The sequence below is a fragment of the Sus scrofa genome, chromosome 9 (genome assembly GCF_054392235.1).
Source record: "Sus scrofa isolate SSC_HxYL_T2T_F1_AM1 chromosome 9, Sscrofa_HxYL_maternal_Yorkshire_Landrace_v2.0, whole genome shotgun sequence".
NCBI classification, from domain to species: domain Eukaryota; kingdom Metazoa; phylum Chordata; class Mammalia; order Artiodactyla; family Suidae; genus Sus; species Sus scrofa.
Genome location: NC_139391.1, coordinates 22,883,665 through 23,005,560, shown reverse-complemented (window position 1 = coordinate 23,005,560; position 121,896 = coordinate 22,883,665). Strand labels below are relative to the sequence as shown.

At 40.2% G+C, this 121,896-nt stretch overlaps 2 protein-coding genes, 1 long non-coding RNA gene and 1 pseudogene across 3 annotated transcripts; 2 read left to right on the top strand and 2 right to left on the bottom strand.

Annotated features, from left to right (window-relative positions):
• Positions 1–517: 517 nt before the first annotated feature.
• Positions 518–8,577, top strand: LOC100623167 (tripartite motif-containing protein 43B-like). The gene is made up of 7 exons (XM_084975648.1): positions 518–666; positions 2,617–3,031; positions 3,817–3,912; positions 5,181–5,411; positions 6,106–6,128; positions 6,640–6,737; positions 7,871–8,577. The coding sequence occupies exons 2-7, from the start codon at positions 2,621–2,623 to the stop codon at positions 8,368–8,370; spliced, it is 1,359 nt and encodes a 452-aa protein (XP_084831774.1). The 5' UTR covers positions 518–666; positions 2,617–2,620; the 3' UTR covers positions 8,371–8,577.
• A 4,558-nt stretch (positions 8,578–13,135) lies between these two features.
• On the bottom strand, positions 13,136–68,679 carry FOLH1B (folate hydrolase 1B; the record flags this gene model as incomplete). Its single annotated transcript, NM_214384.1, is given in 19 exon segments — positions 13,136–13,444; positions 15,219–15,311; positions 18,441–18,522; positions 18,785–19,049; positions 21,707–21,797; positions 23,576–23,667; positions 26,188–26,255; positions 30,245–30,308; positions 33,510–33,592; positions 36,873–36,992; positions 39,138–39,223; positions 39,588–39,686; positions 41,607–41,700; positions 45,355–45,541; positions 46,531–46,656; positions 52,190–52,291; positions 60,737–60,923; positions 66,067–66,175; positions 68,430–68,679. Coding segments are annotated over 19 exon segments (2,256 nt in total). The 3' UTR covers positions 13,136–13,254.
• LOC146399787 (uncharacterized) lies at positions 67,952–69,245 on the top strand. Its single transcript, XR_014814939.1, has 2 exons — positions 67,952–68,069; positions 68,153–69,245. It is a non-coding gene; the product is annotated as an uncharacterized LOC146399787 (long non-coding RNA).
• A 10,594-nt stretch (positions 69,246–79,839) lies between these two features.
• On the bottom strand, positions 79,840–81,986 carry LOC100622486 (E3 ubiquitin-protein ligase MYLIP-like; annotated as a pseudogene).
• Positions 81,987–121,896: the final 39,910 nt, after the last annotated feature.

Genomic DNA, 121,896 nt, shown 5'->3' with positions numbered 1-121,896 from the left:
TTAATAGGACATTGTTGTCAACTCTCAGAGCTTTAAAAAAGGCAGATGCCTCACAGACAGTGCAGCCCTGGTCCTGGGGAACTGGCCGGAGACCTGGGGTCCTCTCGGTCAATCAACAAAATAAAGCGCTTCTTCTATGACAGAACCTGTTTAAACAAGCCTCAGGGAACACATTTCCAAGTTTTCCAAGAGATTTGCTAAACTCTCGAAGCAATGAAATCGTCTTCCTAACTTCTTGGGTAAGCTGAGAAAAAAAGTCCTTGGTATCCAGAAGCTCAGATATCAAGGCGCATTTGAGGGTGAGTTTGTGATACAATCAAAGACTCTTGATGAAATGACGTTTGCAGAGATGTGTTTATCAAGATTATCCAAGGTGTTAAGTTAATCTTGTCCTAGGTTTAAGCAATCTAATCATCTGAGTGAATGCCCATTGGAGGACAGGTGAAATGCAATCACTTGAGCAAATGGGCGTGGTCTTCAGAAACCCAATATAAGGAGCCTCAAGGAGCCAAACTGCATTCTTCTCCAGACCTGAGAGCCAGCATCTGGGGCTCGCCTGGCTCTGCAGACTTCGAAAGCTCCCACTGCCACACTTGGAAGCCTTGATCCCTGAGCCGATTTTGCCTTCCTACTTCTCCAGCTTAGATCGTTTCTACAGCTCCTTGGGTGAGTACAAAATCCACCACAGAGCAGCTCCGGAGACTCCCCTGAGGAGAAAAAAAGCAAATTTCCAACTTTCATGTATCAGCAAATTGAGGTCTTTTCCAATGAAATAGCCTTGTTTACCAACTTGGTGAAGTGATTGCATTCCTGTTTTGTCATCTTTTCATGGCGTGCCTGTTAGAATTAACATGCGATTAATTTTAGCTCTCTGATTTTATCCATCTCTTAGTTATTCCCATGCATTTCAAGGACTCAGAAAACGGTTACTTGATATCTTGTAATTTTGTGTTTAATGCAGAGCATAAAAATAATTTTTAAAACTCTTTTTAATTCCATATATGTTGCCTACTACCATCAACCTTAAAAGTGCAGTAGGCTGGAGTTTCCACCGTGGCTCAGCATTAACGAACCCGACTAGTATGAGGATGCAGGTTTGATCCCTGGCCTCGCTCAGGGAATTAAGGATCCGACATTGCTGTGAGCTGTGGTGTAGGTAGAAGGCTGGATCTGGCATTGCAGTGGCTGTGGTATTGGCCGGCAGCTACAGCTCTGACTGGACCCCTAGCCTGGGAACTTCCATATGCCTCGGGTGCGGCCCTTAAAAAAAATGAAAGAAAGAAAAAAAGATGGAGTTCCCGTCATGGCACAGCGGTTAACGAATCCAACTAGGAACGATGAGGTTGCAGGTTTGATCTCTGGCGTTACTCAGTGGGCTAAGGATCCCACGTTGCCGTGAGCTGTGGTGTAGGTTGCAGATGTGGCTCGGATCCTGTGTTGCTGTGGCTCTGGTGTAGGCCGGTGGCTACAGCTCCGATTAGACCCCAGCCTGGGAACCTCCATATGCCTTGGGAGCAGCTCTAGAAAAGGCAAAAAACAAAAAACAAAAAACAAAAAAAAAAAAAAAGAAAAAGAAAAAGGAAAAAAAAGTGCAGTAGGATGATGTACACAGCAGAAATAATATTCTACGTTCTAGAACTAGGTAATGCACACCATAATTTGGAGAAAATATTGTTTTAAAGTGATGTATACATTGTCTCCTCAGAATGTGAGGTCTTTGAAATTTTAAAGAAACTAGGAAATGACTGGTCAGGCAGAAAGGGGAAACTAGTAGAGAAATATGAGAAAGTTGAGGAAATTCTTTATTTGACTGGTACAGTTAAACTAGGACCCAATTTTTTTTTAGCAAATTAAAAAGCGTGATTTGTTTTGGTGCTGATTACTATAATTCCACACAAATTTCATCTTATCACAATGTGAAGAGGTGCTTGGTAATAGTTTTAAAGACCTGGAAGGTAAAGCCATTCTCTTTCATTTTTTTTGTTTGTTTTGGTTTGATTGATGAATGAGGTAAAGATAAGAGAGGAAGGCAAATTAAACCGATTAGTACATTTACATAAATAGATTCTGGTTAGAATAGGGCCCAATTTGATGATGTTTGTTTTCCACGTCCTTAATTCTGAACATATTCAGAAAGCGTTTGGGAAGTTAAAGTGTTTGGGGATGGTATTCAGATTGAGATATTTTTTAAAAGTCCAAGGAAAAATGCCTGGCAATTACAGGAATTAATAAAAATACAAGCTTCGTGACCATCCTGTGCTAAATCAGAATGACTGGCCTTGAGCATCATGATTGATTTTTTTAGAGCAATTGGGACACACCACCTGGAATTTAAAGTAGGTCAAACTCCTTAACTTTAAGGTATCTGGAGGAAGAGAAGACCTCCACAAAACTGAGGTTCCCCCTTAGATAAGGGGAAGGGGACAGGAAATAGATAGGGTTGGTTAAGCGGCTGAGAACATTTTCTGTAGCTCTTGAGAACTCTCTTTGTGTCTTAAGCAAAACCCAGCTTCTTCTGTTCCAGAGGCAGTGTATTATTGAGTCACAGCCTGAGCCCAACTTCACCTTTTTCTGTCTTTGGGGCAGAGCAATAAACTCCTGATTTTCTTCCCTCAGAAAAATGGCCTCAGACATCCCAGCAGCCTTCCAGAAAGAGCTCACCTGCCTCGTGTGCCTGAATTACCTTCTAGACCCAGTCACCCTAGGCTGCGGGCACAGCTTCTGCTGGTGCTGTCTCTGTGTTTTCTGGGACCAAGCTGAAGAGCCTGCCAGGTGCCCTGTGTGCAGGCAGCAATCAGAACAGACCAACCTCAAGACCAATTTGCTTCTGAAGAATTTGGTGTCCATTGCCAGAAACGCCAATCTGTTTCAGTTCCTGAAGTCAGAGGAACAATGGTGTGGAACCCACAAGGAGATAAAGGAGATTTTCTGTGACGCCGACAAGAGCTTGCTCTGTTTGCTCTGCTCTCAAACTGACGAGCACGGGGATCACAGACACCTCCCCACTGAAGAGGCTGCTGAGGAGTACTGGGTAAGTGATGCCTCAAGGGCACTCGGAAAGGTGGACAGTACAGCCAAGGGGTTAAAAGATATGATCATCGTGATGGTGATTAAGTGCCAGGTACAGATGTAGTGATAAAGCTGTGAAGAAAACACAGCCGATACCTGTTTTATGGAACTTGCATCCAATGGCTGGGTGGTGAAAGCAATGATCATTATTATTTGGATGGCTCAGTATTATGCTGAAGGCGCTGAAAACCCTTCATTTTGAGAAGGAGTCTTTGGCTCTAAAAAGTGCAAATGCAAGGTTTTTTTTTTCCATTGGGTACAGGTTTCCTAAACCTGGACAGAGAAGGAAGACAGAGTACATTGGAATGAGCAGGGGACAAGCATCACCGAATCCAAATTCCGATGCAAGATGCCACACTATCTGACAATTAGCCACACTCAATGAAGTGCTGGGTTCCCTTGAGGATCTGGCATCGTCACCTACAGCAGCTTGGGTCGCTGCTATGGGATGAGTTCAATCCACTGCCCATGAATTTCCACATGCTTGGGGCGTGGCAAAAAAAACTCAATTAAGTCCTGTCCTTTTCCCTGGGCATATGATTCCCGGATGCTGTTGTTCTGCAGTGTGAAATTTCCTAAAATTTATGGTTAGTGAGAAAGCACAGGGACACATGATGATCTCTTCTGGTCCTTCTGTTTTCCCTCAATGACCCAAGTCTTAAATCTCTTGGTACACTCCATCCTTTGGGCTCTGAAACCTCAGCCTATTTGCTTTTTCTGGGCCTAAAATTCATTGTTATTTTACAGGAGAGGCTGGCAAACCAAATGAGATCTTTATGGGAAAAGATCCAAGAAATTGATAGAAGTCTCCAGAAAAACAGCCAAGGAACTGACTCTTTGATGGTAAGTACAAGGATATATTTCTCTTTGAAACAGGTTGAGGCAGACATGCAAGGAACTTAGCCCTTAATAATTTGAGCTGAAATCCTTCTGTGTCACGGAATTCTGGGGAATGGGTTGGACACCATTAAAAATATATTCCACCCATTATTTCAACCTAAACATTCCCTGTCTCTTGGGCTTTTTAGCACCTAGTGGATTGGTAGCTACAACAAAAGGTCCATTAGAAGAATGTGCAATAAGTCCTAAGGCAAATGCACAAAGAGTGATATGAGAGATTCCGTACCAATCATTCAGGATCTCAGGGAAAATTCCTCAGGTTTAAGGTCAATCCCAGTTCTGAAGCTTAAGGAGGTGTTTAAAAATCCATGAGTTATTTCAGGTAGAGAATTTTGGATGTCATAATGTTCCAGAAAGTAAATGGCATGTCACTGAGAACCATAAGTGTCTGTCTGATTAGTACCGGAGCCCAGGTGATGCAAAGGAAATGTGAACCGCAATTTAAAGAGTGTACTCATCATGGGGAAACATTCTAGGACACTAGCTAGAGCATGACATTGGTTCAAGGACAAAATGTAACACGTTAAAGAAAAAATTCAGGAGAAAAGAGAGCAAAGAGAAAGACTGAGATGGAGAGTGAGAGTGATCCATATATACCGAGAGGGAATAGGCCCTTCAGTAAGGACGATTGACCATCCCTATAAAATGCGAAGGAGCCTGAGGCCTTGGAAAGAGGCCAGAAATCTGTTCATAGAGAAAAGGGGCGGGGGGCATAAAGAAGGGGCTATGAGAATGGACTTCTGTTTGAGGTCAGGTAGTGAGAATTTTGATTTTTCCTGAGGACATTAACCCTGAGAGTAATATGGAACATGGCAGCTAAGAGAGAATGTCAGGCTTTGGACTGTGAGATGAGACACAAATTTCATTACTAACATTGATGCAGAATATTGGATATATGTGTCACCCATAAATTTCAATTGCATGCATGAGTGCATGAGGTGTTTCAGACTTGACATGATGCATATGAAAGAAATGGTCCCTAAAAAGCTTTTCTAGAGATGTTTCAGGAACTCATGAAATGTATGGAAGTGGATTGAAGAAAGGGTGGGTTTGGTTCTTCATCTCATTTTTGAAAAATGGAAAGTAAGTGAAGGAGAGGGGAATGAATTTGCTGTCTAAGAAGAGGGGCTACAAATTGGGATGGATGTTCTCTCTCGGGAGAGAACCTGAATCGAGCACACTAAATATTGTTGACATCTATCTCCCAACAGTTTTACGCGTATCAGCGTGGAGACATGATGAGGAAAGTTTATCAGATGGTACCACCATTGTTCCAGGAGGAAGAGATTTACTACTTTGACGGTATTATAAAAGAAGGCCAAAAGTTTTATAAGCTGATCCAAAAAAGGCAAGAGGAAATGATTGGAAAGAAAACAGTCCTCAGAAAAATCTACAAAGAGCTCATGAACATGTGCAACAAGCCAGATGTGGAGTTGCTCCAGGTAAGTACTGAGGACTTGTTTAAAAATACAATAGCTGAAAGTCACACCTTCGACTTCCATTAGATGTTACCAGGAATATATTTCTTCATCTCCTGGATCTAATGGGGAGGGAGGAGATCTCTCCTAGTTGGAAATATTATAGATAAAGTGTAACTCATCCAGATTGTAACTGAGCAAGTGTTACAAAACTGTGACTATGGAGCCCCCCTGGGGAATATATCCTTCTCACGATTTCCTCTCGTGGCTTGTTTCTATAAAAACCAGAAAGGAACAAGTTACTTACTGTCATTCAATTTTTTGGTCTCCAGTTGGACAATAAAATAAATCTGGGAAATGTTCATATATACATTTCCACCTTCTGTTGGGATAGCCTAGGTTTGAGTTGCTTTGTTTAGTTTGGAGCATGTTACCCTTTGGGGACAAGCCCTAGGGAAGACTAATTTACAGAGAGCTGAGAGGTACAGCAATGCATAATCCCTACCCTCTTCCTCTCTCTCTGACACTCAGGTTTGTTAACGCATCAAGATTTGATAATGTCAATATGTTGGGCCAGGGTTTTCTTTAGGAAGGGAAAGGAAAATTTCCCAGGCTGTCCTCTGATAGTGGCGATTAAAATTTTTGTGCAGTTTTCCCAACCCACATACGGGTTGGTTATTTATGAAGAAGTCTAATCTTTTTTTTTTTTTTTTGACAGGAATTGGGAGACAAACTGATGCGGTAAGTCTGGTCTTCTGATGCTGATTGGGGAACTGTGAGGGCTGTGGAAGAAACCAAGCTGCATTTAACAAAGGGAACACATAACTCACTAGATAACACTACCTTGCTTGTGTGCATGTGTCTGGGCCTGTTTTGTTGAATAAGATTTCCTGTTCCCTCTGAATCAGAAGTTAGCATTGTTTTTGCTCCTGTGGCTGACAGAGGTACATGTTGTCAAGCTCAGTGCCAAAGTTTCTAAAACACGAGTTATTTTTGATTTTAGATTTCAAAATCATAAAGACACTGAAGTGCAAGGACTAGTTTCCCCCAGGCATTAGGTGAGAGAGGCAAGTACCTCTGAGAAATGGGGGTGGAATCAGGCCAAGAAGAATAGTGAGAAAAAAGTTTCCCAAATGGCAAGATCCTAATGGATTTTGATGAAGAATATTGAGCTGAAGCCTGGCTTTTCTTAAAGGCTGCGTTTAAGAGTCTTGGGCAGAAGAAGTGTTAATGGCTATCTTTCTCGCTGCAGGAGCGAGGCAGCACAGCTGCACATCCCTCGGCCTCTGCTGCCAGAACTCCATGCACGACCCATGTCTGGGCTGATGGATTGGCTCAACCACTTCAAAGGTAAGTGTCAGCCCATTGTTGGGGCCACCTTGCTAGCTTCTTCAATAACCGTTTGTGTAGACAATCTTTCCCTCTTCATTTTCACATTGTACAGAGGAACAACCTACAAGTAGGCAGATAGAGACATATTGAGTCATAGGGTCACTGTAATGCGGACAAAATTCATGCAGACTGGTGCAAAGGTAGATGTGATTCAGACCTTGTCAATTAGCGAGAAATCTGACAACTAATTTGTATAATGAAAAAAAGGACATGCTCTAGAAATGGCTCCTTGAGCGAGAAATAGCATCCCAGACAATGTCAGTTGTTCACTGAATCCTAGGAAACAGATTACTACTAATCAAAGATATTCCAATTTTCAAAAGTTGAAATGCAGTTGTTTAGAGTTTAAATACATTTTTGCTTGAAAGGTTTTTTTTAGCAATTGCATGTATGATGTGTTTTTCCATTGTCATAATCAGAAAAAATACATAAGTCATAAAAATTAAGTGCAGATAGTAGGAATTTGTGAACAACCACAGGAAAGCAAATTGGTGGTTGATGAGCCATAGGGAGCTCCGTGATAAAACTAACCCTGGAGGGCAACTGGAGCAGGAAGTGGAAGTCTAGGCCTGGGGCTGGAACCACCTTATCAAAGGCAGAAAATTCTTACAAGGACACAGTCTTAAGAACCAGCCTTAGGTTGATTTCTTCATTGTCTGTTTGTTGACCTACCTGGAGAATCACAATCATCCTGGTAGAGTGGCCATCAAGTCTTCAGTCTAAGATGTATTGTTTTCCCTGAGCAAGGGTGGTGGAGGTGGAGGTGGGTTGTATTTCCACGGTCATGGAGGTGATGGGTGCCCAGGTGTCATCTTTCAGAGGTCGTGAAAAGTACCAAGCCAGAGGCAGCCGTGACCTCCGTCTCCTTTACAATCTCCGAACCTTTAGGAAGTTTTTCCATAGAAAGTAGTTCTCTCTTTCTTCAGTGGATATGCTGACAAGCCTTGAATCCAATATTTTCCAGTCAGAGCTGCCCTTCTAATTGTAATTTTTGTTTCCCTCAGAAATACTCTAGGTAGACTCTCTTCTCTGGTAGAGAATTTTATTTTTAACGTCAATTTTGACTGGAATGTTCTCTCATCTCTCCACAGTGAAAATTTCCTTCAGTAACGAAGTGAGCAATCAGCACATCAGGGTGTTTGATGATGTGAGAAGTTTGAAGTACAGGGATGACGGCCTCTACGTGTCTTTGGACGCCAGCCCGTCGAAATATTTTGCGGCATGGGGAACCCGGGCCTTCACCTCTGGCAAACAGTACTGGGAGGTGGATGTGGACAGCTCCTGGGACTGGGCTGTGGGCGTCTGCAGGGACTCCTGGCTAAGGAAGTTTGACAGCCTACTGAGTGACTCCAACAGGGACAGCTTTCTCCTTGTGTGTGTGAAGGAAGACAACCACTACCGTCTCTGGGCCACCGCCCCGACCACGCCTCTGTACATACAGAAGCCTGTGGGCAGGGTTGGCATGTTCCTTGACTTTCACACTGGGAGTTTGAGTTTTGTGGATGTGGCCAGGCGCTCCCTCATTTGGAGGTACGAGGATGGGGTGTTCACTTTCCCTGTCAAGCCTTTCACTTGCACAGGCCACCTGTAAGGAGAGCTGTCAGGACCCAGACTGGAGGCTCAGGCCTCCTTCTCTGAGGAGCCCTTCTCCTGCAGCAAATAAGGACACCTCATGGTCTTTAGGCTCTTTCTACTCTATTGTAACTTCCTTTTATTGCTCTTTGTAATGAAGTGAGTGTTAAATGCATACTTTTGTTGGTTTCCCTCCATTTTCTTGTCAATAAAATCTTGTCTTGGAGCCATTTGTCTGGACTATATGATATGGTTGGTTACCTGTTTTGTGAACTTGCTGGACTCACCGAAATATGAGGGTTTGCTTCCCATTTCTTGGCACCTAATCCAGGAAGCCAGGGCTTGCACCACATGGGCACACCTGGTCACCTCCCAGACACAGGTCAGCCTGAAACCTCTCCTGCCTCTTGGGTCTAGTCCACCTTACCCACGCTCACCCTTAGGGCAAAAAATGATGTGACAGAGAAATCTCCACTGATCTCCAGAGAATGGGATAAACATTTCTTTTAGAGAGGACCCCAACTTTTCAGGTCCTCTCCTTTTGCAGTATTATGAGGGACAAGAGATAAAGTGCCTCTTGTATCCACTGCTGTGTTCTGAGCATGTTACACATTGGCTGGGACAGGAAGGACGGTGATCAAATCCTTATAGGAAAAAGTTAATGGGTGGGACAGTTTTCTTATTGGGAAGAAGCTTTCCAGTAAGAGTCAGGGACTAGAAAACAAAGTTTAAATTTTCAAGGAGTTATGGCTCAGTGGTAATGAACCCAACTATTATCTATGAGGATGCGGGTTCGATCCCTGGCCTCACTCAGTGGGTTAAGGATCCAGCGTTGCCATGAGCTGTGGTGTAGTTCAAAGATGCAGCTCTGACTGGCATTGCTGTGGCTGTGGGATAGGCCAGTGACTAGGGCTCTGATTTGACCCCTAGCCTGGGAACTTCCATATGCCACAGGTGTGGCCCTAAAAAGCAAAAAATAAACTTTAAAAAAATAAAAGGAGGGTAAACTTGGTTAGAAGAAACAATCAAGGCAGATTCACACACCATTAAAAAAAAAAACCCAAAGTTTAAATTTTCAGAATTTGAAGGTGGAGGTCAAAACCTGATTAGATTATGCGCATTGAGTTTGAGCCCAATCAAGTTTTAATTTTCTTCAGAAAAGTGCATCTGCAGGTGGGGGCTGTATTCGTGTAGATACCAGGCCTGTGTGTGACTGTGTCTATTACAATCATGGTGGTCTCACGTCATTTTTTAAGTTTTTTCTATTTAATTTACGATCATTGCCTAGGTCATGCAAAGGATGGTAGGGCAGGGGACATTATCTGTTTCCATTTTACCATCATGCAACAGAGCATTGTATTTGGGGTTTTTTTGTTGTTGTGGTTATTTTTTTAGGGCCACAGTTGGGGCATATGGAAGTCCCTAGGCTACGGGGCAAATCAGAGCTACAGCTGCCGGCATACACCACAGCCACAGCTGCCGGCATACACCACAGCCACAGCAACCGGGATCTGAGGTTCATGTTGAACCTACACGATAGCTCACAGCAACGCCAGATGCTTAACCCACTGAGCAGGGCCATGGATTGAACCTGCACCTTCATGGATGCTAGTCGGGTTTGTTTCTGCTGAGCCACAACAGGAGCTACACATTGGTTTTTTTATTTTACTGCTCTTGTCCCATACTGAACTGTACACTCACCATATATCTCCATCAAAATATACTTCCAGAATTTATTATTCTTAATACTGGGTGGTTAAATTTACTATCTAGCTTAGGTTATAGACCTTACTGCATCCTAGTAGCAAGAGTCTCTTATCTATCATTTGAACTAAAAAGAATCATGCCTTTAATGTGAATTTTACCCATTCGGTGTTGAGCAGAGAAGTGGTATAATCTGCGGCATGGTTTTCCAAATACATTCAACATTTCAGCCACTCACATTTTATTTAAATACAGACATGTCATCATAGTCTTAGGAGAACAAAAGCATATTTTTATACATGCAACAACACCAAAAGTGTCTATAAAAATCTAGAGGTTGGAAAATTTACGTTAGACATTTTAAATATCATCCATATTTTTGCATCACTTGCTTTCTTGTTCAATAGAAACTCAAAAATATGATTTAATCAATATTTATTTTTAAAAGTTATTTAAAAGTCTACTATGTATGATAAAACTTTGAAAAACTGATGTCTAAAATGTTTTTGTTTTTTTTTTTTTGTCTTTTGTTGTTGTTGTTGTTGTTGCTATTTCTTGGGCTGCACCCGCGGCATATGGAGGTTCCCAGGCCAGGGGTCGAATCGGAGCTGTAGCCACCGGCCTACGCCAGAGCCACAGCAACGCAGGATCTGAGCCGCGTCTGCAACCTACACCACTGCTCACGGCAACGCCGGATCGTTAACCCACTGAGCAAGGGCAGGGACCGAACCCGCAACCTCATGGTTCCTAGTCGGATTCATTAACCACTTCGCCACAACGGGAACTCCCTGATGTCTAAAATGTTAAAGCAATTTATTTTTTCTTGTCAAAACACTTATGAATCATCTATTGTAGAATTCTATTTGGTCCTTTACTATCCTGTCTTCTCTGCTTATTCCCGGTTTAATGACAGGCAAAGTGTGAAGAAACGTTAATTATCTAAGGTTACTCATCACGACCTCCCTGTCTACTCCATTGTCTAGTTTGATGCTGATGCTGATCTCTGGGTAGTTTCCGTCTCTTATTTCTTCTATCCTCCACTCTCATTTCACCAGTATAACCAATTCCTTGCATTACCCTCCTGTTTTAAATGCCCAGAATGCTTTCAATTTATTTGGGGGGTTTAAATTCTTCATGATCCATTTCCCCTCATCATATTTCTATTTGGTTAGTTTTTTTTGTGTCTGTTTTGACCTCATGCACAGTGAGTGAAAATTCCCCGATCAGGTATCGAACTCCAGCCACAGCAGTGATGCTGTGTGCTTTAGCCACTCGCCGACCTGGTAAGTCCTCCCCTTCATATTTTAAAGCCTTAAAACCAGGAGTTACAAGGAGAATCAGTTCCAAGGAATGAATTATCCCTTAGAAAATGAAATAAATACAGTAATCTCTTCCAAAATAGACTGTTACTTTTTTTGTCTTTCCAAGAGGAAAGGATAATTTTTTTCTTCTTTTTTGTTCAGAGTTTTTGGTTAACACATAACTTTGAACTGTCAATCAACCAGTTTGAATATTTATTGAAACTTGTTGAAAAATTTTTAAAGGTATATCTATAAAGGTGTTGCAAATATATAAAGTATTTTATAAACAAAGTAAATATATAAAATAAATTCTGGAAGTGTATTTTGATGGAGATATATGGTGAGTGTACAATTCAGTATGGGACAAAAGCAATAAAATAAAAAACCAACGTGGAGTTCCTATTGTGGCTTAGCAGAAACGAGTCTGACTAGCATCCAGGAAGATGCAGGTTCAATCCGTGGCCCTGCTCAGTACCTCAGCATTTAAGTACCTGTGTTCTCAATTGATTCAACACAATCATCCAATCTATTTGAAATATTTAACTTTTATCTTTCAGGTGTGATGGATGAACCAAAAAAAGATAGCTGAGCCTTCTCCCCCAGGACGATTATTATACAATTAGAAAAACAAGACAAAGTAATTTTTCCAAAACAATTTTTGGAAAAAAAGCTTAAATCAATTATAAGCTTTAATGAAACACAACTGAAGTGCTTACTGTAAAAAATATTTAAACAATAAATTACTAATAAAAATTTTATAGAAATATAATCTGAGCCACATATGAAGTTTTAAATTTTTAGCATTCACATCATAAAAAGTAATTTAAAACATCTGAAATGAATTTCAACATATTTAAGCTAATAGTATCTTCAAAATTATCATTAAAAACATAATGCTGAATGTATTAATGAGAATCTTTACTTTTTCTGTACTAAATTTTTGACATCCAGTACTGGTAACATAGCTCAATTCAGACTAGTCATATTTCAAGTGCTTGATAACCACAGGTGGCTACCCTATTAGATGCTATGGCATTAGACAAACCACCTATTACATGGGAGGCACCATGTTTTCAAATCCTCAGTGGACAGACCAATTTCAAGTAGTCTTAGGAAGGGGAAGATGGATTAGAACCCACCAACTACAAGATTCATAGTAACAGAAGAGCATTAGAAATGGTGTCACGGGAGTTCCCGTCGTGGCGTAGTGGTTAATGAATCCGGCTAGGAACCATGAGGTTGCGGGTTCGATCCCTGGCCTTGCTCAGTGGGTTAAGGATCTGGCGTTGCTGTGAGCTGTGGTGTAGGTTGCAGACGTGGCTTGGATCCCACATTGCTGTGGCTGTGGTGTAGGCCGGCAGCTGCAGCTCCGATTCGACCCCTAGCCTGGGAACCTCCACATGCCTCGAGAGCGGCCCAAGAAAATGGCAAAAAGACAAAAAAAAAAAAAAAAAAAAGAAAGGAAAAAAAAGAAATGGTGTCACGAAGATAGTTTTAGAGGGAAAGTTGTCAAGGTTAGCCAGGTTGTGTGCTTTATAAGCGAGAACTCACCAGTGGCTGTATTTGGCATCGTAATGTCCACCAGGGAGGGTCTTTGTTTTCTGGATGATGTGGAGGACTGAATTTGATTTTTAGAAAAAAAAAAGTAAAATAAAAATTTAGGCTCTTCTTAATTTTAACACCTAGTTCAACTTCAGAATACCTCACTATAATTTGAGAACATAAATTATCCTTCTTTCTTATTTGATCTATCCGGAGAAGAAAAAAAGAATATCTATATATCTCTACATATGTATACATATGTACACAACTTTATTTTTCAGATTATCAATACATTCATCATGATTCTTTCTGACAGCCATCAAAGCAATTCAGTATGTGTTCTCTGAAGAAACTTCTTAGGCTACTTCTCTCAGAGTCCCTGCTGCGGCCTGCACTGTGAAGGCTGCAATAGAAATCTGTCTCTTCACTTCGCCCCAGGCCTTGGAAGGATCCACTTTGTTTTCAATATCAAACAGAGCGTCATAGATCCCTGGGAATGACTCCCCCATGTACTTGTTGTGGCTGCTTGGAGCATAGATGACATGCCTGGTGATAGAAATAGTTTGCTGTCTGTTAATTGCTCAAATTATATACTCAAGGGAAAAAAGAGGGACACCCTACAGTTCCTGGATTGTTTAATCGTAATTTTATGATTTGAAAAAGCTGCTTGTCAACCAAGTTCAATCTCCAAAGACCAGTCTATGATATATGTGGCAATTAATTACATTTTAACTTTAAAAAGATGACTTGAAGTGGTTCAGAGAAATGAAAATAATGACAATGAGAGATACGACAGCTCGTCACCTGCTATGGATCATGCTTGGCATTAAAGTATTTACTGATAGTCTTTCAAATCCTTAAAAATAAACTCTACAAGGTTGATATTAGCATTTTCATTTTTTTATTTTTATTTATTTACTTATTTCAGTCTTTTTACGGCCGCCCTGTGGCATTGGCAAGTTCCCAGGCTAGGGGTCGAATCAGAGCAGTAGCAGCTGGCCCACTGCCACAGCCACAGTAATGTCAGATCCGAGCCGCGCCTGGGACTTACACCACAGCTCACAGCAACCCTGGATCCTAACCCACTGGGTGAGGCCAGGGATCAAACCCGTGTCCTCATGGATCCTAGTCAGATTTGTTTCCCAGGAGCTCCAGTATTAGCATTTCAAAGAGGAGGAATTTGAGGTCTGGGAGATGACGTGATCAGTCTCAAGGCACATTTCAAACAAGTGCCAACCCTCCAATACCACCATCCTCTGAAACATGGCACAGTTGCGAATACAAGACCCTGTTTGTGACGAGCAAAATTGTTAGTGTGTTTCTCCGATTTAAGAAAATCATGTTACAATACCAAGCAGGAAGCATGAAAAGTCATTAAGATCAGTTTGATAATGTTCAACATGACCTAGAAAAAAGGTGATGTTTTACTGAAGGAGCTAAGCCAGTGCATGGATCTTGCCCTAGGACAGAAGGGCAAGTTGCCCAGTAAAGACCTGAAGGATGGGGCAGGATCATGCTGCCAGGGCAAAGCCGGCAACCCTGCCTGGATAATGGCCTTATACCCCACTCCAATTCTTTCATGGACAATCCCGAAACAGAAAGATGGATCATCTCTGGCCGGTCAAGGATCTAATTAGTTCCGCATTACCCGGGCATAGGTGGTGGTTATCAGAAATAATTATGACTGTCAAAGATTAGAAAAAAACATGGAGTTCCTGCTGTGGCGCAGTGGGTTAAAAATCTGACTGCGGCAGGTCCTGTTACTGTACAGGTTCAGTCCGCAGCCCTGCACAGAAGTCAAAGGATCCAGCACTGCTGAAGCTGCAGCGTAGGTCACAGCTGCAGCTTGGATTCAATCCCTGGCCTGGGAACTCCCATATGCCACAGGTGCGGCCTTACAAAAAAATTAAGAAAGAAACTAAATTTCAACATTAGGAGAGAGAGTAAATACAAATATATTTACTACATCTTCTGTGGATACAGAAAAAAAAATATATCTAAAATAAGAGAAGGCAAAAATGATATATGCCAAAGTACAAACATAATTTTACATCTGACCAAATAGAACTGAGGAGATTTTTATTTTCTACTTTTGACTTGATGGACCTTCTAAATTTCCTAAACTGAACATACATTCTTTTATAAACAGAAACAACACTAAAATAAAGATCTACAGTAATCACACTACATGTATATAAATAAATATATTTCTCATGTATTTTGGAATTTTCTATTTGCTTGTAAGAAATCAATTACATTTTTTCCACAGTGTAAAAATTAAGAAAGTTCTATATTAAAATAGTCATATTTTTATCCTTACCTGTAGAAAGGCCTGTCTGGCAATCCTAAAGGATCAATAAATGCTCGTTCCAAAAACATCAGTTGATCATTCATAATTCTTAACAATATTGGACTGGAAAAGGAAAGGAAAACTGTTGTAGCTTCTTGAAAATATGTGCATCACCCAGCAAACTAAACATTCAAAACAAAAGTAAACACAGAGAATATATTTTAAATTTCTATATAACATGCAAATAAAGAACTGTAACATGCATAGTTACATTTTTTTTAATTCTGTAAAATACTATTCCACTGAGGCTTATAAAACCACCAAAATGGTTCAACGTGCCAATGAAAGAAATTACAGTAATTTTTATTTATGTTGAAATAATTATTTGACATACCTATATTCAAATATAAGCAAGCTTAGACTTTTTTCACCTTAGGTATCCTAATAACCTTGTTTTTTCTTTTTAGAGCTGCATCTGCAGCACATTGACGTTCCCAGGCTAAGGTCGAATTGCAGCTACAGCTGCCAGCCTACACCACAGCCACAGCAACGCCAGATCTGAGTTGTGTCTGTGACCTACACCACAGCTTGCGGCAATGCTGGATCCTTTAACCCACTGAGTGAGACCAGGGATCGAACCCACATCCAAATTGGGACTAGTCATGTTCTCTAACCTGCTGAGCCACAATGGGAACTCACCTAACCTTTTCATAGATGTCATTTCAATATTGAAATGGAAGAGTCTATTAATGCTTAGTACCAACATTATTATAATGTGGAAAATTATACACATATTTGTCAAATGACAGCTAGTGGTATTTTTATTATTATTATTAAAGACATACATATTATGAACACAAAGGATGGTAATTTAACCATCTCATACCATATTTGAATGCCTGCCACGTATCAGACACTTTCTGCTTTCACAGAGCTCGCATTCCAAAGGGCACGGGAAAGTTTTACTGTAATAAGAATGACTCCACATAAAGGAAAATTTACCAGCAAGCCTGGAGTAAGGCAACGACATTATTAAATTCAATGTATTAATTCTACCATAATTTTCTTTGAATTTTATGGCCTCACCCATGGCCTATGGAAGTTCCCAGACTGGGGATCAAACCTACAACGCTGCAGATACTGGCACTGCTGCAGTTAGGTTCTTAACCCATGGCACCCATGGTGGGAACCCCATAAATCAGTTAACTAATGAAAAATAATCACTACAATAAGAAGTTATAGGATTTCCCGTTGTGGTGCAGTGGCACTGAATCCAACTAGGAACCATGAGGTTTCAGGTTTGATCCCTGGCCTCGCTCAGTGGGTTAAGGATCCAGCATTGCTGTGGCTGTGGTATATATAGGCTGGCTGCTGTAGCTCCGATTAGACCCCTAGCCTTGGAACCTCCATATACTGAAGGTACAGCCCTTAAAAAAAAAAAAAAAAAAAATTACAAAAAATAATGAGTTATAAATTACTTTGTAGAAAAATTTAATTTTTCCTTAGTTTTGTTATGTTTTAGTTTTAAATAATAACAGCTACTATTTACCAATTAATTCCTATGTGCCAATTACTATTCTAAATGTTTATAAAGTATGTTAACCTTCAAAGCAACCCTCCAAGTAAAGCAGGAAAACAGGCCCATTCCATAGATGAGATACTCAGGTTCAGTAGGTAAGTTAAATAACTTGTTCAGGCTACATCTAGAAAGCTTTAGCGTGAAATAGGAGTTCTGTACTATTCCTTCAACTGCACTATGTTGACAAAGGGAAAACAGAGTAACTGAAAGCTCCACAATTAGATCTGAGCGATTTTCAACATTTATTTATTTAGCATGAAGAACTCAGGTCCTGTGATAGTGCAAAGGTAAACTGAGCGTAGACTTTACCTGTGAGCAGTTCACATAAACTAACCGAGGAGGTGACTGAATGAACCATGATTTCAATAAGATACTTTAGGTTTCTGAAATGAATTCATAAACCATCGCTACAAACATAAACACACACACTGTTTGGCTCTTCCTCGTACAGAGCAGAGTTCAATCTGAAATATCCCTGGAAGGTAAATGCTCAGAGCACCCAACTTAAGTAAACGAGATTTTTTTTTCTTTCCCCACCAGAAGCATGCTGGCCTCCCTAGAGACTGGAGGAGGCTAGGTTTGGAGGCTGAATACCATGAGAGCATGAAAGTACGAGGGAGTCAACACTGTATCCTTTTATGGGTTAAAGGGATTGATTTAAGAACAGCAGGAATCAAGAAGTGTCTCTTCCTCAGATTTCAGTTTTGGTTGAGAAATTCAACACCCATTTTAACTTTCTTTAGCCAGCATGTACTCTCAATATGGGCCATAGCTTGCTCCAGGTGTTTTAGGATTTGTAAACAGAATGGAAACACAAACAGTACCTTAACTATCAACTGGAGCCTGTACGATAAATACATAAATACTCAATGAAGCGAAAGCCCAGTGTCCTAGCTACCACACCAAGCCATCAGGCAGTCTGTCACAGGGAAGAAACATCATTTACTTAATGATAGAAAACCAGCTTCATAGACTTTATGGTGTTTGGCATCACCTTAAAATTTCTTTATTATTGTTGTTTTTTTTTAATCTCACATAAAATATTTGGAAAGAACTGTAAAGCATAAGAAAAAAAAAATCTTCATACTCACCCAAATGTAACACAAAATTATTATACTCATCAGTTTTCAGGAAGATTTTCTCTATGTTCAATAAAACATTGTATATGTAAATTTTATGACTGGTTTGTTTCACATTACAAATTATGAGCAGAAGTGGAGATGAGGAACTCTTCCTGGGGTTAATGACATTAAGAAGGGGGAGCGAGAAGGTATGTTTTGGGAATAGGAGAGTTTGGTGAAGTATGATGAAAGAATAAGAGGTAAAACTGGAAAAAGAAAGGGACATACAGTGGAGGACCTTCAAAGGTAAGATGGAAATGTTGTAGCTACTACTAGTGGTAAAGGAGCCACCAGCATTTCTCAGACCCGCATATGCTACTCAGAATGTCCTAAGCATCTCTCAGAGATACGGCAGCTCTGTACAGGAAGTGTTGGAATGGGGAGACAGAAAGCAGAAAAAACTTTCCAAAGATAATTGAGCAACAAAGACGTCAGCTAGTGTTTCTTTTTCACTCATTATATCTATTACATGCATAACATATATTATGCATAAGATATATATATACATACATGTGTGTCTGTTTATATACATAGAGAGGGTACAGAACATACTTGTTTTTATCCAAGTCTTGGACTCTCTCACTGAAGTTAGAAGCGATTTCTGTAAAATTCTTCACTGCAGAGAAGAGTGAATCTGAAATAAAGAAGGACCCAATCGCATTGTTCTATAGTCTAAGCAAAGGGAGCAATATAAGAAGCTGTTCTCTTTTGTATTTTTGTATATTGAAAAACAGGCATCAGTGAAATGGAAGATAGATATATTTCTAGACATAAACAAAATATTGAATCATACGGAATAGCAATTAATAATAAATGAACCTAAGGTAGGTCATTACATTTTAGAGATTAACAGAAACATACAGGCTGTGAATTCTGAAAGCAGAAGGGTAGCATACCAAACGACACACTGTATGCTTTCATTTCTTGTGGATGGTTCATTGAAATATTGTAGAGTTTATCAGCATAATTTCTTAAAACTACAGCATAATCTCGACAGTCAAAAGGGAGCACTACAGAATTGGCAAGTTCGAAAACAATTCCTCCTCGAACCTGGGCCACAGCAAGATGATACTTAAAAGTTGGGTCATAAAACTTTTCCACTAATTCATACGTTTCATAGACACTGTGATACAGTGGATAGCTGCTGAATTTGTTGGTTACCTACAAAAAAAAAAAAAGAAAAAAAACACAAAAAAGAAAATATACCTCTTGTGAGATAACTAAATAACTTATAATAAAACACATAGTATATTTGCTGTGAATATTAGTGGGATTGCTTTTGTCAGTAAGAAATAAAGTACTTAAGTACCTCAATAAGCCACTTATTAAAGGGTTAAATATTAAAACGCACCCCAGGTTTTCACCAGTAAAAAAAGATTATGTGTATATAACATAAATGATACTACAAAAATCATCTTGGAAAAACTTAACATTCTTGCCTTTAACAAAACAGATGTAGAAATATTTCTGAAATAAAGACAGCATGGCATTTGAGTGAAAATAATTTAAGACAGAATTGTTAAAAGCAAGTAAACAAACATGATGCATTATTACATTGGGCAATGCTATAACTTGTTTAATGACTGAAATTCGGCAAATAAATATTTCTCTGACAAGCAGCACGCTGACAAGTGAAGTCTGAGCAGGAAGGGCTTCAGTAGTGGGTCTAAAATCTCACTAAGCAGAGAAAGTGATGCTCAGATAGGTACAGGAAAATAAGAACATACACAGAAGGCCAGAGGGAAGGACTTTCCAACCTATGAACTGCTGGTTCATGCCTTTTCTCCATTTTAAGATGTTTGTTTATTTATTTACTTTACTGATGCAATAGAACAGTTTATATAGTGGTGCAGTTTATAGAGTGGAACTCTGGAATTGGCCGACCAGAGTCTGAAGTTAGACTTCAGGACTTACTACCTACCAGTAAGGACTTACTACTTTTGGGACGATTATTAACCCAAAAGTTATTAACCTCCCTTTGCTGTAATTTTCTCATAAGTCAAGTGTACATAATATTAACATCTATCCTCTTCACCAACCCCATCTAACCCTGCCCAACTTCCTACCCCCATGGTAGGAGATTAGCGATTTCCTTTCTTCTTTACTAGATTGAAGATTATAAAAGAAAAACTAACCAGGGAGAAAAGACCTACAGATTCTCAGTGTTGGCTGCCTCCCAGTGAAGCCACTAAAAGACATTCTCAGTCCCTCTCTTGAGAAGCTCCCCCTTCAAGAAAAACCACCCCTGCATACAGGGGTTCAATCAGCTTTTTACAGTCTCACTCCTAAATAAGACAGATTGCCAAAGAAGGTCAGGCATTTGCAGAAAGACTTTAACTTGAAAGGTACAGACCAATCACACAAACTAAAATAAAATCAATTCAGAATAAGGAGGTACCACAGGGAATGGAGGGAAAAAATAAAAAAGAATGGCAGCATTGAGAAAAATATTCCAGAAAGTATAAAAAGACAGAGATAGAGACAGAAGAGAACACAAACATACACTGGAAAAAAATCCCCAGATGCTAAACAAATTAACAATAGTTTGAGAAAGGGAATCCAAAGAAAAAAACATCGCCTCCAACTATAATGCATAGGTTTCTGGAGCAACGGGTCCACTTTGTGCCAGCCCAGAATACTTAAAAAATGGCATAACTAATACACACATGGACATCAAGGACAACATAGTCATTAAAAAAAGTTACTAAAGGAGTTCCCATCATGGCCCAGTGGTTAACGAATCTGACCAGCATCCTTAAGGATGCAGGTTCGATCCCTGGTCTTGCTCAGTGGGTTAAGGATCCGGCGTTGCCTTGAGCCGTGGTGTTAAGTTGAAGACGAGGCTCAGATCTGGTGTTGCTGTGGTTCTGGCATAGGCCGGCAGCTATAGCTCCAATTCAACCCCTAGCCTGGGAACCTCCATATGCCCAGGTGCGGCCCTAAAAAAAAAAAAAAAAAAAAAAAAGTTACTAAAATCTTCCTTAAGAGACCAAGGAACAAATGGAACCACATCTCCCAACAGGCTGGACGACAGTGAACAATGAGTAGACAATTCTGAGGGTATGGGATTTTCAACCAAAATTTTGAGTCAGCCAAACTGTCAAATAATTGTATGTAGTATAAATGTCATTTTTAGATAAGCAAGGTCTTGGGCTTTCCTTCATCCTTTTCAAGAAGTGCCTGAAGGATACGCTCCAAAAGAATTGGAGAGTAAATAAGAAAAAGGAAGACACAAAATCCAGGAAATAAAAAATACAAAATACAAGAGAAATGAAGATATTCTCAGACATCCTAGTGAGTGAAGGAAAATTTCACAGGCAAGAACTGTGTCACAAGCAGAGAGAATAACTGAGGACCCAGAGGAACAGAAAAACCCCAACAGGGAAAATGAAAACTCTGCCTGATCACCTGATGTGCTGGACTATACTAAGAGTTTGGTGTGAGTTAACTGATGGATTCATGGAGGTAAAAAGAGAGTCTTCTAATCAACAAGTGGAGCACAACCATATATTGAGAAGATGTCATTAAGGAAAGTATTTCAGGGTTGGGAGAAGTGATGTAAGAATGAAGTGCTTATCTTCCCAAGTAAGAGGTAAATCGATAATACTTAAAACTGAAAAATATAGAGTAGCACAAACAGATTATTATGCAGAGAGATATCAGAAGAAGCCAATTCGAAAATTGAAAGAATTTTAATTGGTCAAATAGAACCAAGGGTGGAACAAGCATGGCGTTTAAGTCATTTTCGGATCCAGAATTGTTTGTTTAGCTGAAAATATCTTCATAAATAATCCTGAAGAACTTACTGACAGACTTACCCAATCTTTAGTATACCGTGCTCTGCCTGAAGCAATTCCAAGTCTTTGGAAGAACACTTCAAAATCATTACCAGATCCTAATTTGCTAATCCTTTTAGGGATAAAATAAAGGATGATTTGAGTAACTTCTTCATTGAGTACAAATCAAAGCTTAATTGAATGCCATTCTTAATATTATAATTTTTTAAAAATTTTCAGGAGTTCCCATCGTGGCTCAGTGGTTAACGAATCTGACTAGGAACCATGAGGTTGCCAGGTTCGATCCCTGGCCTTGCTCAGTGGGTTAAGGATCTGGCATTACCATGAGCTGTGGTGTAAGTTGCAGACATGGTTCCGATCCCGCGTTGCTGTGGCTCTGGCAAAGGCCCACAGCTACCACTCCTATTAGACCCCTAGCCTGGGAACCTCCATATGCCGCGGGTGTGGCCCTAGAAAATACAAAAAAAAAAAAAAAAAAAAATTTTCATGGCCATGCCTGTGGCATATATAAATTCCCAGAGCAGGGACTGAATCCAAGCCACAGGTGTGACCTTTCAACCTACTATACCTGGCTGGAGTTGGAACCTACATCTCCACAGCAACCTGTAGTTGTATTCTTTTTTTTTTTTTTTTTTTTTTGTTGTTGTTGCTATTTCTTGGGCTGCTCCCGTGGCATATGGAGGTTCCCAGGCTAGGGGTTGAATCTGAGCTGTAGCCACCGGCCTACGCCAGAGCCACAGCAACGTGGGATCCGAGCCGCGTCTGCAACCTACACCACAGCTCACGGCAGCGCCGGATCGTTAACCCACTGAGCAAGGGCAGGGACCGAACCCGCAACCTCATGGTTCCTAGTCGGATTCGTTAACCACTGCGCCACGACGGGAACTCCTGTAGTTGTATTCTTAACCCACTGCGCCACAGCGGGAATTCCTAAAAATATAATTTTTAAGTATATTGTCTTAAACAAGCAGAAGTAAAAAGAAAAGAAAGAGGAATGTCAATTCTAATCACAAAATATCTACCCTCATGAGATCACTGTACTTCTGGATTCCTGAACCCCTATGGGGGAAGTTTCCCCACACTACCAACAAAGCAATTCTCCAGAACAGCTGGCTATTCTACAATTCAACCCAATTCTGACAGTGTCTACCCAGATACAGCAATAGATTCCACAAGTTAAAGGCTCAGTCCCATGAGATTGTTCCCCACCCCACCACCACCCCACCCACCCACTTCAGAAACCTGTGCGTCTAACCCATAGCCAGGAGCTATTGTGCAGAACTCAAACCCCCTTGAGTGCTCAACCACCAGAGGAACCTAAGGAATGATGATGTTACCTTTTCTGAACTCAGTCAGCTAAATCTTAGACTTTGGCAAACTTTGTCCCAATTTTATTATGAATCCTGTTCCAGCCCTTTTATGAATATGCCTGTGCCCTTAGCTTAAAACTTCCCCAATTTTGCCATTTGTGGAGAGACGCTGCTTTAGGAAAGATCCCTGGTGTTCTCTTTATTTACTCTAAGTAAAAAATTCTTCCTTCTCCCACTCTTTGACGTGGTTGTACCTTTTGACTCAACACCCACCAAGAGGGGAACCCAGTTTTCCAGCAACAATTTTTTTGGCCACGTCCAAGCATGGGAAGGTCCCAGGCCAGGGATCAAACCTGTGCTACAGCAGCAGCCCGAGCTGCCCCAGTGAAAATGCCAGATCCTTAACCCACCATGACACCAGGAAACTCCCCCAATAACAATCTTATTTGTGAACCAAAGCATCACTTTTTTTTTCCAATATGCTAGAGAATTTTAAAATAAGTTGTTACTACTTATTGAAAAAAAAAATACCCTTTTATTTGCAACACAATCCCATAATTCAGTAGAAAGTTTTGTTTACCTGGGCAAGCCACTGAATTCAGGTGAAGGACTTTTTTCATTCCAGCTCTCAAAAAGAGATTTGCCTTCAAACCCTTCATCAGGACTTTGGAGCTAAATAGTTTAAAAAGAAAAAATGAGAATACTTATCAAACAGGTGTTTTAAAAACTAAATATCTATTACCTGGGGAATGAGTAGCTAAATTATATTCAACAAAATAAGGAATGCAATTCAAACATGAGCACTTATTAAGAATTACAACGAGTTTCTGACAATATGGAAAATGCTCATGTTATTATGTACAATGCAATTATTATTTTAAAAAATACATGGCATGTATGGAAAAGAAGCCTAACCGAATTATTACCAAGTCCTGTATTCAGATGAATGATCACAACATAAGATTTTTTTTTTTTGGTTTATTTTTCTGACTTAAGAGAGGCTACTCTCAAAAATAACATACTCCTCCACCTCTTATTTATTTGTCTTTTCTAGGTCCACATCCACAGCATATGGAGGTTCCCAGGCTAGGGGTCTAATCGGAGCTGTAGCCGCCGGCCTCCACCAGAGCCACAGCAACGCAGGATCCGAGTCAAGTCTGTAACCTACACCACAGCTCATGGCAACGCCAGATCCTTAACCCACTGAGCAAGGCCAGGGATTGAACCCGAAACCTTGTGGTTCCTAGTCAGATTCGTCAAACACTGAGCCATGACAGGAATTCCTCCGTCTCTTATTTTAGAAATGAAAAGCAGCAAGCTGGTTTAGGTAAGGTGTTTTTTCAAATACTGCTTTGTGCCCACAAGGCTGTCAAAGTCATTATATAGTACATAATAAAACAAATGCACTAATATTTTATTTAATTAGTTGAGTATTCCTAGTAATTTTATTAAACATGGGACTTTCAATACCTTTTCAGGTTTCACAGATGAGAAAACCAAGGAAGTAAAACAGGACCTACTCTTGAATTCCAGACTCAGAGTATTAGATGTTATGCCAAAACACTAAGCACACTGACGTGTAATTAGTATTCCATCAATATTCCATAGACAGGGACAATATATGGTATAAAAAGTTTTTATTTTATACTTAATAAAAGTCCTATGCTCTATCTTTTAAGAAATTCAATTCAAAAAGGTTTACGGACTACCTACACTGTAGAAAACTTTTTGAAGGTGCCAGCAATACAAAGTTTAATAACACATCTTACCTACCAGTGGGAACTGTAAATAATAATAATAATAATGCAGAATTCAGTATGTTAGATGCTATAATAGAAGGATGAGCAAAGGTTGATGGGAACACGAATTTACAGAAGTGTCAGGAGAGAGTCAGAAGTTATATCAACATCTCAACCTGTAAAATATTAATACGTAAAGCAACAAAATAATTTCCCTCAAGCTTATAAATTTACACAAAACTTTGATATAGGACACGGTACCACTTTATTTATTTCCAGAAATATGAATTTGGAATAAGGTAGAAACACATTGCTAAATTCTCAGATTATCACTAAATTTTGAAATGGTGCAAAATTGTCACTAAAATTTGAAATGTTACAAATCACGCCCCTGAAACAAATAAAACAGGATAAAATAAAACCCCAAATTGTCACGCATCACATAATTTCAAACCCGACCTGGAAAGCAGTGTTTTTTTCAATTGTCCAGGGACCACCCATCCACCTGGGAAACACACTTAACTGCCAAGCTTTCCTGGGGGAATTCTCTGAAACACAATGTTTCAGATATTTAATTATGTATGCATTTCATGGGAATTGATAAAAGTATAAGTACGTGGGGTGGAGCTAAGTAACAATATGAATAGATTTTTCCAAATTACACTTTTCTATTCCTGTTGGGGAAGTTAATACATTCAATGCCATGTTTATGAAACGAAACCTTAACAGTATGTTTAGGTTTTATTTAAAATCCTTGTCTGAGGGAAATGTGAGTTTTTCTTGGTCATTACATTTTAACTGGTAGTTCTGTTAACAAGGTAAATCCAGGGAGGAAAGCCCAGTTCAAATCAGGTAATCAGCAATCACTACAAAAGTGAGCTCCCTTCTTGGCGCAGCAGAAACGAGCCACAGCAATCCGAGATCCAAGCCGCGTCTGTGACCTACACCACAGCTCACGCAGCGCTGAATCCTTAACCCACTGAGCAAGGCCGGGGATCGAACCAACATTTTCTTGGATACTAGTTTGGCTCGTTACTGCTGAGCCACAACAGGAACGTCCCTTTAAGAATGGCAGCTCTCCCTGAGTCCTGAATTACTTGGTATCAGTATATGAAAGAGTAAACACTGGTTTTCAAATTAAGGAGTTAAACCGCAGGACCAGGTCCTGGTTCAGCGATCAAATAAGGTGTGTGTCTTTGGTGGCTAATGATTTTTGAGCTCAGTTTTCTTGTTTACAAATGGGGATGAGAGATGCAACGCTATTCGTGGGCTGCCTCAGCTTGGTGTGGGGAAAAATGGTGTGGCATGTGTCAACAGTTTATGAGATGTTTCTATGGCTTCTTTTCCACATGAAAAAGGACACGTTATGAAACAACACAGATGTTTAACAGAATAATGTCCCCTCAAGAAAACATCATCTGTAGAACTTAAAATTCCATGGAATAATTTTTACCTCCTTTGTTAGGTTGTACACCAGGCTGTACATCAGGGGGGTACAATCAACTCTCAGAGTGTAGTTTCCTAAGAGACAAGGAGAAGGTGGTTTGTTGTCTATCTCATGTCTTTATTTTATTCATCCATTCGAAGACTCTTGCAAACTCCTTAGCCACAATGATTCCTTTAAAACCTTAAGTGTGATCAAAACTCTCCAATTTGGAGTTCCTTAGTGGCTCAGGGGGTTAAGGACCCAGTATGGTCACTGCTGTGGCTCAGGTTCAATCCCTGGCCCCGGAACTTCCATGTGCCATGGGTACAGTAAAAAAAGGAAAAGAAAAGAAAAATTCAAACTCATCACTCAATAAAACTAATCATCCTCACCATGACCCTCTGGGCCACACATGAAACAACCTCAGGTCACCTCTCCAAATCGTCACCTCCCACCCCACCCAGGCACTGTTCTATGCAACACGGACACTAAAAGTAATTACCTCACAAGAGTACTGTGTTAAAGCAATGTTTTACACTTAAAGCACTTAAGACCGTACCTGCTGCTGTGGGCCCCTGGTGTGAGCTAAATCCTTTATGTGAATGTCTGTGTGATGGAAACGTAACTGAGGGCAGGAGTGCCTTTGAAAGAGGGTTATTTGAGAATGGTTTTGGTAGAAAATTTTTATTTGTAAATTTTTCATTTTAACATTCAAAAGCAAATACATGACTTACTGTATTGTTTGAGAAAAGAACATTTAATAAAATTTTAGGAGTTCCCGTCACGGCGCAGCAGAAACAAATCTGACTAGTATCCATGAGGACGCAGGTTCAATCCCTGGCCTCACTCCGTTAAGGATCCAGCGTTGCTGTGAGCTATGGTGTAGGCTGCTGACATGGCTTGGATCCAGCGTTGCCGTGCTTTGGTGTAAGCCGGCAGCTGTAGCTCCAATTCATCCCCTAGCCTGGGAACCTCTACATGCCGTGGGTATGGATCTAAAAGGCAAAAAAAAAAAAAATTTTTTTTTAGATAGGAGTTCCTGTTGTGGCTCAGCAGGTTAAGAACCCAATGCTGTTTCCATGAGGATGTGGGTTTGATCCCAGACCTTGATCAATGGATTAAGGATCTGGGGTTGCTGAAAGCTATAGTGTAGGTCTTGGATGCAACTTAGATCTGATGTTGACCTGGCTGTGGCATAAACCTCAGCTGCAGCTCCAATTCGAACCCTGGCCCAGGAATGTCCATATGCCTCAGGTGCAGCCATAAAAAGGAAAAAAAATGTTTAATATAAGACAAAGTGAGATTAGCTGTGTTCCAGTCACAGAGGAACGTGTGTCATTTGCTCTTAATCCTGAAAATGATGGAGAGACAATGCAGCTTTTTAAGACAGGAAATGACATAATCAGAACAATCCAATGTTTAAAAAAATGAATTAAAAAATAAAATATTTAAAAAAGAACTGACACCAGAAAGAACATTATTCCACTTTCACAGATACATGTTTGGGATAGCTATTCTGTGTGGCAAAGTTGTTTCATCTTCACATCTGTTTATGTAAGAACAAAAATGATCCAAGCTAACTTGCTTTTTTGTTTGTTTGTTTGTTTTTTTGCTCTTTTTAGGGCCGCACTTGTGACATACTGAAGTTTGCAGGCTAGACGTCGAATCCGATCTGCAGCTGCCAGCCCACACCACAGCCACATCACGCCAGATGTGAGCCGTGTCTGCGACCTACGCATCACAGCTCATACCAACACTGGATCCTTAACCCACTGAGCAAAGCCAGGGATCAAAATGGCATCCTCACAGGCACTAGTCGGGTTCCTTACCACTGAGCCACAACGGGAACTCCCCAAGCTAACATGTTGGAACATGCAAGGCACAAGGCTGGGAGTTTTGCAAATATTAACTTCTCTTGCCCTCACAAGAGCCTTTGAGATACGTGCTCTTAGGGACTCTACTGAGAGGTGAGAAAACTAAGCCACAGAAAGTAATAACCTGAGGTCACACAACTCAGAAGTGGCAGGGCCAGGAATAAGGCCAAGCCCTGAGACATTAACTGAGGAAAATTAGGAGGAGGAAAAGATAACTGAACTGCACTAACTTAGGGGACAGTGCAGCTCAGATATGTGGACAAAGAACATAGATGCCAAGGTACCTCCATACCTATGCAAAGCAGCCACTATTACTGACATGGCAGACTTACTGGTAAACTAAAGAAAATATGCTATCCACCCTTCATTCTTTTATTCATTCATTTGTTGCATTCACACAAACAATATTTATTAAATGAGACATTAAGAATTCAGGAGTGAGGAGTTCCCGTCGTGGCGCAGTGGTTAACGAATCCGACTAGGAACCATGAGGTTGCAGGTTCGGTCCCTGCCCTTGCTCAGTGGGTTAACGATCCGGCGTTGCCATGAGCTGTGGTGTAGGTTGCAGACGCGGCTCGGATCCGGCGTTGCTGTGGCTCTGGCGTAGGCCGGTGGCTACAGCTCCGATTAGACCCCTAGCCTGGGAACCTCCATATGCCGCTGGGGTGGCCCAAGAAATGGCAAAAAAAAAAAAAAAAAAAAAAAAAGAATTCAGGAGTGAAGGAGTTCCTGCTGTGGTTCAGAGGGTTAAGACTCGACAGTCTCCCTGAGGATTTATGTTTGATCCTGGCCTCACTCAGTGGGTTAAAGACCCATTATATTTGGAAGCTGTGGTGTAGGTCACAGATGCACTCGGATTTGGCATTGCCATAACCGTGGTGTAGACTGACAGCTGCAGCTACAATGAACCCGTAGCCGAGGAACTTCCATATGTCAAAGGTATGGAACTATAAAGAAAAAAAAAAAAAGAATTCAGGAGTGAAGAAGTAAAATCCTGTCTGTTCCTTGCTGAAGAATATAATCTAGAAAGGGATGCAGTTTTTAAAACAACTAATTACTAATAACAGCAGTGATAGGTGCTACAATGATATAGCTTTCAAGAAAGAAAAATAAAACAAAAGATTCGTGGGGCTACAGAGGAGGGAGTGGCAATGGATTGTTTGAGTTTCTTCAAAATCAACTTGAGATGGTCCCTTCATTTGAATCACTGTTTATCAAAGCAAAGCCTGAGTTCTACAGGACCTGACTCCAATGCCCACCTCATTTCTCAAGCCTTAACTGAAGTTGCTCTCATTCTCTCCTCTAAACTCCAAGATGAAATCTGATTATGTCTTTCTTAGAGTAAGTACCTCCATATATTAGAATCCTAGACTGATTTATTTTATCATCTATAAGTAAACTGTTCAGTCCTTGGCTGTTCTTTAGTAACCTCTAATCCCTCTGAAATCCTACAAAGTTCACTACATAAAGAGATGCTTGGTAAATATTTGTCGAACTGGAAACAAAATTTAAGAAGAAAAATTCTTGGTGAAAGAGGAAATCTTGGAAATTGTTGGGTTTTTTTTTGTTTTTTGTTTTTTCAAAATTTGTAAGCAGGATATTATGATGAAACAGGGATTATTATTATTTTTTTTTTTTTGTCTTTTTGACATTTCTAGGGCCACCCCAGCGGCATATGGAGGTTCCCAGGCTAGGGGTCTAATCGGAGCTGTTGCCACCAGACTACGCCAGAGCCACAGCAACGCAGGATCCGAGCCGCGTCTGCAACCTACACCGCAGTTCACGGCAACGCCGGATCCTTAACCCACTGAGCAAGGCCAGGGATCGAACCTGCAACCTCATGGTTCCTAGTTGGATTCGTTAACCACTGCGCCACAACGGGAACTCCAGGGATTAAATTTAAATCATATGTTTTTGCTACCCCATTCTAAAATCCTAGAAATATTTAGTTCCAAAATCGACTTAATCACTTAGCAGATATTCACCGAATCCCTACCAGAGACAAGGTAACCTGCAGACTAAACAAAGCAAAGAGTGTTGTTTTCCAAATGAGCACCCTTGGGCTCACAGCTGCTGTGAACAGGACAAACCAGCAACAGATCCCCACCGCCTATTAATGGATTTACAATCTTTGTTAGTGCATAATTTATGAACTAAACTAATGCTACTACCAAGAGTCTATCTTCTCCTGTGAGACCAACGGTATTCACCTTCTATAGAAGAATCAGCATTAATATAAGCCACACCACGCTCTTGAAGGATTCTGGAATTCTCCTATAATAAAAAAATAAGCGAATAAATAAACATTTAGCCATAATCCCCTGCTTAAAAAAAACTGCACATCTGCACTATGGAGACTTCTGAATTAAATTGGCTCAGGTTCACCCCAGATTTGACTTATAAGATTTTCAAGGACATGTCTGAAAGAATTTCAATAAAGGTCACTGGTAAGAAATAACAAGCAAAACATTTTTTAAGAATAAAACTGGGAGTTCCCATCATGGCGCAGTGGTTAAGGAATCTGACTAGGAACCATGAGGTTGTGGGTTCGATCCCTGGCCTTGCTCAGTGGGTTAAGGATCCGGCATTGCCGTGAGCTGTGGTGTAGGTCGCAGACACGACTCGGATCTGGCGTTGCTCTGGCATAGGCCGGTGGCTACAGCTTCGATTAGACCCCTAGCCTGGAAACCTCCATATGCTGCAGGAGCGTCCCTAGAAAAAGGCAAAAAAAAAAAAAAAAAACAAAACAAAACAAAAAAAGAGTAAAACTTAAGGAGTTCCCGTCGTGGTTAATGAATCCAACTAGGAACCATGAGGTTGTGGGTTCAATCCCTGGCCTTGCTCAGTGGGTTAAGGATCCGGTGTTGCCGTGGGCAGTGGTATAGGTCACAGACGCAGCTCAGATCCCAAGTTGCTGTGCCTGTGGCATAGGCTGGCGGCTATAGCCCCAATTAGACCTCTAGCCTGGGAACCTCCATGAGCCTTGGGTGCCGCCCTAAAAGAACAAAAAAACAAAAAACAAAAAAAAAAAAAACAAAAAAATAAAACTTAAGATGAAATTGTCCATATTCTTAACATGGTGAATGGAAAGAAGTTGATTTCTTAACCACACGGTAGGTAAAGGCTTCAAGTTATGTTCTCTTGTATTATGGCACCACCTACTGGTCAAAATTGATCATTGCACTGTTTTAAAGCACTGAAAAGTGCAGCAGGTTTTTTATACAAGCAGGTTCTGAATCTTCAAAACATGCAATTTTCTAAGCATCTTGACTGTAAGAAATGAAGTGAACAAACATGAAGCTATAGGTTATGAAAATAATATGCAATAGACAAATCACACCATTGAAATATTTAGGTCCTTCTTGATGCCAGCATAATTCTTTGTCTATAGGAGCATTATTTTTTTTCTTCCCCAAAGAAAACTGAACTTTACAGGGCACCTCATAATTCCTAGGGTGTAATAGGAAGCAAGTAAATATTTAAAGCATGACTTGAAGTTAATAGAATAAATGTCAATTTCACATGTATTTACTTTACAGGTAATGCTTCTGTTACACAAAGTCAATAATGAACGCAGGTAAAATTACTTTTTAAGGGACCTAGGAAATATTCTGTGGTGTAGATTTCCACCTCACCTTTAACATGATTTTAGTTAGAATAGGTCATCATGATATGAGAAAGACAGTACAAGCTCAAGAGGCATTTATATGTGAATAGCTTTAAGAACTAATATTAAAAAACAGAACGTGATATCTTATGATGTTCAGTTTCTAGTGAATTTACTTAGCTACTGTCACACTCTCAGAAAATAAATATTGAATTATTTGCACAACTGACATTAAATGGCTTTAAAAACTCAAACAAAATTTAGTTCCTAAGCAATGAAGAGATTTTTACTGTTGATTTCTGATGACTATATTACTTCAAAATATACGCAATATTTTGTGATAACATAGGGGAAAAGAAACTGAAAAAGAACATCCATACTTACATAATATATACATATATATGTATAAATGAATCACATATATGTATATATACACATGTACACACACACACACACACACATATATATATAACTGAATCAATACTGAACACCTGAAACTAACACAATATTGTAAATCAACTATACCTCAATTAAAAAAAAACTATTTTAGGAGTTCCCGTCGTGGCACAGTGGTTAATGAATCCGACTAGGAACCATGAGGTTGCGGGTTTGGTCTCTGCCCTTGCTCAGTGGGTTAAGGATCCGGCGTTGCTGTGAGCTGTGGTGTAGGTTGCAGATGCGGCTCGGATCCCGCATTGCTGTGGCTCTGGCGTGGGCCAGTGGCTACAGCTCTCATTAGACCCCTAGAGCCTGGGAACCTCCATATGCCGTGGGAGTGGCCCTAGAAAAGGCAAAAAGACAAAAAAACAAAAAACCCCACTATTTTATGCAAATCAAAACTACAATGAGGTACCACCTCACAAGATCAGAATGGCCATCATTAAAAAGTCTACCAATAACAAATGCTGCAGAGGGTGTGGAGAAAAGGAAGGTAAGTTGGTGCAACCACTATGGAAAACAGTGTGGAGGTTCTTCAGAAAACAAAAATAGAATTACCATATGATCCATCAGTCCCACTCTACTGAACATTAGAGCTCTCTTCACAATAACCAAGACATGGAAACTGCCAAAATGTCCACTGACAGATGAATGGATTAAGAAAATGTGATATATAGATATAGCTATATAGATACAGATATATAGTGGAATACTACTCAGTCATAAAAAAGAATGATGACACAGCAGGTTAAGGATTGGACATTATCACTGCAGTGACTTGGGTCACTGATGTAGTAAGGGTTCAGTCCCTAGCTGGGGAACTTCCACATGTTGAGTGTGTGGCCAAAAAAAGTGAACACATAATGCCATTTGCACCAACAAGGATGAAACTAAAGTCAGAAAGAAAAAGACAAATACCATCTGGTATCACTTACATGTGGAATCTAAAACATGGCACAAATGAACCTTTCCACAAAATAGAAACAGACTCAGACATAAAGAACAGACTTGGGGTTGCCAAGGGGGAGAGGTAAGGAAATGGGATGGACAGGGAGTTTGGGGTTGGTCGATGCAAACTGTTACAGTTAGAATGAATAAACAGTAAGGTCCTGCTGTATAGCACAGGCAACTATATCCAACCTCCTGAGACAGAGCAGATGGAAAAGAATATACAAAAGAATGTATACACATGTATGACTGAGTCACTTTGCTGCACAGCAGAAATTGGCACAACACTGTAAATAACTATACTTTTTAAAAAGTTTTTAGCTATTTTAAGGAAAAAAATAATATGTTGCTTCAGACTTTCTGGAAAAAAAAGTTTGATTATTTTCTCACTGGATGGACTTGTTATTCCTACATCCTTGCAACTTAAATCCTAACTGCTTTACTACTAGGAAAATGTATCTCGTAGCAAATTATCAACTAACCTCTGCCCACTCAGTGGAACCAAAGAGACCATATTCTTCTGCATCCCAGCTTGCAAATAAAACTGTTCTTCTCGGCCTCCATCCTGAAATACATATGCATCCATATAAAAGCTGGGATAATGCATAATAAGATAGAAGAGATTTTAATCACCGTGCCCCACAAAAAACAACAGCCACAAATTCATTGGTTGCTTAGGATGCGGGAATTATGGTGAAAATCTTTACTTAAATTTTAATTTCTCTGGAACGATTTTCAAGTTCATCTGTCCATACAAAACAGCTCATTTGCATTGAAAGGGGGAAAACTCCAGTGAGATCATAAAATACGCTAATAGGTTTAGAAGGATTGGCTATGCACAAGAAGCCATCTGTGATCTGCAGCTGACTAGAGAGAAAGAAGGAAAGTTCTAGAAGTGGTCTGTATAACCCACAGAACCACAACCAGGAGAAAATCCTTTACATGCTGGGCTAGGCTCACCGGGACAATTGTTCAGTACCACCTGATGCTGTGACGTCACTCCATTCTCTGCCAAAATGAGTCCAGTTTTAGCTCCTGTTGCTAAAAACTACAGAATTCAATTGGGAGGTTATATGTCTTGGTCATAAACACTGATTTGGGGGTTAAAGAAAGATCTTATTTCAAGCTTTGGATCTTTCACTGATTAGCAGCATGACTAAGGGAATGTTATCCCAACTTGCTAAGCTGCCGTTTTTTCAGCTGGACACCAGGAGAGGCAGGAGAAAGATAAAGATACTCCTTGAATGTTGGGACGAGTCAATGAAATAATGTTTATAAATGCAGCACTGAACAAGTGCACCCAAAAAAATGTAAGCTGTCATTATTAGAGTCAAAATTTCACTTGGGCTAATTAAGAATGTACATCCTGGAGTTCCCATCATGGCTCAGCAGTAATGAACCAAACTAGCATTCATCCCTGGCCTCACTCAGCAGGTTAAGGATCCCGCACTGCCATGAGATGTGGTGTAGGTCTCACACGCACTTCAGATCCTGTGCTGCTGTGGCTGTGGTGTAAGCCAACAGCTACAGCTCCAATCTGACACTTAGCCTGGGAACCTCCATATGCCGTGGGTGCAACCCGAAAAATAAAAAAAAAGAATGTACATTCCTATGTCCAAAGTTCAGTGCTTCATTTTTGTTAACTGGATTAATAGTAATATTCAAATCCCTTATTAATTATTATTCCTCAGCCCTGCAGTCTTACTAATAATTATTATTATTCCCTGTATTATTATTATTAATTATTAGTCCTCAACACTGCAGTCTTTTGGCATATTCGGTACTTGTCATAGTTTGCTTTGTATTTACTACAGGGAATCTTCTTGCAAAATCATGAAGCTTTTTGTAGTAACAATAATAGTACTTTTGGTAACAAACAAATTCACAAAATTAAAAATAAATTACTGTGTGGGGAAAAAAAGAATAGATCACCTTTCCATCTGATTTCAAAGAGAGACATCAGGGTTTTGCGAACTGGGAGTCAGACATTTAAATTTAAACCCTGGGAGTTCCCATCGTGGCTCAGTGGTTAACAAACCCGACTAGCATCCATGAGGTTGCGGGTTCGATCCTTGGCCTCACTCAGTGGGCTAAGGATCCAGCATTGCCACGAGCTGTGGTGTAGGTCGCAAACACAGCTCGGATCCCGCGTTGCTGTGGCTGTGACGTAGGCTGGTGGCTATAGCTCCAATTCCACCCCTAGCCTGGGAACCTCTGTATGCCTTTGGTGCAGCCCTAAAAAGACAAAAATTAAAAATAAAAATAAAAAAATAAATCCTGATTTCTCTGACTCTGCCACACACCAGCTATACAAGACTGAGTGAGTAATTACTTGACTCTGTAAACGTTGGTGAACTTATTTGTAAAATGAAAACAGAAATAGCCAGGTAAATATCTCCTTGGTCCTATCAGTTGAAAACAGCTAACACAAGGGATAACTGCTTCTTTGAGAAAGCAAGTACCATTGCAAACGTAACATTTTTTTTTTAACCATTTTCATTGTCCCCCCCCCCAAAAAAATGGATCACATTTGCTGTCCCCGGACACCTTGTTTGCAGGGTCAGTAAACAAAGTGAGCAGAAAGTCCTTTCTGCTCTCAGTGTGTGAGCGTTATCTTAAAAAGCAACCATTTGAACTAAATGTTATTTTGGTTTTCATACGAAGATACTAAAATGATTGAAGGAATGCTGCTAAGGCTATAATCTTAACTTCTGGGAGAGAAACCAATGAGAGAGAATGCAGATATCAAAATTTTGACAGCATCCTATTAGGCAAGAAGACCAGCATTTTTCGGAATAAGCTACCATCTTTTCTCGACTTGAGGCCTGGGGCTGGATGAGCCCAAGGAACTTCTGCTCCCATGTCTCAGACCACAACTCTTTGGGGTTTTGTTTTGTTTGTTTGTTTTGGCCACACACACCACAAGTGGAAGTTTCCAGGCCAGGGATCCCCGCCACAGCAGTAACCACACCCACAGCAGTGACACTGCCAGATCCTTAGCCCAGTGAGCCATCAGGGAATTCCCAGGACACTGCGGTTTATGACCTAATTCTCGTGTGCAGTCTCCAGGAAAGAAACCCATCTCTGGAGGTTCCTCTGGGGTGTGGTGGGTGAAGGACCTGCACTGTCACTGCAGTGGCTCAGGCCTTGTTGTGGCATAGGTTCCCTCTCTGGCCTGGGAACGTCCACATGCCGAGAGCGTGGCCAAAAACCAAAATCGAATAGAAAACCCTCATTCCCATCATTTTAGTTGCTGAGAAAAACCGCTAACAGTATGATTTCTTTATTTCAGATTCTTATGCTAATAGTATATAAATAAATGCAAAAATGAATAAACAATGTAAATAACCAACACAAGCAATAGAGCCCCTAGTTATTAAAAGCTACTTTCCGCCACTAAGTACTACTAAGCACTCTATACCACTAAGATGATCCAGTTTGCATGGAGCCTCTCTGTTGGGCCTTCACACAAAAAAAGGTGACATATGCACACTTACTTAACTGAGGACCAAACTGAGATTCAGAAAATTTCTCTTTTACCAACTACCTTCTGGACTTCCCGTCGTGGCTCAGTGGTTAACGAATCCGACTAGGAACCATGAGGTTGCAGGTTCGATCCCTGCCCTTGCTCAGTGGGTTAAGGATCCGGTGTTGCCATGAGCTCTGGTGTAGGTCACAGATGCGGCTCAGATCCTGTGTTGCCGTGGCTCTGGCGTAGGCTGATGGCTACATCTCTGATTAGACCCCTAGCCTGGGAACCTCCATATGCCGCAGGAGTGGCCCTGGAAAAGGCAAAAAGACCAAAAAAACAAAAACACAAACAAACAAAAAAAAACCCCAATTACCTTCTTTTTTCAGCTTTCCAAAACTCCTGACAATTTCATGAACCACAGCTGCTCCACTCTGAGGGTCAATGCCACCGAAGACCCATGAGTCACGGTGTCCTCCAAGAATGACATATCTGTCTAAAAAGCATCATTGCAAAATTACTTGCCATCCCAGGTCAAGAACAGAGCAAACTGCAAATGACTCAGTAGCAGCTAAAAACAAAGCACATAGCGAGGTTCCTGAAGACACGTGTACATAGGTCATTTTGTTCTGAACTTGATGTATGAAGAAAATATGAACATGATAATGTCAATGGTGACGGTAATTATGTCAGCAATGACAACTGAGCATAAAACTGTCCTTGTGCACCTCTTATCCTGTATTACCCTCTTTCCTACTTACACTTTGTTTCCACTATCTTCAGAGAAAGAAAACACAGTGGCCACAGGAGTTCTCCATTTCTTGTTTCTCCCATTTATTTTTTAAGGTACAGCTCAAAGATTCTAACCCTCCATGATCTGCTCCTATTTTCTACAGGGAGAGGGAAGGAAGCCCCACCCAGCTTTCAGGGCAATCTTTTCACAGGCAGTTAAGCACTTATGACACTTAAAGGCAGGGGGCGCTTCTTGTCCCTGGTCTGTCTTCTTAAAAACAAAAACAAAAAAAAAAACCCCTCCATTCCCAATTCCCAGCACAGAGCTGGCACACAAGAGGTACTCAGTGAGATTCAAAAAAACAGCCTGCTGTATATTGTTTAGTGCTCATTGAAAGCATATCGATATTCTTGGAGTTCCCGTCGTGGTGCAGTGGTTAACGAATCCGACTAGGAACCATGAGGTTGCAGGTTCAATCCCTGCCCTTGCTCAGTGGGTTAAGAATCCGGTGAGCCGTGAGCTGTGGTGTAGGTCGCAGATGTAGCTCGGATCCCGCGTTGCTGTGGCGCTGGTGGAGGCCGGTGGCTACAGCTCTGATTAGACCCCTAGCCTGGGAACCTCCATATGCCGCTGGAGTGGCTCTAGAAAAGGCAAAAGGACCAAAAAAAAAGAAAGGAAAAAAAAAAAAAGCATATCAATATTCTTTATCCCTGAAAAAAAGTACTGGTTGCTTATAAAAAAGATACACAATTTAATTATTTCTGTTTTGGTAAGAGGTATATAACCATATAGTTCCTAAGAAGCCAAAACTTAGTGAGGTAAGATTATTATTTTTTTATTTTTTTTGCTTTTCAGGGTCACATATGGAGGCTTTGTAGGACCACATATATGGAGGTTCCCAGGCTAGGGATCTAATTGCAGCTAGACCTGCTGGCCTACGCCACAGCAACATCAGATCCGAACCACATCTGCAACCTACACCACAGCTTCACGGCAACGCCAGATCACTAGCCCACTGAGCGAGGCCAGGGATTGAACCCACAACCTTGAAGTTCCTAATCAGATTCGTTTCCACTGCGCCATGACAGGAACTCCCGTTAAGATTATTTTTAAAATGTATTAATGAGTAGGTCTTCTGAAATCATATGGATGCCACCTATCTAAATATTTCAAGGATTTCAATGTAAAATAACACTATATAAAGGATTTATTAGTTTAAGGTTACTTTACTTTTCTAAGAGTGTTATTTATCACTATCAAGAAGATATTTTTCTCCATGCAAATATGCAGTAAACAAATCCAGAAAGCTCGGATTAAACACCTGTAAACCATTTCTCCCTGACCTTCCTCTCTGATCCTTTCTTTTTCTCTCTTTTTTCTTTCTCTCTCTTTTTTTTTTTTTTTCCTTTTTACGGCCACAGCTGTGGCCTATGGAAGTTCCCCAGCTAGGGTCGAATCGGAGCTGCAGCTTTGACCTACACCATAGCCATACAGCCGTGGCAACATCATCAGATCCAAGCTGCCCCTGTGACCTGTGGCACAGTTTGTAGCAAGGCTGGATCCTTAACCTACTGAGCGAGGCCAGGGATCAAACCCACATCCTCACAGAGACAACATTGGGTTCTTAACCCTCTGAGCCACAATGGGAACTCCCCTCCCTTGCCTCTGTCATTGAAGCATACATAGTGTTTCACTAACCTTGGCCATCTAACCAATCAACATTAACTTTCTTCACAACATGCATCACAATGCAAAACAACCTCCCATTGATCTATTTTGTGTTGATGTACACTCCATTAGGACAAAAAGTTGCTTTGCTTTGTTCACCCTATGTTCCCAGAGCTCAGAGCAGTACCAGGCACCAAAGAATTGCCAGATCGATATTTGCTGAGCAAACGATTAATTTACCTGGTTCCACCGCCCCTCTGAGAGTTCCAATCACATTGTAAATTCTCTTCACTTTATTGTCGGAATGGATGTGCATTTTGACTTTTCTAATGCAAAAATAAAGGAGACAGAATCACTTTGCTGTACAGCAGAAATCATCACACACCTCGTAAATCAAATACACTTCAATGAAACTTTAAAAAATAAAGGAAATAGTCTAAAAATACTGGTTAACAGCTTGCAACCCACAACTTTCAAATCTTACATTGTTCTGAAGATTTCTAAACTCACAAAGGCAAGAATTACAACGCCCAATTGTCCAATTGGAAGGATTTATGTGTATTCCCTTCTTCAACCTGTTCTTTCTGCTGGTAGTTAGTGGATAGATTTTACTTTTCAGTCCTCCTCTGGTGTTTTGAAAAAAGGTTTCCTCCCCCTAAAGAGAGTTACAATAAAAAATAGTCTCTTAACTGGGTAGAAAAGTTTCCAGTAAAACCAGGACCGACATTGTAAGGCACGTGGAGACTTCCTTTCCAACTGTCATCTGGGGGTGCGGATCCACCCATTTTTCTGTTGAACACAAAAAGAAGTATTAGCTGAAGGAAAACTGTAGTTGTAAGTGGAAATGTCATTGAACTTGCATCCTTGAGTGCCTGCCCATAATAACTTCTCTGAGTTGGGCAGTACAAAGTGCTTTGCATAGGCTATGCCATTTAACCCTGACTACACGCCTTATGAGGATAAGCTAAGGAGCAAGAGGCTTAGAGAGAGATTAAGGAGCATGCCCAAAGCCAGGCAGCTGACTACTGGTATAGCTGAGAGTCAAACAGTTGGTAAGAGTTTGGACTCCATGTTACCAGCTTGCAACAGGAAACCACGTGAAAACTGCTCTGAAGATTCAAACAGCTGGTGTCAAACTCTTTGGAATTTTCCATTATGTTATTTCTCCCACTGATAAATACATTCCCAAGTACCTCTATTGCGATCCTTTACAAAGTATGCACACCCATTATTAAGGAGGAAGGAAGGGAAAAGGCAAGAATTTCAACCAGCAGCCCCTAAAAGCATCACGCTGGTTATTTGCTTGTTAATTCAAAAGGTATGAAGATGGATGTGGATCAGCCTGTACATGCCACCAGCCCTGAGTATCTCTCAGCAGGTGATGGAGAAAGAAAACATGATAATATTTATGAAATGATAGGGTTCTGGCTGTTTCACGTCCACCTCTGTTTCTTTACTGTTTTAAGAGCATGGATTAACTTATTTTTTGGAAACCACATGTATTCTTGCTGAACTGAAGCAGAGAGAAGAAAGTGGCTCCAGACAAACTTAAGAGTGAGTGGAAAACATCAATCTGATCTCTATGGCTTTATCTCTGGTCCACAAGGCTGCACGCATCCCATGCTTCACAGTGAAACATTTTCTATAGTTTCCTCCTTTTGTCTTCACCTGCACATGGGTGCTTATTCCCTGCCTATCCATTTGAGGGAATGTGAATAGCTCAACTTGACCTAGACTCTTACATGTGCAAAACTAAAACAAGCAGTATGATTATCTTCTCATGGAAAACTAAGGATAAATAATATTTTGTTTTAAAATGCTCTATCAGGAGTTCCCATTGTGGCACAGCAGAAACGAATCTAACTAGGAATCATGAGGTTGTGGGTTCGATCCCTGGCCTTGATTAGCAGATCAAGGATCTGGCATTGCTGTGAACTGTGGCGTAGGTCACAGACACGGCTCGGATCGCACACTGCTGTGGCTGTGGTGTAGGCTGGCAGCTGTAGCTCTGATTCGACCCCTAGCCTGGGAACTTCCCTATGCCACAGGTGCAGCCCTAAAAAGCAAAAAAAAAAAAAAAAAAAGTCGAAAGGCGTTAAATCACAAAACTAAATTTCCACCTAAAGAAACTCAACAATGAATAGCAAGCTAAATTCACACTAAGCATACAAAAGGAAATAAGATTGGAACAAAAATAATGAAATAGAGACTAGAAAAAAAAAATAGAGATCAATGAAACCAAAAGCTCATTCTCCAAAAAGATCAACAAAATTAACAAATCATCAGCAACGCTGCCATGGAGTCCTAAACCAGAGTCTCTCATCAGAGGAGCCCCATACCTCCCAGTGATAGGCCTCATCTAGCATCTTTGCTATATTCAGTCATTGCCTGGGAGCATCTATGAGAGAAGCATGGCCTTGACACCAATAGAGTGATGGATTTCAAAGCACAATGGAGCAACGGATCAATTATGTTACCTGCAGTTGATAATCTAAAAGGCTCACATTCCTGGAAGTCACACACTGGATACAAGTACTAAAGCAAATTCCAGATTAGAATCACTGTTCTAGAAAACAATGATAAAACTATATGCTCCATCTACCACAGAGAACTTCAGTTTGAAATAATGGAGATAAGAGCATGAAAGTTGAAGACTGTCAATAAAGAGAATTACACATATAGCCATCTGTTTGTTTCTTACACACTTACTCCAGGAGCTTCTGTGCATCAGAATAGCCAATCGGATGAACAGGAATCCTTGGAAGACCGACAGCCTCTGCGATTTGAAGTCTGTAAGCGTATTCTGAAAAAAGGTTGAATATACTTCCAGTAAAAATTGCATCCCCCTCAAAACCTTCCCTATAGACCACATTAAACACACTCTTAAACTGTATCTACTAGAACTGGTAAAATTAAAAAGAGGGACAGGGAGTTCTCTGGTGAGTTTGATCCCTGGCCTGGGAACTTCTGCATGATGAGGACACAGCCCCCGCCCCCAGAAAAAGGACAACTTTAAATGTTAGCAAGAATGTGGAGCAACTGAAACTCTCATACATTTCTTAGAAGAGTAGATAATTACACAGTTATTCTGATAACTTCTTTGAAAAGTAATGTTATACAGAATTATGCCCTATAGCACAATTATACTCTGAGGTATTCATGCAAGAAAGAGCAAAGCCTATGTCCACACAAAGACATGCACAAAATTGGTCAGAGCAGCCGAATCTGGGGAGCCGATATTGGACACAGTCCAGCTGTCTGTAATCAGGAGAATGAATAAACAATCTGTAGAACAATCCCACAATAGAATTCCACTCAGCAACTAAAAAAAAACCTGTTAATACACACAATGACATGACTAATCTCTACTCATCATACTGAGTGAAAGCAGCCAGGCAAAGGATGAGGGGGGAAAAATCAAACTAAGACAGAAAGAAAAAAAAATAACATGTCTTCTTTGAGGTAGGCCTTTCCCAATGCACAATGTGCACCTGCATTACACGCTAACCAGACCCCATCAAAACAGGAGGATATAATCAGTCTTCGAGGAAAATGACCCTTTGCTTCAGACACCAGCATTACAATGCTAAGGTTACTACTTCCTCTTCACCCCATACAGGGCATATGGTAAAATGTGACGAGAAAGGGGCATCAGGGCATCACGTTGACCAAAGGCTGGCTCTATACATGCACAACTGTGTCCAAAACACCTTTGATCAGCTTTATGTACACCGCTCACTTGCCAATATAATACACAAATTCTTTGTCTCAAAATGTACAGAACAGCATCTCCAACTCCTGACCACTGGAACACTTAGAGCTTTGGAGAATCTGCTTCCCAAGCTGTAGTCCTCATTTGGGCTTAAAAACAATTATTATTATTATTATTTTTTTTTTTTAGGGCTGCACTGGCGGCATATGGTGGTTCCCACGCAAGAGGTCGAATCAGACCTACAGCTGCCAGCCTACATCACAGTAACGTAGGAGCCGAGCTGCATCTGCGACCTACACCACAGCTCACAACAACATCAGATCCTTAACCCACTGAGCGAGGCCAGAGACCCGCAACCTCATGGTTCTCGTCAGATTCATTTTCACTGCGCTGCCACAACGGAACTCCTAAAATTATTTTCTTTCTTCTTGGCTTGACTGTTATTTGATTTGCCGTCAACACACAAAAGAATAGATACTGCCTGATTCCATTTACATAAAGTTCAAAACCGAACTAATCCATGACTATGGAGATCAGAAGGTGGTTGCTTCTAGGAAGGTATGGTAAAATGTGACGAGAAAGGGGCATCAGAGAACTTTCTAGAATCATAGAAATGTCCTATATCTTATTCTGAATGACACTGATGTGTGCACTTTAAAAAATTTATTGAATGAACTCTTGAAATCTGTGCATTTTATTACATGTAAACTCTACTTGTAATTACAGGTAAAACACATTCTGTCATTTCTTCTTCCCATTTTTCTCCAAATATTTAAATTATAGGAACTTCTGGCTATTGCAAAAGCTATTCTTTTTATGGCTAAAATGACAATGATATTTTGTATGGGATTTGTCTTAAAATTCTCTAGGGTAATAATCAAAAAGGCGAGGATGGACAAAATGGTGATAATTATCTCTATTTTTGTCTACAGTAGAACTATTCCATAATAAAAAGTAAAATTACAAGGAAAAGATAAAATAGGGCACAAAAGGGAATTCAGCAAGTGTAAGCCCCATAGAGATAACATGATTTTTCTTTCTACGGTGTCATCTTCTAAATTTGAGGATAGGATTTCCCTTGTGGCTCAGCAGGTTAAGGATCTGGCGTTGTCAAGGAAGTGGCTCAGGTCACTGCTGTCACTCAGGCTTGATCCCTGGCCTGGAAACTTCTGTATGACGCGGGCACAAGCCAAAAATTTTTTGGCTTGTCAAATCTGATTTTATGAACTAATTTTAGCTTTGTACAATCAACAGAGCTCAGGATAAACTGCATTTTCTCAAAACTTGGGGGAAAAAAGTCTACAAAAAGTAAAGTTCAGGTAGAGTTACGTGATTTTATTATAAGATAATACGTCTTGCTTAAAAAAAAGCTGTTTACATATACTGTGTTCCAAGAAGATTGATAAAGCCAAAACACATAAGCTTTACAGGAGTTTACAATTTGATAGGAAAAGCAGATGAAAAGTAAATATGGAAATGCCACCGATACTTTGACAACCTACTATATCCAAGTTACACACCTTTGTTAGTATTAAACCACGCAAATTAAACGATCATAGACTTTTGTAGATGTCATTAAATAGCTGAGGACATTCAAAACAAGTTTAGCTCCCTGTTAATGATCTACTGTTTTATAGCAGAGTTGTAAGATTTACTGTTTTTACAGCAGAGCTACTGCTTTACAGCAGCATGAGATAAACAAGGTCAGATGGAGCCAGACCATCTGAATTTGAATCCCTGTTCCTCAGTGAGCGGTGTGATGGTCTATGGCAGGTTGCTTTCTTCAGCTCTTACTTTCCTCCTCTGTCAAATAGAGATAATAATGCAACGAAGCTTACTGGGTAGTTAATGCATGTAAATAAGAAAGTGATTGCTCCCGTCTTTATATAGCAATGCTGCAACAAGCATTTTCTGAATTCTGTACTCTAAATGTGCCATTTCACATTTATAGAACTTCTTCTGTTCTACCATCCCTTGTCTACAACTTAGAAATTAAAAAAAAAAAAAAAAAAGGAGTTCCCATCGTGGCGCAGTGGTTAACGAATCTGACTAGGAATCATGAAGTTGTGGGTTCGATTCCTGGCCTTGCTCAGTGGGTTAAGGATCTGGCATTGCCGTGAGCTGTGGTGTAGGTTGCAGATGCGGCTCGGATCCAGCGTTGCTGTGGCTGTGGCATAGGCTGGCGGCTACAGCTCTGATTAGACCCCTAGCCTAGGAATCTCCATATGCCAAGGGAGTAGCCCTAGAAAAGGCAAAAAGACAAAAAACAAAAAAAAAAAAGTGAAATCCATTAATTTGGGAGAATTTACTTGGCAACAGAATGTGTGATCTAATGTATTGGCGGCGCAAACCCAAGGCTGCTTATATTACTTACATACTTCAACTTAATATGATTATTCATACATTTTACCACAAAAATATTTACATGCCTGCTTCCGATATTCTGTTCCAGCCTCCTGCATAAATGTGATGCAAGAAATGGTATATGCATCACAATACTTTTAAATATCTGAATATGCCTGCATTTCAAAACTTATCACACCCAGGGGTTCCAAATAAGGGATAAGGGACCTGAATTGGTAATTTCCAGGGTTCAAAACTCTTGCCGAAATGCTTTGACTGACTTCTAAGATGCAAAGAGAATAAGAAAAAGATAAACTCCTGCCATGTGCCAAAGGAAACCCTTTGATAAAATCCCTTAAACATGTGAAGTGTTTTTGTGATGATTAAGGCCTGATCACTTACCATTTGCTGGGTAACCGGGTGTGAGAGGGTCGCCTGCACCATTAAGATTTAAGATATTTCCACGCTGAACACCCCCTCCAGGAAGATTCCAACCATCCGGATAGGACTGCACCCCAGGAGCAAAGTAATCAGCAGGGTCTGAGTACAAAATGATGCCTTTGGCCCCCGCCAGCTGGGCATTTTTAACCTGGAAAACGCAATGCGTTTCTTAGTTGAGTTGGTCATTCAAAATCACACTTAAATACGCACTCAAACCTTTGACTCACTGGACCTCCAACAAAGGACCCCTCACAGAGAATTGGCTTTTTCTTTTTCCTCCTGCAAGCCCTAAAAATGAGTGTGCAGGAATGGATCAGCCCTCAGCGCAGCAGATTTGGAAAATGTACATGTTATCAGTGGTGAGGACGTGCTGTTTCCTTCCTCTAGTCTAGAAACGCAATAAGCAAGTGGACGCATAGACCGGATTCCCATTTCTTCTCTGGTTGGAAAGGGAATAGTTTTGAATTTTAATTTCCCACAAAAGAGGGGAAAAAAATTAGCAAATCAAGTGACAATAACTTGCAAACTGCCATGTATAAGTTGGTTTCTCTTATTACCTATATAACAAAAATTCACACTAAAATTTAATTTAGTAAATATTAACAAAGATACTGAAGAGTAACAACAAACCCAGTGCCTGCTTCTTTGTACACCACAGGCATACTTTGTAGGCATGGAAAACATCTATTCTCCCTGAACTTCCGCGCTGGCCAGATTCCAATGACCCAGTTGGTTTGTTTGTTTTTAAGGCTTTTACATTTTTTTACTTTTATTTATTTTTTAATCATTTTTAAATTATTCAATGAACACTATTATACGTATAATGTACACCCATCATCACAACCTAATTTTAGAACATTTCCCTTCCCAAACCCCCAGGCCACGCCTGCCTCTCCCACACCTGTCCCCTTTGGTAACCATAAGTTTTCCAAAGTCTGTGAGTCCGTTTCTGTTCTGCAAATGACCCAGTTTAAAATCCTCATCTATAAACTAGTAAATATATTCTCCCTATTAGATGAGCAGGATACAGAATATGAGATCAGAGTCCTCAGAAAGTTTTGAGGAGTTGGTTCCACCCATGTAAGATACAATATAACTTTTTATTCCTGAGGAAAGAAAAAAAAGGATGATTTTTACCTTATTTCCTCTGAAAATTTTCCCATATCTGGCGATCAGAATCTTCCCAGAGCAATTGATTTTCATGTCTCGCTCTAATTTAAAGAAGTCTTCGGTTCGTGCATAGTTCACATACACCAGGTCACCCTGTTGGGATCACAGATGACTTAGTACAAATGAAATTTAATACAGAGAGGCTTCTCTGCGTGAGATCTGTTTCACATCTTTGAAAGAGAGAAGAGGCAAGAGTGCGCATGAGCAACATGAGATTCAAGAGAGAAACGAGGGAGTTCCCGTCGTGGTGCAGTGGTTAACGAATCCGACTAGGAACCATGAGGTTGCGGGTTCGGTCCCTGCCCTTGCTCAGTGGGTTAACGATCCGGCGTTGCCGTGAGCTGTGGTGTGGGTTGCAGACGTGGCTCAGATCCCATGTTGCTGTGGCTCTGGCCTAGGCTGGCAGCTCAGCTCCAATTAGACCTCTAGCCTGGGAACCTCCATATGCCACAGGTGTGGCTCTAAAATGCAACAAACAAACAAACAAACAAAAAAAAAAACCTTTACTTGACCACAAAAAAAAAAAAGAATGAAATAATGCCATTTGCAGCAATGTGGATGGATCTAGAAGTTTTCACACTAAGTCAGACAAGAACAAATATATGATATCACCTATATGTGGAATTTAATAAAAATAATACAAAAGAACATAAACAAACTCCAAAATCAAACTTATGATTTTCTAAGGGGAAACCATGGCCAGGGGGGTGTGCATAAATTAGGAAGGTGGGATTAACACATACACACTACTATATATGAAATAGATAACTAACAAGAACCTACTATATAGCACAGAGAATGCTACTCAATATTCTGTAATAACCTATATAGGAAAAAAGAATGGATATATGTATATGTATAACTGACTTTGCTGTACACCTGAAACTAACACTACATTGTAACACAACTATACTCCAGTAAAATGTATTAAAGAAACAAAAAAACTTTACTTCAAATACAACTCCTAGTGCTATAGGATGCCAAAGTATTAGGTCATGGATCTACAGATGAATAAATTATTTCCAGAAGGGTCAGGTCTCAGTATGAGTTCTATTCACATTTCTTGTTTTCAGATATAAGTTCTGAGAAAACTTGGGATGGGAATGACAGATATTTGTTATGAAATTTTCACCAAATTATTTAAACTCTTTCCAAGTTACAACCCCTAAATCTCACACTGACCCATTATCCAAGTTAAATCTGATGATAGTAACTGTAAACTCAATTTGGCTCATCTTTTTTTTTTTTTTTTTTTTTTTTTTTTTGCTATTTCTTGGGCCGCTCCCGCAGCATATGGAGGTTCCCAGGCTAGGGGTTGAATTGGAGCTGCAGCCACCGGCCTACGCCAGAGCCACAGCAATGTGGGATCCAAGTCGCATTTGCGACCTACACCACAGCTCACGGCAACACCAGATCGTTAACCCACTGAGCAAGGGCAGGGACCGAACCCGCAACCTCATGGTTCCTAGTCGGATTCGTTAACCACTGCGCCACGACGGGAACTCCATGGCTCATCTTTAATTTTTTTGAACTGCAAACCATCTGACTTGCCAAATCTGTGTTACCTGGCTATTAGAATCTTTCACTATCACCTCTTAGTTTGGAGCCCCAGAGATTTTTTTTTTTCCACAACTCAGGGATATGCTTCATATTATTTTAGGATGGATGAGTGATGGCTCTCATACATAAGAGAAAAATCATTGTAAACAGGGAGGTAGGGACAGGGTACCAGAAGGACCTCTCCACAGGCAAGTTCTCAATTGCATCAGAGAGTACACTGAGACATTTACGGTGCAAATGATTTCTTTAAAATGATCCTATGTCTGATTTTGGAAAGTCTTCACACATCCTAGTTTGAAGTCCCTGTCCTATATGCTTTCTAATATCCTATCATTTTATTTTGGTTATGTTTTCCTCTTTGATGACATGTCTTATAACATGTGCCTCCCCCCAAATATATAACATATTGAAATAAAGTTGTTTCCAAGCTGATTCTAGGATTCACTTGACAAACTTGAAGACATATGAGCCCACAGTGTTCTAGAAATTAAGGATTCAGCAAATCCCTGTCCGTGAAGAAACTTACATTCAAGTGGAGAGCAGGAAGATATTAAAATTGATAACTAAGTAAACTGTATACTATATTAAAAGGGGATAAGCTCTTTAAAAGTTTAAATATAGTAGGCAAGCAGGGAACTAGTACTCATTTGGGTACAATTTTCAAAAAAAGGAGAAAGTCTATTAAGAAGGTAACATTTGAATCTTTGCTTCAATAAAAAGATTACATTTAGTTTTTATAATTTCTTCCTAAAACCAATGCAATATTAATGTGCTGTCGAAGGCAGTACATTATAATTGTTCGTCTTCTCTAAAGCTCACTCTGTGAACACAGAGTCATTAACCAACTTGGTTTCAGTGAATTTTGTTTTAATGTAAATGTTCTACTTGAAATTTATCCCTGTCTAATATCAACTTTAGGAAGACTAACTACTTCTTTAAATGTATTTAAGTTGTGGTTATCTTTCGATAAATCTGTACATCTCACGAAACAAATTATGATGGAGATTGGATTGGAGAAGACTTCGTTTAAAAATGACAGTAAATTCTGAAAATGAAAACAAGTGTGACACACAGGCCCTCTTGGCACTTCACAAATGCAAGTTGTCATTGCTAGTTAGAAAAAAAAAAAGCCTTTTCAGACAATGAACTTTTTGTAAAATTTACACTGCACCATTGTTCCATAAATGGGAGTAAACACAATCTTGCACTGTCAGGCTACAATTTTCCATTTCTTTCAAGTTTCTATCTTCCTGCCATTGTTAATAGAGACAGAATTGAGACCCAAGACCAATACAAAGCATGGTTCTTTGAGAATCAACACCTAGAATCTTGTTAAAAACAATAGAATCAACACCTAGAACCTTGTTAAAAACAACAGAATCAACAGCTAGAACCTTGTTAGAAATAAATTTTCAAGCTTCACAAAAGACCTACTGAAATTCAGGGGGTAGGAACTGAAATCTGTTTTATAAGCTCTCTGGATTACTATGATACATGCTGAGTTTGATTAAACTATATTTTACAGACATTTTCAAATTGCTAATTTCAAATACCATAAAGCAAGGAATTCCCTGGTGGCCCAGCAGATGAAGGACCCAACATTATCACTGCTGTGGCTTGGGTCGCAGCTGTGGTGTGGGTTCCATCCCTGGCCTGGGAATTTCTGCATGCTGCAGGAGTGCGTCCCCCCAAAAAAAAATTTTAATGGCAACAACTTCATTATTGTTTCTGAACATGAGAGATGAGCCACCGTACCCAAAAAAATCATTCAGGTAAATAGCAAAGAATTTGGTTTGGCAGGGTGTGAATACCATGGCCTTTCTTCTCACTTTACTGTAGTAAACGGAAAGAGATTCTTCTCACCTAGATTAATAGCTCTTTGAACTCCATAAAAGATATGTAAATTTTTGGCTATAAGAAGTTGTTAATTGACAACTGGGCATATTAAAATAGGACACAATAGAGAGAGGTAAGGACTTGACCATCCTTGGAAGCAGCTTCAGTAAAAAATTTGTTTAGAATTAAATTGATATTTAAAGATACATGTCTTCACCAGTTAAGATTTACTGCAAGAACATATGGATGATTTAATATTAGGCAATGCCATATTTTTTAATAAGTAAGGTTAAGAAACATACTGTTTTTATTATTTTCTAATGCATTTGATTTATTAACTTATAATTTAAAAGCCCTCACAAACTTGGAATATTTTCTTTTGGTTGTATGAATTTTTCCTACAAATGAGTACTTAGCATCATAGTCAATGGTATAATACTAAAAAAAAATTCTCCCTATAAATTAGCACATCCATAGAATGCCTATAATGATTGTGATTACTTGGCACACATAGAAATAAGGGATATGGATTTGGCACCCTCTCTAATCTATTTATGTCCTTACCAATGGATATATTTGTATAAAAACATGGCCAAATTGTTTTGTAATTGGTGTATTTTAAATGTACACAAATAATATTATACTTTAGATTTAAGTTGGTCTCTTACTGTTTTCAACCAGATTTTTTTTAAATCTGTTGATTTATGTCAGAGTAGTTTATTTTTCATTGGTGTATATTATTCCATGTTATGTTTATATTTTTAGAAAGATATTAATAAATTATATTTGACTTTCAAAATTTATCTTTTTTATGGAAAAACAAAAGTGCTTTGTAGGAATCTGAAGGTTTCTTATAAAATTTCAGATGATAGTTTTGCATGCTGATTTACTGACTAAACCACTCTTTTTTTTTTTTTTAGGGCCACACTTGTGGCATATATAAGTTCCTGAGCTAGGGTTCTAATTAGAGCTGCATCTGAGGTCTACACCACAGCCACAGCAGTGTCAAATCCAAGCTGTGGACCTATGCTGCAGCCTGCAGCAATGATGGATCTTTAACCCACTGAGTGAAGCCAGGGATTGAACCCACATCCCCATGGATACTAGTCGAGTTCTTAATCCACTGAGCCACAACAGGAACTCTATGGATATTCACACTCTTCACTTAAAAACAGCAACAATTTCAAATTCTCATTCAAGTCCTTTGAAAATTAGTCAAAGCTATGCAATGGTATTAAGATACAATATTTTCAAGCAGTGGAAGTTACATGGCAGTAAGAAGGAACTGATAAATGCAAAAATGTAAATTTCAGAGACTCTATGCTTAGTGAAAGAAGTTAAACAGAAATGATTACGTGCTATACAATTCCATTTATATTAATTTCTAGTATAGGCAAAAATAATCAATAGTGACAAAAATAAAGTCAAAAGAATGACTACCTTTGCAACTCCCCATCATGGCACAGTGGAAATGAATCTGACTAGGAATCATGAGGTTTTGGGTTCGATCCCTTGCCTTTCTCAGTGGGTTAAAGATCCGGCATTGCCATGAGCTATGGTGTAGGTCGCAGACGTGGCTTGATCTGGCATTGCTGTGGCTCTGGTGTAGGCTGGCAGTGGTAACTCTGATTCGACCCCTAGCCTGGGAACCTCCATATGCTGCAGGTAAGGCCCTAAAAAAAAGCAAGAAAAAAAAAGAGAATGACTACCTTGAGGATGCATGGAGTTGATTGAGAAGGGGCATAAAGGATACTAGTCAAGTTCTTAACCCGCTGAGCCACATTACTATTTTTGAAGTGATAGTAATATTCTATATGATGATGGGGTTTGAATTACATAAGTATATGCATTTGTCAAAAGAATAAATGTACATTTTCAATTTCTACATCTTAATGTAGTAAATTTTATCTTAAAAACACTATAAATAGAAAATAAATGTCTATTCCTTTTTATTATTAAGAAATCCTATTTCTATCTTTATTTTTTAAAGTTTTATTGAAGTACAGTTGATTTACAATGTGGTAATTTCTGCTGTACAAAAAAGTGATTCAGTTATACATATACACACACCCATTCTTTTTTAGATTTTTTTTCCCATATAGATTAGCACGAGAAATTCTATTTCTTAAATGCTGAAAAAGATAAATTTGGATTACCACAAAACCTCTTAGTTACTGCCTGCATGTATAAGGGCGTTCTGTTATTTTTATTACATTGCATGCATTTTTACCTCTGGCATTCCTTGTGGAGAGAAGGCACTAAAAGGTGGCACAACATCTGAAACATTTTCATATCCAGGAGGAGGTGGTTCATATAATGATGTGTTGAAAATCTAGAGAAACAAAATAATAAGAAGCAAATCAGCTAAAGTTTGATTACTAGACCCAAGCAAGGAAAGGTTTATTAATCTCTTTTGTCAGTAGAAGTTAATCAAGCTTTTGATATTTTGAAGATACGTATCAAAGAGCTATCACTGTGAGAATTTCATGAGACAAATAAACTGCAGGCCCTTAGAGGATTTACAAACATGAGCTTTTGATTTAGAAGGAAAAGTTTAATTTGCAAATAACATCGTATAGTATTCTTAGTCACTTATATAATTGCTAAGACAATTACTTAGGAGCAAATTAAATGTGACATTCACTTTGAATCAAATATAATCTTTTTCAGTGTATCACTGAATTAGAAAAAAAAATTAAGGAATATACAGCAAAAAAAAAACAAACAAACAAAAAAAAAAACAAAACAAGAAAGCAGCACTCCTGAGAGGTCACAGTAAAGTCCGCTTTTGCCTTAGTTTTATCTATCAAAGCCCTGAGCCCCCTGAAACAAGTATAAGCATTAAAAGACAAAGCCTACAGTCAATACAGATGACAGGAGACCCCTGAATAAAGCAGAGTCTCCAAGGAGCAACATCCTTTATAGTTAAAGATAAGCCGGAAATAAAAACTGCCCTTCAAAAAACAATAGCTTAGAGTAGAAGGAAACAACTGCCCCCAGAGGATTCACATGTCTATAATTTTCCACTCACAACCAATGCAAAACAAATGATTCAGGCTAAAAATTTATTTCACAGTGGTACCAGGTTATTGGTTTGCCCTGGGTTCTAGAAGAAATTACCAGGAGGAATCAGGTCTTAAACAATCCCCACAAAGTTCTGAGGAAGAAGAACTCACATTACTAAATACACACAAAGCACAATGGAAAAGAGTTGACAAAAGAACAGGGAATAAAACCAGACTGAAACATAGAAAATTAATCAGTTCGGAAGATAGAGCTAAAGAAATTAACTCAGAATGCCCCACAGATTAAAAAATTAAAAAAATAAATAAATGTAAAAGAAATTTTAACAGACCTAAAATATAAAGGGAGAAGGTTCAGAAAACCTATTAGGAAATTAACAGAAAGAATGTGAAAGAGCTAATTTTTAATATATAATGACTTAAGAATTTTCCAAAACTGATAGAAATTATGAACTCTGATTCAGGAGGTCCAATGAACCCTGACCAAGGTAAACAAAAAATAATTTACATGCAAACCCATCATCAAAAGAAAACAAAAAGACAACTTACAGAATAGGAGAAAATAGTTTCAAATGATGCAACTGACAAGGGCTTAATCTCTAGCATATATAAGCAACTTATAGAACTCAACAGCAAAAAGAAAGCCAACAACCCAACTGAAAAATGGGCAAAAGACCTGAATAGACATTTTTCCAAGGAAGATGTACAGATGGCCAACAAGCACATGAAAAAATGCTCAACATCACTGATTAGTAGAGAAATGCAAATCAAAGCTACCATAAGATACAACCTCACACCAGTCAGAATGGCCATCATTAAGGGGTCCACAAATAACAAATGCTGGAGGGGGTGTGGAGAAAACGGAATCCTCCTGCCCTGTTGGTGGGAATGTAAACTGGTACAATCACTATGGAAAACAGTATGGAGATACCTTAGAAATCTATACATAGAACTACCATATGACCCAGCAACCCCACTCTTGGGCATATATCCAGACAAAACTTTGCTTAAAAAAGACACATGCACACACATGTTCGTTGTAGCACTATTCACAATAGCCAAGACATGGAAACAACCCAAATGTCCATGGACAGATGACTAGATTAGGAAGATGTGATATATATACACAATGGAATGCTACTCTGCCATAAAAAGAACACAATAATGCCATTTGCAGCAACATGGATGGCACTAGAGACTCTCATACCGAGCGAAGTAAGTCAGGAAGAGAAAGACAAATATCATATGATATCACTTATATCTGGAATCTAATATATGGCACAAATGAACCTTTCCACAGGAAAGAAAATCATGGACTTGCAGAATAGATTTGTGCTCGCCAAGGGGGAGTGGGAGGGAGTTGGGTGGTTGGGGAGCTTGGGGTTAATAGATACAAACTATTGCGTTTGGAATGGATTAGCAATGAGATTAGCAATGAGATCCTGCTGTGTAGCACTGGGAACTATGTCTAGTCACTTACAATGGACCATGATAATGTACGAAAATAGAATATATACATGTTATGTGTAACTGGGTCACCATGCTGTACAGTAGAAAAAAAATATTGCATTGCAAAAATAACTATCAAAAAATAATAACAAAAAACCCTGCAATATTCAATATAGTACTTAATGTTAAAAGTTGCAAAAAGAAATTATGCAAGCTATCCAAACAGAATAAAAATTAGATTGACAGATGACTTCTCAACACTAACAATGGAAGCCACAATTCAGTTGGATATTTTGCTCTATGTTAACGTACAATAACTGTCAAAATACAAATCTATGTCCCATAAAGTCCCACCTAAAATTAACAACTTAGGGTTAAGAGATGTTCACTTAAAACAAAGAAAACTTCTATAGGATATCATTTAACAAATCAAATAAAACCTCTAAAAGAAGCCCTAAGACGATGGAAGAAGGACTTATAAGGTATTGCAAACGTGTGAGGAAAAGTAACAAATACAGATAGTATATAATAATAGCAGATTGCACTTTTTTAATTGTTATTTCCCCAATACAATTTTTTTCTACTGTACAGCATGGTGACCCAGTTAGATTGCATTTTTTTAAGTTTATAAAACAAGATTAAAGTAGAATTATCGGTCTAAATTGGTAATGCATGACTGAAGTTAAAATGTTCTGAGATTATTATATTGCAGAAATATTGATTAAATTATGACACTGTTAAGTAGGAATCAATTTTTTTTTTAGGTTCCAAACTACTAAAAGAATAAAACTAATAAAATTAATTACTATAAATAAGTACAACAAATTAAAATAATATACTAAAAAAATAAATATATAAAATAAAATAAAATAATAAACTGTGATTAAAAAGCATATGTCAGCTGTGTATTTTTTTTTTTTTTTTTTGTCTTTTTTTGTCCTTTTAGGGCCACACCCATGGCATATGGAGGTTCCCAGGCTAGGGGTCTAATAGGAGCTGTAGCCTACAGCCTAGGCCACAGCCACAGCAACACCAGATCCGAGCCACGTCTGCGTCCCACACAACAGCTCACAGCAAGGTCGGATTCCTAATCCAGGAAGCGAGGCCAGGGATCGAACCCACAACTTCATGATTCCCAATCATATTCGTTTCTGCTGTGCCACAACAGGAACTCCAGCTGTGTATCATTTTATCACAGCCAACTTATACACAAGGTCACAGTAAGTTTGGAAAAGTCACAAAGCTGAGAAAGAAAAGCCAAGCTAACACTGTTTACATCTAATAAGAGAACTTCAAACTATAAGAAGTAGAAGCTGATGGAATTCCTAAGGGAAATAAAAATAATTCACCACTATAGTCAGATAATCTAAAGTTCTTTTCTCAGTAATTAAAAAAGATAGCACATAAAATTAGAACACATCAAGGATAAAGTATGGTTTAGCCAAACAAAAAATTTGAACTAATGAACAAATACAAAACTATTAAACCCAACAACTGAAGAATATATATTTTTTCAAATGAGCACAGAACATTTATAAAAACTGACCACCTAATAGCTTTTAAAGGAAGTCTCAGCAATTGCCACCAGGTTAGTGTCATACAAACCACATTATCTGATCATAATGTAGTTAATTTGCAAAACCAGATGAAAATGATAAAGGAAAAAGCTTTACATTTAAAATTTCAAAGACACCAACATCAGATGCTTTCACTGACATGTGGAATCTGAAAAAAGGACAGACTGAACTTCTTTGCAGAACAGATGCGGACTCACAGACATTGAAAAACTTATGGTCTCCAGAGGAGACAGTTTGGGGGGTGGGGGGATGTGCTTGGGCTGTGGGATGGAAATAGTGTGAAATCAGATTGTTATGATCATTATACAACTACAGATGTGATTAAGTTCATTTGAGTAATAAAAAAAGTAAATAAATAAATAAATAAATAAAATTTTAAAAATACCTCTAAATAGCTCCAAGAACAAAGACGAAAACACAGAAATTAGAGGATATTTAGATATTCATGAGAACTAAAATATCTTTCCAAACTTGTGAGATCTATTTAAGTGATTCTTAGAAGGAAATTTCTGGGTTTTAATACTCATATTAGAAAAGATTGACCATCAATAAATTAGGTATCCAACTGAAAATGCTACAAAGAACAGCAAAATAAAACACCAGGAAAGTAAAACAGGAAATTATAAAGTAAGAATAGAATTAATGAGACATAAAACAGATATACAAGAAATGATTGCCAGAGCTGAAAGTTTATTCTTTGAAAATACAATAAAATTGACATATATTTGTCAATATCATTAAGAAAAAATATAAGAAAAGCACAAATAAGTGATATTAGGAGTGGGAAAAAAGTATTTATCTATATATATTCTGTGCAGATTCAAAAAGATAAGAAAAAGTAGGAAGAACTATGCCAATAATTGAAAACTTAGATGAAATGGAAAAATGCATTTAAAAACTTATTAAAACTGACCTAAGAATGCATTTTTAAAAATCGAAATAGTCCTATAACAATAAAGAAATCAAATCAGTAGTTTAAAATCTCCCATAAAAACAAAACATAAACATCACCTAGTTTTCTCGAGTTTGAAAGATTAAAGTAAAAGATAACAAAACCTATTTGAGATTAAAAAGTCAATTCATTTTGGAGTTCCCGTTGTGGCGCAGTGATTAACGAATCCAACTAGGAACCACGAGGTTGCGGGTTCGATCCCTGGCCTCGCTCAGTGGGTTAGGGATCCGGCATTGCCGTGAGCTGTGGTGTAGCCCCGCACATGCGGCTCAGATCCCGTGTTGCTGTGGCTCTGACACAGGCCAACATCAACAGCTCTGATTAGTCCCCTAGCCTGGGAACCTCCATATGCTGTGGGAAGCAGCCCTAGAAAAGACTAAAAAAATTTTTTTAAATAAATAAATAAATAAATAAAAAGTCAATTCATTTTACGAGGCAAACATAATCTAGAAATTATAACCCAATAAGCAAAGTACAAAAATACAGGTCAAATGTATTATGAATATCTGAATTGAAAACTAATACAGACTAACATTACCAATTCAAAAATGAGTCCAATAATAGAATATCATTTATTACAATTATCATTATGAAAAAGAAAAATTATATGCTCATCTCAAAAGATCCAAAAAAGTGTTTATAAAATTCAATATAAATCCATGACAAAAAGTCTTTGTAAACTGAGAAAGGAAGTGAATTAACGTAACCTAATATAAATATCAAAATTAATGGTGCAACATGAAAAACTCTCAAATCAAGGACACTTGCCAGCACCACTCATTTTTCTTTCTCTCTCTCTCTCTCTCTCTTTTTTTTTTTTTTTTTTTTGCTTTTCAGGGCTGCACCCATGGCATAAGGAGGTACCCAGGCTACGGGTCAAATTGGAGCTGCAGCTGCTGGCCTACACCAGATGCAGCAACGCAGGATCTGAAACAAGTCTGCAGCCTATACCACAGCTCACGGCAATGCCAGATCCTTAACCCACTGAGCAAGACCAAGGATGGAACCTGTGTCCTCATGGGTGCTACTCAGATTCATTAACTGCTGAGCCACAGCGGCAACTCCTGTATTTCCTATTCAACTGTAGGTCACGGCCAGTGCAGTAATGCAAAGGATGGTGGGAGATGGGGAGTGAATCTGGGCTGACATTCCATTGTACGAACTAGAGCACCAGTTACTTACTTCTGATGCTGATAGAATCTAAAATGAAACCAAAATCAACGACTACTCTTCAAAAATTCCCATCTTCCATCTCTCCCATAATTTTTCTATGATCCACATAGGGTACAAACTCAACTGAATCCCTGGGAAAGATTGTAAGAAAAACTAAAGTGCAAAAAAAAAAAAAGAAAAGAAAAAGAAAAAAAAAAAAATCCATCCAGAAACAGTCATCATATCAGCACGTCTTTCAGCCAAGGGAGTATTCAAGCTTGTCTCACTTGATTTGCCTTTACGGTAATCTTCAGTTTTACAGCCCCACTGAGCAAATGGATTTTACATCAAGTTCATGAGTTAGAAATTTCTAACTAGGTAAAGTTTCTTAAGGTCAAGGAATTGACTCCTTTGGGTGACTACCAAAGGCAGACAACACACCATTGAGCACTGCTCACTCTCCAAAATTCGCTAATATAGCCTCAAATTATGTGTTCTAAGTATAACTAAAATAATCTCGGTTTACAAATTTCTATTTTCATGAAATAAAAAAGACAATACACACTTCAACGGATATAGCACATTATCCCTACATACACAAAGGCAAAATAATGTATATATAATTTAAAATATTTCTGGTAGAATCTATGAAATACTACTCCTCACATTTGTTGCCTACAGGAAGGGGAATTAGTCAATATTATAGAGAAGAGTAAAGGTTTGTAGTTTACTCCATAGCTTGGCTACAAATTCTAAGTTATCACAATTAAACCACACTGGGAAAGGGGGACACAAAAAGAAAGGATTTGTAGTTCATGCAGAGGGGTGAGAATACAAGAGCAAAAGATAATGCCTGGATCCGAAACACAAGCAAAACAAGCATGTGATTTAAAGAAACAGAGGTAAATATCCAAAAAATCTACCCAAGGTGGAACAGTGATTGCCTCAGGGAAGGGAGAAATAGGGGGAAGCAAGGACCTTTGGAGAACTGTGTGATTCTTTGTGTGCAGGCATAGCTTGGATATAAATAAAAATGAATTAATGATACCCCTTTCAAAAAAGTTAGTAAATTTTTGGCAGCCAATGTCATTCAGGAAACTCTCCAAAATGAAACTTCTACATGATAAAAGTTTCTATTATGTGATAGACTTTAGAAACTTCATAAATGCTTTCGTTTTGAATGCTACTAAAAACAAATGATGAATGGAATAAAAGCAAAGGTATAATAAAAATTGGGAGGTGAAAAGAAAGTGAAAAAGAAGAGAAGTCAAAGTTGTGCTTATTTTTTTTTTCTGCTGCAGGAGCAGCATGTGGAAGTTCCCAGGCCAGGAATCAAACCCTCGAACCCACACCACAGCACTGACCCAAGCCACTGCAGTAACAATGTTGAAAATGTTGAATCCTTAACCTACTGTGCCACAAGAACTCCAAAAGTTTGCTTCTTCCCTCATTGTACACAGTAGCCAAATTTTGATAGAGTATGCATATTTGATTTAAGTATGCATATTTTTTAACATTACCAATATTTTATAATGTCATTAAATAACTTTTCTAAACATATTTTTAAAGACCCATCAGCACTTAATTATGTAGATATACCATCACTTATTTAGTAAAGGTTATGGGACCATATGAAGTATGGTGTTCCCCATACCTACCTTAAAATATTTTTAAAATTTTGAAATAGTTTGATTTTTTTTTAAGTTAAGCTCTGTTAACTACTATATTTAAAATAACTAATATGGAAAATTCCAACACAGTTTAGGAAATTTAGCATGAGATTACATCACTGACTACAAAACAACATATTAATCGTTAATGAGAGGCTGATTCACTAGTCAGTAAAAGGAGGTAATTAAAAATTTACATATACTTAAATCACATGGCATTTTCAGTTGACTGATCAAACTGGACATATTTGAAGCTATAAGCAATTTAGACGTTCCAACTAACTAAAGGACCAAGGGGAGCTACCTAGAGTTAAAAGGGCTATTTTAGATATGGTAACTCTAAAACAAAAATATGCCAAATAGGAATGAACATGAACTTTTCATAGTGAATATGTATCACGATAAAAAAAATCTCAGTTACCTGTATTATCTTCTTTCCTAAGTATGTGCTTTAACTTACAAAGAAGATTGTAAATTCCTTAGAGTATGTACCTTTCTATAGAATTTCTCTCCAAACTCTCTTCGCACCAAATGCCCGTACCCAAGTTCTGGGCCAAAGAGCTGAACATATGATATATGAGATATAAATAGTAAGTAGCAATAAAAACCTGCTAGCTCAAACATTGTCTGAATTTCCTAGCATCTGCAAATCTATGCATGACCTTATACAGTCTGAACCTATCAAAAATGTATCAAATTCAGTTGCTTCATATCATATTTTATATCAGTGTGCAATACTAAAATAATAGAAAATAGCAACTGTCATGAAGCATCAATTTCTCAGTTTCTATTATCACATTAAATTCAGGTGGCCCTGGTAGTAAGATTATTAAGGGTATCATTCGTAATTTTCAACATTGATTTCTATCAATATTTGGAGACAGCATAGAGCATTCTTTCACAGAAGGTATTTGAAAAGAGCAGATGGAGGGGTGCTTTTTTCTTTCTTTTTACCTCATTTCCATCTTCATCAATTATTGAGATGTAGTTGGGGCGAGTCTTATTTGGATAGGACAACAGCACATCATAATGGGCTAACTCAACAGAATCCAGGCCAAATTCTTTCCACTGAGATTGAATTTGCTTTGCAAGCTGAAAGTTCTGTTCTGTTCCAGCTAAATGTGGTATCCGGGTAAAATTACTGTTGAACAAAAATTGAAAGCGGTTAGAAATTGTTTAGTCAGCCTTTATGCCAAATCAACAACCAAATAAAGCAGATTTACATTAAAAAAAAAACACTTTGAAATGTGATATGTTAAAAAAAGTAAAGTGGCACTTTTATTGCATCAAATAGCTTTTCAAATGTTCCTTGAAATTTTCATGCTCTAATTTGCACTCATTCAGTAGAAAAATCAGAAAAACTGATTTTTGTAGAGAATCATTATGCGCAAGCTTGTAGCTATACCCCTATATAGTAGATGAGGAAAGTATCATTCTTAAGACCAATGCTTCTTGGAACTTTCATAGACTTATCCATTTACTTTACAGAGTAAAATATAACTAGAAGATAAGAAATATTTTCATCCAAAAGATCAAGCTGTGACATGCCAAGCACTACTGAAAATTACATTTATTTGGGGGGGGGGAGGTTTTTTTTTTGTTTTTCTTTTTAGGGCCGCACCAGCGGCATTCGGAAGTTCCGAGGCTAGGGGTCCAATCAGAGCTGTAGCTGCCATTCTACCCCACAGTCACAGCAATGCCAGATCTGACCGCATCTGCGACCTACACCACAGGTCACGGCAATACCAGATCCTTAACCCACTGAGCCAGGCCAGGGATCGAAACTGCAACCTCATGGTTCCTAGTCCAATTCATTTCCGCTGTGCCATGATGGGAACTCCCCTACATTTGTTTTTAAATTCTGAAAGTTATAGACAAGTGAGAAACCTTGTCATTAGAATCCATTTATAAAGTGTCTTTATTAAGGAGTAATCTGAACATACTTACATGAGCTTAAACTGAATTTCTTGTACCCCATTCACCATGTATAAACAATATATTTAAAATCAATAATGAGAATTAATCTAACCAGGTATATCAAACAAATTGAAATAATGTGGCCAAAATTTTAGCTACCACTAATATTTTCATGTATAGACTGATTTCTCTTTAATATGTCTGGATATTGATGCTTTGGGTTGCTTTTCTAAAATTTCTCTCCTTTGGAAATTTGTTGTTTCCCTAAAGAACATTGGTATTTTCAGTTCATTGGTGTTTTCAACTTAAATCTCTTCAAGAAAAAAAAAAAAAAGTCCCACATGACAAAGCATCACATATCTTATTTGTTTCTAGCTCATGAACTTCCTGAACTTCACAAATTTTTGTTTTTTTCTAAATTCAAAGTTCCAACTAATAACCAACATGGCTATGATGATCCTTATTTCAAATATTTGACTCTATTGTACATCTTAAAAAAAGAGAGAGGGATGGAATTCATGTGACTAATTTTAAATTATATTAAAATCATTTAATTTACAAAAATACCATTAAAATCCTCATTCAGTAAATGTTTAGGGCTTAACACCTTACATAGGATTTCTAATATGTATTTGCAAAATATAGTAATGAAAATAGCACAATTTAAGGAGTCTATGTATCCATTTGTCAATGAATATTTGCAAAGAAAACAGAAACAGCCAACATGGCTATTTTCTTCCATATTACACAAATCCAAATTGCAGCATAACTAAAGTAGATTCCGATTATGCATATTTCCTGAATTCACAGCTGTAACTTTGTTTCTGTGTGAAAGAATTGTTACAGGGAGTCTTGAACCTGCTCGCACTCGTATACACACACACACACACACACACACACACACACACACACACACACTCAAGATCATTATCAGACTCTTGTTATTATTGAAACTGAGTCCCCCATATCCAAGTTCCCTTGCCAAGTTTATGATTAACCTCTATGTTCAAAGCTTTCTTCCCTTTCTCGTCCTTCCCTCGTTCCCCTCAGGATTAGGAATATCTAGGAGTATGAAGAGGGGGCGGGGGATTGAGGCCAAGCAGGTCCTCGTAGGACCCTCCCAGGTACAAAAAAACTTCTCAGAGTGTCCCTAGTTTCTTGCTTGTAGAAAAATGCTTCAGCCTCCTAGGCCTTCCCTGAATTCCAAAGAACAGATTCCCAAGAGTAGTAACTAATTAGGGAAGCGAGGGAATGCAAAAACAAAGGAAAAGCCGTCAGCAAGAAAAGTAGTGATAGCTTAAATAACAGAACGATCTGACACATACACATCTTTGAGCTGTTTGGCAAAAACTAGGACCACCACCAAGTGGATAAAGGTGGCTATAAAGGGACCACAAGCATGTAGAACTCATACTGATTGAAAGCAGAAGGTTGATGATTCAGATTCCTGAAACATCACCCTGTTACTTCACCACCAACCAATCAGAAGAAGAAAGGCCACGAGCTGCTACCCTCACCCAAACGTTCCCTTTAAAATCCCTTCCCCAAAAGCCATAGGGAATTTTGAATCTTTAGAGTATGGGCTTCCTATTCTCCTTTCTGGAGCTCTGCAATAAACGCTGTACTCCTTCAGCACAACCAGGTGCCCACAGATGGGCTTTGCTGCCCAGTAGGTGAGTAGACCCAAGTTCAGTTCAGAAACATTACAAGTGAAATTGCTGGTAAAAGTTTTGTCATTACCAACTAGGATACAAGAGTGTGCTATGATCAGGGTTAGAACCCACTCTTTTGGAGCAAAGCTAATCCTGAAAATGGTATTTATATATATATACATATATATTTAAACCAACTTGTATAATCCTGGCCATGTCTTAAATTTCTTATCTGTACATGGGGAGAATATTGCTATCTCACTACTTCGCAAAGATTTGAGGCTTAATTAGATAATACCTATCAAACAGCAGTTCAATTGGGAAGCATGTCGCAAGCAAAGTGTTGATTCTATTAAAATGTCAAACTTTAAGACGAATCATTTGCAAATTTATCCAAAAGAGCCAACAACACGTATTTTAAAAATATAGCTCATGCATCTCTGTCCAGCTACAGAAGTTTAAATATGTTCCAAGGATCATTACATTATCTCCATAAAGGGAGCTATTGGTATTCCTATTTCTTTTTTTTGTCTTTTTTTAGGGCCGCACCTGCAGCATCCCGAGGTTCCCAGGCTAGGAGTCGAATCACAGTTACAACTGCCAGCCTACACCACAGCCACAGGAACGCAGGATCTGAGCCATGTCTATGACCTATACCACAACTCATGCCAATACCGGATCCTTAACCCGCTGAGCAAGGCCTGTGTCCTCAAGGGTACTAGTCAGGTTCTTTAACCACTGAGCCATGCAGAGAACTCCGGTATTCCTATTTTAATACACTGCATCTGACTTACAAATGAACAGAGCTTAGAGGCATAAGAGGACTTAGTCAGGGGAAGGTGGAACAGGTATTCAAATGCAGATCAGTGAGATTCTAAAACAGCCATCAAAACTTATCTCGACTTTCAGAACAGCCATCAAAACTTATCTCGACTTTCAGAACAGGGTAGACAAGGCCCTCTAAAGACAAGTGAAACAATGACTAGAGAAGAGAATTTAACCAGAGGTTACAAGACAAAAGGAAAAACAGAGGACAAACCTATACCCTAAGGGAGCCTAAAAAGGCAGACCCTACTTAATCCTCTCAGCCACTGTGGAGAGGCAGGTAAATTAGAAGTAATGGAGACTCTTTAGTAACAAATCAAGGATTATAAAGGAGTTCAAGATAGAAGATCTGATGCTTTAATGATCCCTGACCTAAGAATATAATTAGAGTGAAAGCACTCAGTTGGATAAAAGGCAAATTGGCAATCTGGATAGTCCAGGAGGCTTCCTGAGATTCTGTAGTCTTAGGGGGTAAGAGCAGGGGCTCCGTTAATCTTTTGCGTGTTAATGGTGAAAACCCTGGAGTTCTAAACAGTTAAGAGGAGCTTGGCCAAGGCCAAGGAGAACAGGCAAGAAGCTGACAGTTTCTATCTTGTTCGGGGCACAGAGTGAAATAAAGGAAGGCATTCAATTTTCTTCCGTGCTGATCCCTCCAGGCAACAGGTTAGGAAAGGAAGAAGGAAGACAAGACAGCCCTTCGGTCTAGGATTGTAAATTATATCTTGCCAGACCCCCCCTTTTTTACCTATTGTACATAATTATACTAAAAATAGCAAGTGGCAAGTAGATTTCCACAAAATTTAAGCTTCAGGATCTCTCATTTGAAATGCCCCTTCCAAAGATTTGATAGGAGCCCCAGCAAATTGTATTCATAGTTTTAATTCTATCATAATTAAATAGACATATGTGTTTGTATGACTGTGTGTATGCACATCTATACATATATATTTATTTTATATAAAATTACAACTTGTATTCACTAAGGGATCCCTTAATCATTGTCAGGGACTCCAAATATTTCTCTTTGAAAAAGCTAAGTATTCTAATCAATTATTCATTAAAATCATTTTAGTTGCTTTGCAAGTAATTTTTAAATTTACTCATTTACCTCTTTTGCTCTACACCAGAGATAGCTATTTCAGGAAACAGGGAGCTAATTTTCAACACTAGGTCATATATATGCTCTCTGATTTCATGCATCACAACAATGTCATGATTCCCATTTTTATAGATGTGGAAATGAGAGCTAAAGGTAGGTTAAATATTCACTCAAAGTTACTTTAATATCAACAGACAAGGACGTAATTTAAACTCAGGTATGTCTGTCTTCAAAGTCCAAACACATTCTTTTGACCAAAATATACTATCTTCCTCTAAAACAGGAGCTTCACTGACCAAATCCAGCTCACTTCCTATTTTTGTACAACCCAAAGATAAGATGTGATAAGAATGGTTATCACATTTTAAATAGGTGAAAAAAATCAAAAGGAATAATATTTTGTAACCTACCACTTACATGAAATTTAAATTTCAGTGCCGATAAAGTTTTATCAGAACTGATACACTTACTTGTTTATGCATTTTCTATTACTTCTTTGGTGCTACAACAGCAGAAATGAATAGCTGTGACAAAGATCAGCTGGTCCACAAAAGCTGGCCCTTTACAGAAAAAAATTGCTGACACCTGCTTTAAAACATCTATCACAATAAAGTTCAGGTGAAGGTATACTCTTCTCCAGATGAAATGTGATACAAGATCTTCAACAAATAAAGCTTTTTTTTTAAGAAGTCAGTTTCTCTTTAGAAAATACTGGATTAGAACTTCTAAACAGAACAATAAAATTTTCCAAAAACTTGTCCATATAAACATTCAATACTTTCAATGCTTACTATAAGAATGTCTTGATGTTCTCTGCTTTCAACTCATCCAAAAATGCTTTCTTCACATTATGCTGAGGACTAATGTTAGCAGCTTCATTGGGAGATTTTATAAACCATCCTGTAAAATACAAACAAATAAAAGAATGAATATGAGCTTACAGACAGTCTCGTCGTCCTTATTGCTGTACTTATCATATATAAAATATAAATTATCAATGATCCCTGGCATTAACTGAGATTTTCCAAAGTGTAATTTCTCTTGCCTACTTCCATTGGGGGGAAAAAATTATGCATACATACTTAATGACAAATCAATTGCAACATATGTTTTCATCCAATTTCAATAAGTATTGCTGTTATTCTAAGAAATGCTTTTATGAAATTAGCACTAAAATGAAACATAGTTGAACTAAAGGGGCAAATGAAGGCCAAAAGGAGATCTACCTTCCTTCTCTTTAAAGCTTCTATCACCAGTGCCTATTCCTCTGCTGATCCAGAATAAGCATTCTGTAAATGTTTGTAATGAATTATGAATATATTTCAAGTACATAAACTATCTCAAAGAGATGAAGGCAATTCAGACCTATAATTTGTTCTGGTTCTGAAACTAACAAAATGTGCTGAGATTTTGTCTTTCCAGTTGAAGCAGACTTACAAAGACGTTCAACTTGACATAGCGACAATGAAGCTACAATTCACCCAACATCCAATGCACATAAAAGCCTAGAGGCAATGGGTATGGAGCCATTAGCACTTGTAGTTAGCTTCATTATAAGGTTTATTTAGAAAAATGATATCATTTATGCATAAAATGGTTATCAAAATCACCCAGTCAGCTTTCATGGAGCTTTCTAGCTATTAATCACATATGTGCACACATACAAGCATATATACATGCATACTGAAATAAATGGTAGGTGGTAAATGTTAATACAGTTCCACCATACTTAAAATGAAGGAACTTAGACTGTAGGATCAGGGAAGGACAAAGAGAGGATAAAATGCTTGAATTGAGATCTGAAAAATGAACGGGATTGGGGGGGCACTGTGGAAGGAAAAGAGAACAGAGAATTCCATCCTAGGAAAAAAATTAATAAACATTAATAAAGAACCCACTGTGTCAGTCACTCAGCAATGAATATAAGGATGGGGCCGAGGGCAATACCAAGAATAAAATGTTTTTCAAAGACGCATGAGATTTTTTAATCCTCATGCCAGCCTACCAAGTGTTTTTCCCATGTTGACAGTTGAGAAAATTGAAACTCAAGTTCAAGTGTGTTCTTAGTGAGAGTACTTATCTAAGCCCCACAACAGTCCTAATATCCACATGTTAGTTACTAGCAGAGTGCGGCTCAAAGTGCTTTATTGACCTAAAGGTCACACAGCAATTAAGAAGAGACTGAATCTGAGCCAAACTTCCTTATGCCCTGTCTTCTAAATCTCAGAAGGGCAACCCAGAATTCAGAATAGGGGCCAGCTATCCGGCAATACCTTAGGCTAGTCCTGTGCTTTAATGTCCAATTTAAAGCACCTCTTCATGAGGAAAGAAAAAAGAAAAGTTCCAACACCCCAGTACTGTGCCAAGAGCTTTAGATGCTGTTCCATTTACTATTCCCAGTAAGTTACAGATATTATTCTCATGATGACTGATAAACTGAGGCTAAGAGAGACTTGGTAACCTGTTCAAAACCAAGAAGAAGTTGCAGAATCAAAATGGAAATGTAAAGAGTTTGAGCTTATTACCTGTGCTGCCCACCCCACCCCCCCACCCCGCGTATCTCGGAGAATTGGGTTAAGTCAGCAAATCAGTACCCGGGCGAAACCGCTCAAGAACTGCTGGGAAAGACTTGTTTAGACCACTGACAATAATGCCAGTCAGTTCCTGAATGGTCCTCTAGTACTTACTCCAAGGACAAAACAGGAGAAAAGGGCTCTCAGGCAGAGTTCCACCTACTGTTAGACACGCAGCAGTTCCAGGCACAGGCACAAGACTAGATAAAGAGCTCCAAAAGGTAAGACCCGAGTCGTTTCTTGCACAACTCCTTGGACGACCTGGCAAAAGTCGCTCCTGCTAAAACGAACTTGTTTCTCTCAGGGCTCCAGCAGGTGGAACTTTCTCAAGGGGTGAAAGTTTCGGGGTCTCTCCATTCTACTCCTGACCCTGGGTGACTGTCCTGCAGTAGCCTGCCCGGAACCTAACCGTGCACCGCCCCCAGCACCTCCCGCCTAAGGTGCGGGAGCTGGTCCCCCACCCCATCCGCGCCTCCCAGGAGACCAGCAGCAGGACCCCAGGAGGCAGCCAGCCCGGGAGTCCCGCGAACAGCCTCAGAACTGGGTAGGTCCCAGGCAGTGGGTGGCGAGGGGCCCCGTACCGAAGAGGAAGCCGAGGACGAAGAGGCCGGCGGCCAGCACCAGGGCCCCAGCGCACAGCCAGCGCGGGCGGCGCCAGGCGACAGAGGTCGAGTCGGTTTCGTGAAGGGGGTTCCACATTTCTGCGTGTGACTCGCGGGGCTTCCGGGGACCCGAGCCTCTGCGGTGGCCCCACTGCGGCCTAGCGGACGGCCGGGTAGAGACTTGCCCCCTCTCGTGCCGCGCTTATCACTTACGCAGCCTTGAATCCTCTCCCAGCCCAGGGCTCCAGTTTCTCCGCCCCTGGAACTATTTCTACTTTACTCTGGACCAATCGCAGCGAGCGAGAGGCGGTAACTGCAGCTACAGAAGAAACCCCTCGGCCCCTTTGGAGAAGGGCTTTAAAAAAACCAACACAAAAAAGAACTTCGCTTGAAAATGTCTAGCTCGTATTTAAAAATGAGAGGAAAAGAAGGAAGAAAGGGAGAAAAGAAGGAAAGAACCAGCTCTCCTCCTTTCTCCACTCCCAGACCACAATCCGTTTCATACACAACAAAAAACTCTGTTTTATGAGTAATTCATTAGAATGCTCCTCTTTTGTCTGTCTAGGAAAATACATATTCCAGGCTAGAATTAAATTATTTCTCAAGAACATTTTTCAGATCTGAAATTCTATTAAATACTGTCGTAGCCCTATATGAGTAAAATCAAGTAGAAAACGGTGGTGTCCGGTTCTGGCACTGTTTTGGAAAGCCAGGGCGTGCATTTTGGTGTCAATGTGAGTTAGCACTGTGCTCTTTCTGCCAATGAAGTTCTGCCAATAAACTCTTAGGAAATTATTCCCCTCCTTACATAACATAACCATTTTTAAAGAAATAACACTGGCACGGAGTTCCTGTAGTGGCTCAGTGATTAACAAATCCGACTAGGAACCACGAGGTTGTGGGTTCGATCTCTGGCCTTGCTCAGTGGGTTAAGGATCCGGCCTTGCTGTGAGCTGTGGTGTAGTTTGCAGACAAGGCTCGGATCCTGAGTTGCTGTGGCTCTGGTGTAGGCTGGTGGCTACAGGTCCGATTGGACCCCTAGGCTGGGAACCTCCATATGCTGCGGGAGCGGCCCAAGAAATGGCAAAAAGACAGAAAAAAAAAAAAAGAAAGAAAAAGAAATAACACTGGCACTTGCTGAAGGCAAAGACAGCATCTCTTTCTATAACCCAGCTGCACTTGGCACACTCTCTTACATTGTAGGTATCAACTCAGTCTTTGGTGAATTACCCTGGAGAATCAATCATACATAATTCTACCTGTTATCAATTCTTAAAAATTTGTAGCAATGATACCTAAAGTGGGGTGATAATCACATGCTTTATAAAATCAGTGATGTTCTTATAATCGATAAGGGAGATCTCATGCATGGTCTCTAACTTGGAGTGACTCATGGAAGCATCATATTTAACAGAGCCTTAAAGTACCAGCAGAGTTTGAAACAGGGAGAATGAGAAGAAACTTTGGTTCTGGGAGCCCGAGGGGTGGTCAAACCACAGGGAGAAAGTGAGGAGAGCAGGGCTAGATCGTAGAGAAACTTGAGTACTTTGATAAAGAATTTCTGAGCTAAGCAAGAAGAGGTGGGAATATTAAAATGTCACCAGTGAACCAGGACAGCTACTGGATGGCCCAGAACAGACAAGGAGGGAGTTTCTTAATCCCTTTCTAATAATGTCCTATATTTATTAAATGTCTCCTAATATGCCTGGTGTCAAATCTAACCAGGAATTGTGGAAAAATAATACGTCCTGAACCCTTAATTCTAGAGGAGGAACTTTGGGATAAAGTGAAAACTGTTGAGATCTGTTTGGAATATAAAAGTATGAGCTCAGCCAGAAGCTGATCAGGAATACATTCGGCAAAGGTCACAGTTTTGAAGGTCTGTAATGAGAACTCTGAGAAAAAAAAAAGAAAAAAAAATTATTAAGACCTAAACTAAAGTGAATTGAGTTAGCACATGTCTAAAGAAATATCTTCCTCAGAGTTCCTGCTGTGGTGCACTGGGTTAAGAATCTGACTGCAGTAGCCTGGATTACTGAGAAGTTCTGGGTTTGATCCCCAGCCTGGCACAGTGAGTTAAAGGATCCAGCATTGCTACAGCCATGAGTTAGGTTGCAGCTGCAGCCTGAATTCAATCCCTGACCCGAGAACGTCCATATGCCACAGATGTGTCCATTAAAAAAAAAAGAAAAAGAAAATGAAAAGAAATATCCTCTTCAAAGCTCTTGAGAAAATATGGGGAATGGTAAACCAAAGTTTAAATTAAATGACATGTTAATGGAGAGGGGAGGGGTGTGGTTTGGAGGGAGATTCCATTGTTTACTTCAAACTAGAAAAGTCTGTTTTGGGGTGTTTGTGGTTTTGTTTATTTTTTAAATAATTGGAAATCTTTTACACTCTTGGTAGGAGTGCAAAGTGGTGCAGCCGGTCTGGAAAACAGCATGAAGGATCCTCAAAAATTTAAAAAGAACTACCTTGTGATCCAGCAATCCCAAATCTGGATATTTATCCAGAAAGATTGAGAGCAGGATCTAAAAGAGATATTAGTAGTGCCATACTCATTACAGCCCTATTCGCAGCAGACTACATGTAGAAATAACCTAAATGTCCATCACCCAGTGAAAGGATTTTTTTTAATGTGGTATATACACAAAATGCAGTATTATTCAGCCTCAGAAAAGAAGGGAATCCTGCAATGTGTGACAACATTGAAGAAACTTGGGGACATTATCTAAGTGAAATAGGCAGTCACAGAAGGGAAAATACTGCCCGCTTCCATTTATATGAAGTATCTAAAGTAGTCAAAATCATAGAAGCATAGATTAGAACGGTGGTTGCCAGGGAGTTGCTAATCAAGGCTGTGTTAGATATGCAAGATGAGAAAGTTCTAGAAATCTGTTGCATAATATTGTTTTGTTTGTTTGTCTTGACTTTTTAGGGCCACATCTGTGGCATACGGAGGTTCCCAGGCCAGGGGTCGAATTGGAGCTGTAGCCACTGGCCTACGCCACAGCCACAGCAACTCCAGATCTGAGCTGCATCTGCGACCTACACCACAGCTCACAGCAATGCCAGATCCTTAACCCACTGAGCAAGGCCAGGGATTGAACCTGCATTCTCATGGTCACTAGTCAGATTCGTTTCCAGTGAACCTTGATGGGAACTCCGGGTGTTTTGTTTTGTTTTGTTTTGTTTTGTTTTATGGCTGTACCTGTGGCATGTGGAAGTTTCCAAGCTGGGGGTCAAATAGGAGATGTAGCTGGGACCTATACCACAGCCATAGCAATGCCAGGTCTGAGCGGCATCTGTGACCTATGCCACAGCTTGCAACAACTACAGATCCTTAACCCACTGAACAAAGCCAGGGACTGAACCCACATTGTCATGGATACTAGTTGGGTTTTTTTTTTTTTTTTTTTTTTTTTTTGTCTCTTTGCCATTTCTTAGGCTGCTCCTGCAGCATATGGAGGTTCCCAGGCTAGGGGGCTAATCGGAGCTGTAGCCACCGGCCTACACCAGAGCCACAGCAACGCGGGATCTGAGCCGCGTCTGCGACCTACACCACAGCTCACGGCAACGCCGGATCCTTAACCCACTGAGCAAGGTCAGGGATCAAACCCGAAACCTCATCGTTCCTAGTCGGATTCGTTAACCACTGTGCCACGACCGGAACTCCACTAGTTGGGTTCTTAACCCACTGAACCACAACAGGAACTCCTAGAATATTTACATTTAAACATAGGAATATTTAGGTAATCAAATTAATTATTTATTATGCCATTAATTATTAATATTTCAAAAGTGTGAAGTGTGAAGAGTTCCCATTGTGGCGCAGGTAAAACAAATGGGTTCGATCCCTCACCTCACTCAGCGGGTTAGGGATTTGGCGTTGCCATGAGCTTTGATGTAGGTTGCAGGCGCGGCTCAGATCTGGTGTTGCTGTGGCTATGGCTGTGGCTGTGGCGGGCAGCTATAGCTCCAATTTGACCACTGTCCTGGTCCTCCTTATGCTGCAGGTGCAGCCCTGAGAAGCAAAAAAAAAAAAAAAAAAAATGTGACGTGTGATATTAAAGAGAATTTGGCCTATTCAATTAGCCTTGATTCTAATATAAGCCATATAATTGAGTAATTCACTTAATCTTTTGGGCTTTAAATTGAAATTACTACATGTACATGCAGTTTTACTGAAATACACGTAAAAGAAGTTAAGATTCCCCATAATTATAAGTTAAATTTTTTAGACTTAAGAATTATTTTAAGTACTTAATAAGTTTGTTAGACAATTGAATTGCCTAAAAATTAACAGAATACATTAAATGTATAAATGCTGTCTAAAATGTTTAACCATATTTAATTAAGTATGTAAAATGAGACCAATTACAAAAGACCCCAGTGTTTAAATTTATTAAACAAAAAAATTCATCAGATTTATAAATAGAATAATACATATATGCTGACATTAAGAAGTTAAGAACAAGTTTTTTGTTTTAATGTCTAACTTCAATCAACCAAATATTAATTATAAAAAATAAAATAAAACTCTGAATAGTTTTCTTTTCTATAACCTTTGCCTTTACTCTTCTCCCTCCCTACAAAATATGGTTTACATTTTTTCATCAAGATATGCACATATTCCAAGGTCTTATACAAATCTATTCCTACAGTGGATATTTCCCTTGAAAACCTCATGCCTCTGGGCACAGTTAATTGGATAAAGAAGAGATACCCGACTCAGCTTAAAGGAAAGTCTTTCTTGCTGAGGTGTTGGAGCTGGAAGAGGATGGAAGTGTTACACATGGGGCCAATTAACTTCTGCCTACCAAATGGATACAATAAGGGAGAATCAGGATTGAGCAGAAAGTAGAGCAAAGCAGGTGTCCAGAGAAGAGCACAGTATTAGAAATGGAATACTGCCTTAATTTAAAAAAAAATTATTAAAGTATAGTTGATGTACAGTGTTGTGCAAATTTCTGCTATAGAGCAAAGTGACGCAGCTTTACACATACATACATTCCCTTTCTTATATGATCTTCCATCATGATCTATCCCAAGAAACTAAATATAGTTCCCTGTGCTCTACAGCAGGACCTCCTTGCTTATCCATTCTAAATGTAACAGTTTGCATCTACCAACCCCAAACGCCCAGTCCATCCCACTTTCTCTCCCCTCCCCCTTGGCAAACATAAATCTGTTCTCTATGTCCATAAGTCTATTTCTGTTTTGTAGGTAGGTTCATTTGTGCCATATTTTAAATTCTGCATATAAGTGATATCATATGGTATTTGACCTTCAAGATCTTGATTCTGGGTTTTCTTGACACTCACTGTTATTCCTGCTCTTGGGTTTTGTGAGACAGTCTTACGTCCCTGTAGTAAACTCCAGTCCCCTTGCCACTCTCCCTTTTGTTTAAACTAACTTTAGTTTACTTGCAACATTGACTCCTGAATATTTAAACTCTCTACCCTCATCTCTTGTTCAGCACTGCTGTCCGATTCCCTGCTCCTATCAGCTATCATAAAAACTTCTTACATGGAATTTTCAAATGGTTTCTGAAACACTCTTGGCTGTGTTGTGGCATGAGGCTTTTGTTAAATCTGTCTCGTGCCTCAAATCCCCCTTACCACTTTGGAAATATTCTAGTTGTGTATTAAGGTTCATCTCAAGTATCACCTCTGCAGTTCACGTTTTCTGGACTTTGGCAAGAAAATGTTTTCATCTTCTGTTTTGCCATAGTACTCCATTCACACATCTGTTTCAGCATGCAGAACATGCAATCACTAGTGAGAGATTTTCTTCTACATTAGACGAAACTCAAGTGCAGCAACGATCTTTAACTCTGAAAAACATTTGAGTTATTTCTACATTTCTGAGAGTATACTTGATATATAGAAATGCTTAGTTTGTCCCAACAAAATAGAAGAAAGAAAGAAAGAAAAGAAAGGAAGAAAGAAGGAAGGAAGGAAGGAAGGAAGGAAGGAAGGAAAGAAAGAAAGAAAGAAAGAAAGAAAGAAAGAAAGAAAGAAAGAAAGAAAAGAAAGAAAGAAAATGCTTAGTTTGTGTGTAAGCAAACTAAATAGTGTTCTTTAAAAGTTAACTTTGGCAAAACCACTGGAAGTAGAAAAATACACACTTTTACATACATAGACATAAATAAACATACAGAGAGACACCATCAGAGAACTTAACAGTTCTAAAAATTTACCCAAAAATCAGGTATTGTATACAGATAAGGTAAGGGGTCCACAGAGAATGAGAACCAGATATGGCTTTCCTAACATAAGATAGGAATTCCCGTCGTGGTGCAGCGGAAACGAATCCGACTAGGAACCATGAAGTTGCGGGTTCGATCCCTGGCCTCGCTCAGTGGGTTAAGGATACGGCGTTTCCTGAGCTGTGGAGGAGGTCGCAGACACAGCTCCGATCTGGTGTTGCTGTGGCTGTGGTGTAGGCCAGCAGCTACAGCTCAGCTTGGATTAGACCCCTAGCCTGGAAACCTCCATGTGCTGCAGGTGCAGCCCTAAAAAGGACAAAAAACAAAAACAAACAAAACAAAAAAGACATAAGACAAGCCATTTTTTTGGCCTAAGCCCTTTTTTGATCTAAGCCATGCCATAATGCTTATCCTTGAATAGGTCTCAGATTATCAATTATAATGATTTTAAAAGAACAATCAATTACAGATCCAACAGCAAGAAGATTACTTTTTTTTTTTTTTTTTGGCTATTCTAGGGCCACAGCCATGGCATAAAGAGGTTCCCAGGCTAGGAGTCTAATCCGAGTTACAGCTGCCAGCCTGCACCAGAGCCACAGCAATGCCAGATCTGAGCCTCATCTGCAACCTACACCACAGCTCAGGGCAAAGCCAGATCCTTAACCCACTGAGCGAGGCCAGGGATCAAACCCACATCCTTATGGATCCTAGTCGGGTTCCTTAACTTCTGAGCCAAAAGAGAGCTCCAAGATTACTATTTGACTACCCAGCATGGGAAATATAGAATTTCTCCTTGCCTGGAAACAGTCCAACCAATGAGATACTGTCATAGCTCAGCAATGAAAACTCCCAGTTCCTCTAATGAGATTCTTTATTTATAATAGCTCCTCCCACCTAGCCCTTTCTCTGGAGAACTTTCCTGTTCTCCAGAATTGCCTGTGGTTTACCACTCTAGATCGTATGTCCCAAATTGCAGTTTTTTTTCTGTTCTCAAATAAACTCATTTTACAGATTAAATAACTGTTTTTCTGTTTTAAGCCAACATTACTTAGTGTCAGAGAAGTCGAATCCAGGGAAGACCCCCCAGTAACTCTGAGGCTGGTGAGCAAACAGGTTCTGGTACCCACAGAGCACACTGAGCTCACTGCTTTCTTGCAGTCTCCAGAGTTTGAGGGTAAGTTTTCTCTTGGATTCAAGCTCTGCTCTTTTTGCATTTTGAAGCTTTCCAGGCTTTATTCACGATCTGCTTTCTTTCTTTCTTTCTTTCTTTCTTTTTTTTTTAAGACTTGTCCTTTCTGTTAAGGGCTTTGTCCTTCTTGTGAGGACGCATTTGGCACTTTGGCCTGACTCTTTTGAAATCAGACTGCTCCTTTTGGAAATGTGCAGCTAAGCTTTTGGTCTGATTCTTTTGGAATCAGGCAGTTCCTATTGAAATTGTGCTGTTTAGGATTTTTTTTTTTTTTTTCTCCTTTTCTCTAGAGAAAAACCCCTAAGAAATGAGATCCAAGTTATCTAAATGTTTCAAGGGAGCCCCCTCCCTTCAGAGACCCCAGCTGGCTTTTTGTTTAAAAACCACACTCCCCCTTCATGCACATTTCTACCTAAAAGGACCTACCTAAGCAAAAGGAACTTAAAACACTGATGCCCATTAGGGGGAACTTTGGAACTCCCCAAATTTACTTTCCTTAAAACTGAATTAGACAGCCATGGCTCTGAAATTGTCCAAACTGAACAGAATGCCTATTTTTTTTGTTTGTTTGTTTGTTTTTGTTTTTTTTTTGTTTTTTTTTTTTAATTTTTTTTGTTGTTGTTGTTGCTATTTCTTGGGCTGCTCCTGTGGCATATGGAGGTTCCCAGGCTAGGGGTTGAATCGGAGCTGTAGCCACCGGCCTACGCCAGAGCCACAGCAACGAGGGATCCGAGCCGAGTCTGCAACCTACACCACAGCTCACGGCAACGCCGGATCGTTAACCCACTGAGCAAGGCCAGGGACCGAACCCGCGACCTCATGGTTCCTAGTCGGATTCGTTAACCACTGCGCCACGACGGGAACTCCCAGAATGCCTATTTTGATTGGTATTCCACATGTTATCAGAAATCTAAAATTGCCTCTCACAGCATTTTTTTTTTTTTTTTTTTTTTTGTCTTTTTAGGGCCGCACCCACAGCATATGGAGGTTCCCAGGCTAGGGGTCATTGCATCAGAGTGGTAGCCACTGGCCTACACCTCAGCCACAGCCATGAGGGATCTGAGCCATGTCTGCAACCTATACCACAGGGCAATGCTGGATCCTTAACCCACTGAATGAGGTCAGGGATCAAACCCACATCCTCATGGACGCTAGTCAGATTCATTTCCGCTGAGCCACAATGGGAACTCCAAGCAACGAAAGGAACTCGTACATTATTTAAATTTACTGAGACAAACAAACAATTGAAGACAAAACGGCTTCTGGCCTCTCCCCGACCCTCCTCGCTCTCCCCCCCCACCCCCCTCCCCCCGCCAAGTCTTTGTATCCAGATGTGCAAAGCCATCCTGCGCTTGGTCCCCACTTCCATGGCCATCCTCCTTCTGTTCTACATTGACTCCACCTCCTCTGTACCCTCTGTTTCTCCATTCCAAATCTCGCACCATATTTCCCTTTTTTTCTAAACCTCTCCCCACTCCCTCCTCTGTCCCTTTAAAGTCTTCTTGACCTCAAGTTTTTTATGTTTCCTGGGCTAAAGGCAAATTGTGAGCCTTAGTTAAAGAGTTTCCTGAGGCCCTCCCTCCCCCAATAGGTTTGCTGAAGAATTTAGCATAGTTATTCAAACTTCCCAGCCTGGTCTTTCAGATCTAAATCAATTAGTTCACATGCTTGTTGGTGAGGGTCAAACCAAACATTGGATAAAACTTGCATAATTGGAACTTCCTGGAAGAGGGGGAAAAAAAACCCGACCTCTTACTTTTTGGCAAGAGGCTAGAACACTCCCTGGAGAACTTGTCCCAGCACTCACAGTAGCTTTTCTTAAGCCTCTTGATTAAAACAAAATTCAGACTTGCACACAAAAGTCTGAAGGATCTCTTCATGTCTATTATAATCAATTCACATTTCTCTCAAAGAAAATTCTAGTCGTCCTTCAGATGTTGAATCTACTTGGGTAGCCTTGAACGCCATGTTTGTTAATGTGCTGTGTCTTTCTCTTTTAGTTAAAAGGACTAGAGTGGAATAGAAATTATATCCACTCCAGATTTAGTTAATTTGGCAAATCAGCTTGCTTGCACCCTGGATGAGTCATCGAAAAGAAAGACTGTTAACATTCTTAATTTTCAGCTCCAGCAAATGAAGGTCCCTAAACAAAACCAAAGACCTCGTAATTTCTGCTATTTTTGCAAAGATCCAGGACATTGGAAAAAAAATTGTGACAAACTTAAGTTGTGTCAAGTGTTTTCCAGCCTCTAACTACCTTTTTCTTTCTTTCTTTTTTTTGCTTTAAAGTCTTTATTATCCTGAATATAAAAGACAGAAGTCCTTTAGGATATAACAGAGTTCTGTACGTGGAAACATTATTTTTTTTTAACAAGTGAAAAAATAACTACCTCTTGAAATAAAGGCTTATATGCTAATATGTGCCATTGAAAAGTAGAATTTTAATATTTGACAAAATGTCTGTGCAAAGAAACAACTGCATAAACACATTACTGCTGCATTAAGGCAATATGAAAAGTATACTTAGAAATCTCAGTCAAGTGACAGTGTAGGTTTCTAGCTTTAACTCAGCTAGTATTGCACCCAAGCAGGTCATCTAGGTTTCCCAACATCCTAGAAAATCCACAAGCTGACCAGCATCCAAAATGCCCAAGTGAGAATGGAGAACATGATTAGGAAGAGAGAAACAAGAAGACCCTGAAACCCCTCCAAAATGTATGGAGGGACAACTCAAATTTAATACTTAAGCATACAGTATATTAAAAAAGCATACAATATGTAAGATAGATATAGGATAGGGCTGTAAAAAGCTTGATGGCTCAAGCAAAAGCGACCCCACTGGCTGAGGCTGGAGCAGGGTGCATGGGAGAACTCACTAACCACCCTTGTTTGTATACTACGGAATGCTCTCTCTTCCCAAAAAACACACGCTCCCTTCCCCAAAGGTAAAATATTCCTCCAACTCAAGAAGCTCAAGGAGTGCTGACTACTCCATAGAACTCGTCTAACCAAACTGGTAGCATTTTATAAGTGAAAGGCTTGGGGGAGGGGAGAGGGAGAAGAGATAGGAAACCAGCCACGTGGTGATCTGTTCTCTACTAGCCAGACTGGTTTAAATCCGACAACTTTGTCCACCTTTAAAAAGTTCCCCAATCGATTTTTAAATGTTTGCCTCCCAATTATTCTTGAACAAGTTAGAAAAACAGAAATGACATGAAAATGATGACTATCTTGTTAAGAAAAATGTTCCGGGAGTTCCCTTCGTGGCGCTGTGGTTAATGAATCCGACTAGGAACCATGAGGTTGCGGGTTCGGTCCCTGCCCTTGCTCAGTGGGTTAATGATCCGGCATTGCCGTGAACTGTGGTATAGGTTGCAGACGCGGCTCGGATCCTGCATTGCTGTGGCTCTGGCGTAGGCCGGTGGCTACAGCTCCGATTCGACCCCTAGCCTGGGAACCTCCATATGCCGCGGGAGCGGCCCAAAAAATAGCAAAAAGACAAAAAAAAAAAAAAAAAATGTTCCTATTAAAAATGTCTGGCGCTCCGTAACCCCTACTAAAAAACCCAAGTAAATCCTTAAAACGAACTCTTACAAAATTTCCTTGCACATAGGAAACTTACCTGGGGATGTGTTAGACTTACAACATTATTTTCTAAAAGGTCCCCACTCTTTGGCCGTGATGCCTCTGAACTGACTCAGTTCCTTCACTTGATCCGGATTACTTCGCTCAATCATAAAAAAGAAGCAAAGTTCAAGGAATGTGTCTGGGGCCCAGAGCTCTTGCTCGTAGTCACCCTGGATGGGCTGATTCTACAAGTCGGCAGTGAGGAATAATTGTATTCTTTCTATTCTTCCTTTTGTTTTGTCCCTAAACGTTGCATGGCAGATGGGTGGTGGAGTATTTACTCTCTCCACAGTCTATCATTTTCATAGTTTCTAACATTGCAGTTCATGGAAACAGAGCACGTCTGCTAAGTGCACAGCAGGTCAGATCACGGTCAGGTTCAGGAGATTGGTGTGGGTCCGCAGGTAGACGTGCCGGACATGGTCCACTCCTGACCTGCAAATGGGACACGACTGGAGCTGGGTGGCACAGCCCTCGCAGCACACGGTGTGGCCGCGGGGCAGAAGGCTGAGTTGAGCTCGCGCTCGGGGCACAGCATGCAGAGTATGGCCTCCTTCGGCTTGCGCAGCTTCTCCGGGAGGGCCCAGGTCTGCTGGCAGCTGAGGCCCTCGAAGCTGCTGCAGTTCCTGCTGCTCTCAGAGGACTTCAGGGAAAAGCTCGGGGGGCTGTGGTTGCTTCTCATTAAGCGGCCATCGTGAGTTCCCGTCGTGGCGCAGTGGTTAATGAATCCGACTAGGAACTACGAGGTTGCAGGTTCGATCCTTGCCGTTGCTCAGTGGGTTAAGGACTCAGTGTTGCCGTGAGCTGTGGTGTGGGTCCCAGACGCGGCTCGGATCCCGCGTTGCTGTGGCTGTGGTGTAGGCCGACGGCTACAGCTCTGATTGGACCCCTAGCCTGGGAACCTCCATATGCCGCAGGAGCGGCTCAAGAAAAGGCAAAAAAAGACAAAAAATGGCATCATGACATCACTGGTCCCCGGGTCGCACCTGTAAAAAGCCTGTGCCTCGGTGATAGCTCGGTACAGCCCACTGGATGCCCTGGTGCTGATCATCTCAAACAAGAGCACGATGCTCTTCCCAGACTCCTTGGTGACGGTCAGGTACACACGCTTTCCTGACTGAGTCGCCCTCTGCACCACAGGGTAAACAACCCTATTAATTGGGCTAAAGTCATCTTCACAAATTGAAATTCCTTCAGGTCCAACCCCAAAGAGGAGTTTCTGCCCTTCGCTGTCCCTCGTGGAATGCCACTCTATTCCACAGTTCTCCATCGCCAATAGAATCCGCAAAACTTGGTATTCAGCTGACGCCTGGATGGTCCCATCCAATTCTTTCTCTTTTTTTAAATTAATTAATTTATTTATTTATTTTGCTTTTTAGGGCAGCACCTGCAGCATATGGAGGTTCCCAGGCTAGGGGTCTAATCATCACTACAGCTGCCAGCCTGCACCACAGCCACAGCAACGCCAGATCCTTAACCCACTGAGCGAGGCCAGGGATCGAACCCGCAACCTCATGGTGCCTACTCAGATTCATTTCGGCTGCTCCCAGATGGGAACTCACCCTCCAACTCTTTATGCTTTGCCACAATGTTGTTCAAGGTGGCACTGGAGAGCTCCTTGGCACATAGCTCCTCATAGCTGTACTTGGCCGTGTTCTGGTTTTAGTCCCCAAACTTGGTCTGGGCCAAGAGGGCGCTAAGTTCCACTGCCTACTCTAGGGAACATTGGAGGTGGCCCGCCAGGAGGGTCTTCTTGAGATGCAAGAAAAAGATATCCCTAGTCTGCTCCTGTAAGATGAGAGGAGGCTCCACTAAGAACTTGACTCTCAGTTTAGGCCAGTAAGGGGCTAGCCCATCCATCTGCTGGGAGATCCAATTTCTCAGATTTAGCCATAAACTTTCACCTTTGCTACCCGTAAATTGCAGTCCAAGATAATCAACTTCTGTAATTCCCAATCGCCTGCACACCTGGTTGAGGCAGTCCTCGCCATTGGCTTTCGCTCCACCTCTACCTCCACCAGCACCGGTCCAGCCTCATCACTTAGCATAGCATGGCTGGGGCTGCCGCCGCCGTCACAACCACCTTGTCTTTGGTGTGCTCGGGGCACAGACCCAGCTCCTGGCTTGGCAAAGCTGGCCCTCAGAAGGCTGCAGCCTTGCAGACCCCTGCCCTGCACCCCAAAGCCCCTGTACCCTCCCTGCCCTCGCCAGCCCCACTCCAGCAGCCGGACTCTATAACCACCTTTTTCAATGTCCTCCTAACTCCCAATGACCCAAAGGGAAGCAAAAGATACTATTGTCTCAACATCCAGAGCCACTTCCAAAGGAAAGAATGACTTAGACAATTATCCTGAGAGCTGACAACAGTGATAAGACCCTAACTGCAAATGGGGTACAGTCCACATTTCTGTTCATCCATACCTAGCCTCAAATAGGGTGTAACCCACATTTCTGTCTGGCCTTAATTGAGGGCCCCCAACCTGACAGTTTTGCCAGTTTTCCTCGCCATCCTATCTGCAGGCTCTGAAACAAGTAGGATGTCCCAGCAGGTCCCATCTTGGTCACCAGAAAGAGCAAAGGAGGAAAAATAATTTTTCCTCTACCCTTTACCATAAGTGCTTGGCTGACACACCTTTTCCCTGGGACACATAAATGCATAAGCTTATCTAAGTTAAAATATCTCCACTGTGGCCACTATAATTCAGCATTTTCATTGTTAAGGTTAACTGCTTGTTCAGCCTTAAGACGAAATTTTATTCACTGGAGGCCTCACACTGGATTCAGTCCAGCTTACACTGGACTCTATCCAATCTCAGGCCAAGTCCGGAGTCAAAGTCGAACCTAGTCTGACTCTGGTCAGTTTCTAGAGCCAGTCTAGAAAAGGAAATGCACAGATAAAGTCTGAAAGCTAATAATATAAAAGCTGCAGAGCTAGGAGGTAAGAGGCATGTACCTACTATACCCAGAGGCACTGCGAAATCAGAGGGCATTTACCTGGTTGCTCCTTGCTCCTGGGGGCCACAAGAGGGGGGGTGGCAGGAGTCTCCTTTGGTTCCCTCTTCAGACAGCAGAACTATTAAAAGATAAATTGAGGTATATTAAAATTTATTTGAGCAAAAATCACTGAGTCTGGCAGCCCCAAACCAGAAATGGTTAGAAACATTCCACTGACAGGGGCACGGGGAGAGGTTTTTCTAGAGAAAAGAAGAAAGTTATTGATTGGGTATAGTTTAAAGCCAAGTTCGCTGTTTGTGATTAGTTATTGTTAGCATGTTGATCTCCTAACATCTGTAAGCTTAGATTTTGGTTTGCTTACACCATGGCATCAGGGCCACACCTGTCTATGGTTTCCTGGTTTTGTTAATTTAACTCTGTTCATCTGTCAGTTCAGGATTTTGGATTTGCTCACAAATCCAGTGGGTATTGGGCAAGGGTCTCTTGCCAATGATATCTCTAATGCAAGTTGTTTATTTAGGTTGATAAGGACTTTTTTGTGGTTGTTGGAGTAGGAGTTTATCAAACAATGGTTTGAGGGCTTAGAAAAGGTTGTTTGTGAGATATTTCACACTTTTCTGATGGATTTGGGGTACCCAACATCCTCCTACTGTAAAATATTTCGTAGTGTTCTTCAGAAATGTCTGTACTATGATTATATCCATTTCCAGTATGTACTGTATCTTGGTTAAGAAACTCCTCATGAATTTCTACCTTTTCTTCTGCTTAGAGCTGAACAAAACAAGATATTTTTTGAGCCACGGGCCAATAACATATAGAGAAACTTTCTGTGTGGTAGGAGTTTACTAGCTAGAATGGTTTGGGAGGAGAAAGACCTCTTAACCCTTCAGAAGTAGCAGGAAAATCAAGCTGTTCCTCAGAATTGGCTTCTCTGCCTGTGACTTTGGCATGATCACATGAAGGAATATCAATGCAGGCTTTAGAATTCAGTTCGTTGTTTCTTACTCTTTCTCGTGAGGAACTTGATCTGTTCTTCTGTTCCAGCTCTTCCCCCTCACAGCAGGTAAGTCAAAGGAGAGGAGGAAACAGTGGGGGAGAGTGACAAAGACCTAAGAGTGAAGGTTTTCAAGGTGACATTCTCCAGAAAGACTGAGGAGTTATACCAGCCAGCTGGAATTCATGTTGAACTTGAATTTGGATTAGAATTTCTTTTTCCATATGTCTTTTTGCTCCAGGTTTTAAAAGGTTTCCTTTTAAAAACGTATATTTAGTACAAATTAAATTTTAACATGCCCCCTTTGTCCTAGCGGAACAGACAGAATAAGGAATGCTTCTAGATCTCAGACCTTCATGGGGAACAGCTTATCCCTAAAAGGCAAGCCAGTGGGGAGGAACCTTTTTGGAAAGCCCAGTAACAAGTAAGTTGATATGAAGTAGAAACCAGAAGTTTCTTGGCAAAATAATGCTTTACCCTTCTGCCCATTAAAAAAAAAAAAAGTTATTATTTACAATGTTCAGAGGATTTTCCAGCTAATCATGAGGGAACATATTTAGTCTCTGGACAAGGACAAGTGAGAATGGCAACATAGTTTCAGATTGGGTGGGGTTCCTGCCATCGGTTGCCAAAATACCCTTCTAGAGCTTAGCTTCTGCTTAGACCATCCTTCCTGTCTCTTAGATACCCTTCCTGATTCTTGGGGAAGCTGCCCAGCTCCATCTATATTTCTATCTGGATACTGGGCACTTATGATTTTCCTGTTATAATGTATTATCCATATGTAATTCAACTGGATTTTGCTATTTAATGGCAATAACACTAGACCATGAATTAAGACCTGTGGACTTGCTCACTTAAAATAATAGAGTAATGCCAGTTCCTTTATTTGGTAACTGTTTAACTTTTAAAATTATTTAGAACAGCTATAAAACTATTCTTAGTACGTTCCTTCTTAATTACTTTAACAAGCTGTAAAAATCCTGGAATCATCTTTGAGTAAATAAGACAGCACATAATCATGATAAAGATTCATTTAAAAAGAAGTAATAATGTAATAATAACTAACAGTTATTACTTATTTGCTATGTTCCTAAGACTGTGATAAATGGTTTCCACGGACAGTTGAAAAAAAGTGAAATGTTAAGTGAGCAACATACTAGATATATGTAATGATATTTCATTTGGTTACAAAGTATAAGATATAATTATCGATGGGATACATGTAATCATTACTGTGCTTTATATTTAGGCATAGTGGGAAATGTTTTACAGAAGTTTTAGGATCAAACCAAGTAACTCAATAGAAGAGAAGTCTGCCTTATTATTGTTAATTTTTGTCAGGCTGAAGCAGCTGAATGTCTTTCTTCCACTAGAAAGCAGCCTGGGGAATGCAAGAGCAGTGTATCTACTATCATAGGTTCATTAATACAGCTGACTCATACCCATCTCCAGAAGCCCCAGTTGTATAATGGCTTTGTATAAGGGGTGAAATGGAAAATAGGAAGAGAGCAAGTATAACTTCTTTTTTTTTTTTTTTTTTTCTTGTCTTTTTGCTATTTCTTTGGGCCGCTTCTGCGGCATATGGAGGTTCCCAGGCTAGGGGTCGAATCGGAGCTGTAGCCACTGGCCTACGCCAGAGCCACAGCAACTCGGGATCCGAGCTGCGTCTGCAACCTACACCACAGCTCACGGCAACGCCGGATCCTTAACCCACTGAGCAAGGGCAGGGACCGAACTCGCAACCTCATGGTTCCTAGTCGGATTCGTTAACCACTGCGCCACGCCGGGAACTCCCAGCAAGTATAACTTCTTTAGGGATGTGAATCCAATATTTTAAGAGGGCAGAATGGTTTTCTTTTTCTTTTCTTTCTTTTGTTTTTTTTTTTTTAATCTGATTGTGCCTGAAGTTCCTGGGTAAGGAATCAAACCTATGCCACAGCAGCAACCCAAGCTTCTGCAGTGACAATGCCAGATCCTTAACCCACTGCACCACAAGAGAACTCCCAGTTTTCTTATTTTTGAAGTTTCTTTCTTTCCCTCCCTTCAACTGAAGAGACTTGAGGTCATAAAGGTTTTTTCCTCTCCCATTTTCATTATTGACTTTACATAAACATGGAGTAAATTATTGACAAAAAGACTCTTTATGGACTTTGTCGTCCCAGATAAACTCTATCTTTCAATTAAAACTCTGCACAGAGGAAGGTAATTTAGATTAATAAGGAAGTGGGACAGATGCTTGTGCTAGCTTGCATTTCAGTAGTAGGACCCCTCCATCATCATCATCATAGCTTTGGGTTTGTACCTTCTGGGTACTGAATTTTTCTTTTTTTTTCTTCATTTTTTGGCTGCACCCGCAGCATGCAAATTTCCCCAACCAGGGATCAAACCAGCACCACAGCAGTGACCTGAGCCACAGCAATAACAGTGTCAGATCCTTAACTGCTAGGCCACCAGGGAACTCCAAGGGTTCTGACTTTTTTTTGACAGCAAGAGGAAGGTGAGGTTGTCACAACTGCAAATAATGAGGAGTTCTGTAACTCAGAACGTTGAAGCTCAATTAAAGCAGTTTTAAAAGACTAATGAAAGAATCCCTTTCCTTTGAAGAAAGAAGAAAAGTCATGTACTTTTTAAGACCATTAGTTTAAATATCATTATGGGCAATACATTACCAGTGATAAATGATGGCATTCTTTCAGAGCCAGACTTTGCACAGCTGCCCTTGGGACGCACGTGGTGATAATGTGGACTGTGCACCCTGGAGCCATTCATCTTTGGGCCCTGGCTTGGTTTAAATATTTAATTCCATTTTAATAATCCCTTAACAAAAAGTAGCTAGGAGAATCCTCTTTGTTCTTTTTTTTTTTTTTTTTTTGCCATTTCTTGGGCCGCTCCCGCGGCACATGGAGGTTCCCAGGCTAGGGGTCGAATCGGAGCTGTAGCCACCGGCCTACGCCAGAGCCACAGCAACGTGGGATCCCAGCCGCATCTGCGACCTACACCACAGCTCACGGCAACGCCGGGTCCTTAACCCACTGAGCAAGGGCAGGGACCGAACCCGCAACCTCATGGTTCCTAGTCGGATTCGTTAACCACTGCGCCACGACGGGAACTCCCGTATTTCTATAATAGTAATTTCATATACAATTTCAATTTGTAACACATACAAATATGTGATAATTGCCAAGTAGAAAAGAAAAGGCCGTGTATAAGGAAAAGGGAACAGTGATCACCCTTGGCTGTGAGATGCTCTGGGAAGGCCTCCAAGGGAGGGCATTTGAGCTAGGCTTCCGAAGAGCAATTGATTTCGAGAGAGGGTAGGAGCAGAGCCCATTTATACTTGATGTATACTTGATTACACTTGATTCCCAAGACAGGAAGAAGGAAGAACTTCTGGGTCACTAGTAGTTATATGTCCAGAGCATAGAGAAGTAGAATAAGCAGAATGATATGGTAATGACACCTATTGTTGCCAAAACTTGGCCTCCGTCTGCCAGTGCCGAATTCAAACATGGAGACAGAGTTTTGGGTGAAGGAGAAAAGGGTAGCTTTATTGCTTTGCCAGGTAAAGAGGGCCACAGCAGGCCAATGCCTGAAAGACTGTACTCCCTTTGGGAGAGACTTGGAGGTGGTTTTATAGTTTGGGGAGTGGAAAACAGAGCCCTAGATGAGGGTCAGGGAAGAGGCAAGCTTGCATTGTCTTTCAAAACTGGTGTTCAGTGGCCACAGGACTGGTTCTGATGGTCCTCCTTCTTCCCCAAATGAAGACTGCTTCATCAGGTAGTTCTTCCATTTGTTGGGGGTTTTTGTTCTGCAGAAAGGCTCAAAGATATCTTTATATACATTCCTTGAGGATGAACGAGGCCCCTGCCCCAAGGCTGCACTTTTGTTGATGGACTGCTTCTCCCTGGTCTCCCGCATTCCTTCCCTTCCCTGATTAGCAACTGTTTGGACCCGCCCTTTGGAACTAAAGGACGGTCATGAAGGCTGAAGAACAAGAAATGGAGGACACGGAAAGGCTTGTGTGGTCACGAGCCCTACAAGGTCCTGCTCAGTTACACTAGTATAATTGTTTTACCCTTACTACCTAAAAGGAACTGAAATAAAGATTTACCTATCTTATTTACATTCACATTTTTTTTTGGAGGTGGCCTGTAGTTGTCCCAATTTACAGATGAGGATATCGACATTTACTTTGAAATCATGTTAGTATACCATACTACACACTGCCAAGAGTGATTCACAGGAATCACTGTGATCTGGGAGGCCATCTCTGACTCTAACCAACTGGTTTTTCCGTAAAAGAAGGTGATCCCCACCCACAGAGTCAGAGGATAGGTTGCAGGCAGATTGTAGAATATTTTGTATTCCTAGCTAAAGACTGTAAAGTTTACTTTAGAGTAAACAAAGGGAGAAGCAGAACTCTGGCAAAGCAGCTGCATGACCTGAAATGCGTTTCAGTATATATATGTCAAAACACTGAAGCAGGAAGAAATTGGGAATGTAGAATCCCTTAGCCTTTAAAAAAGGGAAGACTCAGATGAGATATAAAGGTGTATTATTAGGATGGCTTAGTGTGCCAAGAAGCATCCGAGGTGCTCGTTAATAATTCCTATTTCCAGGCACTACCCCAGGGAATTGCTAATGTAGGAGGCTTGAGACAATATTCAGGTCTCACTTAGCCAAAAGATTAGGGAAACAATGTGAACCAAAATTCCTTCTTTGCAGCAACCTTTGGGCCTGCAGGGACCAGAATTCATTCATCTTTTCATTTCTTTTCCCCTTAGGACACAAGATGTTGCCCATAATAAGCATGTGGATGAATTGAATTGAACTGTCGGTGTCAAAGAGGAATCATTAGGATTGTATGAATCGAAAAAGAGAACCAATTCAAGAAAACACAATTTGTAAGTCTGGGAGGGAGAACACGTGGGGTCCGGGGATGGTTACCTGTGACCAACAAAAAACCGATTCTGTGAAATCTCTAGCCAATTATATTTGAGAGATCTGCTGCTTAGAGTACATGATGAAGTTCCTAACAGGTTTTGTGTCTGAAAGCACTTTGAAGAGACTATGTCGCCATTAGGAGACAATATAAAGCACCACTTGATTAGAGCCTCCCGCTCTGGAAACATGCAGGGCAGTGTTCTTTCTGCTAAATGCCACAGAGAGGAAGCAGAGAACAATTTTTTCCCCCATTGAAATAGCAGGAGGATCTGTAGGGAGGCACAATACAGTTTTCTGAGTTGGAAATTGGCTAGAACATAGAGATGTAAGTGCCCATCTTCTCTAAAACATGCTGGATTCTGATACATAAGAAGGGTATGAAATGTTACAATAAATAGCAGGATTAAATAGTGCTAAAGCCCTTATTTAAGAGGTCTTCATTTATTGACCTGGATATAGTTGGCATTCCAATAAATATCCATTGAAATAAAAATATCAATAACAAATTTAGGACTTGCATGCTCTGTGATCTGGCTTCTCATGTCTCCCCTGGGCTTCACCAGGGTTCAGTTCTTGCATCACTTCTCAATCAACACTCATTCCCAATATCACCCGATCTTATGGCTTTAAATATTATCTGTATGTTGATGAGGCTCACAGGTTCTTTCCACTGAGCTCCCGAATATCCTCATTTGCACAGCTAATAGACATCTCAAATGTAATGTATTCTAAGTTGGACTTGATACTCTTCTCCTCCAAATCTGACCTGCCTGCACATTTCTTGATCCTATTTCACATCAACTTCTTTCAGTTGCTTAAACAAATTGGAGTCACCACCCCAAGGGACTTTTTTTCTTATGTATATTTGATCCATCAATCAGTTGTATTCACTATACCTTCAAGGTATAAATCACCTGGTTATCCCTCTCCCAATGCTAAGACCTTGAGATGGCCCTCATCCGTTTCCTGGGTAGATATAAAACTCTACTTGTGGGAGTTCCCACTGTAACTCAGCAGAAATGAATCCGACTAGTATCCATGAGGATGTGGGTACAATCCCTGGCCTCGCTCACTGGGTTGGGGATCCGGCGTTGCCACGAACTGTGGTGTAGGTTGCAGATGCGGCTTGGATCCCAGGTTGCTGTGGCTGTGGCGTAGACCAGCAGCTGTAGCTCCGATTTGACCCCTAGCCTGGAAACTTCCATATGCTGTGGTTCTGGCCCTAAAAAGCAAAAAAAGCAGAAACAAAAAAACCCCAAAAAACAAACAAAAAAAAAACCCAAAAAACAAAACCAAAAAACTCTAGTTGTGTCTCTGATTCACTACTTGCCTCCTTCCTATGGTCTGTTCTGCACATAGCAGCTAAGCCAGATTAGGTCATGTCCCCCTAGAGCTCTCAACTCTGCAACAGTTTCCCACCATCCTCCCTACAACAGCCAACAGCCCTGCGTGATCTGGGTCCCCTCACCACCCCTTTTTTTGCAGACCTAGTTTATTCTCTTTCTAGGCCTCATTCATTAGTCACATGTCCTCCTTGTTCTTCACCCTCAACCCATGCACCCAACACAGAGTTTCACTGTCCCCACTCCTGGGAGCACTTGTCCCCAGATACCCTATTGTCTCCCTCTATTACCTCCTTCGGGTCTTTGCTAAAATGTTAGTTTCTCGGGAAGGCTTTCCCTGACCGTTATACTTAAAATTAAACCCCTCTTAGCCTATATATCCTCTAGCCCTGATCTGTTTGCTAATAATATTTATAGCCTCTGACTTGTACATTTTACTTATTTATTTTTCAACTATCCTCTCCTCTAGAATATAAGTACAATGAGGCTACGGCTTTTGCTTACTCTTTTATCTCCAGCACCGGTGAGAATATCGGATACCTAGTAGGCACTCAGTGAATAATGCTTGAGTATTTCAAAGTCACACAACTCTGGTTTCTGTCTCCCCAGCTCCCTGACTTACCTGCTGTAGGAATAAGAAATAATGAGACCACTAGGCACACTTCTGTTTTATTGACTAGAAGCAGTGACATACTCTTTTTTCTCTATAGGGACCAAGCTGATCAATACTAGAGAAACATCAATAACAGCTGTACTCATGAAATGAAATTTAATAAAAATATATTTAGAAAGAATGAATTGAGAACTTTTTTTTTGCCTTTTTATGGCCGCAGCATATGGAGGTTCCCAGGCTAGGGGTCAAATCAAATCGGCACTGTAGCTGCCAGCCTACACCACAGTCACAGCAAGATCTGAGCCGTGTCTGCGACCTACACCCCAGCTCACGGCAACACCGAATCATTAAACCACTGAGCAAGGCCAGGGATGGAACCTGCGTCCACAAGGATACTAGTCAGATTTGTTTCTGCTGAGCCATGAGGGCAACTCCAAGACCTTTTGCTTTTAAAGTCTAGTGGATTCCAAAGCCTTTAAAAAATTAAGTTAAAAAAGTCTTATTCTCCTCTGAAGATTTCCTGGCTTCCCAGTCAGTTTCTCCTTTTTCAGTATGTTTGGAGCATATCTTAATTTTAACACTTATTACCTGTATTATAGTTCCTTGTGATGAGTTTCTCTCTCCAGCTAGGCAGTGAGGTTCCTAAAAAAAAAGGCTAATAGGTATCTATCTTAGCATGCCCAGTCACCAGAACTGTTTCTGTCATGTAGTTCTCATAAGCTTTTGTTGAATAGCACCACGTCCAGCGCTACAGGGCAACGGGGCATCCTGGAAGCGGGTCGGCGCCAAATAACAAAACACACAAGACTCCTTTACGTTTAGAAAGTGGGGGATCAGGAGGCACTCATTCTGCAGAACCAAAGGTGCCTAGGCTTTGGCCCACATGACTTTTATTAAGGAAGGTGCTGAGGTTAGTGGGGAAGGAGATTAGTATAGTGGGATTAAGGAAGGTGACAAGATTGATGGGCAAGAACAGCCACAGGCAGTGACGTGTTATCTTCTTAGGGATATCGAAGTGGGTACCCTTAGCAGCAGTAAAGCGATTTATAGAATAAATCCTTGTCTTCGAAGGAGACCCTGCACTTTAGAACTCTGCGTCCACAGACACTTGCCTTCTGCAGAGGTCAGCTGTTCAGTGGTCTCCAACAGAAGAGACTATGTCATTTAGGCTCAAGGGGCACAATATTGGCACTAATTCACTGTTATTATAAAAAGAAAATACTATAAAATACAGCCTTGTTGGTAGACACACTAACGGGGAAGGAAACCATGAAAAACTACCTTCAAAAATTATAACGTACCCTCCAAATTTTGGACTTAAAGACCCAGAATAATGTTAATAAACATAAATGCAAAGGTACTTTCAGTTTTCCTGTATTTTGTATTACCCTGATTCAGGCACCAGGTGTCACTACGAGACTGTGGTCCATGTCCCTCTTTCTGGAAACAAGAAGGAAACAAAGACATTGAAACATGGAGCAAAATCCATTTCCTTGTAGAAACGCTGAGTGTTATACCTAGTAGCTTTACTATTTTATTTTTGACTTGGCTTTGACATAGCCTAGTATCGAAGAAAGTATACTGGATTGGGAGTCAGAAATCTGGGGGGTTTGCTCCAACCCTGACATTTCCTAGTTCTTTGACTACTTGACAGGTTCCTTCGCCTTCTGGACTCTGAGAGGTTTCCTCATCTGAAAGTCAGGGTAGCAGGAGGACGTGATCCCATCAACGCTCCGACTCTAACTTCTGGTGATTTTACCCTCTCCTCTTACTGCTTAGAAAGTAGCAAGGAGCTTCTGTCTTCTAGCGGTGACTGGGAAGTCAGCACACAAAAATTCTGGGTACCTGTTGACACACTTCATTTTATTCTAAACACAGGCTCCCCTGGGTTGTGACCTGCTGTGAAGTTGCCAAACCTTTATGTTCTTTCTCACGTCCACACAATCTCCAGATGTTGGTTGACCTGTTGTGTGAAATCCCTTTTCCACCTAGACAACGAGCCATTTTTATTATAAAAACATTACACCACATTTGTCTAAGATGTCAATGTGTAAATATGATGCTTTTAGCAACAGTCATTTTGAGGTTTGATGCTTTTAGCAACAGTCATTTTGAGGTTTCATTCTCACTGGGAAATGAATGATTTACCCGAGGTTTCTCTGCAGGCTAATCTGCACATGCTCTCTCCTTGTTAGCAGCTCTCTGTACTGCCCACCCATCCACCTACCTACACCTCATATAGCTTCATCTTTTATTTGTGGTGTTCCATGGCAGCATGCAGTCATAAACCTCCCATACAAGACTCAGCTGCTGTTGTTGTACGAGCGCCTCGTTGACTGCTTTCTGTGAATATTTATGAATCGGTTCATATTTACCTTACATATAGTTCATTCCATAGTGAGGAATGAACCATTCCTTTATAATTCTTTTATGATGGGTTAAGCCACATAGTAGTATTTTCTAGAATAACCTGAATTAGATGGAGGCTTAACTCTTTATTAAAGCCACTAATCCGCTACCCAGATTATATGGACCAAACTGACAAATATTTTTGTTGAATTTATTCATGTCTGGAACATATGTTAAGTATTTACTAAGTGCATCACTCTGTTGATGGCCTGAGATTTAAACAACAAATAACACCATGTGGCATGGACACAGCATGAATAGGTAAGGACTCAGCAATGCCATGACTGCTCCTGTGGAATTACTCAGCATGCAGCAGGGGGCTAGAGGAAGGCAAGCCTAATCTGTGTGGGGGAACCAGAGAAGGCTTCACAAAGGATTTACAAATTTACCCTTGAGCTGACTTTCAAAGCAAGGAAGTCAGCAGGTTTGGACAGGAGGCGGAGAGACCATTTCAGCCAGAGGGGGCAGCAGAGGGAAAGAAACAGAGGTACAAGATTATATTAAACTGGAGCGCTGGCTGTGCATGGTCTGCGTTTATTGGTTAGGCAGTTCTCCATTGATTTATCTTTGAAATTTACAGAATGTTCTCCTGCCTCTCCCTCTTTGTGTATTTTGCTACTCTTTCAGGGTCAGTTCACGTGTTTCTTAGGGAAATGCTCTTCATAATCTACTCTTTTTTTTTTTTTTAAGTTTTATTAAAGTGTAGTTGATTTACAAGGTTGTGATAATTTCTGCTGTACAACAAAGTGATTCAGTCAAACACATACACATATCCACTCTTTATTTATATGTTGGTGGTTTAATACATACATGGGCTCTTGTTTCAGCCAGACATTGGGGTTCCCCTGGGTCATGTTTGTACTTAGTGGTCACATTGAATTGTTATTAAATGGAAGGAAGAAAAGAAGAAAAGAACAAAGGGAGCGTAGAAACAATGGAGAATTCTACCTACTGTACCTACTTGGCATCATCAGAGGAGATAATGTGTGTAAAACATTGTGCAATCTAAGGAATCATTTTAATTGCAGTACTGATTTAAAAAATGCAGAGTTCCAAGTCTCCGGGTTTGAGTACCCATGCCTTGTTCTGCCTGACAGCCTAGGACTGATCTACTTGTGGAATTTTAGTGCTCTGGTTGCTGAAAACAGCATCACATGGCCCTGTGCAAAGTACAGCATTCAGGTCAGGGATTTATGGAGGCACACCTGCCAAGGTTGAGAGTCTAACTGAAAACTTAGCAGTCCTGTGTGATGTGTTAGTACTTTGTATTTTGAAAGAAACTTAGAGGGGAGTGGTATGGGGTTTGGTTGCCATGGTTACCATAAACTTCCAAGTCATTATTGAGGGTTATTCATCTGCAAATTATTTAGACAGTCATTCCACCCACTATTCTTAGAAACTGATAGGATTTAAAGATACTACTGTGTCTTTACTACTCTCTTTCATGTTTGTGTCTGTGATTAAAGCAAGATGCACTAGCAGTATTTTCATTTATTAACACCAAACTCACTTTCAAACATCAGCTTTCTTCTGACATTACGGCTTCAAGAAAACATAGAGGCCATCAAACCAAAACTAACTGACTGTAACTGGGGAAATGGAACACCGGAAGGCTTTAGAGATTATACAAGCTTCCAGAGTGTTAGGGGAAGAATACTGTCTTCCGGTTTATGTCTTTTCGGATAAATCATATTGTCCTTAAAAGTAGCGTCATTTTGAAAATTTTGGTTTAGTTCACAAAATTTGCATAGAGTATGATTTTTTTTTTTTTTTTCTTTTTAGGACTGTGCCCGCAGCATATGGAGGTTCCCAGGCTATGCCACAGCCACAGCAACGCAGGATCTGAGCCATGTTTGCAACCTATACCACAGCTCATGGCAACGCCGGATCCTTAACCAACTGAGCAAGGCCAGGAATCAAACCTGAGTCCCCATGGATGCTAGTCAGATTCATTAACCATTGAGTCATGTTGGGAACTCCAACTATGAGGTTACTGTAATAAATACCACTATATTGTTACATTTTGTTTTATTTTATATGCAGTAATTAATCAAATCGTTATAAACTTAAATACTTTACAAAGCAATGACACATTAATTATTTGGTTGTGATTTATCCATATCCACTTGAAGAACACAAGGTAGATATAACTCTATTATTAATCTCTTGTCCCAGATGATCGCATTGAAGATCAAAGGGTTTGTGGCCTCGCTCAGTGTCACATAGCTAATAAAAGTAGGTGCCAAAATTTAACACAAGTCTTCTGACTCATAACTAACTCTAATCCACCAAAAGTGTTCTTCGAATCAAAATATTAGTTGCTTACAGAAAATAAACTTGAAGCAATGGGTTAGTCAGTTTTAAGCTATTTTTTGCTTGGAAGCAGAGGTGATAATTTTCATTCTCTTCGAAGGACTGGGTGTATAGTGAAACCGGACACTGCCTGTGTCTCCCGAATTGGAATTTCATATTTAAGTTGAAGTATTGTTAATCCTCAGGACATGAGACACAGTCCGATTGAGCATGATTTTGAAACGTAGTCCAGAGTTAGATGTAACATAATTATTTTAGATTCTCTGTACTTATGCCTCTATCCATCAGAGCAGAGAATAGAGGAATCCTTCTAAATGTGCCATATGCGTGGACTTCCTCAAATTCTCAACATGGCATTTAACTTGGCTTTCTTATCTTGGAAATCTCTTAGTTCTTTTATGATATTGCACCATTTCAACACCCAGAGGGAAATGTAATTTTGATCATTTTGTGTGTTTGTGAGGAAATAATGATTATTCTATTTATATTGTTACTATTAAAATACCATATAGTAACTATTTAATTGTCTACTGCTTCCTCTTAAAAAGACCTGAAGATAGGATCACATATGCAGTAGATTAATAAAATAAAACTACATATAAAAAATCTATAGTTGTTGAAGAACAATGCGTGGTGCTTGAAAAAGGAGAATAAAGAAGGAAGTTTTTCCACAATTCAGGCATTATTTATAGTGATAGAATTCTAGATCAAGAAGGCACTTGAAATGTATATCACTGAATACTTTTTTTAAGCTAAGGAAATTACAGACCTAAGTATTTTGCCAAAAATCATTCGGTCAGTTGGTAGCAGCACCAAAACAAGAACGTAAGTTATTTTTCAACTGTGTGCCAGAATCCCCCAACATCTGAACTCCTTAATAACGTATGACTTAATACATTAATTTCACTTTAATTTCTCCTTTGTAATCCCAGAAGAAGATTCCATGATAAAAAAAGTAGAAGTTCTGAAAGAATTCATTTATGAGAGAATTTTTATTTTTCCCTTTTTTTGGTGCATTGCAGATAACTACCATAAATATTGTAAACCAGATAAAACTTTCACTTTTCTCCTTCCAAACAAGGACATAGGTGGAGGAACCACGTGAGCATCGCCTCACACCACGGCTGGATTATCTGCTGATACAACTTGGAGCCCTTCTCTCTGCTCCCAATGGTTCCCAGCCATCTCATCCCATGCTTCTCTAATCCAGCAGACAAGACCATCTTCCTAAAGACTTGTTCGTGCTCAAGACAAATTTCTCCATGATTCATTTAAAGAAATATTAGGTCTAAACATCTCTAACAAGGTTCGACAAAATCTAACCCTATTCACTAGTATTGCAGTGGAGAGGAAGGCAGGCAGGAGGCAGTTTTCAAAATTTTAAGATTTGGGGGCGTAAAAGCTGTTTGGAGGGCTTGATCCTAATACTGAAGTCGGGGCATAATCCACGAGGACAAAGGGCAATTCAGAGAAATGGAGCAAGACAGTCTTTTCCTCAGAGTAGCATGAGCAGTCAGAACACTCCTCTTGGAGAAAAAAGGCACAGGTGGAGGCTCCCACAGTGACCCAGTCACCTAGCATTTCCTGGGGACTGGGACCCAGCTGCTTCAGTCAGATGAGGTTGCCCCAGGCAAAATGCACATTTTGCCTTCCTTCTTAATCTCCAGAGTTTTCTTATTATTATTTTGTTTGTTTTTTTGGTCTTTTTTGAAGGCCACACCCACAGCATATGGAAGTTCCCAGGCTAGGGGTTGAATAGGAGCTACAGCTGCTGGCCTACCCCAGAGCCACAGCAATGCCAGATCCAAGCTGCATCTGCAACCTACACCATCGCTCATGACAACGCCGGGTCCTTAACCCACTGAGCAAGGCCAGGGATCGAACCCATGACCTCATGGTTCCTAGTCAGATTCGTTTCCGCTGAGCCATGATGGGAACTCCGTTTTAAAATTTTTTTATTTATTTTTTTGTCCAGAGTTTTCTTGAGGAAGTTTCACTGAATTCTTCCCCCTACCCCCACACCCATAGCATATGGAAGTTTCTGAGCCAGGGATTGAATTTAAGCTGCAGACCACAGCTGTGTCAAGGATCCTTTAACCCACAGCACCCAGCCAGGGATCAAACCTGAGCCTCTGCAGTCAGATTTTTAACCCACTGTGCCAGGTGAGAATTCCTGTATTCTTGATCAAGAGCAGTTTTAGGTTGTTCAAAATAGTTCTCTTGATCTGCACACTTCTTTTTCCATAATTAAGTCGCCCTATTTCAATCTTTTACAGAGACCAAACATACTCTTTTTTATTAGTATTTATTTTTATTTTTTTGCTTTTTAGGGTTGCACCTGTGGTACATGGAGTTTCCCAGGATAGGGGTGGAATTGGAGCTACAGCTGCTGGCCTACACCACAGCCACAGCAACGTGGGATCCTAGCCAAGTCTGTGACCTACACCACAGTTCATGGCAACATCGGATCCTTAACTCACTGAGCAAGGCCAGGGATCAAACCTGAATCTTCACGGATACTAGTCAGATTCATTTCCACTGCACCACAACGGAAACTCCCAAGCATATTCTTTTTAGGTAATTACCGGAATGATTAATTGTGAAAAAAGTGAAAAAAAGAAGGATGCTGAGGCTATGAACATACTGCAAGCATGACAGAAAGTCAGAAGGAAGACACCGTGGCATTCTGAACTAAATTAAAGATGATCTGGGAGTTTCCGTCATGGCTCAGCAGGTTACAAAACCAATCAGTATCCATGAGGATGCCGGTTCAATCCCTGGCCTCCCTCAGTGTGCTAAGGATCTGGTGTTGCCCTGAGCTATGGTGTAGGTTGCAGATGCGTCTGGATCCCGCATTGGTATGCCTGCTGCGTAGTCTGGCAGCTGCGGCTTCAATTCGATCCCTAGCCTAGGAACTTCCATATGCTGCAGGTGCAGCCCAATAAAGAGAAAAAGATGATCTGTACTCAAAGGCACTTTAAGGATTTTGCATGACCATTGACTGTAATGTAAAAGGAATTTATTAACACTTCTATAAGTAATTATTTTTATCTAAAATTTAAATAATTAGGAGTTCCTATTGTGGCACAGCGGAAACGAATCTGACTAGAAACCATGAGGTTGCAGGTTCGATCCCTGGCGCCTCACTCAGTGGGTTAAGGATCTGGCATTGCCAGGTCACAGACGTGACTCGGATCCCGCGTTGCTGTGGCTGCGGTGTAGGCCAGTGGCCACAGCTCTCATTCTGCCCCTAGCCTGGCAACCTCCACATGCCGCAGGTGCGGTCCTAAGAAAAAGCAAAAAAATAAAATAAATAAAATTTAAATAATTAAGCTTAGTAATTAATATTTACTACCCTATATTAACATATATTTACATGTAATATATGTATATTATGCACTTCCAATGTATGAACACATATGGAGGAAAATATATGTATTCAATGAATATATATGTACTGGTTAGATATTGGAAATACATTCTCCAAAATTTTCACTGATGGGTTGTAGCATTGAAGAAGTTTGAGTATGATTGCTCTAATCCTACTCTTCATCTCCTTATGAACCCTGGGAGCTCTTGATTTCAGTATTTTGCACTGACACCAGTAGATTAGAGATGAATTTGCTTATCCCCCTGGAACAGCTAGAAAATGTGGTTGTAGACACTGTGGGTTTGCCAAAACTAGTGAAACTGAGAATGCAAAGAGAGAATACTAAAGCACTTTGCTTTTCTCCTAAATGTTGTCATAGACAACAGCAGCAACAACCAAAGAGAAAACGGAGGTCCAGAGAGACTTATTAAATTGCTTAAGATAACAGACTTTATTATTACAACAAAGTAAGCATTTGAATTCAGGTCTATTTGTCTTCCAATCTTGTCTTTTGCTTTGAGAACTTTCTGCATTTGTTCTTTTGTTTATATTATTCTCATGATGACTTTTTTCTGTCCTTTCCTTTATCTAAATTCTTCCTATCCTTCGAGATTCAGCCTCTGTTCCTCAGGAAGTCTTCACTGATGATTCCAGTGCTTATTGATCAGTATCTTTTCCAAACTCCTGCTGTGAGTTTGCTGAGGGTTTACCCAGAGTCAGATATATGGACATTTAACATCATCGCACACATCGCTGTGAGTCCTTGTAACAGGCAGAACAACGGTTCCCAAAGATGTTCCCACCTGAGTCTCTGGAAGCTGTGAATATGTTACATGGCAACAGGAATTTTGCAAAGTAAAGTGATGGGCCCTAAAATAAGGGGATTATCCTAGATTATTTGGCTGGGCCAAATCTAACCACATGAGATTTTTTTGTTTTGTTTTGTTATGTTTTTGTCTTTTTAGGGCCACATTCATGGGCACATGGAGGTTCCCAGGCTAGGGGTTGCATTGGGGCCACAGCTGCTGGCCTCTGCCACAGCCACAGCCACAGGGGATCCAAGCCTCATCTGCGACCTACGCCACAGCTCACAGCAAGGCTGGATCCTTAACCCACTAAGTGGGGCCAGGGATCCAACCCCAGTCCTCATGGATACTGGTCAGGTTTGTTACCACTGAGCCATGACTGGAACTCCATATGAGCCTTTAAAAGTGGAAGAGGAAGACGGTTAAGGCAGTCAGAGATGTGACTCATGAAGATGCAGGAGAGATACAAAGCATGAAAGGGACTTGTATTATCTTTGAAGACAGAGGAAGGGGGGGAGGGGCGAGACAAGGAACTTACATGGCCTCTAGAAGCTGGGAGCAACCCTGCACTGACAGCAAAAGAAAGGGGACCCCAGACCTACAATTGCAAGAATCTGAATTCTGCCAGTATCCTGAAGGAGTCAGAATGGATTCTCCATTAGAGCCTTTGGGAAAGAATGCAGTCCTGTGGGCAATTTGATCTCTACCCAGTGGGATCTGGAGCACAGAATCCAGCCAAACCCACCTGGACTTTTGACCTAGATAACTGTGAGGTAAGTAAATGTATGTTGTCTTCTGTTGCTAAATTTGCAGTAATTTTTTCCAACAGCTATTGAAAACAAACCATTTGTTACCTACAATTTCCAAAGGAAACTTTGAGCTCTAGAAGAGTTAAGCTCGCACAACTTGCAAATGTCAAAGATGACTCTTTCAACAAGGCTCTGCTTCCTCTGGAGTGTGCACGTTACATGGTCTCTTTTACTCTGTACTTCAGGGAGAGAACGTATCTTAAATATTTTATTTAACTATTTTCTACATATTATCTGCTATAGTCTTGGACATAGCGACATCCCAGTAGGTAGACATTTGATGAACTTTCCAGATCCCCCATCAGTGAAGGACTCATTGCCCAGACAGATAAGACTGCTGTCAATCATGACCTTCCATCGCCAACCCCTGCAGAGATCTTCCCAGCTATTGGACCCCTTGCCCAAACACACTAGTTTTAGACTGGTGTCAACTTAATGCACAACCAGAAAGTTGAGAGTTAAGTTTTATTTGGGGCAAAATTAGGACCTAAGACTGGTATACATCATCTTAGGTAGCCTTGAGAAATGTGCTCTGAGGAGGTGCGGGGGGGGGGGGGGGCGGGGGGGGGGGCGAGCCCTAGGATATATAGGAGTTTTTGCAATAAAGGGATAGTAATAGGAACAAATGATTTGCAGAAAACCAGATTTACAGAAAACCAGTCTCAATGAGAAGATGTAAAATCTGGGCTCACTGGAACCACTCCTTTGATATGCATCTCAGCTGTGAGCCAGTGTTCTTTGTTTCTTTCCTGAGTTCTCTCAGGGCTCATCAGCTCACTGGTGGGAGTGGCTGCACTCATAGATGACTATAACATCTTTTGTTTTGTCCACTTAACTGCATCCCAAGAAGCTCTGGAATACCACCCCAAAGAAGAAAGGGAAACTAGCAAAATAAATGTGATAAAGGTGAAGGAGGAGGTGCATGCAGCCATGCATGCAGAAGTTTGCTGTTGATCTCATGTAGGTTGCTGTTAGTCACAGACATCAGTCATTATGAAGGGTTTTAGTGTTTTTTTAGATATGAGAAAATGCAAGAATTGGGCTCATAAAATCTTCTCCTAAAAATATCTATCTCGAGCCCTGTTCTTCCAGTTTTCCCAGAGCACAGAATGCCTCACTCCTGGTCTCCACCGTGAGCTCCACTCAGGGGGTTCTGCAGGTCAGCATCTATAGTGACTCATGATTTAATCCACATGGAGGCAGATAGCAAGTCCAAACGCCAGTTCACAGTGGCCCACATAAAATGACTAATACATATGCGGGCATAAAGACCTGGCTGTGTTGACCCAAGTTGGGATAATGCTGAAAGGTTCTTGTGAAACCAAGCAGGGCCCTGAGGGGCTCCTGGGCACAAGCCTTTCTGTGCCCCCCATTTCTTGTTTTTAGGGAATCAGTTTCAGCATCCAGGACCTACCCTGTGTTCCAAAGGGCAGCTTCACACAGTTGCTAATCAGGGAAGGAAGATGATGCAGAGACAAGGGAGGAACAGTCAAGAGACACTAGTGTGGCCTTGGGTTCCTCTTCAGGGAATATGCCTAACAATATCCTTTGAGTTGTTCTGCAGAACTAAAATCCCCAACAAATGAAAGATGTTATGAAGCATTCTTCATTCCAGGTCCACCAGAACCAGTCCTGGGACCACTAATCACCAGTTCTGAAGAAGAATAAAAGCTTGCATCTACTCTGATCCTTATCTGTGGCCCTATTTTCCACTCCCAAACTAGAAAACTTCTTTAATACCTCCCGAGGGAGGGCACAGTCTTTAGGGCATTAGACTGCTGTGGCCTCCTTTGCCTGGCAAAGCAATAAAACTGTTTTTTCTCCTTTACCCAAAACTCTGTCTCCATATTTCTATCTGGAACCGGAGGACAAAGCCCAAGTTTAGGCAACACTTGTAACTACGGAGCTCCCCATGGGGTCAGCTGAGACTGTTTCTGAGTTTACCCTGTGTGTCCACTTCTTCTTACCCCATCCCGTCTCTCTCTCCTTCCTTCCACAGGCCCACAGGTGTGGATCTCAAGAGCACTTATATTTTTTTTTTCTTTTTTTTTAGGGCTGCACCAGCGGCATATGGAGGTTCCCAGGCTAGGGGTCTAATTAGAGCACTGCCACAGCAACGCCAGATCCGAGCCGCATTTGCAACCTACATTATAGCTCACCACAATCCCGGATCCCTAACCCACTGAGCAAGGCCAGGGCTCGAACCCAAAACCTCATGGTTCCTAGTCAGATTCGTTTCCGCTGCACCACGACGGGAACTCCTCAAGGGCACTTCTTAGTAAACATTTTGTGAGCTACTCTGGTTCTCAGAATCGGCTTCTCAGAATTTGCTTCCCAGGGGAACTAACCTGTGACATCTAACCTTCGGTTGGTTAGCATATCTAAATGTTAGATAAAGTTTATTTTACCTGTTAAAACTGGTAGATTTGCAACAAATTTCCAAAGTGCACAGAAAGCCTATTTGAGTGGTGTTTGTAATTCCTAACCCTTATTTGATGAATTTGAGGGCTGCAGATGGCAAATCTTATAAATAATCTCACTTAGGTTAGTGTTTTGATATGCATGTATAATATAATAAAGTAGGGTGGTGCCATATCATAAACTGCATGGTATCCTTACCCAGTGCATGCATCAGGCACTACAGGGATAAGGGTCCATTAGCATGCTTAAAACCCACACGTCGTGGTTAGCTGAGAGGATTCTATAGAATCCTTGCTGCCATGCTCCTGGCCTGTGAATTAACTTACTTGGGAGTGCAAAAGGAGGATCTTCAGCTGCGGTCTTTTTTCTATCTTCTTTTTAAAATCATAGAGGCCACTTTCCGGTACCCATGACAAGTTTTCTCACCTTCTGGTCTTTGTACTTGTTCCATGATCTCCGTACCTCCTGCCTTCTAGGAATTCACCGGCCAAAAGGTAGGCTTCTGCACTTTTCCAGGAACCTTATGTTCTCTTAAAATTTTTGGTCCAGAAACAAAATCCTCTCAAGGGTCACATCTTGAGATGACTGCTTCTTTTATTCTCATTGTTGTCATCTTTCCCCTCTCCCTCCACCATTGGTTTGTTTGCTTTTAATGAAGAGAGTCGCCTTTCATTCCCTTTGGAACTTTTCTTCTCACCAACTCTTCAAGGGCCTCTCTTTCCTATATCCTTCCTTTATCAGATATTCATAAAAGTTCTCCCCGGGACTAGTGCAGTTCGGGACTAGGTTTTTATGACATTCAGTTTCTGTTGGTGTTCGTTTTATCTACTTTATCAGGGTTTATGCTGCAAAAATTAGAAATACCAAGCACCGGAATATTTTTAACTGGAAGGACTCCAGGCTAGCCTTGGCATCGGTGATAGGCTTAGAGTCTCGAGGAGGAACTTTTAACAACATCTAGGTCTTTGATGCAGTGGCGAGTGCTTGTCCCTTTGTGCAATCAGGAGGTAGAATCCTCAGACCTCAAGTCAAAGTCCACTTTTAAATCCTCAACTCTCAGCTCTCTAGGAAACATACAGACACCCTTGCCTTTTGAACACAATGCATTCCATAATAGTTTTTTTTTTTTTTTTTTGCAATGAATGCATATTTCCTGGGGAATGGAGGTTGCTTACTAGTCTCCTAATGCCCGGTACTGTACTTCTACACTAGGTACATCTTCACGGGCCAACTTGTTGCTTTTTGTTTCCAGTGTCCAAGCACAGGCAGGACCGTAAGTCATCAGGATAGACAGCATCCTAAAAGTATCTCCTATTGGCATTATATCCCAGCATCCAACAATTCTATCCATTGTTTCCATCTTTATCTTTGGCAGATCCATTCTGCAAAAGCTATGTCTCAACAGTAGCCAAGCACAAGCAATCAAACTTATCATAGTTTTCATTCTGCTGTACCCTTCAACCTAAAAACTCTGAATGAATGCCTTCTTGTGTTCTGTGTATTTGGTATCGTCCCAGAACTCTTTTTTTTTTTTTTTTTTTTTTTGCTTTTTAGGGCCGCACCCGCCTGGAGGTTCCCAGGCTAAGGGTCTAATCAGAGCTCCAGCTGCCGGCCTACACCACAGCCACAGCAACACAGGATTCAAGCCACGTCTGCCATCTACACCACTGCTCGTGGCAATGCCGGATCTTTAACCCACTGAGCAAGGCCAGGGATTGTACCCGCAACCTCATGGTTCCTAGTGGGATTCGTTTCTGCAGCGCTACAATGGGAATTCCTGTCCCAAGGCAATTGTAAAATTCATGAAATTCTTTTGTTCATTTCTCCTACTCACCAGCATGCAGCCTTTGTTTCACACATGCGCTTACCTGCTCTCAGCCCATTTCCTGATAACATTTCTACAAATACATGGCTTCAAATCGCCATGGATAAATTTGGTCAGTGCTTCTATCAGATTCCCCCCACCCCACCCCACCCTGCTCTTTATGCTCCAGCTCCCTCTCCATGGATAAACTGAATGCAATGGACACTCCCTCTTGAGTACTGGTGCTGCTGATATGCAGGAGTCCTGGAGACACCAAGCTGATGCTCAGCATAGTCTGTAAAGCCAGTGACCTGAGGTTGGGCTGCATCCTTCATGGAGCAGTGGGAAGAGTACCTCTCCCTCGATTTTAGTACAGCTCTATTCCACATGACCATAAAATATTTATGTTCGTGTCTCAATAATTGATGAAGTTTATAGTGAAATGGCTCTTTTAGTGTTTTACTGTACACTTCCCACTTTCTCCACCACTTCTTAGCAAAAATATGAGTCCTTAGAACATTAAATAGGAGACAAATCTCACAGTGAAACTAAGTGTAGAGAGCTAATGCCCAAAATGTTTCTTGATAGAGTCAAATTCTGATTAACAGTGGGCAACATCTGTTTGCTTAGGCCGCTCCTTCACAGAAAGTCTCAGTCTTGCCCCACTTCTTGGGGGGAACTAGCTGAAATTCATGAACTGCCAGGTAGGGTCAGAGCAGGGAGAAGATATGGATGAAAACTGACTTTGGAGGAAGTCCGAGGAGAATGAGAAGAAGGAATGATAGAAAGGTGGGATGAAGAGAGACCCAGAATCATCACCCAGAGAATGCCAAGTACATTTCAGGAACCAATGCTGGGAGGCTGTGTGGATGCTCATCGCCCTGGGCATGTGGCCGTTTGCATAGGTGCTGCACACCACCTAGGGAGGTTCCGGGTCAGCTGATCTCAGGACTCTCAGACAGGACAGCCCATCACTGACTACCTGCACCATGTGTGAGAACCTTTTGGCAGAGGTGCTGATCAGCCAAAAAAAGATTGGTTGGGTCCACCTGAGTCATCTGCGCTGTGGCCACACCTACTTTAACTTCCCAGGCGTACCTAAGTTCTGAAAATAGAGGATGGTGTACTTGAACAGTGCTGGTTTGGAATCGAATTCCCAATCCACCTTCAGCATCAGCATTTGAGTAGAACAAGACTGTGATTAAAATGAAGCCCATTATACAAATATTAATTACAAATTCTAACTCTTTCTGAAGCAACTAGGAGCATTACATGTCTGTTTTGAATTTTGAAAGGATTAAACTTGTTCTGTTTGAACTGAGGAGCTCAGCATTGACTTTAATCCTGTTTGGATCTGAAGTGGTGCTTCTTTCAACCTCACCCTCACTGAAAGGAGATAAACATGACCATAAAAGTAAGGGTAGCATCTTTGTGTTTAGCTGATTACCATGTCAATGTATAAGAAATCAAAGTGTAAGGCAAATCAAATACAAGACAAATTTAGGTTTTATTAAAATTTGATTTCTTGGCAATAGTTGTTTCTCTCTGGAGAGTTACTGTCTGCCATTTAAGACTTAATCTGATACAGAGTTCCCCTTGTGGCTTAGTGGAAACAAACCCAATTAGTGTCCATGAGGATGCAGTTTTGATCCCTGGCCTCGCTCAGTGGGTTAAGGATCTGGCATTGTTGTGAGCTGTGGTGTAGGTCACAGATGTGGCCGGGATCCCAAGTTGCTGTGGCTATGGCGTAGGCCAACGGCTACAGCTCTGATTCCACCCCTAGCCTGGGAACCTCCATATGCTGCGAGTGCAGCCCTAAAAAGACACAAAGACACACACACACACACACACACACACACACACACACACACACACTCTCTCACACACGAAAGATTCCAAATGATTTTTTTAAATCCCTTAAAAGGTAATACAGAGAGTTCCCATTGTGGCTCAGTGGTAAGGAACCCAACTAATTTCCATGAGGAGGGTTCAGTCCTTGGCTTTGCTCAGTGGGTTAAAGATCCAGCATTGCGGAGTTCCCGTTGTGGCGCAGTGGCTAACGAATCCGACTAGGAACCATGAGGTTGCAGGTTCGGTCCCTGCCCTTGCTCAGTGGGTTAACGATCCGGCGTTGCTGTGAGCTGTGGTGTAGGTTGCAGACGCGGCTCGGATCCCGCGTTGCTGTGGCTCTGGCGTAGGCCGGTGGCTACAGCTCCGATTCGACCCCTAGCCTGGGAACCTCCATATGCCGCGGGAGCAGCCCAAGAAATAGCAACAACAACAACAACAAAAAGACAAAAGACAAAACACAAAAGACAAAAAAAAAAAAAAAAAAAAGATCCAGCATTGCTTTGAGCTGTGGTGTAGGTCACAGATGCAGCTTGGATCTGGTGTTGCTGTGGCTGAGAAGTAGGCCAGCAGCTGTAGTTCTGATTCCACCCTAGACTGAGTACTTCCATATGTCACAGGGGTGGCCCTATAAAGCAAAAACAAAAAAAAGTGAGACAGAGGACCTCCTAGCAAAAGCCTAGGGAATCTACATCAAAGAGAGAGGCTTGAACATTTCCCTTCTTCCCTCTCTTCCTTCCAGCCTTTTTTTCTTACATCCTTTTTTCTTTTCTTTCTTTCTTTCTCTTTCTTTCTTTCTTTCTTTCTTTCTTTCTTTCTTTCTTTCTTTCTTTCTTTCTTTCTTTCTTTCTTTCTTTCTTCCTTCCTTCCTTCCTTCCTTCCTTCCTTCCTTCCTTCCTTCCTTTCTTTCTTTCTTTCTAATATGACTTCTTGCTTGCTAGACAATGCAAGTGACACCCTTTAGCCTAACTATGGTCACTGCTCGAGTTCTTGGCCTGAAATGTAAAGTACTTAAATGAAAATACTTGTTTTTGATATCCTCAAAAGGCTATTCCATTAATTCATTTACTGTACAAAGATGGATTTTGTGCCAACTTTCCATCAGGACTTTGCAGAAGGTGCCAAGGATACAGAATGAGTAAGGTATAGACTTTGGGATCAAATGGCTTGCAGTCAAATGGGAGTGGGAGAGACAGACAATAACAGGCTATGTCTGTGCAGTCCTAAGAGGATGGCTTTGGTGCATGTATAGTAATTACTAAATAAATGTTTATGAATGATTTGGATCTTACTAAGACGGTTGGTTGCTGCCATTAACCACCATCAGCCATCCCAACTGTGAATATCAGTATGCCCAGGTCATTCTCAGACTTTTGGTGAAGTTTTCCTTTGCCCTGTCAGTACCACCTCCCACATGCGACTCTCTGACCTTATTTGCCACCCTTAGTCAGTGTCTCAGGGTGAGAGCATTGCTCAAAGCAAATAGGAAAAGCCTGCCTTTTATTTGTTCCTTTTAAACTTACCGACTTTTAATTTGAGGATTTATTTGAGTGTGTAGACAATTGACGGGTTAGAAAATTAGTTTCTCTCTTTTTTTTAATGTAGATCTCTTGGTTTTTAACTTTAAAAAGTTGGTAACATTTCAACTAATAGATTAGTCTTCAAAGAAAGGAAAATTATGTTGACTTTTGATATTTTCAGAGGGCATTCACACATGTGACCTAGAGTATTCTAACAACCCCATAGCAGGGTGGCCCTAAAAGAATCTTAGAAAAAGGAAAAAAGCACGGGGCCAGGTCTGGCCTCAACTGTGCTGTCTCAAATTAGCTCTGAGAGCAAATCATGGTTACATGTAGAATAGAGCAGACCTACCTCTATTCACCAAATTACATTTGTTTGTGCGACCTCAGACAATTTACTTAATTTCTGTGTAACCTGATTTCCTCTTTTGTAAAACAGAGATACTATTACCACTGTCACACATTGTCTGGGAAAATAGTCTTATTTAGGATATATCAAGGGAATAGAAAAATGCCTGACACATAGTTATTACCGTGGTAATTATTAGTATTTCCTTCCTATTATTGTAGATGAGGAATCTGGAATTAGAGAAAATCTTCTTCACTTTCCACGGCCTTTCACATGCAGGTATGTTGTTATGGGTTGGTTTCCAGGGAGCTGCCTTTGGGACAGAGTTTAGTGTGCAGTATTTTATTAGGAAGTGCCCTTATGATCAAGACCTGTGGAAGGAATGGAGAGAGAGAGAGCACAACTGGGCAGAAGTGAGATCTGGTGAGATCTCTGAAAAAATCCTACACGTAGCTCCAGAGCTAAAGTAGAATATCAAAACAGCTCCCCTTTGGGAAACAATGGTTGTATCATTACCACCCCACCTCAGTTAGTCCCTGGATTTGGGTTGCTCCAGGATATGACTGTGCTGGGGGGTGGGGGGGTCTCTGATTTCCAGCACTCCTCTGAAGGGGCTGATAGACCCCTTGCAGAAGAGTGTTTACTGCCAGAAATGAGGGCACACGTCCTTCCTTGAAGGAAGTCTGAGTGGTTCATCTCGGTGTCCATCACATGCGCTAACAGTGCCCTACAAGAGAAGCAATACAGGGTACAGACTATGGCATTGATTCTGGTGCCAGATTTAGAAATCTGGCTGTGTTACTTATGCATGTTACTTAATTTTTCTGTGTCTTTCTCCCTTAAGTGAAAAACGAAGATGATAAAACCTATCTTATAGGATACTATGACAATAAATGAATATTTATAATCACACCTAGCAATCTATTCAGTAAGTTTTATCTATTTCAACATTCTGCATTTTCCCAAAGGAGGCAAAATTTGTCCTGTTTCCAAATAAATTAAAAACACCTATTCCAATTTTTTTTTTTTATAAAATCGAGTTACCATAGCTTCTCTGTGTATTTGCTTTAAACTTAAAAAAATATTTTACACTATGCCCATTTACTTTCTCTACAGCCCCTCGGAAGCCCAAGATCTCTTGGACAGCTCTAGTATGTTACATTTGTCCTTAGCATAGCATGTACAATGTGACAGCTCCACACTAAGCCAATTTTTTGCATATTTTCTTATATTTCAAAAACGTCCTCATTTCTTAGCTTTAATATTACCTGCACATGTCATTAATATAGGGGTTTAAAAGAGTATGTATATTTAGCATCCTTTGTTCTTATAGCTGTCCACATTGGTCTCATCACCACCTTCCTGTAATTCGCCAACAAGGCAAATGTTATTCTCTGTTCTGCAACTTCTTATCTCTATATGAATGAAAAGTGTTATATTTTTAAGGGTCAAGTCTGGGAGGCAGAGCCTTGAGAATAGGCTATCATGTATATTTCAGACTATAGGCAATATTCTTTTACAAAGATGCAGAGCTAGCATGATTAAGCACAAGCAACAGAGCCCAAAGGTTAGCACCAAAGAATGGATCCAGTATGAAGTCATGTTTGTTCTTCTTTTTTTTTTTAATTTTTGTTTAATTAGGTTTGTTATTCTCTGTTACAAAACTAACAGTTGTGGAGTTCCTATAGCGGTTAATCAGTAACCAACCCCATAAGTATCCATGAGGGCATTGATTTGATCCCTGGCATTGCCACGAGCTGTGGTATAGGTCATAGCAGTGGCTTGGTACTGGCATTGCTGTGGCTGTGGTGTAGGCTGGGAGCGGCAGCTCTGATTTGATCCCTAGCCTGGGAACTTCCATATGCTGCAGGTGCAGCCCTAAAAAAAAAAGAAAAAAGAAAAAAACTAACAGCTGTAAGTCAATCTTTTCAAGAGCTAGGATGAGACAATTTGATCGCAGTTCAGACATCATTTTTTTTTTTTTAAATATCCAGGAGTTCCCTTGTGGCTCATGGGTTAAGGATCTGGCATTGTCACTGCTGTGGCTTGAGTTCAGTCCCTGGCCTGGGATCTTCCACATGCTAGGAACATAGCCAAAACAAAAAAAAAAGTCCAGAGAAATCTACTCTAGGTTTATAAAATAAATATCCATGAGTTTATACTGATAAATATAAATAAATAAGTAAATAAATGGAGGAAATAGACTAATCTCTCTTGCAGAAGAATCCAAATAATTTATGTAGATATTCCACTCTCAAGGAGGTAAAGCCAAACTTCCTATTCCTCAAGTGTGCACTGGGCATAGCAATATTTTCTCAAAAACCATGGTATGAAAATGGGGAAAAAGAGGAACTTTTCAAAGGAAAAATCTAGCACTACCTCAGCCAGGTGATCAAGGCTAACATTAATAGTATTTAGTCATGCTTAAAATATGTATCCGCATACTTTGATATGATAAAAATGGCGCTTTGCTTCTAAAATTTTCTCCCTCCGAAACTCATAGAACTCTTTTGATTATGATGAAAACATCAATAAAACCTCAACTGAAAGCCATTATACAAAATACCTGACCAATATTCCTCAAAAATACTCAAAGTCATTTTAAAAAAATTCTGAGAAACCGTCACAGCCTAGAGAAGCCTAAGAACTAAATGTTACATTACTTCCTGGATGAGGTCTTAGAATGGAATATGTATGATGGGAAAACTCTAAGGAAGTCTGAAGAAAGTATGGGCTTTAGATAATAATGTAATGTTGCTTCCATAGTTATGGCAAATGTACCATGTTGCCAACAGGGAAGTTGCATAGGGGTGAATGAACTCTCTGTACCACCTTCACAACTTTCTATAAATCTAAAAATATTCTAAAATAGAAAGTTTAATAAAAAGTAAGTTGAGAGTTCCTGCTGTGGCTCAGTGGTAACCAACCCGACTAGTATCCATGAGGACTCGGGTTTGATTCCTGGCCTTGCTCTGTGGGTTAAGGATCTGGCGTTGCCATGAGCTGCAATGTAGGTCACAGACCCCTAACTTCCATATGCCACATGTGCGGTCCTAAAAAAAAGCAAAAAATCAAACAAAAACAAAAACTATATATTATCTAGAAAAGAAACATTTTTTAAAAAGTCAAAGTCCCCGAAAACATCTGCTCACAAGAGTATTTTCCCATCTGTCCTTTTGTTCTTTCCAATTCTTACAGTTCTACCTTCCCTGCTCCTTGCTTATGGGTGATGAGCACATTTCCTTTCCCACTGACCTTGGCCTTGGACACATGACCTGGCATGGCCAAATGGAAATGAGCAGAATGTGCATGTACAGTATGTCTCAGAGCTTCTAACTGCACCCTTCCATCATTAAAAGAGTCCGTCCCAGATAGAGGTCACTCTGTTTACGTGCCTTCCAGAACAAGAAAACAGGTGGAGCTGGTCTCAGCTGAGCCAGGCCAAGCTGCAAGCAGTTCATTAGCACTGCAGCCACATCATAGTCTTCATATAATATAAGAAATAAGTATTTGCTGTTATAAACCACTGAGATAATGGGAATATTTGCAACTACAATAAATGTAGATGAATATATGTGTTAATCTTTTTCAAGTAAGATTCAGTTTTTGTATTGTCTCCTTCATGAATCCTTCCCTTAACTGTGTGCATTACTCATCTGTGATTTCAAGGTTTAGCAAATAGAGGACTTAATGCGTTTAAAAGTATATAGACTGACCTGGTTATAGTTAGTTGTCATAAAGCAAGTCTGAACCTTATTCATACATTCATAGATTCAGTAATATATATATTGGACCTCTAATGTTTTAAGTACTTTATAAAGCTTTGGAGATATAATGGTGTGTGAAAATAAACAGGAGTCCTATGCTCTCCAAGCTTTTAAGCTGATGGGACAGAATTTACACAATCATAATACTAAATGTAAAACGATAGTTCTAACCAATGCTCTTTAAAGATACCAGGGCATGTTATTCTCAGGATTTACATACGGGCGATTTGACCAAGTCTTAATTCCAAGGCAAGGAAAGTTGACAATGATTTAAGAGGCAGAAAGGTTGGGAAGGAAGTCCAGCCTCTAAACAACCAATGGGTAGAAGTAGCCACTGTGGCTGGAGAAGAATAAGCGACGTTGGTGTGAGATGAGATTGGAAAGGTAGAGGGAAGATAAACATGGCATCTCTACCTCTAATACTACCACCGGTGTCACACACAGAGTACATGCTTAACAAATAATGATGATCATAGATGGCTGGATTCAGGTTAGCTCAACTTTTTCTTTAAAATTAAAGTATAATTTGCATATGAGATTATATTAATTTCAGGTGTACAACATAGTGATTTGACATTTGTATACACTGTGAAATAGTCACCACAAGTATAGTTACTACAGGGTTAGCTCAACTTTTTAAGAGACATTCTAAATGCCTGTGGCTGGATAGTGGAAGTGCCAACATGGATAAGGCATGGCTCTCATCTGCAAGGAACTCATATGCTAGAGACTATAATAAGCCAATAACCATCAGCCGTAGTTGATTTCTATGTGACAAAAAAGCCAGCGCCCACTGACTTACTGCTTTAAAATCCAAACAAATGTTAAACAACCAAGTTACATTAAAGACAGGAATATAGCTAGTCTTTGAAAAGAACTGGAGACAGAAACTCAAATGCTTCTAGGATTTTTTTGTGTCCTTTTTATCTGTTCTTTCATTTTCAACTAGTTTCTTTACATAGTAATATAGTGCTGTCTTCATTTTGTTAGTTCTATGCTTCCTTACTTTAGCTATCAAGAGCGACTATACTAAAATTCGTTTATTGTTGAGCTTGGCCCAGTGACCCATCCTTGGACCAATCAGTTAGGATTTGGATCACAAAACATGTAAAGTCACTGTCTTTAAAAACCACGTGAAAGAAAGGAGCCCTGACACAGATAGCATCACTTATGAATCTCAAAAAGCTTATGAGTGTAAGAAGCTAGGCATAAAAATCCATATGTTATACTGTTTCCTTCATATGAAATTCTGGAAAGACAAAACTATAGGGTGAAAAAGAAGATAAATCATTGCCTGATATGGGAGGATGAGATTGAAAGCAAATGAATATGAAGGTGTATTTTTGGGTGATGGAAATATTCCATATTATGATTCTGGTGGCCGTTGCAAAGTAGATTTAACAAGTCTCTTTAACATATTCTTAAAATTGGTAAATTTTATGGTACATTAATGTTATCACAATAAAGCTAATTTTTTAAAAAGCAGAAAGAACACGTGGCTGGGCAACAAGCAATTCCAAGAGCGAGAAGATGTTGGGCAGATAATACCAACAATGTCCACCAAAAATACAGTTTGGTAAGTGGGATGCCAGTTTACAAAACAAAGAGCAACGGTGGGGGCATTGAAGGAACATATTACCTTATATACAAATGTTTGCTTTATCTGTGATGGAGAACAAGGAATCCCATGTTCCCATGAAGATTCCTAGATATTTGAAGTTCTGCAAAGCAGGCATTTCAAGTGATGTAGTTAGTTTAAAAAATACACATATAGGAAAGGACGTGTTGGGGGTGGAAATGGAAATGTGTTTGGAGTGTCAGAGGGGGAGAAGATAGGATGGACTGAATGAGAGAGAATTTCTATCCTATGAAGAGGAAGAAAGACTTGGAACATTCTCTACTGCAGTTTAGTAAAATTGTGTGGTGTGATTTAATGAGCTCTGGTGCAGAAATAAAGAAACCTGGCTTCTCATGACTGTAAAGTGCTCATTTTCTTCCCTTCATTTTTCTTTCTTTCTTTTTTTTTTTTTTTGGATGGGGGGGGGGGAAAGAGTGCATATGGAATTTCCTGGGCCGGGTATCAAATCCAGGCTGCATGCCACAGCTGTGGCAATTCCAAATTCTTAACCCACTGTGCCAGGCCAGGGATTGAACCCATGCCTCATCAGTGACCTGAACTACTGCAGAGACAATACTGGATCCTTTAACTCACTGCACCCTCATAGAGAATCTGTGCTCATTCAATAGATATTTTCATTCAACAGATATTTATGGAGCACTTACTGTGTGCCAGGCACTGCCAAGCATAGAGTACAGTGGTGAAAAGTACCTACTTTCATGGAGCTCATGGTCTAGCAGGCTAACATCCAGGTAAACAAATAATTACACATATATAAGCTAAGAGCTATGTTTGTGCAAATACAAGGGATTGCAAGAGCTCATAGCAGTAGCAGAAAGTAGTAGTAGAAAGTGTTTAGAGAAAAGGCATTTTAAAAAGGCACTTCCTGTTGAAGTTGAACTTGAAGTTAAGACATGAAGAGGAACACAGCAAGGGAATGAGTTAGAAAGCCTTCAGATGAGGGAAATCATGGGGCCTGGGAACCTGAAAGACATTCACCATTTGAAAACTTTATCTAAGAGTACAAAGTAGGTTAAGCTCAGACAGACTATCTGGAGTTAGATTATTATGATCCTTATGATTCAGCTAAAGATAATTAAACTTCACACTAAGGTTATCTAGTCCTTTGTCACTAGTGCGTTTAATTTCCTTGAGCCTACATTTGCTCACTTCTACTTTGGAGATGGTATTGGACAGACATTATATGTTTGCTCAGTATTTTTCTGTTGGAAAATTAATCCTTCCCTAAGCAGAGACTTCTTTGCCCAGTCACAGGCATAACCACATGACGGTCAAGGTGCTTCATCCTTTTGGGTATAGTGACTAATTCAGAGATGAGAACCAGATCCACGCAAGGTCACTATTAAACTTGACATGTGCAAGTCAGAAAAAAGGGAAGCCTTGGGAGGGAAGCTGTAGAATGGGCTAAGGGCTACTGCAATGGCTTTATATTTTAACCAATAGAGAGTGAACATTAAGCCAAAACACAAAATTCAGCACTGAAGGGTAGGAAAGAGCATTATATCCCTATAAGTCCCTGCATCCAGCCATGCTTGAAGTGAGTACCATTCTTGAACTTCCTACTTATATGAACCAATTATCTTCCCTTTTCTCTAAAGTAGTTTGAGTTTCTTGAAATTAAAATATTCTTGATTAACGCAGAGATAATTCTGTCTGCTTCCAAGGCTATTGTGAGGATAGTATGAGGATATACATACACACATACACATATACCACACATATATGATATATAGGATTAAATATAGGCTATATACATATGATTTATATAACCATATATATATGACACAATATATATATGAATGCATTGTAAACTCTGAAGAGTACCTGAGTCATAATTACACGTTTAACACAATTTCATTTGGCCACGGAGAAAAACATTTTTTAAATACTTATTCTCAGAGTTCCCGTCGTGGCACAGTGGTTAACGAATCCAACTAGGAACCATGAGGTTGCGGGTTCGATCCCTAGCCTTGCTCAGTGGGTTAAGGATCCGGCGTTGCCATGAGCTGTGGTGAAGTTCTCAGACTCAGCTCAGATCTGGCGTTGCTGTGGCTCTGGCATAGGCCGGGGGCTATAGCTCTGATTAGACCCCCTAGCCTTGGAACCTCCATATGCCACGGCCCTAAAAAGACAAAAAAAAAAAACCCTTATTTTCACTAACTGGTGTTCTTCATGAGATTAAACCACAGTGATAAACTTTTGCATATGCTATGATTTAGAATCAAAAATATTTTAATTGTTTCTGTGTCAGGCTTAGTTCTAAACACAATTGCTTTTTTTTTTTAAACTAGTGTATAAAACCAGACAGTATTATGTTTATTCAAGTGCTTATGGCCAAGTATATTTAATTACTTAGGAAAAAAATTTGTTTCTACTCAAACAATGTCTTTTTAATAGAGAGATTGGGGCATTATTTTTCTTTAGTACAACCATAGTAATAAAGCTGCGGACATGTTTTCATAGTTGAGCTTCCTCCAAGATATTTATAAGCATTTGATTGCAGACTGAATCCTTGTGTTTCCTGCTTCCTTGTGAGTGAACGAGGGGATTCCCTGGCAGTGCAGTGTATTTGCTCTATCCATTTGCTATCTTACCTCCTCTCTCAAATATTCCAAGCTCTCCTTGCCAGTGCATCAGGGGAGAAATCTGTTTATGTTGTTCCTCAAGTGGTCTATTATCGCTTCTGTCATATTCTGGGATGCTCACAATACCTTCCTGAGACACAAAGGCAAATGTGCCAGCTTTTCCAGTCATTCTGATGACATTGTTAGGAAACAGGCTGATAAACTATGGCTGCATCAGTCACAATGCCAGATGTTCCTGGCAAAATGTCTTATATGAAAATATATCTGAGCTAGTCCAGAAATGGAAATTACCTTTAGTTTTTCAGTATCGGATATATTTTTACCAGGTGAGTTTCTTCAGTAAGCTACTTGGATGGAATGAGTAAAATAGTAACAGCACTGGTTTTTCACACAAAAGCTTGGAATTTTCCCTTTACATACAACAGTATTTTTTCTCATTCTCTCTTGTTAGAAATCCAACCCCAATAGCGGGGTTGAAAGTTTCTTTCATGGGCTTATTCCAGGCATTCTGAGGAGTCAAAACAGAAAGGACAGCTTACAAAATCAACTATACTGTGATTTGCATAACATTTTGTACTACATCATAGTATGCAAGACACATAAGCCCAGACTGCTTCAACATCACCTCATTCAGACCCATATGTTCCAAAATAAGACCACAGACAAATTGGTTGACCGTAATTCTGAACGCACGTATTTCAAAGAGAAGGCCACTGATGGTCACTAATTTGCCTTGTTTATACGTTCTGACCAATCCTTGCCCAGACCAGGCTTACTAACTTCCATTCTAAAACCACTGTGTCCATCTCCTTCCCCTCCCATCCCCAAATCCTGTAAGTACTTTTCATCTACATTTTTCCTTTTGAGAACTATGGATACTCTTGTTAATGTGCTCAGCAAGCTTCATAAATTCAGCTTTGTGTGACCATCAGGAATCCCTGGTGATCTTTACATGGGGGCTGGGGTCCTACACACACAGGGCCATTGTTTTCCTCAACATCCATCCTCATTCCCACATTGTGCTCATTGTTCCTGGAATTTAAATCCTCGTAATGATGCATGGAATGTTTAGACCCCTCCTATTAGTTAATGGAAAATTATCTGAGAAGAGAGGAAGCCGAGGGACTTACAATTCTCGTTCAACCTCCATATTCTTTGCCTGAGGCCAAACAAAACCAGGTGGTAGCCAACCCTTTTACTTTTAAGTAATGGCCCCTGTTCTGCTGAAACTACAAGACAGAGCTGCAAAAGACAATGATGTATGTACTCATGTACTCTCAACAAGCAAGCACTAGCTTCTGTTGTTGTTGTTGTTTTATCCTAGAGTACATACCCAAGGATGGAACAAGGGACAAATATGCAGAGGTTACATAAAGGAGGCCCAGAATAGCTATGTAAGTAGTTCACAGCTTGTTTTGACCAGCACAGAAAATATTCTTGCCATGAATAGCTATCTTTCTCAATATAAATAACATGCCCCCTCCATTAGGACTTGTGCGGTTGGGCTACTTGCTTTTTAGGTCCTTTCCAGACTCAAGTCCACTTGAGGTCATAAAAATTGCAAAGTAGGTAAACTCTGACTTTAATGATTATTCAGATCATGTTTTTTCCCCCACAGTCTTCACATTGGTTCTGTTTTGTTTCTCTTCACCACTGTCCACTGATGTTTTTAGAACCTTCTTGTTATCCTCATTTGCCCAGGATCTTTATTTTAGGCCTGAATCCAAGACCCAAACATCATTCTTATTCATGTGGCTTTACTTCCTGTGTTGTAACTTAAACAACCAGAATGAAGTTTTTCATAGCTGAAGGTTGTAACTCTAAGGTATAATTGATTTTATCATGATATTCCCAAAAGAAATAAGCACAGAACCAAGGAATGGATGTTGGTGTTTCATGTATCACCTCTACAGCAGTGGCCCACTTTTCATCTGTGTCAGGCTAGCCTTGTGCAATAGCATTTTCTAATTTACATGATGAGCACATCAAGGACCCAGTCAAACATCATGTCTTTCAATCCATTCCCCAGCAGGCATTTGTCAGCCATCATATTCAAAAACTGCACATAAAATTAACTGGTTTATAATGAACATAATTATGTGCTTAACTATGTATTTTACATGCATTTTATCTCATTAAATTCGAGTACCCTAGAGAAAACAGATTCATAGCCCCCATTTTCTAGATTTTAAGAGGCTAAGTAAATTACTCAATATTACACACTTGGTAAGTGTTGGATTTTGCTCTCAAGAAGCTTCCAATCTCCTGAATAAATAACAATAGCTGTGGAATACAATAGCATGAGAACAAAAGATATGTCAAAGACAGTAGTGTTAAATGCCTTCTAACCAATTTGTGAAGACTTCATTTCCTGTGTTTAAAAAAAAGAAGAGATCATGCTGAAATGGACTCTTTTTAGAAAGTTTCCAAATGGAGATGGATACTTACTAGATTTCAAAATATGTGCTATGGCAGGATGTTTTATGAGGAGAGAAGTTGTGGCAAGCAGAGGAACAATACATTCTTGAAAGGAGAAATTGTCAGGAGCAATAATTTGGATTATCAAATTACCAGTAAATTGTCAACAGCTAGTGAAATCATGAATAGGGCCTGGAAGAGGGAGGAGGGAGGTGAAAAGTGTACTTTGCAGCCACACTAGCCCTTCTCTCTAGGAGCCACTTGGAGCTACAAAAAGATTGGCAACTCAGTTTTACTCTAGTGGAATTTGTTTGTATCTGCCCTTGCAAGAGCTTTTTTTTGAAACAGAACTTAGAAGGGCAACTTCCAAACATCAAGCAGACTCATTTGTTTATGAATTTGTCAATTTGTTTGCTGATGTTTGCTTTTTACAGTCTTTTGGGGGGTAACAAAATTAGCCATATGCGTAGCTGAGAGTGCAAGAAAGAAAAATAATAAATGGCATGCAGGAAGTACCTGGCTATATGCAGAAGTGGTAAATGAGAAGGAAACTGATATTTTTAAGTGGATCACAGACTGTGATCATGGGATGTGCTATATTTTTCCTCTAATTTTTTTTTACTCCTCACAACAACCGAAGGAAGGTGTCATTTACCTTCTTTGGTTGTTTTGGTTTTTGTTTGTTTGTTTTCAGAGAGTGAAGCTTTTAGGAAAGTTCAATACTAAGCTCAAAGTCATATAGTTGCTAAGGCATAAAGTCTCTATTTAAACAAGATCTCATTGATTTCTAAGTACATGCATTCTCATCAAATGAATCGCATCAATAAACTAAAACTCAAAATTTTAGTGAGCAGGTACCATTAGCAAAGTTAACAAGCACAATATTCAGATAATAATTCAATTAGTGTTTCAGTTACATATTGCTACATAACATGCTATCTGGTACTTAATGGCTTAAAACAATAATTTTTTATAATGATTTCTATTTTTTCTATTACAGTTGGTTTACAGTGTTCAGTCAATTTTTTACTGTACAACAAAGTGACCCAGTCACACACATAATATAATATATACATTCTTTTTTTTTTTTTTTTTTGGTCTTTTGGCTATTTCTTGGGTCACTCCCGCTGCATATGGAGGTTCCCAGGCTGGGGTCCAATTGGAGCTGTAGCCACCGGCCCACACCAGAGCCACAGCAACGCGGGATCCGAGCCACGTCTGCAACCTACACCACAGCTCACGGCAACGCCGGATCGTTAACCCACTGAGCAAGGGCAGGGACCAAACCCGCAACCTCATGGTTCCCAGTCGGATTGTTAACCACTGCACCAGGACAGGAACTCCATAATATATACATTCTTTTTCTCTCATTATCCTCCATCACACTCCATCACAAGTGACTAGATATAGTTCCTAGTGTGATACAGCAGGATCTCATTGCTTATCCATTCCAAATGCAATAGTTTGCATCTATTAACCCCAAATTCCCAGCCTATCCCACGCCCTTCCCCTCCCCCTCCCCCTCGGCAACCACAAGTCTGTTCTTCAAGTTCATGAGTTTCTTTTCTGTAGAAAAGTTCATCTGTGCCATTTATTAGATTCCAGATGTAAGTGGTATCATATGGTATTCGTCCTTCTCTTTCTGACTTACTTCACTCAGGATGAGAGTCTCTAGTTCCATCCATGTTGCTGCAAATGGCATTATTTTGTTCTTCTTTATGGCTGAGTAGCATTCCATTGTGTATATATACCATATCTTCTTAATCCATTCATCTGTCAACGGACATTTAAGTTTTTTCTATGTCTTGGCTATTGTGAATAGTGCTGCAATGAACACACAGATGTACGTATTTTTTTTCAAGGAAAGTTTTGTCGGGATATATGCCTGGGAGTGGGATTGCTGGGTCACATGGTAGTTCTACATTGAGTTTTCTGAGGTAGCTCCATACTGTTTTCCATAGTAGTTGTACCAAATTTCCATTCCCACTAACAGTGTAGGATAGTTCCCTTAAAGCAACAATTTTTTTTTTTTTTTTTTTTTTTTTTTTTTGGTCTTTTTGCCATTTCTTGGGCCGCTCCTGTGGCATATGGGAGGTTCCCAGGCTAGGGGTCTAATCGGAGCTGTAGCCACCAGCCTACGCCAGAGCCACAGCAACACAGGATCCGAGCCGCGTCTGCAACCTACACCACAGCTCACGGCAACACTGGATCGTTAACCCACTGAGCAAGGGCAGGGATCGAACCGCAACCTCATGGTTCCTGGTCGGATTCATTAACCACTGCGCCACGACGGGAACTCCCAAACCCATGCTTTTTTTTTTTTTTTTTTTTGCCTTTTCTAGAGCTGCTCCTGCGGCATATGGAGGTTCCCAGGCTAGGGGTCAAATCGGAGCTGTAGCCACCGGCCTACGCCAGAGCCACAGCAACGCGGGATCTGAGCCTCATCTGTGACTTACACCACAGCTCATGGCAACGCCAGATCCTTAACCCACTGAGCAAGGCCAGGGATTGAACCCACGACCTCATGGTTCATAGTCGGATTCTTTAACCACTGAGCCATGACAGGAACTCCGAAAGCAACAATTTTTAATTACTTTTCATTATTCCATGTTAACTGGGCTCTGTTGGGTGGTTCTTTTGCCATACTATACCAGATGTCAGCTGGTTCTGCAATCATCTGGAGACCCTGATGGGACAGAATGTCCCAGAGAGTTCACTCGAATCATTGGATTTTATGCTGGCGATTGTCTTGGGTCTCAGATGAAGATGGGCTGCTGACCAGATATGATTCTCTTTCACACGGCCTCTCCGCATGGCTTGGACCTCTCACAGCCTGGGCGGCGAGTTCTAAGAGGGAGTATCCAAGTGTTCAAAAGTGTAAGTTGCAGATCTCTTTAAATTCCGTCTTGACATTACACAGGATTTCTTCTGCAAGATTCTATTGGTCAAAACAAGTTTATGGGGTCAGCTTAAACTAATGAGGTAGAGAAAGAAATTCCACCTCTCAAAAAACAAGTGGCAACTAGAGATTCTCCTACAAAGTAAAGTCAAACAGAGAAAGATACTATGTGATATCACTTATATGTGGAATCTAAAATATGGCACAAATAAACTTATCTACAAAAAAGAAACAGACTCACAGACATAGAGAACAGACTTGTGGTTTGCAAGGGGGAGGGGAGAGGGAGTGGGATGAACTTGGAGTTTGGGTTAGTATATAAATATATACATGCATGACTGAGTCACTATGCTGAACGGCATCAATGGACACAATACTTTAAATCAACTATAATAAAAATGAAATAAAAAATAATTAGCAAAGGATTTGGAGCACTTCAAATCAACTACTACTAAATTGTTTGTTGTGAACTTGGAGGTGAGATCCCTTTGCAACTAAATGTTTTTAATTTCATGTGAATGTATATTAAGCTATTAATGCTACAGTTTTTTTTCTCTATGTGGATAGGAGCACTGCCCCTGTTTTCACAGCACTGTATTTATTCTTCATG

Bases quoted from the DNA above. Each gene is read 5' to 3' on its own strand.
- LOC100623167 (XM_084975648.1), top strand. From the start codon at position 2,621: ATGGCCTCAGACATCCCAGCAGCCTTCCAGAAAGAGCTCACCTGCCTC. The intron at 3,032-3,816 runs GTAAGTGATGCC...GTTATTTTACAG, and splicing joins AGGCTGCTGAGGAGTACTGG to GAGAGGCTGGCAAACCAAAT. The intron at 5,412-6,105 runs GTAAGTACTGAG...TTTTTTTGACAG, and splicing joins CAGATGTGGAGTTGCTCCAG to GAATTGGGAGACAAACTGAT.